General features: G+C 29.3%; 14 protein-coding genes across 14 annotated transcripts; 7 read left to right on the forward strand and 7 right to left on the reverse strand.

Annotated features, from left to right (window-relative positions):
• Nucleotides 1-5,642: 5,642 nt before the first annotated feature.
• Nucleotides 5,643-11,335, reverse strand: LOC124935445 (probable disease resistance protein At4g27220). The gene is made up of 6 exons (XM_047475878.1): nt 8,437-11,335; nt 7,944-8,321; nt 7,404-7,664; nt 6,699-6,980; nt 5,896-6,576; nt 5,643-5,771 (listed from the first exon to the last, which is right to left on the reverse strand). Exons 1-6 carry the CDS (start codon nt 11,254-11,256, stop codon nt 5,643-5,645), a joined length of 4,551 nt encoding a protein of 1,516 aa, XP_047331834.1. The 5' UTR covers nt 11,257-11,335.
• A 7,407-nt stretch (nt 11,336-18,742) lies between these two features.
• LOC124933627 (diacylglycerol O-acyltransferase 1-like) lies at nt 18,743-28,612 on the forward strand. The gene is made up of 16 exons (XM_047474061.1): nt 18,743-19,222; nt 19,964-20,044; nt 20,211-20,284; nt 20,385-20,460; nt 21,873-21,940; nt 24,259-24,382; nt 24,614-24,709; nt 25,433-25,534; nt 25,617-25,753; nt 25,871-25,952; nt 26,056-26,076; nt 26,870-26,932; nt 27,150-27,197; nt 27,303-27,365; nt 27,459-27,512; nt 28,306-28,612. The coding sequence occupies exons 1-16, from the start codon at nt 18,905-18,907 to the stop codon at nt 28,408-28,410; spliced, it is 1,512 nt and encodes a 503-aa protein (XP_047330017.1). The 5' UTR covers nt 18,743-18,904; the 3' UTR covers nt 28,411-28,612.
• Nucleotides 28,613-30,024: 1,412 nt separating this feature from the next.
• On the forward strand, nt 30,025-33,167 carry LOC124933626 (BTB/POZ domain and ankyrin repeat-containing protein NPR1-like). The gene is made up of 5 exons (XM_047474060.1): nt 30,025-30,667; nt 30,832-31,585; nt 31,661-31,843; nt 32,615-32,888; nt 33,005-33,167. Exons 1-5 carry the CDS (start codon nt 30,161-30,163, stop codon nt 33,009-33,011), a joined length of 1,725 nt encoding a protein of 574 aa, XP_047330016.1. The 5' UTR covers nt 30,025-30,160; the 3' UTR covers nt 33,012-33,167.
• A 1,324-nt stretch (nt 33,168-34,491) lies between these two features.
• Nucleotides 34,492-41,155, forward strand: LOC124935935. Its single transcript, XM_047476379.1, has 17 exons — nt 34,492-34,713; nt 34,964-35,068; nt 35,312-35,410; nt 35,549-35,705; nt 36,436-36,574; nt 36,689-36,782; nt 36,916-37,053; nt 37,172-37,272; nt 37,370-37,483; nt 38,114-38,340; nt 38,439-38,497; nt 38,584-38,739; nt 38,813-38,936; nt 39,014-39,072; nt 39,751-39,896; nt 39,995-40,153; nt 40,705-41,155. The coding sequence occupies exons 1-17, from the start codon at nt 34,650-34,652 to the stop codon at nt 41,014-41,016; spliced, it is 2,253 nt and encodes a 750-aa protein (XP_047332335.1). The 5' UTR covers nt 34,492-34,649; the 3' UTR covers nt 41,017-41,155.
• A 788-nt stretch (nt 41,156-41,943) lies between these two features.
• Nucleotides 41,944-46,053, reverse strand: LOC124935766 (inactive protein kinase SELMODRAFT_444075-like). Its single transcript, XM_047476189.1, has 9 exons — nt 45,658-46,053; nt 45,413-45,573; nt 45,239-45,330; nt 43,253-44,136; nt 43,007-43,167; nt 42,757-42,833; nt 42,516-42,663; nt 42,273-42,422; nt 41,944-42,198 (listed from the first exon to the last, which is right to left on the reverse strand). The coding sequence occupies exons 1-9, from the start codon at nt 45,818-45,820 to the stop codon at nt 42,163-42,165; spliced, it is 1,872 nt and encodes a 623-aa protein (XP_047332145.1). The 5' UTR covers nt 45,821-46,053; the 3' UTR covers nt 41,944-42,162.
• A 2,488-nt stretch (nt 46,054-48,541) lies between these two features.
• On the reverse strand, nt 48,542-50,410 carry LOC124934234 (thiamine phosphate phosphatase-like protein). The gene is made up of 4 exons (XM_047474732.1): nt 50,146-50,410; nt 49,947-50,068; nt 49,658-49,856; nt 48,542-49,048 (listed from the first exon to the last, which is right to left on the reverse strand). The coding sequence occupies exons 1-4, from the start codon at nt 50,287-50,289 to the stop codon at nt 48,791-48,793; spliced, it is 723 nt and encodes a 240-aa protein (XP_047330688.1). The 5' UTR covers nt 50,290-50,410; the 3' UTR covers nt 48,542-48,790.
• A 571-nt stretch (nt 50,411-50,981) lies between these two features.
• LOC124934233 (protein NDL1-like) lies at nt 50,982-54,326 on the reverse strand. Its single transcript, XM_047474731.1, has 11 exons — nt 54,063-54,326; nt 53,073-53,172; nt 52,824-52,921; nt 52,640-52,728; nt 52,469-52,529; nt 52,297-52,383; nt 52,143-52,220; nt 51,993-52,049; nt 51,855-51,910; nt 51,641-51,776; nt 50,982-51,521 (listed from the first exon to the last, which is right to left on the reverse strand). The coding sequence occupies exons 1-11, from the start codon at nt 54,120-54,122 to the stop codon at nt 51,309-51,311; spliced, it is 1,035 nt and encodes a 344-aa protein (XP_047330687.1). The 5' UTR covers nt 54,123-54,326; the 3' UTR covers nt 50,982-51,308.
• A 4,583-nt stretch (nt 54,327-58,909) lies between these two features.
• On the forward strand, nt 58,910-60,733 carry LOC124934422. The gene is made up of 7 exons (XM_047474952.1): nt 58,910-59,163; nt 59,259-59,369; nt 59,450-59,518; nt 59,843-59,974; nt 60,077-60,154; nt 60,232-60,360; nt 60,438-60,733. The coding sequence occupies exons 1-7, from the start codon at nt 58,957-58,959 to the stop codon at nt 60,627-60,629; spliced, it is 918 nt and encodes a 305-aa protein (XP_047330908.1). The 5' UTR covers nt 58,910-58,956; the 3' UTR covers nt 60,630-60,733.
• Nucleotides 60,734-65,636: 4,903 nt separating this feature from the next.
• LOC124935446 lies at nt 65,637-66,947 on the forward strand. Its single transcript, XM_047475879.1, has 7 exons — nt 65,637-65,837; nt 65,902-66,012; nt 66,083-66,151; nt 66,340-66,471; nt 66,551-66,628; nt 66,690-66,806; nt 66,885-66,947. Exons 1-7 carry the CDS (start codon nt 65,637-65,639, stop codon nt 66,945-66,947), a joined length of 771 nt encoding a protein of 256 aa, XP_047331835.1.
• Nucleotides 66,948-73,711: 6,764 nt separating this feature from the next.
• Nucleotides 73,712-76,663, forward strand: LOC124933985 (hexokinase-1-like). Its single transcript, XM_047474439.1, has 9 exons — nt 73,712-74,266; nt 74,397-74,547; nt 74,649-74,831; nt 74,903-74,977; nt 75,046-75,201; nt 75,310-75,408; nt 75,485-75,615; nt 75,696-75,777; nt 75,980-76,663. Exons 1-9 carry the CDS (start codon nt 73,995-73,997, stop codon nt 76,322-76,324), a joined length of 1,494 nt encoding a protein of 497 aa, XP_047330395.1. The 5' UTR covers nt 73,712-73,994; the 3' UTR covers nt 76,325-76,663.
• A 3,837-nt stretch (nt 76,664-80,500) lies between these two features.
• LOC124935448 (E3 ubiquitin-protein ligase RING1-like) lies at nt 80,501-80,910 on the forward strand. The gene has a single exon (XM_047475880.1). It carries the CDS (start codon nt 80,524-80,526, stop codon nt 80,908-80,910), a length of 387 nt encoding a protein of 128 aa, XP_047331836.1. The 5' UTR covers nt 80,501-80,523.
• Nucleotides 80,911-87,200: 6,290 nt separating this feature from the next.
• Nucleotides 87,201-91,920, reverse strand: LOC124933891 (NADP-dependent malic enzyme). The gene is made up of 19 exons (XM_047474333.1): nt 91,655-91,920; nt 91,390-91,510; nt 91,226-91,300; nt 90,793-90,944; nt 90,610-90,715; nt 90,464-90,529; nt 90,289-90,384; nt 90,135-90,206; nt 89,964-90,047; nt 89,779-89,877; nt 89,650-89,697; nt 89,514-89,567; nt 89,327-89,425; nt 89,116-89,205; nt 88,942-89,019; nt 88,781-88,855; nt 88,598-88,688; nt 88,363-88,491; nt 87,201-87,615 (listed from the first exon to the last, which is right to left on the reverse strand). The coding sequence occupies exons 1-19, from the start codon at nt 91,789-91,791 to the stop codon at nt 87,527-87,529; spliced, it is 1,761 nt and encodes a 586-aa protein (XP_047330289.1). The 5' UTR covers nt 91,792-91,920; the 3' UTR covers nt 87,201-87,526.
• Nucleotides 91,921-99,020: 7,100 nt separating this feature from the next.
• On the reverse strand, nt 99,021-102,279 carry LOC124933890 (SNW/SKI-interacting protein A). Its single transcript, XM_047474332.1, has 2 exons — nt 102,139-102,279; nt 99,021-101,015 (listed from the first exon to the last, which is right to left on the reverse strand). Exon 2 carries the CDS (start codon nt 101,005-101,007, stop codon nt 99,199-99,201), a length of 1,809 nt encoding a protein of 602 aa, XP_047330288.1. The 5' UTR covers nt 101,008-101,015; nt 102,139-102,279; the 3' UTR covers nt 99,021-99,198.
• A 7,323-nt stretch (nt 102,280-109,602) lies between these two features.
• On the reverse strand, nt 109,603-124,083 carry LOC124935449 (ankyrin-1-like). Its single transcript, XM_047475881.1, has 11 exons — nt 123,903-124,083; nt 123,687-123,781; nt 123,530-123,605; nt 123,344-123,438; nt 123,180-123,246; nt 110,635-110,829; nt 110,391-110,485; nt 110,220-110,298; nt 110,035-110,129; nt 109,822-109,923; nt 109,603-109,674 (listed from the first exon to the last, which is right to left on the reverse strand). The coding sequence occupies exons 1-11, from the start codon at nt 124,081-124,083 to the stop codon at nt 109,603-109,605; spliced, it is 1,152 nt and encodes a 383-aa protein (XP_047331837.1).
• Between the last annotated feature and the right edge of the window lie 3,664 nt (nt 124,084-127,747).

The following is a 127,747-nucleotide window of genomic DNA, read 5'->3' on the forward strand; positions in this document are numbered from 1 at the left end:
CGAAGATGGTTCATTTCATTCCCTGCAAGAAAACCTCTGATGCTGTGGCTGTTGCACAGTTTTATTTCAGGGATGTGTATCGCCTTCATGGACTTCCTGCCTCCATAGTTTCTGATCGGGACACTCGCTTTGTGAGTCACTTTTGGAGGAGTCTTTGGCGTTTGGTTAATACTCAGCTGAATTTTAGCAGTGCCTATCACCCGCAAACTGATGGCCAAACTGAAGTTGTTAATAGGTCTTTGGGGAACCTTCTGCGCAGTTTAGTTGGGGATCATCCTAAGGCTTGGGATCTGAAGCTGCCTCAGGCCGAGTTTGCTCACAATCATGCTGTTAATCGCTCCACTGGTTTTAGTCCTTTCCATGTGATTTACGGGCTGTCTCCGCGTGCTCCTCTTGATTTGTTAGCGCTGCCCAGCAAAGTGCGTCCTCATTCCACTGCTGCGGATTTTGTTAGTCAGTTGGCTCAAGTTCATCAGACCACTCATTACCGCTTGGTTGCTGCTACTGCCAAGTACAAGGAGAAGGCTGATTCGAGAAGGCGTGCTGTTGATTTTGAAGTTGGTGACTTTGTGTGGGCTATTCTGACTAAGGATCATTTTCCAGCTCATGAATATAGCAAGCTTGCTGCTAAGAAGATTGGTCCTGTTGAGATTGTGGAGAAGATCAACCCCAATGCTTATCGTTTACGCCTTCCCAGCCATGTGCGTACCTCTGATGTGTTCAATGTGAAGCATCTTGTTCCTTTTGTGGGTGAGTCTTCTTCTGATGAGGATGATGCGGTTCCAGATTCGAGGACGAATCTTTTCTACCCTGGGGGGAATGATGCGGTGCGAGTCGAAGAGACGTTTATGCGAAAGTTGCAGCATCCGAAAATATCTCGCAAGTGTCAGATTTCGACGATTGCCTAGTGTTTTTCGGGCGGAAACGTGGTGCTGTGAAGAAGTCATGGCTTTGCCATGAGGTATGATGGTTTAAGGCCATCTGACGACGTTTATGGGCTCAAAATCGCATTTTTATTAGTTTCGGGTGTTTTTTGCAATTTATTAAAAGTTGTTTATTTCTTTTGCAAGCTAGGGTTTGAGTATTTAAAGAATCTTAAAACACTTTGTTATGGGAAGATTATTAATCAGAAAACGAGGTTTCCTCAATATCTATCAACTTTCGGTATTCGTAAGAATCAACGAATCTTGATAAAGGGTCATCCTAGCCACGCACGCTGCATCAGATGAGGAATGTGAAACAAGTGACTCTTCGACTCTTTCTTTTTGCATTATATGGTGAGGCAAATATAGAAAGGCCCGCGGGCGGAGATGGAGTTTGTAATGGAGAAGGTGAAAGAAGTGGGGATGGTGCTTCTGAATTTGAAAGGGTACATGGTAGAGAAGCTGAAAGAAGGGTTGATTGTTCTTCAGAATTTGATCGGGTACTTGATGGGGAAGGTGAAAGATGTGCAGGTGGTACTTAAGAACTTGGTGAGGTACATGATGTTGAAGTTTAAGGAGAAATTATCAGTAGAACAATTGCACCATTGGCTCTTAATGGGATTAAGATATCTGATCCTGATCATCTATGTGCTGATAGTGGTCTGGTGCTTATATTACTTAATGATGAAGCTGAAAGAAATGCTGATGGTGCTTCTGGTTTTGGTAGGGCATATGATGTGGAAGGTGAAAGAAGGGCTTGAGAATTTGGTTGGGTACCCGATGGGTAAGTGGGAAGATGTTCAGATATTGATTGAGAATTTGGTCAGGTACTTAACTGGGAAACTGGAAGAAATGATGTTGATTCTTCCTGATATGGTAGGGCACATGATGTGGAATGTGACACAAGTGCTTGAGAGTTTGATCGGGCAGATGATCTCTCTGCTGATAGTGGTCTGGTGCTTCTGGAAATGCTGCTGTGGAGGGCGGCGGAGGGTGAAGATGATGAAAGCTCCCGGGAGAGGTCACATGATGCCCAGATCACTTTTTGAGTCCAATCCAAGAGACTACTTTCATGGTCTTCGATATGAACCACATTTGTTTGTGTAGTTTAGTTAGTGCATGCGTAATATCTGCTTAATTGCTGCTGCCTTTGATTCAAGTCAAAGTGTTTTTCTTGTTTGTTTTACCCCCTTTTACATTATATATTAATAGTATTCATGCTAAAGAACTAATTTGTTGGCATGTTGTTTGTGAAAATGGTATTTGGTTTGTCATATTTTATTTCAACATTTTATTAGAAAGTATAAACTTGAGGTTGGATCTTTTTTAAGGTAAGGGAAAATAATAAAATCTAGACATTAGATTCCTATATATGCAAATTCCTCATTTCTTGATCCTTCCTTTCCCTTGTTCTTTCCTCTTAATGTCTTTATGTTGTGTTCTTTCTAGATCGGCCACCTTATATGTTAATGCATGCTTATAAGTTCTTGAACAATTTAATTTATAGACTATATTGGCTATTTTGTTTATTCGTTTGTCTAGTCTTTTCCTATAGTATTTAACATCTTTACAAAGTTTGTACGCTTCTTGATCTGCACGCGATTTGCTCACCCTATTTTCTTTTTCATTTCCCTTTTCGATGCATTTGACTTGTTCATCGACATAACTTACAGAGATATTCAGATTAAACATTGTGACCAATTGTTTAAGAGTTGCAATTTTGTCAACTTTTCACTATGAGCAATCCATTCTTGATTTTCAGCTCGAAACAACATATGTGAAAGATCCTCCCTTGTCCCCTATTGAACTCACTAACTTGATTACAGGCTTAAAAATAAGTTACATATTCAATATCAACCCATGAACCTAAGAGGTCAATTTTAATGTTCGAAAAGCAATTGAGATTGTTAGAATGAAATTAAAGAGATTATATTAATAATGTCAACAATCAGTTACTCCTCTACTTTCATTCAAACAAATGATTTTAAGAAAATAATATGTATATCTGATATAACTGTTGGGATATATCAACTAAGACAAATTTCATATTCGGCGACCCTTAAAAGACCTTTACCGGCGCATACACCATCGCCGATTTGTTTTCGACGCGTAATCTTGTGTTGCCCAAATAATCGTCGGTGTAATTTTAGCGACTGTTTTATGCGTCGATATATCAAACTTTGTGTCATCAAATTTATTTTATTTTAAAATTAATTTTAAACAGAAACACTTGTTTTTAGCGATTTTTTTAAAGCTTCTTATAGCATTTTTTTACTTTTCAATATGATGATATACGCAAACCTAGAAAAAAGTATTTTGTCTATTTAGAAAGATGAAAACTAAAAAAAAAAAAAAAAACTCATAATTTAATTAAATGAAATTGACTAATTTGACAATTTCTCACATATACATCTTCTTTAGATAAACATAAGCCTAACAAATTCCACATCCCAAATCAACATCTGATTTTCAATTAATCACACATACATTGATTAAAGTTCTGTTAGTATTTCTGAGAGGCTTATTATGTGAAGAATAATATGGTGAAAAAAGCGCGATTGAGATTGTAAAAATGAAAACATATGAGTATTTATTTTAATTTTTTGAAAAATGGTCCATGAAATATTATTATACTATAATAGTGACTATGTGTAACGAAAAATATGCTTGCAAATGTGAACCCAACATGAAAGATTAGGCATATTATTTTCAAATTTAACCCAAAAATATAGTAAGCCATTTATTATTTAAGATTTAATTGAAGTTTTAGAGTAGTTTGGAAAACAGGGGATTTGAGCCTTTATAAATGACTTCAAATACAAACATTTTACCTTGTCCTTCCCCAGATTAAGCTGTTGTAAAATTAATCAAAAGGAGAGGTTGATGACTAAATTGAAACAGAAAAAAGAAAGAAGAGATGAGTGGTTCGTTCTTCAGCAGGGGACCAGCAATGGGACAATGGCCTCGGATGAGGCGCATGGGTGGGCTTGCTCTAGTTATTCTTCCCAAACTACCAAAGGTCTATTTACAGTTTTCAATGATGAAATGACTTAGATAGTTAGATAAACTCTTTAATTGCAATAGAAGTTGACCCCAATGCAATGAAATGACATTTTGTTGAATACATGATGAGCTGAGATTGGTTTCTATTCTCTAGATCTGTATCTGGAATAAGTTTCCAAGGTATTCATTCATATTCATTCAAGTTGATTTGTTGATCTAAGATTTGATATATTTATTTTATATATCTTGTCTAAGATTATTAAACGAAAGTGAGGCAGATTCTGGAATTCAAAGGCGATTTGAAATCTGTCCAACCTTAATGTTTTAAGTTTTGGCATTTGAAATCATTTAAAAGCTCAAACCCCACTTTTTCTTTATAATGTTTTTTAGAGTTAAACTCATTAGAATAATTTTATTGATGCAAACTGGAGTTTGAATCTGGAAACTAAATGACTTAATTCTTTGATTACAATTTTGACAATTATTTGATGATAAACTGAATTGATGAGTCTGTTTTCGAATGATGAAGGTGAGTCTGTTTTCGAATGATGAGTATGCATTTGAATTTGAAATCACATTGAAAACAAACAAAACAGTAGGCTGCCGTTCATTTTCTGTTTCTGGGCAATCTAATGCTCTGTTTTCGTCAGACTCAAAAACCAAACAATTCTTTGTCATTTCAAGCTAAAAAGACATACATTAGACATCAATGAAGTATAATTTGAAGAAAATGAATATCAAAGGTGGACATAAAATATTTAAATTTATTATTCAAAAATTAACTTGCTTAATGTAAAATACATGCTATCTATAGAACGACAGAAATACTAACCGGGGCTGAATTTGTCGAGCAACTTGCGGTTTCGGGTTAACAAAATGGGATTAGGCGGCGGTGCTGGGGCTTCATCGAGCTAATTAAGTAATACTTGAATATTTGGGTTTGGAATTGGACAAAGTAAGTAAGTAAGTAACAACTACTATTATTTTTAGTACTTGTGTTTTATAAAATAGAGATTTGATGGATTTAAAATAGAGCAAATACTAGAATGAAAATTGTTGAGTAAATAGTTTTCAAAACACACTGTTAGACATAAAGGAGAGAGTAGTGTTTGAGCAAAATAATGAAATTCAAAGGGAGCAATAACAAGCTTTAATTTAATTGAGGAGCAATAATATTTGTCTTCGATCGTGTCGTCCCGGTTTCTCTTAATTCTTGCCAATCTGCATTCTTGTCGAGAAACTTATGTTAATATCTTCTGATTCTTCATCTTCTGATTCATCATCATCCTCTTCTTCATCTTCCGACGATTCTTCTTCATCTTCATCTTCATCTTCATCTTCATCTTCATCTTCATCTTCATCTTCATCTTCATCTTCATCTTCATCTTCATCTTCATCTCCATTATCTTCATCTCCATTCTCCTTCGTCTCTCTACTGGTTCTTCTTCTTCTTCTTCTTTGTATGTCTACAAATTATTAATAATAATAATAATAATAATAATGTAGTAATTAAACTTAACTTAATTATAAAAGCTTAATTAATTTATAAGATAAATAATTTATAAATGAGAGAGTTGGAGAGAGTACCTCGATAAATAAATGACGCAGTGCTTTGTTAACGTCACCTTTCCAGGTATCCTTTACATTTTCTCTTCTTATACTATTATAAAAGAATCTATGCAGTCTTGGAGAATCCAAATAGCCGGGAGAGAGTGCCTATAATTCATCATCATCTGTCTTCGTCTCCGTCTCCGTCTCCATCTCCATCTTTATCTCCATCATCTTTAACTTCATCCTCTCCGTTATCTCCATCTTTCGTCTCTCTAGTTCTTCTTCTTGTTTCTTCTGTGTATACAAATTAATAATAATAATAATAATGTAGTGATTAAACTTAACTTAATTATAAAAGCTTAATTAATTTATAAGATAAATAACTTATAAATGAGAGAGAGAGAGTGGGAGAGAGTACCTCGATAAATAAATGACGCAATGCTTTGTTAACGTCACCTTTCCAGGTATCCTTTACATTTACTTCTTCTCTATAATTATCATAATTGAGTTCATTCAGCCTTGGAGAATCCAAATAGCCGGGAGAGAGTGCCTCTAGCTTCGGACAGTATGATACATGGAGATCCTCTAGTGATGGCAACTCCCAAGTATAAGCAACATCACTAAAGCTCATCAAACCTGATAGATTCCAAAGTCTCAATGAACTAAGGAGTGGAAAGAAATGACGAGTATTTCCGTCGACAGAATTATTACTTCCTCTTTCAGTTTTATCATCATCCTCAATAATATTCTTCATCACCACTTCCATCATTCCACAATTAGTGATATATAGCCACTCAAGGTGCTTGCCAACGACTCTACCTATATTCTCCGAAAACAAATATCTCAATTTCCCACATCCACCAACATTCAGGGATGTCAAGTTTTGAAATAAAAGCACTCCTCCTAGTCCTCCTGACTGGTTGATTTCATACATATGTATTAAATTGCTTAATTCAGACAACCACAATCGATTTAATACAGGAAATATCTTATTATAATCAGGAGGATGATGATGTCCTTCTCCCTCTTTCCATCCTACTATATAATTTATCTTTGGCAATCCACTTATATTCAAGTCTTTTAAGCAAGGAAACCAGACCTGCATGCATACAAAATCAAACACACGGTATTTACAATTTAACTTGTACAACACTAATACTATTTTAACTTGGAATCAAAACTAAGAAGAAAAAAAAATATAATAATTACAGACAAAGTTACCTCATCATCATCGAGATGAAAGAGTGCATTTTGATTTTTGCAATTGTTGTCCATATTGTTGTTCATCACTCCAACAAAACTCACATTCTCCTCTAAATCATCAAGCACCAACAACTTCAAATTAGGGAATAATATGGGTTGTTGTATTTCCCGTCGTCCACGGCCTTCTTCTTCTTCTATATGATCACGATGAACCCCTACTTGTCCGCTTTTCCTTCCTACTATATATTTTATCTTTGACAATCCCTTTATACACAACTCTTGTAAGGAAGGAAACCAGACCTGCATACAAAATCAAACACATCCTTACTAATTTAAGATATATATAATTATTCAATAAATCTCATATATTCTTAGAAAATAAATATCTCAATTTTTATGTAGAATTAATTGTCAGGTATGTCAAGTTTTTGATAAAATCACTCATACTATATTTTTTCTTCAATATCATGATTATATATGTCTTAGTCTCCATCTATTTTTCCATTCAATTTCACACATCCACCAACATTCAGGGATGTCAAATTTTTAAATAAAAGCACTCCTCCTAGTCCTGGCTGGTTGATTTCATACACATGTATTAAATTGCTTAATCTATACAACCCCAATGAAACTCTCCAACAATTGCTTAATGTATTTTAACTTGGAATCAAAATTATTAACAAATAATTAATAATACACGACTTACAAAAGTTAATTAATTACCTCATCATCATCATCCAGATGAAAGAGTGCATTTTGATTTTTGCAATCGTTTTCCATATTGTTCATCTCTCCAACAAAACTCACCAGTTCCTTTAAATGTTTAAGCCGCAATGTCTCCACATTAGGAAATACTAATAATTCTCTGCCATGCCATTCCTCGATATCATCATGAACTCTTACTTGTTCACTGTTCCTTCCTATTATATAATTTATCTTCGGCAATGCACTTATTTTCAATTCGTGTAGAGAAGGAAGCATGACCTGTATACAAAATCAAACACATCCATTTACATTTACTAATTATACATATACATAATTAGTCAATAAATCTCATATATTCTTTGAAAATAAAGCATTACTTTTTACATTTACTAATTAATACTTAGTTTTCCTTTTTTATATATATATATATATATATATATATATATATATATATATATATATATATATATATATTACATTACTTTTTATTATTAGAAAAGTTAATTATACTACACTGCTAAACTTAATAACAAAATGTCACTTTCTATTTTCTATTACCTGATAATCATCGTGATAAAATAGTACACTTTGTGACTTTTCATCTTTGTCATCCAAATCGTTGACGTCGATGACAAAACTCGAAAGTTTGTCCAAGAATTCAAGTTCCAATGTTGACAAATTAGGGAATTCAATTGATTTTCTCCCTTGCTCTCTTGCGCCAGTTGTTACACCTACCACACCTTTCAACATTTTACAACTTTTAATGATTAAACTTTTAAGATTAGAAATCACCAAGCTATCAAAGAAGTCAACATATTGGAAGTTATCACAACTATCAATATTCAACTTTTGCAGTGATGGTAGAAAGATGTTGCACAATGTTTCAATATTTGGAATAGATTTCATACTCAGCTCCTCCACGCAAGGTATTTCCAACTACAAAATAATAAATATAATTAAAAACAATTCACAATAATAGAACATATAATTTTTTTATTTGATTTAACTCGTAGATAATTTTTTATAGCAGAAAGTTGGGTAGTAATCATACCTTGGTTGGAAAGATAAATTGCTTCAATCCTTTTAGCTCCAATATTTTCAGTTTATGGAAATGAATCTCGTTTACTCCTTTGAAAAAACATTCCAACCTAGACAAGTCACTAAGCTTAAGAGTTTCCAAAGCATTGAACTCAATTTTATTGAGTTGTTCTGTCTTATTGCAAGAGCTAACAACTTCTTCCATCATTTCACAACCTTCGAGAACAAGGGCTTGAAGATTTGTGAGATTCTTTGATATTGATGTAGAACATAAGTGTGTCATTTTATTGCATTCATATAGTTTAATACACTGCAAACAGCGCCCAAGTTCAGAAGTCTGCAACAATGACGGTGACTGTGGGAAGAGAGATCCACACTTTTTAAGCTTAATATCCTTCAGTGATAGGAATAGGAATTTGTTTGTACACATATTCTCCCACATGCCAGAATCAGCGCATACATGTAAATCGGTAATGCCTTTTTCTATTAAGAACCCAAGTTCAGGTAAGAAATTAGTATTGTCTCTAGCATTCTCTAACCACAGTTGTCTTTCCCCGCTTTTAAATTTGATACTTTTAAATTTGATAGGATCTCTTTCTCCTATTCTTATCTTGAATTGTTCTAACAATTTTGAAGAAGAAAATAATTTAACTCCTCTCGGTATTTGTTTAATATTGGGTACCTCCAATTCCAATCTCCACAATTTATGTAAGAAATTTAACTCATCAAGTCCTGCTGCTGCATGATTGTCTCCACCATTAACATCTTCTTTTTGTAGCCTCCAATCTTGAAAACTTTCCCACATATACAATTCGTGTAGATTAGTAAGCTTTGAAAGAGTACCATTGCTTATGTAACACTTGCACATAGACAAATCCAACAATCTTAAGTTCGTTAACTCACTTATTTCATTTGGCAAAGCTTTCATATATGACCGTCGAAAGCTAAGGACTTCCAAGCACTTCATATGTCCAATGGAAGATACATTGGGTGTCATATTCGTATTCATTCCCTCTATGGATAACATCTTCAACTTGGCTAAAGAAGAAGATAATGAAAACTCACTAATCTTGTATAAGTTATAGAGTATATTTAAAACTTTGAGATTATTCGCCTCTTTAAGTACATTTTCTGATATTTCAATATTTGATCCAAAAACACTTGAACTATCCCACCGTAGTAGTTCCAATTTTGAGCCTCGAAATTCCATGGAATCAAGTACTTCTATATCATTCTTCTTCTGGAACAATATAGAAATAATTTTAGTGTGTGGAGTAACTATATTCTCTAGTTGGTTCACACCATCACACTTTAGAAAATGAATACCCTTCTTTTCTTTTTCTGCAATTAAAATCCCAACATCTCTTACCAAATCGTGCATTTTCACTGCACGTTCTCCGCGGTATAGAGCTTCCAACTTTATTAGCAAATTTCTTCTTATTAGGTTGTCCACTAAGGTGTAGACAAGAACTCTTGTCTGTCGTAGGTCATTTCTACCTTTGAAGAGCTGCAAACCCAATGCATAACGATACAACGTCTCAATAGGAATCATCTCGTCCTCTCCGAATAAACAGCAGAGCAAGAACAAGGACTGGGCATTGAGATCTTGTAAGTGTAGATAACTCGTTTCCAAGACTTTGTTTATCTTGTCCTTGTATGTATGTTGATCTTGACCTTGATACCTCAATTGATTAAGCATATGCTCCCACTCATGTTTATCTTTTTCAATGAGAGCGCCACCTACAACCCCAAGCGCGAGGGGCAATCGTTCACATTCATCAACAATTTTTCTAGCTTTTTCATTCTTCCAATGAAAATTAATATCATCATGCTGCAGATCAACTTTTCTTTTAAACAAATTAAAAGCTTCTTCACTTGACAATAGATCAAGTTCGATTTCCTTCTTGGTAATGGTCCGTTGACCAGACCATAAATCTTTGTTTCTAGATGTATAAATAATCTTACAGCAACACCCAACATTTGATTTTGTTAATGGAAAACCAAAAGCATTTAAATCAAACTCATCCCAAACATCATCCAATAAGACAACAACTCTCTTGTTACTAAAAGCATTTCGTAAATTTTCTGCTCTTACAAACTCACTATGAACGCCCTCAAGGGTAGTCCCTAACATCTCTGAGACTTCTTGTTGGATAACATTGAAATTGGGACTATTCGAGACAGTGGAAATAACTTGAAAATCAAATAAAGGCTTAGGAGAGTCGCTAACCTTTTGGAGGATTTGCTTAGCGAACGTGGTCTTTCCGATCCCTCCCATTCCGCATATCCCTATTAACATTGTCTCTTGGTCCCGTAACATCTCAATGATGTTTTTCGTGAACTTATTTCGACTGTCGAAATCCGAAGCATCACCATTGTAATTTCCCCACTGTATGGGCTGCATGGGCAAGTCATAACCTTCGTTCGGCAAATTATCAGCACGTTGAAGAAGCTGGATGAGAAGCAGAGATAACTTCTTCCCCTTCCTACCCAATGAAAAACGCAAGCTTATATTAGGACACCATTTGATGGAGAAACACCCTTTTTGAAGCTCCGCCTTCTTCTTCTTAAGATTCTCTGTTTCAACAATTTTTCCATCAGCATCCTTAATCCAGTTTTCGGCTTCTTTACCGAGGGTTCTTCGCTTCCTCTCTTCTGCATCTTCCCTTGCTTGTACATCGATTCTTTTTGCTCTTAGATCAACGAGTCTATCTTCCAGCTCTTGAAAGTTACTGTTAAAACAGAAGAGATAGCCCAGTTCTCGTTGAATTGGCTCAATCAACAGCAACTCTGCGATCTTTCCTGCTACGCTCAAACCAACCTCTTCTGCCATTTGTATGCCTTGTTCTCTCTTTCTATGTGTTCTTCTTTCTTAACAAGAATGCACAGAATATAGAAGAGTTAGAAATGATATATCAAACATGCAAAGTCTCTGGTCATATGATCCACATGGGAATACATTGCAAAATCTCTGGTCAAATCTGCAAAACATATATTATTATATTATGCATGTGTGCTTCACTGGTTGTCATTATTGATGCCATGTTTTTATATATTGACCCATCTAACGTAACAAATTTCTTAATCTATTATTAAAGAAGAAGGAAGAGAAATTATATAAAAAATTTGACACATGGATTCATGGAAATACATGCAAACATATTATTTTTTCTTTTTTAACACATATGCATGTGCTTCACTGGTTGTCATTATAATTAATAATTCACTATTTTATTTAAGATTTTGTCCCATCTTCTTGCCACTGTATACAAAATTATTCTGATGCCGTTTTAATGCCATATAATATATATAATATTACTTAAAAAAGTACATAAATATAATAACAGGTATTTTTTATGTATTGTATTGTGTATACAAGTTTTCTTATGTATTTTTCGAGACAAAATTTGTAACAGGTGATGGGTCCATCAAAAGCCAATCATAGTCTCTACGAAGAAAATGAAATCTCAAGGGAAACCACAATAACAGGAGGCTAAAAATCCAAGCTCATAGAAAATCAAACGAATTCATTCCTGTTGATACAGAGAAGAAGTTGATAGGAGTTTGTTTTCATATTTAATTTTCTATTCATGGTGTTGGAATTAATGCAAGTTAACATTTTATTATTATAAATTAACATTTTATAAACTAATATAGTTTAATTACTAGATCAAATAATTAAGCTGATCTAAAGCCACGTGAATTATTCTTGTCTTGGGAGACCAACATCATCAGAATTCAGAAATGAATCTAAGATCTACAATGTATAAAATAAGTTCATATCCTTTACTGATAAGCTTTGTATCCCAAGTATTTAGATAATAAGCATTAATGACCTTTACTGATAATTAAGCTTTGTATACCAAGTATTTAAAGACTTCATTTTGAAAATGGGTTAATAAGCTTTATTGTCGTTTACTGCAATTTTACTAAAATTCTTAATTAGAATCAAAAGACTGAATCTTTTTCTTAAGGTTTGTGTACTTGCACCATGCATAAACAATAGCCAGGTTAATTAATAGGTTAGGCAAATCACTTGTTTATCCAGGCTAACCAAATTCTTCATTCACAGCTCCATTATGCTTAATTTTCCAGTTTTTGTCAATACAATAGAGGAATAAACTATTTTGGTTTCAACTAATCATAATAAAGAGATCTTAATATGTTCATCTTTCTACAAGATTGTGTCTAAATGTTTGGCAAACAAGTTAGGCGGGGTTCTTGAGTTTGTGATATCGAAAAATCATATGACTTTTATTAAAGGTCGTCAAATTTATGATGCAACTCTTATTGTAAATAATGCATTGATTCGACAAATTTCAGGAGAGATAAGTGTGTATCTATGAAGCTAGATATTGAAAAAACCTATGAACTTATGAATTGAGAAATTGTATTCGATGTAATAGGTATAATGGATATGGGGGAGATGTAGAACGACCTGATCAAATTATGTGTGTCGACAAGAAAATTCTCTATAATTGTGAAGCCCAAAAGGTTTTTTCGAAAACTTAAAGGAATCGGGCAAGGTGATCCTTTGTCTCATTCATATTTGTCATTGTCATTGAAGATTTTTGAAAAATGTTGGTTTTCGATGAGCATACTAGTTTAATTAGAGGAGTGGATCGTGAAGTGAGGAGGTCTCCATTTGTCATTTTTCATCTGTCTTTCGCGGATGATACCTTATGAATGATTCAAGTAACTCACAAAAACTTCAAGCATCTTCGCGATATTTTCTGGTTGTTTGGAGTATGTTTTAGATTGCGGGTTAATCTCAATAAGTCAAAGATCTTTTCTCAAATTCCATATCTAACAAAAGGAATAGGACACTTGCGAGAATCTTGGGCTTCGGGGGGGGGGGGGGGGGGGTTATTTCTATCAACTTATCTTGGGCCGCCTATAGGTGCTAAAGCCCGTTTCAAAATGTCTTGAGATCCAACCATCACCAAAATGGATAGAAAGTTATCGATCTGGAAGAGCAAGATGATTTTAATAGGTGGACATTTGATTCTCATCTCAAAAGTGCTCTAGAATATATACCTACTAACATGGTGTATCTATTTCTTATACTTAAAGGTGTGGTTGTGAATATGGAAAGAATTATATTTCTTTGGGAGTCATCCGAGTCATTCTTCTATCATTTGGTCAGGTGGGATAAAGTGAAGAACTTAAATGATCATGGAGCTTTGGTATACGGGATTTGATTTTGTTTAATAAAACCCTTTTATCAAAATGATAAAGTAGATATTTCTCGGAACCTAACTCTTTGTGGGCTATTATGATAAGATGTGAGTATTGACAGAATTGGTATGGTTTGATCACCAAACCTATTAACTAGACAATGAGATGTAGTATTTGGAGTGATATCTCTGTAATGTGGAAGTCTTTTCATGGACAGTGTAGATTTTTGGTTGGCGATGACTCTTTGATCAGTTTCTACAATGACGTATGGTGCAGTGTTAGAAGTCTTTTATCCTCCTTCCATTCTCTTGACTCCTTCGTTATTTATAGAGATGCTAATGTCAAAGATATTTTAACGTGAGTTCTAAGGTTTTGCATTGAGAATCAAGTAGAGGAGAAGACTAAATGTTGAAGATTTAGTTTCACATGATGAAGTGTTGAACCTAGTAGAGCGCAAAGAGGTGATTCCTACTTCGTGTGATATTTTGCGTTGGCAAGATATTGATAATTTTAAAGTTAGTCATTGTTATTCTTTAATTACGGAGAATGCTTTTTACGATCTCATATGGGAGAAGTTGTGGGACTCTAAGTTTTCATCGAAGATCTCAATTATTGGATGGAGTGTCATGCATGAAGGGATTTTGACGGATAATATATGCATGAAAAAATGTGTATTGTGGTGAGTCGTTGTACAATGTATCACAAAGAGAAGGAGTTAGCGTCTATATTGCTCTTACACTATGATTAAGTGGTTGTGATTGAGAGTTTATTATGAAACATCATTGATATTCAGTGGGTTATGCCGAAATATATCGTTAGTTGTTGGAAAGTATGGATATAGACGGTGAGCTTAATTGGTCTGAATCGTTGGGTCATATCCCACTTATCTTCTAGTGGATCATTTGGTTTGAAAGGAATCGTAGAACGTTTAGTAAACATTGTTGACCGATACGTTTAATACATAATTTTATTATTGACAATTGGGGAAGTTTAATTGGATAAACTGGTTGAGGTGGTCGGGGAACTCATTAATTTTCTCGAGGATCTCCGTTCTCGTTTAAATTTGTTCTTTTTCTTATTTCTTCTTTAGACATTGGTGAACATTTTTGTGTCGTGTTGTTTTCTTATTCTTTTTCCATCAATTTATTGTATATTTTTATCGTTGAGCTTAAACGACTCTCATTTATCGTCTGCTAAGATGTCACTAACCCTGTCGCTAATATTTAGTGACAAATTTCACTTATAGTCGCCCATTTATAGTGACCAATATCATTTACCGTCACTAAATGTATGGCACCAGACTAAAATTGTAGTTAAATATATATTGCTGACAGTTCACTTTAATTACTAATTTTATTTGATATATTTTCAAATAAATGTATCTAAACTTTATAAATATCTAATAATAATATATTCAATTATATGAAAAAAAATCATTTTCAACCAAAAAAAAACATATAATTGAATCATCTGTTATGTATATAATAGTATTTATTTATTTTAATATAACTCAATATAATAGCTCAATAATAAGAATATTATTTGAGTGATTAAAAATCAGATTTAATTCTCACTAAAATTATATTAAATTGAAGTTTTGTATAATAATGGTGAAGATAGTTTTATCTTTTTAATATATATATATATAACTCATAAAATTGAATAACATTTCCATTAAAAAGAGCGTGAAGAATGTGAAAATATTGTCTTTCTTGGTCCCTCTGTTGGTTTTTTTAGCAATGGAGGGTGTATTATTTATTTTCACCACTCAGATTTGAGTTAATGTTGTATTTTGTTTGATTTGACATTATGTTTAACCAGATCGAATTTTTCGTCGCAAATTTTTTTAATCTGAAAAATATTCACAACTTTTAGGGGTCATTTGTTGCTGATCATATTTGTCGATTGTTCGAGGAATTTTTTCTCGAGTCTGTGTAGATCATTTTCTTAGCAGCAAAATGGATGATGTTGCTAGATCTGGAGTTATTTCTCATTTGTTCACTAATGAGTTATTTGAAGTGATTTTCCATTTAGATGACCATTTACAGGTATCATCACTTGTTTTTTATGGATTTTCATTATTTTAACCACGTATATAGATGCTTAGTTATTAATTGACATAATTTTTTTCGGTGTTATTTATCAACCCACATGCAAAAACAATTTCACTGTCACCCGGAATATTTGATAGAGATTTTTTTAATTTCTTATTCATCCTTATATAACTCAAATGAGTTCGCTTTTGGACTTTGGAGTAGCTCAAAAAATACAAAATTGTTGGATCATCTTTATTGTAATGCAAGGATCCAAGAAAAAATGAAATATTAAATAATTTTAATTTTTACAAATTTGTTATATTATTTAATGAATAGATTATCATTTAGTCATTTTAATTATTTAGACGTTATTTTATATTATGTTCAAATTAATTTTACATAGTTAACTCCTCGTTAACTCATATTTAATTACTTTTATGTTTCATAATATTTAAATATTAAATATTATCTACCTACATCTTGTTCAAATTCACACATCATACATAAATATAAATGGAAAGTTCCCCAATCAAAAAACTAGTAACAAACAGTATACAACAACAGAATTTGCTTGATGATTCTCAAGTTTCAGATGAATATTAAGAGATTTAATCTTTAATCAATATCTCGTGACCTAAGAATGACCTGGCTCGGGCCTAAACCAAACTTACTGATTCCGCCGATTAGAAGAGGACCGTCGTCATAGATGTAGCCGACGAGAAGACCAAACAGTTATTACAGTTGTTCTTCGTCCTCTTCCACTGGATTCCTCAGTAATTGACGGTTACGAAGAACGGTAAATTTTTTTATTCTTTATTGAATAGGAACTTCGATTAGTCAATCTTAGCAAAGGACAGCGTTCCTTTGTTTCTATACATTCTTTATAACTATAGATTGACATTATTTGAATGAAGAACAAATGAATGGAGAAAAAGGAAGAAAGAAGACGAAAAATTGTAATAAAATCGTTTCTTATTTATTCTGATGTTTATTATTTTTTTTTTAAGTTTATTATTTTTTTTGTCACAAATGACGTAGGTAAAATCGTCGAAAAATTCTAACAATCTTCGGTAAGATAAATTTAATTAATTTTTCTACATTAGTTGTATAATATTTATACTTTCCCTTCATTTTGAAGATGCTTTAAAGTTTTAAATTAACATTATTTGTTATATTTTGTTTCTTTGTTGTTATTTTTGTTTTAGAGTATGCTATAAGCTTTGTTTATATTAATAGAGTGTGTCTTAATATTAAAAGTAAAAAATAAAGATATAACATATTAAGGAAAAAATAATATATATATATATAAATAACTATTAATGATTGGAGATTGGAATATTGCATTTATGATAAGAGAATCTCCTAAGTATTGTTCGCTCCCAATTAAATAAATATATTAATGAGAGAGAGAGAGTTGTTAAGTATCAAAAAGGGTAAAGACTAATATTTTTGGTCAAAAGTAAAGACTTGGCTAATATAATAATGAGTTAAGATAGACGAAAGAGCAAATTTGTCCTAAACTATTTTAAGTTAATAAATTTCGTCCTAAATTATTAGTTAAAGAGCATTGTTATCCCACTTTAATACTTTGTAGACAAAATTTAAAGTAATAGATTTTTACATTTTTCTTGTAAAATAATAATAATATTAGTTACTTAGAACTGATTTACATGGATTATTTAATTAAGAATATTTACAAATAAATAATAATATCATCAACTATCACCATATTTAAAATATTAAATAATAAAAATATTAGTGTTTTATCCTAATAATCTAAATCAACCACTAAAAATAATGAATAGTTTAGCGGCAACTAGAGATCACGATGACAATTTGAAACCGTCTCGTGGTAACCAAATCGAATTATCCTGTTTGGGATGATTTTTCTCCGTTTTGACCGGTAGTTGACCGGAGATGGAGATAGTATTTGTGTCTCTGCCCTGATCTTACCATTATTTTGCTCCAAACACTATAAATACAATTATACGTATAAAATCACTAATATATTTATTTATTTATTACATTTTATAAGAGTTTTTAAATTTATATTTTATAATAATATAAATTTTCAATATATTATAGTAAAAATTTTGTTTATATAATTTTATTTTTTTTTAGAGAATATGGTATGGGCAGTGCCCCGCAAAGATTCCCCAAAATCGAATGTGGCGTGAATTTTTTATTTTTTAGAGAATATGGTATAAACAGTAACCTGCGGAGATTCCCTAAAATCGAACGTGGCGTGAATGGTAGTGAAAACAAATCTCCAAAGTAAAACGGGTGAAGATGATAAATGCATTATCCGCTCCGAACCACTAAGTTGACATCCCTAGCGAGAGGGGATATCCTAGTCTCCTTAAAGTCTTTTCTAAAAAAAACACTAAAAATTTCAAATTATTTTCAAATAATTCCTAATCAAACAAGCTCTTAGTTTAAAGGCTCCAAATTACTATTTCTAAGAGTGTAAAATATTGAATTAATTATAATGATAGCTGGTCTGATTTGGGTTATTATGATTAATGTAAATTAATTATTTATAATATAAGATTATTACAATTTCACGTTTCAAAAAGTCAATCGAGGAGTTCAGGCCGACCCTAGAGTAAAACAACCAATATCACCGTTTATGGCCCCAAAATTATTATAAAAAAATTACTTTAACAAAATTTGAGCTTAAAACATCTTCAAAACTATTATATCATTTAAACCAAATAAATTAAACTATTTTAATATAAAATTATTAATATTTTCAATATTTTTTAGGCTATTTTAATATAAAATTATTAATATTTTCAATATTTTTTTAGGTCCGGCCCTAGTTGATTTAATCGTTCATGTTGTAAATATACGAGGGGTCTGAAAACTTATTGAATAATTTTTTTTTTATGTCATGTTTTGTCGCAAATATTATAGATTATTCAAACATTTCTATTAATGGAGTAATTGGTTGCTTACCGCAATAGTTTGAGGTACAAATTGATGTTTAATTTAGATGAGGTCAAAATCGATTGAATTATAAAAGTTAAGGGACAAGTATATTTAGTATCTTGTGTAAACAGTAAAGTAGTACTTGAGTTCTCCATTCAAATCGCCCATGCCCTGCTCTGCGATTAACTTCAGTATCTTCTTCTTCTTCTTCTTCTAGCTCTATCTCAATTCTCAAACGCAGATTTCTTCAAATCTATGTCTTCTTCTTATCTTCTATGAACGCACTCCTCTTCTTCCTCACCGCCAACCAGCGTTTCCTTATTCTAAACTGTAACGATGCTTGATTCGCGAGAAATCGTCGGCACGACGACAACAACTTTGATGGATCGGAATCACTCGCTTCACAGACGGTCAAACGCCGCCGCGGCGATGACTGATTCGAATTCCTCGAATGGGAACTCATCCGGAGCTAACGGTCTTGGCAGTGACGCTGGTCAAATCTGTAATAACGGCAAGGATGGTGGCGAAAGGGTAGCGAATGGAGGAGACGATAGAGAAAATGATAGTTTCCATAAATCTTCTCTCCGACCGTCTGCTCCTGCGCATAGGAGAATAAAGGAGAGTCCGCTGAGTTCTGACGCTATATTCAAACAGGTGTTTTTACTCGACAACTATATATATTCACTTTAAAGCATGCTAAGTTGAATCCTTTTCATCTTCCATCGTTGAGGTTGGCTCGATACATAGTATGTTAGTCTTATGGAGGTTCTGGTCCAAATTGTTCTATGTTAAAGTTTCAGGGTATCTTGTAAATCATGTCTTGGTTGGGTGATCATTGACCTAATTATTACCATATTAGTTTTCAAAACTCAAATGTTACTTAAAAGTAAAGTTCCAATGTATACTTGGAGAACCTGGATTATGGGCATATGGTAAAATCATTGTTATTATAAAAGGAAAAATATTTCTTCAATTGCGCTTCTTTTTTTCAAATTGATCATTTTAAGGTAAGGGAATATAATTGAAAAGCACAATAACATAATCTAGACATTAGATTCCTATCCAATCAAAATAATCCTATCCTACGCAAATTCCTCATTTCTTGATCGAACATTCTGCTTTCCTCTGAATGTCCTTATGTTGTGTTCTTTCTAGATCATCCACCTTGTTATAGAAGTTACTAGGATAGCTATAAGAATTAATAGATGCTCAGAGCAATAAGCAATTGAACACAGAATACATAAGTAACATATATCACATAGAAAAGGTTGTACATCACTAGGGAATATTTTATGCTTAACTAGTCTAGTAGTCTTCATGGTTAAAACATTGAATTGGGGGTGTATATGTTTCATTGCAAAGCTAATACCTTATCACTTGTTAAATTATTGGCAGAGTCATGCAGGCCTTTTCAACTTATGTATAGTGGTGCTTGTTGCAGTGAACAGTCGGCTAATCATTGAAAATTTAATGAAGGTTTGCACATCCTACTTGTTTTCTTATATGCTTAAAGCATGCTTGTGAGTTCTTGAACAATTTAATTTATAGAAGTTCCCATATCCTATGGATATTTTGTATAGATACATGAAGGAATTTTTTTTGCACTAGTGGATTCAGATGACATAGTTTCTATTTTATGCAGTATGGTTGGTTGATTCAATCTGGATTTTGGTTTAGTTCGGGGTCATTAAGGGATTGGCCACTCTTGATGTGCTGGTAATGTGTTTTTTGCTCCAGTTTGTACGCCTTTTTTATTTATTTTAACTTTACTGAAAGATAATATGCTCACCTGATACATAATAATTTTGAACTGCAGTCTTACTCTTCCAATATTCCCTGTTGGTGCCTTTTCTGTGGAAAAGTTGGTGCAGAAGAATTGTATATCTGAGATAGTAAGTGAGTCGAATCTGAGTACATTTCACTCCTATTTATCTGATCATCTAAGTGGTTATTGACAAAAAAAATATAACCGGGATAACTGTTTCATATCAACTGGTTTCTTTCCCCTCTTTATGGATTTGACTTATACATCTTACAAATGAAAAAGAAACTGCTGTAATTCTGGAAATTGACGACTGGATACATTATCTTGACTTTTTTATGCCTTCTTTTATTTTTCCTTTTCCTGTATCCTCTGATTTCCCTAGGATGCTAATACATTGGAATCAGTAAATGCTTTGCACATAGTCTTTACTTTTTTTTTAATAACTACAGACTTTATATATTCATCTTGCACATGTAAAGAAAAGTGTAGTATGTGTAGAATTGGTGAGTGGATACTTTATTGTGACTTTTTTTTTCTTTCCTTTTTTCCCCCTTTTCATGTATCTTCTGTTTTCCCTAGGATGCTTAGATAATGGAACCAGTAAATGCTTTGCATATAGTCTATAAAATATTCATCTTACACATGCAAAGAAAACTATTGTATGTTTCGAAGGTGAATGAATACTTTATCTTGACTTTTTATTCTTCTTTTTTTTTCTTGAATCTTCTGTTTTTTCTAGGGTGCTAAGACATTGGAACAGTAAATTCTTTGCATATAGTCTATAAATATTCATCTTACACATGTAAAGAAACCTGCTGTATGTATGGAAATTGGTGAATGGTTACTTTATATGGACTTTTCATGTTTCTTTTTCCTGAATCTTCTTCTTTTCCTAGGATGCTAAGACATTAGAATCAGTAAATTCTGTGCATTTAGTCTATAAATATTCATCTTACATATGAAAAGAAAACTGCTGTATGTTTGGAAATTGGTGAAAGGATACTTTATCTGGACTCTTTTATGCCTCTTTTCGTTTTTCCCGTATCTTATGCTTTCCCTAGATTGCTAATATTGATTCCGTAAATGCATTGCATATAGTCTTTAACTTTAAATACACTATAGAGATGGTGAGAACAAGTTGCTAAATTTTGAAATGTAAAGCATAATTGCATTGCTAGATTTGCTAATTTGCAAATTTCACTAGACTTTGTAAGTTTGTAGATGGCACATGGTCATGTGCTAGTTGGTTGGTTGTTTAGTTTCAACTGTGTGAATCTAATCTAACCTTGTAGACAAATAAGGGCAAAAAAATTTATTCGTTTAGTTTCGGGTCAATGAAAAAAGGCAACTATGTTGAGCTACTTGAAAGCCTTGGATATAGTTTTTGTCTTTAGTTTGTTTATTAACAATCAAAGGCTTTTACCTTACTTTAAAAAAAATGAAAGTTGACATGAAGTAATTACTGTCTTAACATGATAATTAGAGATATTGACATGCATTAAACTCTGATGCTAATGCACTTCAAATGGTATACTGCAGGTTGTTGTTATTCTACATACACTCATAACTACTGCTGTAGTTCTGTATCCAATTATTGTGATTCTCAGGTTAGTTGTCAAATATTTTAATAAATTGGTTACCTTTCTCCATTAGCATCTTGAAAATCGCAATCATTTTGCTTTAAAGCCATGCGATTATAGTTTAAGGTAAATTGATCTCTCCACTCTATTAAACTGTATACATTTTTTTGAAAAATGGAAATTCCATTAATAACCATAATCGGCGCAAAGGTCATCTACTATGGTTGGAAAGAATCCATATATGTACAAGTCATCACATGTGTAGTTATGAATTTGAAGAAATACATCAAGTGACAGGTGGTGCTCACTTGAGAAAAGCATAAAACTATATTATAGCTCCAATAAGACGCTGTGGATAGGAGTCTATCTTTTATCATGCGTAGAAATGATTGAAACTTAACTTTCAATCACAACTAAGAGACCATAGGTCACAGGTTCAATTCCCATTTAGAACACTTTAAGTTGAAGTGGAGGTCATACTTGTGTGGGGTCATGCTAGCTTCCTACATTCAACAAAGAAAAAAAACTTTCAATCACAAATGTAGTTCTTTTGGTAGCTGATTGCCCATTTGCTTACAATGTTGCATTTGAACATTTGTCCAAGTGACCCATCAATGAAGAGATTTCAGGCAGTTCATTTCTTTCTCTTAGTTGTGAACAAAAAAATGAGTTCATTTCTTTTAAACCTAATTGAGGTTGAGTTCACACATGATTCCATAAATTGCTAACTTACTCCTGGTGTTTTACTGTTTAATAGATCATTGATGTAACGACCCAAAGATCGTCACGAGACTCGACATTTAGTATAAAAATATTTTTAAAGGAACATGTAGGTTTGGTAAATGTAAAAGAAATGATTTTGAAACTTTTTTGTTCTTGTCATATCTCTTCACTCTTATCTTCTAATTTTCTCAATTACTAGATTGTCTGTTTTTCACAACATTCAAACTTCCCATAATTTATACTTCTAATTGCCTTACAATTTTTCCACAACATAACATAGCGAGATTGTCTATTTTCTTACAAAAATCTAATCCCAAATTATATTTACTTCATCTAGTTGTCAATTACTATGACAACTACCAAAATACTTTACTTGACTTATTCTACAAGTCTATAAGCCTTGCCAAGCACAAAATCACCTCACGATCACTTATCTTCGACTGCACTTAAACATCAGAATGTGATTTAGCATCCTCACCTAAATCAAAAGTTGAACTATTAGCCTAATGCTAAGTAAGCAATGTAAAATACAATTATATACTTGTGCATAATGAATCATGATAACATCTTGTTATTTATTCTACTTCTTACTTAACATAGGTTAGGGGTTTTAGCAAAAGTAGGCAATACATAACATAACGTGCATCCGACTAACGGAAGAAACATAACATGCATCCACTAAGTTTCTTAGTGGAAGAAACATAACATGCATCCACTAAGTGGAAGGAACCTAACATGCATCAACTAAATCTTACCCACACTTAATAGTTTTACACATACTAATATAACTTGTCTTTCTTCACATTACATAGCCACAACATAAGAATCACCTAACGTTAAAACTACTCGCCACTTACCTCAACCAAATCAACCTTAGTACTTTTGAATGTAGAGCCCTAAAGGCCAAATATATATACATTCACTTACCTGAAATTCCCTTAGCGATGTTGGGTGCTTCCTCTCGTTGTAACTCACCTTGTAGACTTCAACTTTGAAGAAGATAGAAAGAAATTCAATTGAAATGGAGATGGAGAGGGCTGTTGGTTGAAGAACAAGAAAAATAGATGAGAAGATAATCCTAACAAAAGAGAGAGAAATGGGTGAAAGACCATGCACCCATCTTTCTTTGCAATATTGCCAAGTGGCACATAAATATTGCCACCCCCTAATTCCTACTTAATATTAGTATTCAACCCCCCTTTTTATCCCAACTTCAACTTTACTCCAAAATCTTAATTCCTCATTCACAATTCACAATTTAATAATACTGAATCTTGGTTATTACAATTGATGTATTTAAGGAGAAAGTAGTAAAGAGTAGTATATTGAAGACCATGAAAAGGCTCACAAATTTTAAGCAATTGAATATGTGAAACCTCCAATTTTCTACAAGTATTCACTAACATTGATATAAACTGTTTCATTCTCCTTACACTCGCATCTATCAAGAAGAAAGGAATATGCAACGGATGAGACTTCCTTGATCTTATTGGAATCTAATTTTTCTTTGATTTTGTTTCATTTCTCTTTCAGCTCGTTTTATACTAATTGAATGTTTCTCGTGTTCAAAGGAAATATCTTTAATGAATAGTTCACTCTTTCTCAAACAAAAAACTTTGCAGGTGTGATTCTGCTGTTTTATCTGGTGTCACGTTGATGCTCTTTGCTTGCATTGTTTGGTTAAAGTTGGTGTCGTATGCACACACAAATTACGACTTGAGAGCGCTTTCTCAGGCATGTGTTAAGGTAATGGTCTGTTGTATTCCTATTCCATATTCTTGTTGTGTGTGCATAAGTGATAAAAGTAACTATGGACACTGCAGCATTATATCTGAAATTTTTTATTTTCGAGCTAGGTTCTACCCATATTCTTGTTTCTCTAGCAATCTTTTCATCTGTGATGTGTTTCGCATTACAGAGTCTTGTTTACATTATGATCTAATGATAATATATTTTTCTTTTCATTTTGTATGCAAGGGGGAGGTGCCATATAGTTCAAATTTGTACTATTCTTATGATGTTAACTGTAAAAGTTTGATATATTTCATGTTGGCTCCAACGCTTTGTTACCAGGTAATATTTTTCTCTGATTTCCCTATAAGTTATTCATCTTCTGTTTGTATGTAAATTACAATAATATGATTTCATACTTTTATTGAAGAATTAGCTCAAGGAACAATGTTCTTATAATTTTCTTGCCAAACCATATTCCCTTTCTTACTTGTCTTGGTGTGGACACTATTTTTTTTGTCAGTGGTTACTGTCCTGTTCTCTTATTCTTTTCCCACCTGTTGTAATCCTTGTAATGATTTGACAAAATTCGTATATTGTTGACTAATAGAAATTTGATTTCCAGCAAAATAGTGAGAGCTTTATGGAAGTGTTAGCGGCTTTTTCCTTCATTATAATTCATGTACCATTACATAAACCTCCAGATGTAATATTTTCTGTTTCAGTGTTTATAGAGGCCCTTAGACTAAAATTGTACTTCAATCCTGTTTTGTTTTTATATGGTAGCATCCCGTGTTATTTTGATGATTTTACCTTTTTGAGCTAGCTTGTGAAGAATAGTTGTTATTTTTTATTTGCGCTCATCTTCTTCTTCTTTTTTTCAGATTTATACCTTTTAAATTAGATGTACTTGTTAGAAGGTATTACAACCTTCATGATACCTTGTTTATTTATATAGGTTACACAGAGCAACCAAGTCACTTCCATATGCAATAACTAACATTACCTGGCTAAATGCAATAACATCATTTTTTTCTTCTCAAACACACAAATTTCCTTTTGTAGCCAAGTTATCCTCGTACTGCATGCATAAGAAAGGGTTGGGTTGCTCGTCAACTGATCAAGTTGGTTATATTTACAGGCCTGATGGGTTTCATTGTAGAACAGGTAAGTTATTTTCGGATTGCGTGCTTAACGTTCCATGTCCCCCTCCTAAAGCTTGCTAACATTATTCAATATGATTCCACAGTACATCAATCCTATTGTTAAGAACTCACAGCATCCTCTGAAAGGAAATTTCTTGTATGGCTTAGAAAGAGTTCTGAAGCTTTCTGTTCCAAATTTATATGTATGGCTCTGCATGTTCTACTGCTTTTTTCACCTCTGGTATGTATTTTGTCTTTCATGATCGATTTCATCTTGTTCATATTACACTGTATTTGATTTTACATATTATTCTCAACCACGTCATTCTGGTTTTCTTGCATTATGTTGCAAATATAGGTTGAACATACTTGCTGAGCTACTCCGCTTTGGTGATCGTGAGTTCTACAAAGATTGGTGGAATGCTAAGTCAGTGGAGGAGGTAGAATAAGTTAGTTTAGTGTATTTTTAATTTCATATTATCCTTATTGTTCACTATCTTACTGACATACATTCTTTGGATCTCCTCTATGAGCTCGTTTCAGTACTGGAGAATGTGGAATATGGTAAGCACCTATAACCAATTTGCAGCTTCCTCTTAAAGTTTATTGTTTGTTTCCACTTTTTTTTTCCTTGTGTGGCTATGTTCTTGGTGGTTTTTTTCACACACAAAAAAAGCAGAGTAGTTTTCTATTTTAGTCCTTTACCCATTGAAAAGATTGTGCTTCTGTTTTGTTTTGGTTGCTTGTATAGTTGCGTGTCAACGATTTTGGAGGATCCAGATGAGAAACTGCCAATACATTTTTGAATCTGTATCTAACTAGGGCTTATTTGATTCGGATTATTTGGATTTATTCTAAATAAACCACCGTCACATCATCTATCAAATCATTAACTAAAATACCAAAATATCATTACTTTATTTTTTATAGCCATTTTAAATATTAAATACAAATTCATATTTTAGTCAATTAGCCCAAATAAACTCAAATAATCCATCTAAAAAATCCAGTTTATTGTTAAATAAATCCTAAATCAAACAAGCTCTAAGTTATGTTCCAAATGTGATCATCCTGATGAAATATTTAAAAGGAAACAGTATTTTCAAATGGAAACAGTAAAGGAACCTTAATTTTTGAGAACCTCGTAGAATGTAGCAAAATAGTAGTGCTGATAGTTTTGAGTGGCGAGTTGTTTGTCGTATAATTTTTTGTAACCATCATAGTAAGGTTTGGATTCTTGACCTGACCTCCAATCTATGAATGAAATCTCCAACTACCGGACTAATTCTTTTCACTAGTAGTTTTGATTACTGAATTGTTTGTTGTATAATTGATGAGAACTTTTCACTGATTACAGCCTGTGCATAAGTGGATGGTCCGCCATATTTATTTTCCATGCTTACGAAATGGAATTCCTAAGGTAAAATATCCTTTCTTTATACGTTTTGAGCACCTCGTTATGAATTATTTTGCTTTCATTTCTAGTGCATTATTTGTTGAGGTCTCTCCATGTCTTTCTACCTTTTATGTCAAGTTTGCTTGGATAATGGCCACTGTATTTTGTCAGATTCTAGTGTCTATGATTTTTGTTGTTCAAGTAATGCATTGTTCTTATTGATATCTTGGATTGGAAACAGATGGTGGCTGTATTGATATCCTTCCTTGCATCCGCTATTTTCCACGAGGTATGATTTTGTTCTTGTCCGTCATTCCCTTTGTCTCCATAATTCAGTTATCTGTGGAAAAAACATGTTCCACCAACAATCAAATTTTTTTCTTTTCTTTTGCAGTTATGTATTGCTGTACCTTGTCACATCTTCAAATTTTGGGCTTTTCTTGGTATCATGTTTCAGGTACACAATTTTGGAGAATTTATACCGTCTTTTCTTTAGGTTCCCATTTAACTAACTACGATTTTTATACTTTCTGGTCGCACTCTGGATCAGGTTCCACTCGTCATCGTGACAAATTACCTGCAAAATAAGTTTCAGAACTCAATGGTATTACTCTCCACTAAAATCTCTCAGATTAAGTTTACACATTATTCATCCAAAAGAAAGAACTAAAAGTGAAAAACCACTTACTTTTTATCTTAACTCAGCTTTGGCCCCATATGGAAAAACATTTATAGATGGATCTGGATCTCATTGAGAAACCAATAAATTTTGATATGGAAAATGTGGTTGGTTTAGATATAGACATTTATAAACTAAAATTTTAATTTGGTTACTACTTGTGACATCTAGTATGCACATTTGGAAAAACATTTTTGCTTTGAGTTTGGATTTGGATGAGAAACTGTCCATAACTTTTTTTTAAACACTTTTTATTTGTGAAGTATCTCTTCTTAATGACATTTTCTTATCCAAACTCAGACCAAACCCAAATGCAAAAGGAGAGCCTAGCCCTGTTTTTGTTTCTTTCTTTATTTGAAGCCTGAATTTGTTTTCTGGATCTGGGTCCAGCAGAAAAAATCTATATCAAAGGCCTTGTTCGGTATAGGTTATTTAAATAACCATAATTCAAAAATATCATATCAATCTCCTTCTCTTCTATCAACATCACTTAATTCATTACCCAAAATACTTTCTATTTTAAATTATTATTTTTTATTTTATCATTACATATTAATACTCTTTAAGTCTTTTTTACCAACAAAATCATCACCTTCTCAAATTCATCATCAATCATTATTTTTAACTCCAATCCGAACAAGGCTTATTTCATGCAAATGGATAGCTTCCATTCCATAAGTTAAAGAAGTTATTTTATCTTTAAATTGGATTTCTTCAGGTGGGAAATATGATATTTTGGTGCTCTTTCAGCATATTTGGTCAGCCCATGTGTTTGTTGCTCTATTATCATGACTTGATGAACAGAAAAGTAGCATCACAATGAATTTACATCCCCACCCCCACCAATGTTGGATAATCTACTTAATTCTAGGGTTGGTTTTCTTTTTGTAAATTCATTGGTTCTTTCTTATGGGAACTGTGTATAATTTTTGTTCTTATGTATTGGATCATTTGGGCAATAACTATACATGGTTTTCATATACTTCTACAATTTTGTTTTAAGAAAATATGTGTACTTGTTTTAAGTTTTATTTTCATTGAATGTACATCAATGAACGTGTTGTGTTGTGCTAGAATCGGGATTTTGGGATTTTTTTTTGTTGTTGTTGTAAGTATCACAATCGATAAGGTAAGGTTTTGTAATATATATTTTTTGTTAAAACTAAGTTACAAGTATTTTCAATGTTGCATTTAATAATTTAGGAAGTTTATACATGTTTTTTAAGTCATTGTATTATGATATAAATAAATAAAATTAGAAAATTTATTTGAAAAATTATATATGTTAATTTATTATATTTATTTATTTTAAATTAACAATGTGAAATTGAACTATGATTATTGACCAATAAGTTCCTTTACAAAAATTTACTCTACTACAGTTGACCTGATCAAAAGATATCATTGGTATTAAGGTTTAATAACTACACCTTATTTAGGTCTTGTTTGGAACATTTAAATAATTTGAACATAATTATTTTTATTTTTTTATTAATCATATTACTCAATTAAAATATATATATATATATATATATATATTTTAAATCATTATATATTAATAACTTTTAAAAAATATTATCAAACAAATTTCAACTTCTTAAAATCATTAACAATTAAATAACTCACTACAAAACAAGAACAAAGCCATTAATAGACAATTTTAAAATCAATTAAAAAATTCAAATAATTAATAACTCACAAACCAATGCATTAATATTTAAATAAACAAGAGATTAATAATAACAAATTGCAAGTGTTTTGAATTTGTATTAATAATATATAGTTTATTTCGAAAAACGAAATTGGGACATTACTATAATAATAAGAGGTTCTAATAATAAAAATAAGATATACTTTAAGTGCTAAGAGCTCATTTGATTTTGGAATTTTTAAGTTCTCTAATAGAAAAAATCAATTATTAAATTATTTATTTTATCAATCAAATTATTAAAAATATAAATAACTTACTTTTTTTTTCATTAAATAACCCAACATCAATGAGTTTTTATAAATTTTACTAAAAACTCACATAATCATATTTTTTTAATCATCAAATTATTTAATTCATTAATTATAATATTTTTAAATATACATAAACTCTTTTTAAAAATTAAAACATTTTTCATTTAATTTTATAAAATTTAAATATATAATTTTTTTTTATAATAATTAAACTAAGTAAAAACTTAATTTTCATCAAATAATTATATATATATTTATAAATCTAATAAAAATCATAAATAACTAAACATTGTGACATTAAAATAAATGGAATGGCTGAATGGGGACAACTATATTTTTTTATTACTATTGGTCCACGCGTTATTCATTTATTGGTTAGACTTAGTCCAAAGAGAGAGAAGATTTGAAATGATCGAACGGTCATCATTTCTCAATCTCGCGTCAATGATTACAGTTGACCGCAAGAAGAAACTGCTTCTTCTTCTTCCTTCCGTTCTAATGGCGATTCCAATGGCGATTCTCACTTGTCAATGCAACTTCGTCACTTCCACGCCGTTCTTCGTACCATAGCTCTCTTTCTCTCTTTTTGAAATTTCCTTTTGTTTCTTTCCATGGACGCTCGAATGACTTTCTCCGATTCTAACGATATAAGTGGAAGCAGTAGTATATGCGATATAGTCAATACGGAATCACCAGGTATAGAATCCCTAAGAAAACTATCAGAAAATCTCGAGTCAATCTTCAATTCATCTATTGTTCTTAACTCATCCTTTTCCGATGCTACGATCATCGTCGAAGGAGACAGAGAAATCCCCGTCCATCGGTGTATATTATCCGCGAGAAGTCCTTATTTCAAAAACGCGTTCTCTGGTAAAGAAAGAGGAGTTAAACTGGAATTTGAAGGATTGCTTAAGGATATTAATTTGAGCTTCGATGTTTTAGCTATTATTTTAGCTTATTTGTATACTGGAAAGGTGAAACCGCTTCCGGATGGTGTCTGTGTTTGCGCTGATGAAGATTGCTCGCATGTTACTTGTAGACCGGCTGTGGATTTCTTCGTTGGATTGTTATATGCTTCGTTTACCTTTCAGATATCTGAACTCGTTTCTCTTTATCAGGTAAGAATCTCTATCTTTGAAAATGATTGAGCCTTACTGAAGAATGAATGAACAAATTGATGTTTAACAGTTTATAGTTATGAATTTATGATGATTATGATGAATCTTCATTAGCTTCATGATCACCAATTGATGATTGATTCGTTTTCTTTTGTTTCATGAAGAGACGCTTACTAGACATTCTTGACAAGGTTGTAGCTGATGATCTCTTGCCAATTTTAAGCGCATCAGATGTTTGTGGAAATGCCTGTGAGAAATTATTCATCGCCTGTATTCACTGCATTGTCAAATCCGATATCGATGTTGTCACTCTTGAAAGAACCTTATCGGAGAATATCGTGAAACAAATCATGGACTTACGATTAGAGCTTGGCTTAGACGAACCTGCGCTTGTCAATTTCCCTGACAAACATGTAAAACGTATCCACAGAGCTTTGGAATCGGATGATGTTGAGTTACTAGGAATGCTTCTTAACGAAGCGCATACTACTCTAGACGACGCCTGTGCTCTCCATTACGCAGTTGCCTTCTGCAATTCCAAAACTACTATGGATCTTCTTAATCTCACTTTAGCTGATATCAACAGGAGGAATTCAAGAGGATATACTGTTCTACATATTGCTTCAATGAGGAAAGAACCTAAAATCATTGTATCTCTTCTCACAAAGGGAGCTCAACCGTCTGATCTTACGCCAGATGGGAGAAACGCTCTTCAAATTTCGAAAAGACTTACCAAGGCTTTAGATTATTACAAACCTAAAGAAGAAGGGAAAATATCTCCAACGGATGGTCTATGTATAGAGATATTGGAACAAGCTGAAGGGAGGGCGCCTGCGTTAATGCTAGGAGAAGCATCTGTTTCTCTTGCGTTAGCAGGCGATGATGTTAGAACGCAGCTGTTATACTTTGAGAACAGAGGTGATTTATTCGAGTTTTTTTTTATACTTGATTCTGTTTCTTCTTCTACGAAAATTTAACAGTAATTGTTAACAGTTACCTTAGCGAGGCTTCTATTTCCTATGGAAGCAAAGGTGGCCATGGAGATAGCTCAAGTGAATGGGACTTTAGAGTTCTTGTTGACAGCCACAGGGGTGCAGAAAACCGTGGACTTGAATGATGCACCATTCAAGATCAAAGAAGAACATCTCAACAGGCTTAGAGCATTATCCAAAACTGGTAAATATGATCTCATTTGAATCTAGATTCATTCTATAGCCCTGTAACCCCGAATGGGTACCATTACTCGTAAAGAAATAGTGGTTTGGTCACTAAAACCCAAGCTCAAAAATATTTATAGTCTATTAGATTCACTCTTATAAGAATTTCATATTTATTGGGATTTCCCGAGGTGAGACATTTAGAGCTTTCAAAAAAACCGGAAAACCGTTAATTTATCGGTTTCATTTTACCGATTAACCGATTCTAGCGGTTCCGATTAAACGGTTCGATTTTCGGTTGAGCTATTTTTCTACATGTTTAACTGGTGATATTTATATTAGATATTTTTGTAAATATTAGTTTTAAATTTTAAATTAAGATAAAATTCCTTTCAAATTTGAATTAACCGACTAGAACCGGTCAAACTACTAATATCGTCCAGTTAATCAATTTGTAAAATAAAGGAAAAACCAGACTAAACCGGTTGAACACCCCTAGGACATATCACAATTTCCCCAACTTCGCAATCTCATTTGTTTCTTCGGAATTCAAGAGTTGATCCCCATGACACTTTGTTCCTACCACTGAGTAGGCTATGATATTACCTGTAACGCCCCAACCCGGGTATATTTACTCATGACAAAATATACTATAAATAGTCCTGAACAAACCACTGAGTCACCACACCTAAGCTCAAAAGGTACCCATGCAGATATTTATAGTTTATATTTATAGGAAATCGTGAAAGTTGAAGATTGTTTTGGGTTGTAAATTTGGTTAATTTTGCAGTGGAATTGGGTAAACGGTTCTTTCCGAGGTGTTCGAGAGAGATAGATAAGATAATGGATGCAGAAGATTTATCGGAGCTGGCTCGGTTGGAGAACGAGACAGAGGAGGATAGGCAAGTAAAGAAGAGGAGATTCATGGAGCTGCAGGAGATAGTGGGGAAGGCATTTGTGGAAGATAAAGAGGAATATGATAGAAATCAGAATATATGTTCTTCATCAACAAATACAACATCCAACAAGTTGGGAAAGAATCGTAGAAGATTTACTGCATTCAGGTAATTTCTGATTTTGTTGTTTTATGAGTATGTTACCCATTTGGACTTGCTCTGTAGAAAGAAAAGTGAAAAAAATGTGATATTTTGTCTTTCCATTTGTACATATATTTATGCAGATTATAATGATTGTCCATTTGGCCACGGTTGCTGCCAATCCCATAAGTATTAACTGGTCTGTTTTGTGATATTTTGTTTCATGTTTGTTAATTGGGAGTTTTTAGTTGAATTTTTAGTATTTAAATTTTATAAAAAGAAAATAATGGTATTTTAGTAGATTAATTAAATAATTAACTAGATCAGGTATAATTTATTTTTGATTACCATTGTGGCTGAAAACATGTATTTTTAATGACTTATTATAAATGGCAAGACATTATCTGCAATTCTACAAAAGTAGAATGTGAGTTTTTTTTAGTGATGGTGATTTTGATTTCAAAATGACTGTCATTATGATTTCTAATTTTACTAATTAATTATTAAATTAAAAGTAAAGAGTTATGCATAATAACAACTTAAGTTGGATTGATCTAGAGCTTGATTGATATTGATTTTTTTTTCTATGAATTCATTTATATTAAAATTTGTTTAAAATAAATTATTAAAATATAAAATAGGACTATTTTAATATTTTGATTAATGATTAGTAATTTAATAATTAAAATGAGATTGAATAGAATTTAAAAATTAAATCTTATACATGTAACTTATTTAAATGAGTTATAAAAAAAATGCTAATACTAATATTTAAAATTTAATTAAAAAAATGGGTTTGTTTTGTATAGCAAACATGTTTTAAACCTAAGATGAATACTAAACACGCAAGAAAAATTATAAAATTTTTTATTGATCAATTATTCTAAATACGATCTTATCTTGACAATATTATTTAAAAGAATTGATTCAAAATACATAATTGATCTCTAAATACGATCTTATCTTGACAATATCATTTAAAAGAATTGATTCAAAATATATAATTGATCTCTTAAAATTATAAGGCATCCCCTAACCTACTAAAAAGTAGAAAAATATAATTATATTTAAATAAAAGAAAAAGAAAAAAAAAGGTCCTCATGCTAAAACTTTTAGGTCTAGTTCTTTTTGGATTTTTTAAAAAATTCACACCAAATCAATTTTCCAATCAATCATTTCTCAACAATCACATCACTCGTTTCATTAACCAAAATATTAAAATACCCTCTATTTTAAATTATTATTTTTTATTTTATTCATATATATCAAATACCTTTTAAGTCTTTTTACCAAAAATAATCATCACCTCCTCAAAATTATCACCAATCATTACCTTTTTCCCTCTCTAGGTTTTTTCAAAAACCCCAATCCGAATTAGTTTTTTCTTAAAATATTAATGCATATAAAAATGCTGTCATCTAATTTAAACTATTAAAACATATCACCAACTGATCAAAGTGAAAAAATATGAAGAAAAAAAAATACAAACAAAAATCTCCACTTTTCTTAATGTAAAATGAATAGTTTATTATAACTTAAATCTAAAAATTAATTTAATTTATGTAATATTTTATCAATAAAAAAATTATATACCTTCAACGAACAAAGGCTGCTGCCTGCAACTTAGAGGAGTGAGATTCCATTTTTCCTTTCTTTGGTGTTCATTCACTTAAACCCTATAACCCTAGACTCCCCCAACAGTAACCCTTCTCGCTCAGGCCACAGCTCGATGTTGTACGTACTGATAATCTTACCAAAGCTCAAATAATTGCACTTTGAAGAACAAGTATGATGATGCACAGATTCCGACTATTTACAAAATTTTCCAGAATTCTGCCCCGAATTCATTCAGGTCGGAAATGCTGTTCAACTTTTTCATTCTGAAGTGTCCAATTGGATTATTGCTGATAACCCTTCAAACTAAGCAGCATTCTTGTGTTTACATGGATTTTCTATCATCTCTTTTATTGCCTTACTCTAGTTCTTTTTAATCTATATTCTTATGGGTTTTTTAAGAACAGAGAAGATTGAGAAAGGTGTAAATGATTCATCAAGAAATAATACTTTTTTTTTGTTTTGTTTATTATTTCTTCCCTTACCAGGTATCCCTTATGTGAGACATAGCCAAGATGCTCACTTCTTTATGCGTCATTCGAAACCTTTTCCCTGCGAACATGTCTTGGAAACAAACATTACCATGAGCAGAGGTAGATTAGTATCTTTCCTTTCTTTCAAAAATACCAATATGTTCAATTTTGTTCAATTATCATGATGGACTAATTCTTGACTATTACTTGAGGAACTTCTGAAAGTTCTTTTCTTTTCCTCTTTTTTAAGAAAGAATTAAGTCAGCTACAAAGATGTTATTTTCATAACGCTGCTGCTGCTGCTGCTGTTGCTTCTATGTATTACCTGTCTTTTATGGGTATATTCTAACTTATCTCTAGCAGTTTCTTTCAGGTTATCAACTACTGCAGAAGTATTGGATGAATCCCCTTCTCAATTTGATTTATTGCCCTTCATTGAATCTACTCTTCATGACTTTGAAGGTATCATAACTTCAATTTCTTGTATTTTTAGCTCCAATTTTCTATTTGTTTACTATGATATTTACAATTAAAAATCTGAAGTGCAATACATTCCTTAAAGTGGTAGTTTCACATCTTAATGTTTTCCATGATTCTTAGGTCCTCATCATCGTTGGTTCAATAAAGTTGAAGATGCTGACAAGTTATGGAAGAGAGATGGCATATTCTTAGTTCTTTCTGGTACATTCATGGATGATACTTCAGAATCAGGCTGGAACTCTGTTATGTTAGAAAAAGTGAAGTACCTCCAGCAAAGGTAGAATAGAATAATACAAGTTGTATATTGGCTGCTAATGATTTCTAAGATGTCGTCTTGTTTAGCTTTCTTGAAATGAAAAGGAATGAAGATCAGTTTTCCTTTATAAACTTGTTTAGAATAGAGCTAAATCACCCTTAAGCTATATAAAGGGCAATAATTCCCATTAGCTTTTGAAATTACAATGAATTTGGCCTTGTGAAACACTGTTTGAGGTTTTAATAAATTATAATGTATTTCCCCCCATATTTATTGTAGAAACTACTTATTTATTTATGAAACATAAATGGTAGGATAAAAAAAACCACCCATGGACTCTGACTCAAACCCTCAATTGGGTTTGTAGAACCTTTTTAGTAGATGGGGAAAGGCTTGGAGAGTTTTTAGAGAGAAGGAGAGAGACTCAGAAACATACTTGTTTACAATGATTATACCTTATTTATAAGCTAATACTATATTCTAAACAATGTTCTTACATGAGCCTCTCACATGATTTCTATAGAATCAACTCTTCCTATCTAGGTTTTAATAACCTTTCCCTATTCCGTATCAGATTTATTTTGTATCAAAGCTGAAAAGCTAGTCGGCAGTTTTTCCCTTTAACTAGTTTCAGGATGGATTCACTCTACTTCAAAAGTTCAGAGTTATGTGCTCTTTATTCCACAAAAAATCATGAATTGAGTTGCCTTATGTTGAAGTAGGAGGCTAATATATTACCTTTTGTGTTTAGGTACTCTGGAGTACAAGTTATAGGCTTCCAGTCATGCAATTCTTTCAACTCTTCTGCTGTTGAAACTTCTCTGTCACAGATATTGATGAATGAGTATATTACTTTTCCTATCCTGTTATCTACCAAAACTTTCGACAAGGTTAGTAAGAATTACTTATCTACCTCTGTTTGTCGGCAAGGACTTTCCCACACATAGAAAAACATGTCCTTGATGGTTACATGAAATTATAAGTGTAGTTTGGGATGTCTCCAGATAACAGATCAAGCACAATTTGTTATTTTTAAAGACTTCAAGAGCCCTTACCGTTGTTATGACACTGATGTTGATATTGGAATCATGGAGAGAGGTGTGTTGTTTTTTCTTTCTCTTATTTTTCTTGGTTCGGCTTATTTGATTCATACACGTAGAACCCTTAGTGAAGTCAGTCAGTGACCAAAGTTAATATTTATGGTTTGTGTTAATTATGGTGTTACCTGTAGCTGTTAAGGAGCTTCTTCAAAATTCTGAGAAACCCACTAAGATGAAAGCATTTGATTGGACCTGGGTGAAGCCTTCTGAAGTAATTAAGGAGCCATGCATTTCTTCTTTGCTAAAGAATTTTGTTCTTTACTTCCCCGGTAAACCTTTTCTTTGCACATTTACTCAGAAAGTATACCTGATGATTCAACATTATAAATATCTCATCTTTTTTCTTGATCATAATTATTTGGAAAGATGTGATGTTTGTTGTTGTAGGGTGCATATCTGTTGATGAGAAAGGTGACCGCCTTTTCCTTTCAGACATTAATCACCACCGGATTGTTATCTTTGACAGCAGTGGAAAATTTTTGGACTGTGTATGTTGAGAGTATCTTTTTACATTATGTTTGTTGGAAGTACTTTGTGAAATAATATAATGGAATACAACTGAAAGTGCAATTGACATTATCCCAGATAGGTTCATCCCCTGGTTTTGAGGACGGGGAGTTTGAAACTGCCAAGTTATCTCGCCCAGCCGGTTCTTTCTACAATGAAGCTGAGGATTGCTTGTATTTTCTCGACTCAGAGGTATGGTGCTTAAAATACTTTTAAGACAAAACTGCCTTTTACATGTTTCACTGATTTTGTTTTGTTCCCAACGCAAAACTGCTTCCTAATAAGTCATATTCCATGACATGCTCACTTTGTTTAACCATCTTTTCCTAAGTATATGTATCTTGATGCATCTATGTGGTGTACGGTTGCAACTGGTAAGACATGACCGTTATTAGTATTATTTTTTCGAGAAAAGTGACTGATTTTGAGGGACCTTCTTATATGCCTTTAATACTACATATATTTTTCTCCGTGCTTCTCTGTATGCTGATTTATTAAAGTTGGGCATAATTCATTTTATTCCAGTCAGGATCACATATAGGATCCATTATGCTGATTTTTTTAGAAAGTGTTATGCTATATATATAGGATCCATTAAACTTATTTGGAAACTAGTATTTTATCAGAATCATGATCACATTGGAAAATCTCCAAAGTTAAAATTGAAAGTTTTTTTTCATTTAGTATAAGATTTTTTCGGGATTATCATGATTCATATTATGATTTATGTTGTTTTATTTGGATCATGATCCTAATTATAGTGTAATTTGTTTGCTTCATTTGGTATATAGATTCTCATACTTCTTATTTCCACGTACTTAGAACCATGCAGTCCGAAAAGCTGATATGCAGAGGAGAGTTCTAGAGACTCTCTATCCAGCCAGCATTCCTGAAAAGAAACCTATTAGTCTCTGGAGCGAAATTATCAGCATGCTATGGGTGAAAGGTGATGACAGTGCAAAGCCTGAGGAAATCAATTCACGGACATTTTTATTTCCTTGGCATCTACTAAGATCATCAAATGATGATCTTCTTGTAATTAATCGAAGGTAGAGCGACCAAAAGTATAATTTCATCCGATAGTGATTTACAGTCAGATAACTTAAACTATTTTCCTTCAATTGATTGAATCTTTAATATATTGCAGCTTTGAAACTTTATGGACCATTGATCCACAATCTGGTGGGATTAAAAACATTACAAAAGGTTTAGATCTCTGCTCCAACCACTTCACCAAATACATGTATCATTTTTTTTTGCAATCATTCTCTACTGACTGTAACTATCTAAAGGATCTTCAAAGATAATGGAAATATGTGGAGAACCGATAATGGAGAAGACATCTCTTCTGAAGGATATCCCGCCTGGTTGGTTGAAGAAGCATGATGATGCCAACTATGTGTCTTCATTAGCTAGCTTTAAGGACTATGTAGTTATATGTGATCCAGGTGAAACATATTTGATGTTGGGTTTAATTATGGTGAAGATTTGTTTTGTATTCTGACTAGTCTTTTTCAAAAGTTGGGCACAGGGTTTTGAAGTTCAATAAAGGATCTGGTGTCATGTCCAGATTTAACTTCTCAAGCTTTGGGATTCTTGGACTTCCATATTGGGTGACTCCAAATTTGGAGAGAGTTAATCTTATGTAAGTATACTTTTCTCTAATATTCAGTAACAATAAGGTTTCTATTTCTGTTATTTGATTCCTTGATGATATTCCAGTGGTCAGGGACTAACAGGCTGTCACATTGATCACATTCAGAGTTTCAATCTATTGCCAGGTACTTTCTATGATGTATTCTAAGTCGAGATTTTGAGTAGAAACGATTAAGGTTTCCTAATTGTATTGTAAATTTGTAACTGAAACGTAAAATAGTAAAGTTCTACTAAATATTGAAATATAAGCCAAAATTATATAAATAAACTTTCAGCATGTCTTCAGCATGTCTATATTATCATTTAAACGATTTCCTGTGTATTATTTAGTCGCAATAAATAATTAAAAGAATTTAAATGCATAGTACTGTATATAAAATAAATGTCTTTATTTTTTAATTTATAAAGCATCCTAAGAGAATTCAAACTAAAAAGTTAGATCATTAGCACATTTTATATTATTTGACAATATTGATGAACATAAGAAAAAAGATGTGTATATAAGATATAATTACATAGTTTATTTGACATCAATTCTCATATAAATGAGTTTTGTTTTTGTAAAAATTATTCACTACATTTCTATAAATCGCAGAACTGATATAGTTTCATACATAATTAGTATCGTGAGATGTTAAAATCTAAATCGTAACATTTTAAAATTATAACTAATGTAGGTTTTATCTCGTCTATGTGTGATACTTTATCAAGATGTTTATTTTCCTATAAATTTGCAAAAATAATGTATCCTATTACCTATAGGATGGCTTAATTAATTTTTGAATCTTTATATTGCACATTAGGCCATGTTGATATACAGTTGAATGTGGATATTCCGGAAGATACTGAAATGGTTGAACCATTGCAAGAAGGTTGTCTTTGGCGCCAAGCTAGAGGGTCAGCCATTGTTTTCTCAGGAGCCGAGGATATCTTGGCTTCCTCTAAAGAGGTTTCGTACCTTATTTATTTAACTTTATGAGCCCTATGCTCTATCATTAACTTTTCATACTAGCCTGATGTTATGTATTATATTTATAAAATATACAGATTGGAGTTGCACAACAATGGTACGACGAATTGGATAATCTTACATTTTCAACACCAGATGAAGAACCGAGTGATGAAGAAGAGAGCACTGTTGACAACATGAAGGAAGGTGGAATTTGCATTGATTGTGCTATTGATACAAGTCCAGGCACGAGTGAGGTATGTTTCTATGGTCTCGTCTATTCTCAACAACTTTTTTCCTTTGAAAATTAACTTCTAGTCTAAAATCTGTTTGGCTTGAAAATTAACGAAAAATTGTGTATGAATGTCCAAATGTAGTTAGTAACATTTACCAAGGAAAAGAGTTTGATTACTTGCTTTCAAGCATGCTAAATAGCTTAGTTTCATGTAAAGTCAATGATTTTGTGTTTAATAACACATCTTATCACTTAAAGTGTTTATTCGATAACTGTTATTTACTCAATTATTAGAAAATTTGGCTTAAATCAATAAGCTACAAATAATTTAACTCTTCCATCTAGTAAGAGCATCCAATAGACAGCTTTAACCCATTAATGTTAATCAAATTACATAGTTATAAGGCTAAAATAGTCCTTGCATACTTTCTCGACATTTTCATTTAGATTCGTTCTGACGTTTATTTTTCATAAACTTAAAATTCAGTATTTTAACACATACTAAGCACCTTTTATGATTTCCTTTTTTACAATGAGTTTATAGCAAATTATCCATTCCTTCATCTTCGATAGGTTATCATCTATGCTGCACTCTACTTAAGACTTAAAGGCGATTCACAGTCAAAATTGGGGTCTAGGGAGAAGATAGTGGCTAGAATAGCACATATATTGAATCCAGTTTGGGCCGAGAAGAATGGAAGACCAGACCCGGGTATTAAGATGCTATTGGAATCCGAAAGAAACTTGGAAGAATTGGTCTTCATGAAGCCATTGCATGTGAGGTTAAAGTTTGAGTGTGGTGATCATCCTAAAGCTGATAATTCAAAAGATATCATTCTTACAGATTCTTCCATTGATGTCAATGTATCTTTAGCTAAGTTATAGCCCCTATCTTTTTGGGCAATTTTTGACAATCAAAAGATATCATTATTACAGATTATCTTTAGCTCTAATAATATAGCCCTTTTTTTCAACAATTTCTTGGGGGTGGTATTCTTGTAATATTATTTTGATGTAAACATTATATAGATTGTGTTTGTGACATTACATTTATTTTTTCTACTTCAATTTATATTGTTTCATAGAAAATGCAAAATAATAGCTACTCCTTGTTTTATTATTATTTTGGCATATTAAATATGATAGGAGGGACTTTGTTGTTGGGATTTTGGCATAATCTAAAAATGCATATTATTTCTTTTCAATCTCTCAATTCATGATAAAATATTTTTATTTTATTTTTGTAAAATTTAAATATTAAATATATAAAGATATTATAATAATTTAACCAATTAAAAACTTAAATAATTTGTTTTTATATCAAATAATATATTTTTTTCAAAATATCCCAAATCATCTACCTCAAACAAGCTCTTATGTTTGTTGTTGGTTTTTCATGTTTTTTAGCATGTTCCTTTGTGTGTGGGATTTGTTTTTGTTTGACATGAACTCATGCTTTATCAATGAATAAATTGACAAATGTAATGTTCAATTATGAGAAAACTTGTTGGCAAGATCATAAAGATGCAAAGAATCCAAAGGAACAAAATTTCATAAGATTTTTAAAACCTCTAAACCGAAACAGTGATTCGAATTGACGGTTCATTGACAGTCAAAATCATTTTAGGTATACTTATTTTATTTACGAATGAATAAAATTTATCGAACCGATTAAAAAACTTAAATCGACGGCTAAAAAAAATGACTGAAACCGAACCGTTTACATCCTTGCCGGATCATATTCAATAACCCAAAAATGAATCATTGCGAATGCAACATATTATTTGTAAGATGCCCAATATATGAAGAAGGAGAAGAAAACATAATTGTATTTAATAAACTAGTTTGACAATATTATACTCCTCTAAGAAAGCTTTCCTTAGTAGTAAAAATTTATACAAACATTTAACAAATTATTTTACATGGAAACTTTTAACCATTCTTTTTTATCACAACAGGAAATAGGAATGCACCATACATATATGTGCAACTTTTTTTTTTCTACATTTCAAAAAGAAAAATTGTAAGCCTTCAGGAAATAGTATCGCCTTCCAACATTCGAAGAACCTATATTGCGAACCAATGAAAATCAATAATACGAAAATACACACACAAAAAAGGCGACATAAGAGTTTTCGCACCTGTGACATGCGTGGCCTGGACTGAGGAGCCCGTCTGATGCACAACGAAGCACAATGAAGCATGGAAATAACCTCTTGCTCTGAACATTGGTTTCTTATTCGTGGATCGATTAATTCCTCAATAGCTAGTTTTTTCAGCAAAGGACGTGCCTGATCATCATCCAATTTAAATACAAATATCAAATTTTAATTTATCGCGTTTTCTCTAGAATTAAATTAAAGAGATGGCGGTTGGACCATTACCCATTCGGATAGACACTGCTGGCCTCTAGGTCGAGCAATATCCATTGCTTTCCTTCCCGTTACAAGCTCCAACAATACCATGCCAAAAGAATAGACATCAGCTTTTTCTGTAATTTGTCCACTTTGAGCATATTCTGGAGCCAAGTACCTATTATTATAAAAAACATCAAATGGGGAACTTATGTAGCGAAAAACAGATTACATTTGCCAAAAAAACACATCTAGAATTACAATTGATTACCCAAATCTTCCAATTATCCGCGTTTCAACACCCAAATCTCCGTCTGGTTGCCACCTAGCTAATCCAAAATCTCCAACCTGTTATAAATAAGAGATCATTTTCTTTACAAACCAGAAATTCATTGTTTTCATTTCAGATAATGGGTATTTTCATATTTTGTTTTGACAAGTTTTAAAAATTGATCCTAATTATGATAGTGATTGTCTAAAAAAAAACACTAAGAACATAGAGTATAATACGAAAATCATACCAAAGGTTCAAAATCATGAGTGATGAGAATATTATTGGGACGAACATCGCGATGAACAATACAACCAACTCTACATTCTTCATGAAGATATCTCAATCCTCTCGCGGCTCCAACTGCAATCCTTTGTCTAGAACACCATTCCAATATCCCCTTCTTATCTCCTGCAATTAATTTACAAACAAAAACAACACCCATAAATAAAATCCTTAAAAAAACTCAAAATTTATCATCATTTGAAAATTTTACCATAAAGATGTGTATCCAAAGATCCATTGCAAATATATTCATAAACCAGCAACCGTTTCTTATCCTCCACACACAATCCAATCAACATAACAACATTCCGATGCTGCGCGCAGCTCAAAACCTCAATCTCCGAACAAAATTCACGATCACCCTGCATACTCTCCAGTTTATATTGTTTAACCGCAACAATTTGACCATCTGGTAAGAACCCGCGATGAACAGAGCCAAAACCACCTTCCGCCAAGAAATTAGCCTCCGAAAATCCTTTCGTGGCGTGTTCAAGCTCTGCATATGAAAACCATCTGGGGGGTTTTCCAAAAACAGGTGCTTTATGATGACATAATGAACATAATGGAGGTGGATCAGCTGGAGCTTTTCTTGAATCTAAATCAAGACCATAATTATTATTCATCTTTTTATGATCAGATGATAATGTTGTTGTTGTTGCTGTTATCCATGATGGAGAACATAAACTTGTTGAAGGAGAGTTAAATTCTTCACTGCTTACTTCTGAACCATCAATGTTGCTGTTATTATGTCTATCAACTGTTTGTAGAAATGCCAATCTTTTCCTTTCTCGATTTATTTCAGATACTGAAAACGGCGACTTTCCTGTATCGCCGCTGGATAGAGACGACGCCGTTCCGGCGTCGGTTGTACTGAACGGAGTATCGTGGGGGCTGTTTAACGGCGTTAGGTTTGGAGCTTGGATCAAGTTCCATAGAGATAGAGAATCTGAATTCGGCGTTAGGTTTCTTCTTTCTGGATTATTCGCCGACGATCCGACAAGATTCAGACGAAGGATTTTCGGCCGGCAGCGTTTCATAATCGCGATATTGCATCGGAGTTGTTCAATGCACGGCGGCGCTTCCTTTTTCAGTCCTCTGTTATAAAAAGAGAATAGATGTTTTAATATAGACCCTTTAACTTTTATTCAATGAAAGTTGTTCCTTAAACTTTGAAAATTGTATTAAATTAGCCTCAATTTGATCTAGTTTGTGGAATCTTTGGGCTAATTTGATATTTCAATAAGTTTAGGGGTCTATTAGTTAGTTAAGATATTCTTTTATAAAGACCTTTAAAGTTTTACCCATGGAATAATTTATTTCTTAAACTTTGAACCATATATCATATTAGTCTCAAATTGATCTAGTTTGTTAAATCTTGGGGGATAATTTGGTATTTAAATAAGTGGAGGGGTCTATTACTAACTTAAGATATTCTTTAATAAAGACCCTTAAATTTTACTCAACAAAAAGTTGTTCCTTAAACATTGAAAAGTATATCATATTATCCCCAAATTTATCTATTTTATGAAATCTTAGGACTAATTTGATATTTAAATAAGTGGATGGGGCTAGTACTTATATATCCAATATAACCCAATTGAAAGAGAATAGATTCTTTAAAAGAGACCCTTGATATATTTTATGAAATCTTGGGGGCTAATTTGATATTTAAATAAGTGAAGGGGTCTATTACTAACTTATCCAATATAACCCAGCTGCATGTAAGACAGTAAGAGAAGAGATTCTTTAATAAAGGTCCTTAAACTTTGAAAAGTATATCATATTAGCCCCCAAATTGATCTATTTTATGAAATCTTGGGGCTAATTTGATATTTAAATAAGTGAAGGGGTCTATTACTAACTTATCCAATAAAACCCAGCTGCATGTAAGAAAATAGACTCTTTAATAAAGGCCCTTGAACTCTTAATGAACAAAATTTTGTTCCTTAAACTTTGAAAAGTATATCATATTAGTCCCCAAAATTGATATATTAGGAATAATTTGTATTTAAATAAGTGGAGGGGTCTATTACTTACTTAAGATATTCTTTAATAAATGCCCTTTAACTTTTACTCAACAAAAATTTGTTCCTTAAACATTGAAAAGTATATCATATTATTCCCAAATTGAGCTATTTTATGAAATTTTGGGACTAACTTGACATTAAAATAAGTAAAGGGGTCTATTACTACTTACTTATCCAATATAATCCAGCTGCAAGGAGCCTTTTTTGCTTCTTCAGCCACAGCTCCGTACGAACCAGAGATCACTTTCACCTTCATCTTAATCTAAACAATTAAAAAAACACAAAAAATGAAATCAATTCTTCAAATCCAAAATCAAAATCAAAATCAAAACATCAATCCTTACTTTCTCCGAATCATAAAGATCATGAAGTAAAAACACCATTTGAGAACAAGCTTCTTTAATACATTCTTCATCTGTAATTCTACCCATTGAAATAGAAACCCAATTACACTTTCCAGGCGTCCAATCCATACCCAATTTAGGAAAAACCCATAATCGTTTTCCTGTAAATAATAAACATGAACTTAAGAATCCAATTTGTGAAGAACCCATAATCAAAAACATTTCAATTTCTTGTGTTTTCTTACCAGATGATTGAGAAGGGAGGACTGCGATCAATTTGATACAATCTCCAGATTCAACTATACAAGTTAAAGCCCATAACAATGCTGTCTTTGAGATTTCTTTAGATGCTTTGACAGCAACGATTACAACTTTACCTTTGAAGATCTTCTCTCTTTCATTATTCATCTTAATTTCTCAAAACCAACATGCAGATGAGATGAAGAAGATGGATAGAAAAAACAGACAGATTTACAGAATTTGGATTGAGGAAATAAAAAAAGGGTGCAAATTTGTGTTTTATGTCTGTTGAAAAGGAAAGGGGAGTAGAGATGTCACGAGTTGCAGATGATGGAAAGAAACTAGGCAACTTTCTCTCACTATATCTATGTGTGTGTTTGTGTGTGTGAGTTAGTGTGAGAAGGAGAAAGAAATATGAACACCTGGGATTATGTGTGTGGGTAACGGTTCATTTTTTAGACCGGATCTATGGCGGAGAACCGGCTGGAAATGTTAGGACCAATTCTTCTCTACTTTCTCAGTGAAACAGTTCTATTTTTATTTTTTATAATATATATAAATTTTATTTGCTCAAACTTCTATACAAATAAGTATTTATAAGAGCTTAATCGGATTTTTATTTAAGTAATGATAAGTGGTGTTGATTTTGAAGGTTTTGAAGATAATAAAAAGAGTAAAATGATAAAATAATTTATTTATTTTATAAATATAAAGTATTTTAATATTTAGAGTAATGAATTGAGTTAGGTGAGATGTTTGATTATAGTTGAATTTTTTAAGAGAACAATGTAAAATTGTTTCTATTTTTATTTTAATTTTGTTCGTTTTATTTTATTTATTTTTTTTGAGAACGATGAGTTTTGTTTCTCTTTTGAAATGCGATTAATCTTTTGGATTAAGCAAATATCTCGCGAACACACTTAAACAATTAACTAGATTTTTTTTGTTGCGGGTTCGAACACAGAACCACATAAAGACTAGAGATATGCATATCTTGTTATCGCGATGATAAAAGGAGGATAAGTAACCCACAACTTAAACAAACATTACTTCTTTCTCCTTTATCACATCACTCCATAGTTCATAATAACTTAATCAAAATATATATATATATATATATATTTTTTAAAATATTTTTTATTTTATTATTATTATTTAATATATTTGAAGTCTTTTTATTAAAAGAAATTACACTTTCTCAATATCACCGCGAATAATTATTCTTTAAATAACCAAAGTTATTTAAATAATCATAGTTAAAAAAAAAAACTTCTGTTGAAGTTATGAAAATTATGCTTTAACTTTTAAATTTAGAAAATTTTACTTTGATTGTTTAGATAAATTTGTTTTCCTATTAAAATAGTTCAAATCATTATTTAATTTCATCAAGAAGGTGTTTTTAAGGAATTAGAGTTTAAACTACAACAAAATATAAATAGGCTGATAGTTCCCTCCTATTACATTAATTAATTTAAATCCCCTCCTATTACATTAATTAATTTAAATCTGAACATCTTTGGTATTAAATATAGTTCATGTATAATTTAAAATTCAAATTAAAACACTCTTTATGTTTTATATTATAATTTCTTATAATATTTTTATACTTCTTTTGTATCAATACAACCGTTACATAGAGTCTTAGACAATAAAACTACTAAAGTGGTATCCAAAGCACAAAAAAAAAGGAAAGAAACCATTGCTTTCTTTATTAAAGTTTGCACCCACAATACACATCATGGAATCACTTTTAATATCTCAACTTTATTCCTTGTGTAAATTTCCAATGCCATTGTTTTCTCTATACAATGGGACAAAAGTCTTATCTAGTACAAAAAAACTCTTATTTCGACTATCGATAAGTATAACGTATATTTTATTCATATAATTACGTTTAGTTATGAAACTCACGCATATATTCAGGTATAATCGATAAGCATAACGTATATTTTATTCATATAATTACGTTTAGTTATGAAACTCACGCATATATTCAGGTATAGTCTAGTTTTTGTCATTTTATTTATCGGGTTTATAAATAAGGTGTATTTGTATACATATTTGAAGGGTTATTAGCTAGTATGAGACATCATGTTAAATTCATTGAAACACAATTAGTCGAACTATATGAAAGTTGATTAAGACAATTTCGATATAAAAAAAGTTGATTCCGAAAACTTGGATATAGAAACATCTTGAATGGTTTATTGCTTTTTGTTATATACTTATGTGGGTATGCATATCTTTTAGTGCATTCATGTAAAGGGTGCCATGGGATCATGATTTTGCCCAAAAAGTAGCCAAAAAGTATAATTGGTTACTTAACATGCAAGGAGGCAAGCTTTTATAAAGAAGAGATAATTGGCTTTTTTACATATTTAATCTTATATTTATATTAGTCAATTAGTGTGACCCCAAGTTCTATTATGACTTAATTTTTTTTTTTTATAAAAAATAATTACTAGAATAAGAAAAAGTGAACTTTAAGATTAGCGTGATTATCTCCTCCCAACGCATTTTAGTGAAATAAAAGTTTTATTAGTACCTTAATCCAAGTTATAAGACGTTTAACTTGAATTTGTGTCTTTTTAAGTTAAAAATTAAGGTTTCTAACTTAGTTATCGATAAGATTTAAGATAAGACTGATCCAACCATCTAAACAAAACCGAAACAACCAAACTGAATTATTAACTGTGATATAGTTATACCTAAACATTTATCTTAATGATTATGTTTTTAATCAATGTTTCAAATATTCTCAAACAGACTTCAACAGTTTGATTGTACATTTTGTTGTAGAAACAGACCAAATAGCTTATACCCCTAAACATAACTATGTAATACCTAACACAATACATCGAACTAACTTCCATGATATAAGTTATTATAAATCGCACAAAGGATAATAAATGTATAACAACCCTCAAAATCCTAGCAGAAATCTCATCACAACCAGAGTACAATCATTCAACAAAAATAAAACCGCTCTTCCAAATCATCTTTAATATTGTTCGGGGAGGAAGAATGAGAATTTGACATTAAATATTCGAATTGAAACAACAATTCATAAATGGGTTAAACCAATATCTTAAATTTTATTCAAATTTTCTTTTAATCATAGCCCTAGTGCCACAAATGTTAAATATTACAAAGACGTAGAATAGTCATTCCAAGCTCTTCTCCATCTACCCATTCTTGGATCATTGCTTTTACAAGAATGGAGGAATTATGAGCACCATTGATCTTCTTCCATAAAGGGAAATCTTTTTTTGGTAATATGTAATCTCCCTCAACAAGTCTTAAACTAGGGCAATAATCACCTCCCCCATCTCCAATATACATAATTATCTTCTCCCCTTTAACCATGGAAGCTTGGATCTTATCTATCACCAAACCCTGCTAGACAAAACCACTAAATTTGTATGAACCAAAAGGAAAAGAGTAAGTTCTAACCATTTTCAGCCACAACCCATTGCTCATTCCCATTACAAAGAACTTGGTTTTTCTAGTGCTTGTTGAAGAGAAAATCTTATTAAGGAAGAAGAAAGTGTGGAAATCTAAGATATGATTGATTTGGCTTAAACGTCACAACTTTGAATAAGTTGTCCACATTAGTTAGGCAGAAATCGCTGTTACGAATAAGCCGAATCACATGGTGATAGAGTCCACACATGTATTCTTTCTTTCTAAACAATAGCAATTAAGCGTCAATGCAAACAAGAATAAGCTCTAAGCTAGACCAAATATGCCATAAGATGAATCAAACTAACTGTAACTTCTTTTTTTTTTCTTGTTTTCATTCTCTCTTGACTTATGACTTTCTCAGCCAATCATTCTTTCTAAACTATCGCTGAGTGTGTTTGCTATGCTTAATCGCTATCGTTAGAAAGAATTAAACTAACCCTAGTTTATCTTTTCTTCATGTCTCATAATTCTTTCCAAGTTAATGATCAATTACCAGCCTACTCCATTGTTAAAAACAGATAAATAGAATGAAATGGATACCTTGCACAAATTGGAGGGACATAAACTGCAACCATGAGGAAGGTCCAAACTATTGTAAGGTAAGATCTTCAGCCTTCCTTCATCATCCACAAAGCTTCCATTCGTAATGATTTCAGAAAAACAACCAACCAAACCATAATGCTCCAAAATTGTGTCAATGAAGAACTGATTTGCATCACTAACTATTCTTAAATCATATCTGAAACAACAAATTTCCACATTGTCTCGAGATTATTATGAGGACTGAATCTGAAGAAAGAAAGAAATGGTTAATGGATTGAGAAAATACCCAATACTCTTAAGTCTATGAATGGCAGATATCAATGTAGAATTCATCGGAATCTGTTTCAAACACTCGGCAATATCTTCGATTGTCTTCCCACTTGAATGAAGCTCTTCCATCATCTTATCCTAGATTAATGAGAAAGCATGAATTATTGGTCTAAGATCCTAATAGCATCATAAAAGTAAGGTATCAAAGAACGAACCATTAGAGAATTCCAAGGTAATTTGCGTCTAAGCTGATTGAAGACAGAGGTGAGACCCATTTTTTCCACAATCCACGTGTCGCTGTTGTCATCGATCATCGTATGATCGAAGTCGAAGACAACTATGATGGATGTAGCCGCCATCTTTGATCGGTCTGGCGGCGCAAACCCAGAAATCTATCGCTCACAAACTCACAACAGCAGCCGAAGCGACGTGGGGCCTCCTCTCTGTTAATGAAGATGAGATTTTTTTTTCTTTCTATTTCGTCTTTTTCTTTATTACTTTTTGTTTACCCAATTTCCTTCTTTGAAATCCAACTATGATTAGAAATCTTACAAATTTTGATCATAAATCATATCAATGAATGAAAGACAACACAAAGTGGGTTTTAGCTGGAACCCATCTCAAAACCAAATAAGATCGAGTTCCATGGATGGAATGCTTTTGAGTTAGCGGGTGGTCAAGGTTGTTCTGGGGTGTCAAGTTAGCTCTCGCATATCAAATAGACAAGTGTACATCAAGATTCCAATAGAATAGAGATATAAGACTTTCCCATATTGAAATAAACACAATAATTTTGAAATGAGAACTTTAATCCAATAGAGACAATATCTTTATTTAGAATAACCCAAAAAATAACAACTGTTCATAATTGTCAAATGGGGGGTGGGGTCTAAGATAATGATGGCCAAAACTATTCAACCATCAAAGCTCACATGCAGCCGTTTTCTTGCCCACCAATCACGTATATTAGTGGAAAATTACTCCATATTTCCACATTCATACATTTGACCACCATTATTCATGTGCTCTTCTCCACCTTCCGACCAAACCATGACAGCAAATTAAACCGCATTCTTACACAACATAAGCTTAAAAGACCCGTTCATTTGTGTTCAACATGTTTATGACTGACAGACTGACTACAAATGAATGAATTTAACATCAAATTGTCCACCAAGAATTACAACAATCACCACCCTTTCTTCCCTTCCCCATTCCCACTTTTTGTTTCTCTCTTATGTACAATCTCTACTGACAAAATTGAGAGAATTTAAAATAAATATGACTGACTCTGACTGACTGACTGACTGCCAATTGTATAACAATTATTAACAACAGAAGAAAGAACCTTGTGAGATTTTTTTCATGCTGACACTGTCTAAGAAACCCTTGTTTTGATTGGCTTCAACTTCAACCCCATGCTTTCAGGAGATAGGAGCTCTGGTGAGATGCAAGATGGGCTCAATGGGCTCCTCGGGCTCCCACTAGGTTGACTCTGCCTATAGAATCCGAAACCCATCAGAAAATATTCCATCGGTATCAACATTGCATGTGGCTGCTCTTCCGTCACCATTGATCCACATGACTGAACCTATACAATCACACAATGCAATTTATAAAAAGAAAAAAAAGAAAAAATTGAAATTAAAAGTGTTTTTCTTTCAATTGGTATAAAAATTTCACTGATTTTTGTTGCTTCATTTGGTATACCTCAACCAAGGCTGTATATCTTCTGTCTAATCTCGACATCATGTGGAGAGCTTCCCCATGGAAAGGAGAATTATCCCCAACAAATATGAGTGTACGACATTTTAATCTCTTCAATCCATCGCTAATATCAGGTCTCCTGTAACAAGTATTATTATTATTATTAATAAACAAAATTCATATATATGAAATAATTGAATTTGAATTGTGTTTTTACCTATCAATTGCCTGAAGAAACCGCAATACATTTATCCCCTGCCGTTCTTCTAATAACTATAGAAAATTAACAAAAATAAATAAACATTACCGCTGGAGAAATGTTTATTTTTAAGAATGTGAAAAAATGGATACTAACTCTTCTACAAGCCTGGACAATATCTGATTCAGGTACATCAATAGCACCACGTACTTCCTAACAAAACAGATGACAAAAATCCCTCAATTCAAAGAAGAACAAAGAAAAGGGTATCTTATACACACAAACATTGATTGCAAATTGCTATACCTTGCTGAAGTAGCGCTGGAGTAAAAGTTCTGTGAGTAAACCGCACATGCCATAGAAATATAGCAAATTTAACATCACCTATAAGATTAAAATGAGTTATAATCTTCCTATATCATAACGCAGGGACACAATCAGAAAATAAATAAATGAAAACCTTATTATATAGCCATTCGGTCCATGAAGATGCCTTGCAAATGGGGGAAATCAGTATCAGACCGAGAACCCTTTCTCTGTATTTCATCTGTATTTACAGACCTAAAACTATTAACATCTATGACTATCACCATATAAGAAACATCGATAAAATGGTTGCATAAGAAACATACTGCAAATAGTGTAAGAATGTAAGCCCCAGCTGTAACCCCCATACACATTACTGCACCAAGCCTGCCATGAAAAAACAATACTACTTGTATGAAGACAACAAGAATATGAACAAGAAAACGCTATATATTGGGTTTACACTTAAAAAATTAATCAATATGACTATTATTAACCTGAAATAATTGAGAACCTCGAGGATTTGATCTGCTAGATCATCAACAGAGGGCAAATCATCATCTGGACAAACTGCTGCAGCTCCTAACTGCAAAAACTCTTGCGGAAGACACAAATGTACATGTTAAGAAGGACAACAGGAACATTTTCAAAACAAGACACAATATAAAGAAAGTAACAGACCTCGTGCCCAGGAGGACTGATGTGGTAAATACAGAAATTGTGAAGAAGCAAGGAAGCTGCCTCCGGACAAAAGAACAATCCTTGGAAGCAAGACATATCTGTCCAAATAGTTAAAACATCAAACAAAGACCTCGAGCTTTTTTGAAGAATAACTAAATTATCATTTGTATAAATGTTACAAAAAAAACAAAATAAGAGTATCTTAGTTGATGATTTCATCAAAAAAAGGTCCTAGTTAAAACAACTCACGATTTAGAGCCACATCAGGGTATGTTATCAGCGCTGGCTTGTCTTGGTCTCCATATAAAATAACAGACACAGGGCCTCGACCAGTTCTCACAATATGTTCCTGCAACAATAGTATAATCAGGTTACACAAATCCTGTCAAAAAGAATGAAAATGAAGTAGAATGTAACAGAGGAACGAACACTAAATATTTTCATGGTCTTCAATTGTGTATGAAAAAGATACACAAGCATGGCAATTTTAATCCAAGATCTTCCAAGGAATTTCACTAGCTATAACAGATAAGTACATAGACATAATGAAAAGACAAATAATTTTCAATCAATCAGTAATATAAAGTGATTATAATTGATATGGACAGGTAAACCAACAATTAAGAAATGCTAACTACTCAAAATAATAATATCATGGTGTTAAAGTATGATTAGGAGTGTTTACCAATAACAATAATGAATCCAAAGAAACATTAAATTCATAGAAGGAATTCATTCAAGCAATCCAATTGAGAATTAACTATATGTGGTTGTTAAGAAAGAAACAAAAAGAAGAGAATCCTTATGGAGACTAAACCTCCAATTGCACAAATATTGTTCTATAATCTATACCCTTCTTCCTTTAACTTTTCCACCTGCTTCCTTTAGGGTAAAGAAAGTTAATAATGTTCTTCAGTTTGCCACTAATATTCTTTGAAGAAACAGAACTTGTTAGGACGACATATGAAGTAACAAGAAACAACTTTAGAGAAACCAACAAAATGAATCCCATTCAAGAGTAAACAATTGCAAGCAAGAAAAAGGGTATTTCAATGATTCAAATAAGAAGTGATAGGAAACAGATTGAAACAAACAAAAAAAAAAAATCTTTTTTCCATTATAGTTAAAGACATTGGTGAATAAAGTCATAATAAGTCAAAATGCAACAATCATTCAAAAAACCCAGATCTATCCATGTTCAAAATCGGCAAAAAGAAGTCAAGATTGAACAAAACAAACCTTTCCTCCAAGATATATCGTTTCCATATCCAAAGAAACTGAATCGCTTGAATCCACCATGGCCGCCGGCTCTCAGCGCCTACAAGCCTAAATGCTAATTTCTCTGCCTAAAACTTCTTTTCTTTTTCAACCCTTTCTCTTCTCCGACTATATATAGCGAAAACTTCAATGGGTTTCAATGGCTTATATGCAAAGCCATCATCTTTCTCTCTCTTTCTTTCTGTATCCAACTGCAAAATTAACTTGCGGTTAACTTCCCACCGACGATAATTGCAAACGGGATAATTTAACACGAGTCTCCGGTCAATTTTTTAACCATGATTGCCGACCGACAGCTTGGCAATTTCATCCTGCTGTACTCACGCATGAAACCCGGGAGCAGATCATACGATGTCGTTTCGTCAAACTAATTTCAAAACGACGTCGTTCCATACTGTCGGTTTTATATTCTGTCATTCTGTGACGTGGGAAGAATTAGTATTTGTAAATGTTATTTAGAAGAAAAAAATTATTATAATTTAATTAAGAAATATAAGTCAACAGTTTTTTCCAACTTTGACATTGTTAATTATTTATAAAGTCTTATAATAATTTATAAAAATATTATATGGAGTATATTAATTAATAGTTTCTTAATATGGGTATTGTGTGTGCTGTATTTATTATTAATACAGATAATATGTCTATTAAAAAACTTATAAATTAGTTTTGCAATTAAATTTTGGTTAGAATCTTTAAGATTTTATTGGTGGAGAGAATAAAGTATGTTTTTTTTATTAAATTATAGAATATTGTATTTTTTTTCAAATAAATGCTAAATAAACCTAATTTATGATATTTTTTTATATGATAAATGGTATTTTTTTTTAGGATAAATGGTATTTTTTTTTACCATAATATTGAAAGATATTATTCTGTTTTTAGAATATTATAAAGAGAAAGAAAAATGTAACCTTTTATTTATAATTTTTTTTAATGTAAAAAAACTAACATAATGGTTCATTTATTTCATATATATCTAAATATATAAATAAATTAAAAAAGTCTTTACTCTTTACCTCAAGTGGGGCTAACACAATAAGAATACAGAAATAAGCACAAGTGTAGCTAGCCCGTGTGAAATCCCATTTAGCATAGTTTTTATTTTTTTAAAATATAAAATTGTAATTGATCTCCTATATTATAATGACCTTATTTTTTCTAATTTATTAAAATTCAAAATCAAGTATGTTATTACAAGTTATAAAATATATTATATAGATTGATCTAAAAATTTATGGAAAAATATTTTTTCTCATTCACTTTTTATCTAAAGATTTAATTCAATTAAATCACATCTACAGGTTTAAATGAAAATAAAATCACATTTAGTAAACCATTTTTAAAAGTGATTTTAATTGTGATTATAAAAATGTTCGTGCCAAAATATTAATTTTTAAATAACCAAAACCATTTTCACTAATATAGTTATAAGTTAAAGAAATATTGTTGTTTTAAAAAAATAATACATTTTTTATATTATTATTTTCATATTAAATATGATAAATCATGACAAAGGCTTTATTAAGATATAAAATATATCAGATTACAAGTTATAAATATGAGGATGTTACTCAAATACAAATATATAAGCAATATAAAAACACTTTATTAATTAAAAATGAATTTATATGAAAAAATATCAATAAATTTAATTAAATTATGTTCATAGATCAACTCATCAACATACTTATTGAAGACATTTGACACATGCATGTTTGAAAGAATTTTTAAAAAATTTCTTGTCCAAATTCAATTTTAAATTTATAGAAAGTGTTATAAGTGAACTCATTTTAAGTTGCGAGATATTCAAATTGTTTATTCAATATTAATATAGTTCAGAGACACTTGTTAATGTAGATTAATTTGGAGAATATCAATTACTGCATCTTAAAAATAACATAATCATGACTCAAAATCTATAATTATCATTTAAGTTAAATTATTCAAATTTCAAATATATATATTATAATTCTTGAGAAAAAAAAACTAGCAAACAAACATAAGTAACCTTGAATCGAAGGCATGATTAAGCTTTTAATACAAATTATATCTTTGTGACATGATCAGATATAAACCACATAATGTATCTAAACTAATAGATGAATGAAATTTTAAAATAAGATTTAATGAGTATAATCTATAAAAATAATAATAAGTCAACTAGGAATGAACAAATATGATAATAAAGTATAGTTGACACCCTTTTTGTAAGAGACACGTATGTTATGAGTTAGATTAACTTAAAAGCATGACTTTTTCTCATTATTTGTTAAATAAGAAAGAAAATTAATCATCCTTCTCATTATTAATTTTTTTGTTTAAAAATATGGAAGGCAATGTATAAAACAAAAGTCAACATCATGCAAACAATCAAGCTCTAAATTAAGAGAAACACTGCAATAAAGAAGACATAGTATTGCCACAATGTCTATGAAAATTAGGTATACAAAACAAAATTCCAAATAAATCACATGAATTGAAACAGAAAAATGTCATCATCATTCAAAGAAAAGGAGTAGACAGGTCATATTGAACAAGACATGTATGTAGTAAGGAAAACTAACCAAACGAAGCAGAGAGACGTATTATTGGGTTGTTTCAATCTCATTGGTTAAGCAAAATCGAAGATATAGACCGCTCTTAATTACTTCAAAGAACAAGTAAAAAGTTGAATGTATGGTAGAAGACTATGGAGACAGTTAGTGATGCTTAATTAGTGTATTTAAAAAAAAACGTTAAACCATAAAGAAAACACAAAAAACATATTGCACATGTTAATGAGTACGACCAATCAAACAAATAAGCCTTCATCTCACTCGTGAAAAACAATCAAATTGATAGTTTTTGTAATTGTTGTTCATGTTCTCTTCTACTTTTATTTTTTGTTTTTTATTTGTGAAGGAAATTTTAATTTTATTTAGATTGGTTTTGAACATGTTATAGATGGTTAGAAACTCTCTTATGCCCATGCCAAATATCAAATACACAAGTCTTATGACTCCATGTACAAAGTTGGTTGTCTTAGTATTACAACATAATTGATTAATTTTCCACAATTTTAATCATTATGGATTATTGGAATACAAATATTATTATTTTGAATTTTAGTTAGGTGATAACTAGATTTGGTGATATATCTATTTACTAACATAGATTACCAATGAATTGTGATTTCTTTCTTTTAGATACTAAGAACAATAGTATGAATAATTGTTCTTACTAAAGTAGTTTTGATCGATAATTTTTTTATTTAAAATATTGTTATATTTTCAATGCATTGAATTGAAGTAAAAAATACTTATTTAATTTAAGATATTTTAAATAAGAATTAAACCCATAATTTTTTTTTCTCTTAGAAATCATTTTTAATTACTTAGCGGGTTTAAAATTTGATAAACAATTAATGTGGATAAATAAATGTAATTGCTCAAATACATGTAAATAAATTATCTATTGAGAATTTTGTAAGATTAAGTTAATAATTTTGAATTGAATGATAGTGTTGATGAAGTCAATTAACTTTAATTTAATGGTATATGTGGTAGTTAATGATATTAGACATTTAATTATTAAGGTATTACCTTACTTTAGGGTTAGGTTTGTCGTTAGAAAAAGTTAATCATAGTAAATAATTGCTTTGATGTATTACTATTATTATGAATATTTAGGGGCCCCACTCTTAGATATTTTTTCAATATAAAAATGTAAACAATAAAATAAACCAATAACGTTTTTAAATAAAAAAATAAATACATCACTATTATTATTATTCAACCAAGCTACAATTTTTTTTAAGATATAAGAATTACTTGTTCTTATGCACTACATTCATTATATTAGGACATTTTTTTCACTAAGTATATAATTTAATATTATTAATTTTATTTTTTAAATTATTTATATAGTGATAAAAAAACGCTTAATCACATCAACAACAAAAAAAAATGACGTAAGAATATCTTTTGAATATTATCATGTTGCACACAATATTATCATACAACAAAAAAATGACGTAAGAATTTTTTTTTTTGAATATTATCACGTTGCACACAATATTATCATAGGATCCTCTGCTACATGATCCCATCTGTTCTGGTGTTCCTTCTCAAAGTTATGAACATTTAAAAAAAAATATATTTTTTTTTATTGATTGAAAATGAGAATTATGAAAAATTAGTTACAGATAATCTAATCCATATTATCGAACTTGTAAATATTCAACTCTATATAAAACTTCATTAATTTATATAAAAATAATATAATCAAGAAAAATAATTTACTCTATATAAGACTTCTTAAAGACTTCATTAATTTATATAAAAAAATATATTAGTTGATAAAACATACATGTTAATATTCAATCACATTTTATTTATATTCATTTCCTTTTAGAAATGAGTTGTATTTATAGATAAATTTAAAAATAATAATTAATTTCTTTTATTAAAATAAAAGTGACAACTTAATCAATATATCAATAATATACCATTTTTATATAATAATGAAAATAATAAAATAATCATATTCTATGTGCGGAAAATAATTTTTAAAATTTAATTATCAAAAGAAACTAATAATTATTAACTTACAAAAAGAGGTGGCAATTCTCTATGACGTTTAAATTATGACGGCCAACACTTCTCTCACTTTCTATTGGCTACAATAATGTGGAAATCCTACGTGGCATAAAAGCCAACCAATCAGATTCAAGAACACACGTAATAAACTTCAGCTTCAAAAAAAGCCCATTCAGTATTGCAGGTAATAAACGACGTCGTACCAAAATACAAAAACCTTGTCTTTCTCATTACGACGAGAACTCTGTAAGGGAGTGTGTAAAATTCCGGCGAAAATGGCGAGAATCATTGGAATGTTCGTTTTGATTTCATCGGCATTGTTGATATCTTCATGGATCCCAGTTTCAATTTGCGCTAAGAAACCAGTTGGGGTTGCTAGAAAGGAAGATGTACCGTTCATAAAGTGTCAGGTATGCGAAACACTGTCACGACAAATACATCAACAAGTTGAAGCGAAGAAAGATCAGATCTCACCGAAGAAGGTTACATTTATAATGTCTTTTCCATTTTTTGTAGTTTGATTTGAATTTGTACCGTTTTTTAAGTTGAAGTTAGTGATGAAATTATCAATTGATAGGTCTCGGAGTATGAAATTATTGAATTAGTGGAGAATGTTTGTAATTTGAAGAAGATGGAAGCTGATTGGATTTTGAAAATTGATATTGTAGAACAGGGAGATAAATTAGAGGTAAGGGTGATAAATGTTGGGTTTGTGTTAGTTTTTTAATCTATGGTTTTGCTTATATGATGAATTGTTGTATTGTTCAGCTGATTGAACAAGATTCTGAAGGACAATGTAATTCTAAATGCAAGACAATCGAGAGGGCTTGTCACGAGGTTAGGATAATTCATTTCTAGGGTTCTTATGTTCTAGTGTAGATTCAAACAATGGATGATACAATTTGCTTGTTTATTGTTGAATTTGCTTGTTTTGATGGTGTTATATTGTCATAATTTCTGAAATCATTATGATTGCTTTGGGGGTTTCAAATGGAAGTAGGAGTTTTAGGTCTACACTTGAAACTGAAATTGATTTTGAGATCTATTTCCACATACAAAGGGTTTGATTGATGTGGGTTATTTGAAAATGTTATCAAATCGTCAATCAAAATACTTAAATTACCCTTTGAAAAACAAATTATTCATGGATTTTTACTGCAGGTTTTGGGATATTATGATACTGATGTTGCAGAATATGTGTACAAAAGCAAGCCTAGTCTTGATTCACTTGTGAAATTCCTTTGTAAAGATCTCAGCAAAGCTTGCAGTTCTCCTCCACCACCACTTCCAAAGGTATCTGTCTGTCCAAACCTGAAATTTTGGGGAAATTTTGTTTTGATTTTTGCGTCGAGCAACTAACTCAAATCCCTCGTTTCCCTTTTGTTATATTATCAGGATAGAGCTCAAGGGGAACCCTTTGTCCCAAAATCATCAAAGGAGGCTGAAATGGAAAGAATGTTGAAGTCCATGGAGGTAAAATTTAAAAAAAATTAATCTTGCAAGTTGTAACTGCTTTTAAGCAAAAATCTTAACCTGTTCTTGTTCGATAGGGTATGCCAGGAGCGCCAAACATGAAAATGTATTCAAGAGAAGATTTGATGAACGGAAATTATGGCAACGAGGATGCAGCCGACGAAGATGAAGATGATGACGACGAGGCAGACTTCCCTTCAAAATTGGTATCAGCCGAAACCCATATACATTACAAAAGAATAAATCAATAGATATTGAGTAGAAAAACTTATATTTGTAACAGGGTAAGGCTATGAAAGGTGGGAAGGAGGAGAGTAAAAAGATCGATTGGAAACAAACGATGAAGAAGAAGATGGTAGACACAAGGGAGGTTTTGCGAAAACATGCGAATAAAATATCGTATCGGATACAAAAATGGTGGAAGGGGAAGACAAAATCGCGGCCAACAAAGAAGAGTTCAAAGGCTGAGCTTTAAACCAAGTTTTGGTAATATTTTTTTCTATGTAGATTTTCCCTTACTTTCTATTTGATCTTGTACCCTTTTTACTATCATACGTGAAAATATTTGAGTAAGGGATTCAAGAACACATTATTTACTTTGTCAGGTAAAATTTATAGATTTTGTTCAATAAGAGAATAGTAGCTTACACATTTCAATAATAGAAAATCAACAATGGAATATGATATGTCAATTTGAATTCATTATTTTTAAGATACAAATATACAATAATGGATTTAAATTATATAGATAAAGGGAACCTTTATAGATAGAAGGATGGTTCAATTATATATATATATAAGGCCGTGGTCTCGGGTTGGTAAAAAACTTAAAAAATATTTATAAAAATGATAATTAAAAATAAAAGATAAAAAAATGGAAGAGTAATATGATGTTTTTGGGTTACAAGTTATTTAAATAACACCAAAATGAGGCATAAAGCTATTTAAAAAAAAAAAGACATTTAACGATATACATTTTATTCTATTTTACTTTTATAGTATTGTATCATTTTTACATTATAGAAACTTGTAGGTTAAAAAATATATATTTTTAATTATAATTAAATAACATAAATATTCTCTTATTAAATATATTAATATATTTTAAATATTATATATAAAAATATATTCAATCCTCAAAATCAACACTCCTCAACCTTTTTTTTTAATTTTATTTTAATAAACCCAAACTCAAATGACTTTTAACTAATTGAAAATCTGCATCATGTTTTCAAAGTAGCAAAATGTTACTAGCAATTGAAAAGATATAAAGATAGGACAAAGTAACTTTCAAACTCTTAGGACTGGTTTGATCTTGAGTATTTAAGAATATTATGAGTTTTATTCTAAGAAAATGTTTGATAAAAAAAGAGTTATTTAAAATTTGTTTAAGATAAAATAAATATATTTGATATTTAGTTGAGAATAAATAAATATACTACATTCAAACAAGTCTAATTATGAATTGATATTTGAGACATTCTATGAGAATGAGAACCAAATGAAGTATCTGATTAAATTATTTTCAATACTTGATACATGGTATAAATGGTATAAGGTGTTATCATATAATGATTAAAACATAATTAGAGGATTTATTAAAATATAAATGTTATGAGTTTATTTAGATATTTATAATAATTACGATGATATATTTATGTAGAAGTAGAAATACCATTTACTATTTTGTTGATGGGCCGAAAAGTAAATGAGTATATTAGGGATAAGTCCACAACTCATATAGATAATATACCTATTATGTTTCTCTCATCGAACAAAAGGTAGATATTTGTTTCATCTTTCAAGAATACTCAAGGACCATCGATAGAGGGTTAGAAGACATAAACCCCACCTATATCATTCATTACCGATCCAGATCCAGAAGTGGGAAATCCAAGATCGAAGAAGATTCAAAGAACAAAGAAAAACGACTTAATGAACCGTTTCTTCATTTCAGATTCAGGTATGTTTCCGCATCTAAAGATTATCTCAATTTATCAACATGAAGTATTAAGATTATAAAACTAAAGAATAAATATTTAGATTAAAGATTCTAACAAGAAGTGAGTCTAAAATTGTACCATATTTTGAATGTATTATTAATACTAAAAATCCAAATATTATTTTATATATTAAAATCATATAAATTTCATATATGTGATATAAAAAACAAATGATTTTGTTTTACTAATCACCTAAATATTTCTTAATATCAGTTAACACAATATATATATACATAAAGATCGAAATATGTAAATATATATATATCTGATTGTATAATATAACATGATTGATAATTCATCCAAATATTTAGTTCTATAATCTTAATACTTTGTGTCGATAAATTGAGATAATCTTTAGTTGCGGAAATATACTTGGATCTAAAATAAGAACGATTCATTAAATTGTTCTTCGTTATTCTTTAGATTTTCTCTCAATTATGGATCTTCTTGTTCTAGATCTTGTCTGGATCGGAATGTCTGATGTGAGTGGGGTTTAAGTCTTTCAACCCTCGATAGCCCTTCTCGAGTGCTCTTGAGAGATAAACATTAAACTTTTGTCATATGAGAGAAGCATAATAGGTAGACTATCTATATGGGTTGAGGACCTAGCCATAATATCCCAATTTACTATTCGGCTCATCAACGAAATAGTAAATAATATTTTTGCTTCTACATAAATGTATCCCCATATTTATTTTAGATGTCTACATAAGCCCATGACCTTTATGTTTTAATAAATCACTTTAAATAAGTTTTAATCTTTATATGATAATAATAAATATGTTTTATAAATTAATAATTTGTACATTATTTAAATTTACAATTTGACCAATTATTAATCTTTTTTAAATTAATTAATAATTGCATAATTACAAATTTAAGTGGGCCTAAAATTGTATTAAATTTTAAATGTGTTATTATACTAAAAATCTGAATATTGTTTTACATATCAAAATCACATCAATTTTATTTTATTTTTACTAATCACCTAAATATTTTTTATTATTAATAACACAATATAGATATTCAGACCAAAATAGGTAAATATATATCTGAATGTGTAATATAATATGATTGATAATTCATCCAAATATAAATAAAAATATAATTATATATGAACAAATATTATGTTAAAATTCAAAATTTTTGAATTTATCAATTATTAGATTAATTGATATATATCATAATTTATTTTTTTAATTCTTTAATTAATATAATAAAGAGTTATTAATATTATTTGTTTATTTTTAATTATAAATTATTAATAATAAAAAATAATAATAAATGTTTTTCTTTCTTTATTTCTTTCTCTTTTTTCTTAATTTTTTCTTAATTTCTCAATAAATCTTTACTTTATTAATTTCTTAATTATTCATATATATATATATATATATATATATATATATATATACTTAATAATTATATAAAAAAATTCTTTATTTTATTTTATTTTTTATATACTTAACATCATCTTTAATTCCTTTTATTATATATATATATATATATATATATATATATATATATATATTAATTATTATACAAACTAAATGTCTTAATAATATGAATATAATATTTTTTTTTAAGTAGTACTTCTAATTATGAATATCAATATACCCTTATTCTTTAATTATATGAATATATATTAATATCTTAATTATTTAATTATATATTAATTTCTTTAAAACAACCTCATATTTTTTTTTATTTCCTTAGTCTGTAAAGTTTATCTCTAAATATTAATATTTATTTAATTAATTAGAATTTTAACAGGTTTGTAATCATAATTCCTGAATATATATAATTAATTTTTAATGAATTATAATTACTAAATTCTAAATATATTGTATATAATATATATATATATTTCTTTAATTAATTATTTAAATAATAATTAATATAATAAATTATTTAATTAATAATAAATATATAACTCCAAATCAAATATATATAATAGAAACAATTTCTCCTTAATTATATCACTTTTGTTTAATATATATTATTTAATCTTATAAGTTATATAATTATTTAATTATTAATTTGACCATATCAAACTGTAAAATAAAATAAAAAAAAATTGAATTTCTATTGATTCAACTTTCTTATCTTAAGTTTCTCTAATTAATTAAATATTATATATTGTATTTAGAAAATAATCAAGGAAGGTTAATGGTTCTTTAATTATAATTTTGTAAATAAAACATCTTTATCTTTCTCGTGTTATTTTATTTTAATATAATTCAAAAGTTTAGATCTGTTATTTTTAATTTCATTAATCCATTTTATCATTATCAGTTCTAGCCAATTAGATCAAAAACATATAAAAAAAAATATTTGTCCATATTCTAAAAAAAATCTTATAAGTTTAAATCTAGATCGATATATAGAAAACTCTAATACCACTTGTTATTGATAGAATCTTTAATATAAATCTTTATTATTTAGTTATATAATCTTAATAATTTATGTCGATAAATTAAAATAATTTTTATTTACGGAAACATACATGAAATCTAAAATAAAGAACGATTCATTAAGTTATTCTCCGTTATTTTTTGAATCTTCTCTCGATTTTGGATCTTTTTGTTCTGAATTTGGACCTAAATCGGAATGTCTGATGTGAGTGGGGTTTAAGTCTTTCAACCCTCTATTGATAGCCCTTGAGTGTTCTTAAGAGACGAACATAAACTTTTTTGTCTGATGAGAGAAACATAATATAACATAATATATATGTTATCTATATGGTTGAGAACCTAGCCTTAATATACCAATTTATTATTCAGTCCATCAACGAAATAATAAATGATATTTTTGATTCTACACAAATATATGTTCATATTTATTATAAATGTCTAAATAAGTCCATAATTTTTATGTTTTAATATATCACTTTAATTGAGTTTTAATCTTTATATGATACCAACTAATATAGTATAAGTTTTCAAATATTAAAAATAATTACAAAAATATCAACACATAACTCCTCCCCATTTGATTCTTATTAATTAATAAATTTTGAAAATTGACAACTTAATATCGAAATCCTCAGAAATTGTTCACAATTATTATAATTGTAATGTAATTTTAAAATAAGCATTCTAGAGAATAATTGAACTTTCATCTAGCAAATTTAGGAAGTTGAATAATACTCGCATCTTATAAACTCATCTTTAAATAATTAAAATAATAAAAAATGTATTTAAAATATTAAAGGTCATGAATTCAATTTTTAATAAAATTTTAAATTAAAGTGAGTTATAATAGATGGTCCTACTAACTATAAAATTCAACCAAACAAAAAATTATATCAAATGTTCTTGCAAAACAAAATTGTGTACATGATCTGGTAATTGAATCTCATTTTAAGATTTCACCTTGACCTTAAGATTTAGTAAATAAATAATAAACTTAGATCATCTCCTACTTTCATTGTAAAATGTATATAAATAGTTAGATAGAATCTGTAAACTTAACACTCAAAGATGGCTAGAATAGTTGTTTTGTTTTTATTTTTATCAGCATTGTTGATATCTTCATGGATTCCAATCTCTCTTTGCGAGAAACCAACCGGATCTGCTAGGAAGGAGGACATACCGTTCATAAAGTGCGAGGTCTGCGCCGCACTTGCATATCAAACACATCAACAAGTTGAAGAAAAGCGAACCCAAATCTTACCAAAGAAGGTTACATTTATAATATGCATTACAATTTGTGAAGAATTTACCAGTAAAGTTAAAATGATTTCAGGTCATGGAGTATGACATTATTGAAATATTAGAGGGTGTTTGTAATTTAAAGAAGCCTTCAGCAGATTGGATTCTGTATCTTGATATAATTGAATTGGAAGATAGATTGAAGGTAAGAATGATGAATTTTGTTCTGTTTTTTTTTTTTGTATCAAGTTGTTCTTAATCTATGGTTTGTTTAGCTTGTTTTACAAGATACTGAAGGACAATGTCAATCTAAATGCAAGACAATCGAGAAGGCTTGTCAAGAGGTTAGGATAATTTCAAGTTGTATTTTACAGTTCTTAAATTTGCTTGTTAATGTCATGCATTGAGGAATTTCAAGAACAATTGATTAACTTATTTTCCCTATGGTTTTTGAGGATTTTCAAATGGTTTCAACCCTGAAAATTCTCAACCATTTGAGGTCAATTGAACACTCATATCTGTCATGTTGCAGGTGTTGGGAAACTATGACACTGATATTGCAGAATACATATACAAAAGCAAGCCAAATTTTGAATTACTTTTTGACTTCCTTTGTCAAGATCTCACCTATGCTTGCACTTTTCCTCCACCACCAGTTCCAAAGGTGTTATTCACTTGTTTTTTTTTAAGAAAACTTGAGAATTTGGTGAAACAAATCCTGCATTTCCATTTTGTTATTTCAGGATAGAGTTCAAGGGGAACCCTTTGTCCGAAAGACATCCAAGGAAATTGAAATAGATAGAAAAATAAAGTCCATGGAGGTAAAAAAATGAATCAATATTACTTGAAAGATACCCAAAGTCACTTGTTCTTTGATTTTAGGACATGCCAGGAGCACATAACTTGAAATTGTATTCGAGAGAAGATTTGTTGAAGGGAAAGTATGACAATGAGGATGAAGATGATGACGACGATGATGGGGACTTCCCTTCAAGATGGGTATAGAAGAAAATCCATTTTTATTACAAAAGATGTTTCATTTATATCCATTATTAAAACATAAGATTTTTGTCACAGAGCAAAGAAATGAAGAAGAAGAAGTTGAGCCTATCAGAGAAGATATCCGAGTCCGAGCTTTGAACTATGTTTTATCAAAAGGAGTAATCATTTTCCTTTTTCTCTTGTAGATTATTCCTAGTTTTGATTGATCTTGTATCCTTGGGATTAAATAAAAGACCACATTTATACTTTGTTCAATAAGAGAAAAATATTATGTCATATACAAGACTTGATATAGATATTAATTTATTATTATTTTTGTTTAGACTAGAGGGTCTATTTTTTTTTTTTTTAAACTTTAGAAAGATAGCAAGATGATTATAAGTAAATTGAGAATCTCAGTGTAGAGTATAAACAATTTTTTTTTTTTTTAATTCTCAAAACTCGAATTGCATTCTTTTTGTGTGCTTTGAACAGTTATTTAGGCTTTTCTTAGATTGTCACGAGTTTCTGTCGTGACATTTATCCAATTTAGACATTTTTTGTCATGATATTTTATTAGGCTCTCGATAGTCCTAATTCATAACATAATTGACCTAGATGTATATCCTATTATGATGATATAGTCCTAATTCATGTGCATGTAATCAAGTAGATGAAAAATTAAGTTAGGTTTATAATTACATTATATTGTTCCTTTAACAAATTTAGTATTATGTTATCATGTGGAACCTAACCTTTTTGTGATTTTGAATTTATATATATAAAGAACTTTAGTTAGGTAGCCAATAAACCATTTCTTTTGACAAAAATATTAGTACAATGTTTACCAAAAATATGCAATTTATATGCTTCATTTGAAAACAATTTTTTTTTTTTTGTTTTTTATACAATGCAAATCTAGTTATAAATATGTTGCAAATTAAACTTAGCAAGTACAACATATATTAAAAAATGTAAACAATAAGTGTTTTAAAATGGGTATAATTTAATATATTTCATTTTTTTTTGGGGGGGGAAAATATATTTCATGTTAATATGAACCAATTTTAAACAAGATGTGACATCCCCTTCAAAAGTTCAAATGACTTTTAATTTTGAAGGAATATGTGGTTAATGAGGAGAGCTCCATATAAGGGGATGTTTGGATATCAAACTTATGTTATTACATATTTTCATTTGGTTTTAAATGTAATTGTTTTATCTTGGAAACAATTTAAGTTAGAAAAATATAAAAGTAAATACCCTTTCCAAAATTATTATAATCAAGTCAACATTATAAAGAAAATAGAGATTAGAGAGTTCTATGGCTAGTTTGAGTCCGTCTTTTACATTACTAACTTAAACATCGTTATCGATGAGTGTGTTTGATTTTTATTCGTAATTGATTTTGCTCGGATTCTTTTTTCTTCTAATATTAACTTCTTACACCATTAAAAAGCCCTAACAATGCGTAAATTCAAATGTTGTGTTTGATGAAATCAAACTAGACTTAGGTTAGGAAAGTTTGGATGACATCTATCCAAATGAATGATGACTCATATATATGGATTTTTAAGGATGAATATTATCTGCTTTTTCTCTTGCCAAATATTAGGATAAAATTTGACCCCCAAAAAAAAATTAGGATAAAAGGTATTACGACATGTTCATTATCCCCATTTTTCTATAATAAGTTATATTTCATTTCATTAAATATAATACCACATATATTATGTCAATTTATTTCCTTATCTTTATTATCACCAATTCTACTCGAATTCTAATAATTATTTTCCAATTTTTTAATTAAACCTCATTTGTAAACAAATATAATTTTATTTTCAACATTGTAGACTCAAATTGAACATAATTGGAGTCATACCTAAGCAATTAATATAAGGGCATATTTTTAACTCATATTAAACTGATTTTTTAACATATTTTTAACAAATTCTTTTGAACTTTCAATACACAAAATAAAATAGTTCTATTGTTTCATTAAGTTTTATTTTTTATAAAAATAAATATTTTATAGAACTTCCAAGTTGTGGATAAATCCTATTAAAGAATATTCCTCATACCATAATTCTTATCTTGATATATATATACATCAATTCATCCACCATACATACAGATAATATAAGGAATAAATAAATAAATAAATAAGGGTCTCTCATCTTTTACTAAATAATAAAACAAATCCCTTAATTTTTTATTTGATTAAAATAATAAAAAGAAACAAACTTTAGGGATCTAAATCAAAATAATAATGATGATCAAGAAATATGAATCATAATTTCTAACATAGGTTATTTAATTTAATTTCTAGGAGATGTGGCATTTGTGTTACTTTAATTTTAATTAAATTTCTCAATATAAAAAGGTTGGGTTTTTTTATCCAAATTATAAAATTGTTTAAGGACCTATTCATAAGATTCTTTTAAGTACAAAAATATCCAATTAACTATATTATCCAAAGAAAATAAATTAAAAAACTGATAAGAATATATATAGGAGTTAATTCAAAGATAAGTTACAATAATTACGTGTAAAATCATTTAAAATTGGATAAGTGAATAAAATAAATATATATATATACTGCTGAGCTAACCCAAAACCCTTTCATTTTCTTCTTCTTGCTAGTTTATATATAAAAACAGCAAGAACTGGTTATTGGTTTTTTTTGAAAAAGTGAGATCTGATCATGTCATCTTCTTCATCATCATCAGATGCAGGCCCTCTGTATGAGTTATCTGAACTCATGGCTCAACTCCCTATCAAGTAAGTAAATACATGATCATCAATGGAGCTAGCTAGGTTCAATTTGAAATCATGAATTAATTCATTAATGAAATATATGCAGAAAAGGTCTTTCTAAGTATTATGATGGAAAGTCTCAAACTTTTGGATGTTTGGAAAATGTGAAGAGATTGGAAGATTTGGCAAAGGGTAGGAAGACTATGATGAAATCAAGCAAGAACTTGGAATTATACATGAGTCCTAAGGCTACAATTTCGAAAAAGAAGACGAAATTCTATTCGAAAAATTATTTTCAAGTTTTGATGGGAGAAAAGATCGAGTTGTTTCAACAATAACTTATTTGTCGTTGATTTTCATCTTGACATTTTTGAGAGAGGAGTGAAAATTGATAGATTTTGTTCGATCTTATCTTTTCGAGATTATTAAAGTCTTATCATCTTATGTGTAATTTTAATTTTTATCAAATTTTATCGCTTAATAATTAATGAAATGTGTTAATACGGGGCAACTAGCAGCAAATGTCGATGATGATTATTATTTAGCAAAGATGAATTATTTTTTATTAGAATCATTATTTAAAATAGAGATTATATAAATATTTGAACAACTTTAGACTAAAATCAAAAGACTTTTTTGACTTGTTGGTACCCTCCATTAATATATATTAAGAACTAACAAATGAAGATAAAAAATAAAAATGTAATTTTTATTTTGTATATTGTTTGAATTTTTCAAAAGATTACATGAAGCTGAACTTGATTGAATGTTACCATTAGCATGTATCATTTTTTAAAATTCCAATGAAAGAAGACGAAATTATGTTCAAAAAAATCTTTTCAAGTTTTGATGATGAAGAGATCGATTTGTTCAATTGTTCTAACCAATAACTGATTTGTCTTTAATTTTTAACTTGACAGTTTTGAGAGAGCCTTTAATTTATAACTGGACAGTTTTGTGAGATGATAAAAAATTGATAGATTTTATTCAATCTTATCTTTTCGAGATTATTAAAGTCATATCATCCTATCTTACATGTATTTTGAATAATTAATAGTTAATGAAATGTGTCAATACAGCCAACTAGCAATATATATATATATATATGATGATATTATTTGACAAGAGAATGAGTTTCTTTATTAGAATAAATATAGAGATTACATTAATATTTGAATAACTTTAGAAAACTAAAATTACAGCACTTTTGATTTGTTGGTACCCTCCATAAATATATATATATATATATATATATATATATATATATATATATATATATTAAGAATTGACAAATAAAGATAAAAAATAAATATGTAATTTTCATTTTATATATTGTTTCAACTTTTCAAAATATTACATGAAGCTGAACTTGATTGAATTTTTCAAAATATTACATGAATTAACTTGAAATTGATTTACTTAGCAATATAATGGCTTTTTTTAAAGAAAAATCCTTGCTTCAACAATATAACATGAATTGCAAAACATTTGCAAATTGATCACAAAATTTTTAAAAAAAAATAGTTAGAGGAAATGAGTAAAAAAAATTAAAACAAATAAAAAGAAGAGTTCAAATAAAAGAAAAATCAGACTAATAAAGCTCTACTAATGTTGATAACCACAATGATATTGATACCCTCTGAATTTAATTTATTTACAAACTTCAACAATATCCTTTTTAGTACTAAAACAAATTCTTATAATTTTTTTCTTTTCAAATCTCTTCAATCAATCGTAGAACTAAAGTAACACTTCAAACATTTAATAGAAGCTTTGATCCTTAATTGTATTAAAATCTTATATTCGAATTTAGTATTCAGGATTCGATGAAATTAAGTGATTCTCAAAATCTAGAATATGTCAATATAATATATTTACACCATCCAATATTAAACTTATATAGATAAAAAAAAATTATTTTAGGGAATTTTAATCTTTAGCTGACTCATAAATACTTTAGTTTTTTTCTTGACTTGAAGTATATGCTAAATTTACAAATAAATAAGTGGACCTAAAGTAAGGTTTACAAATTATATTATTAGAGTATGAGTTAATTTTAACTCATTTATTACTACTATGAATTTGTGTAGTTTCTATTTAAAACGTTTTAAATAAGAGTTAAATTATGACTTTGATCTTTTAAAAAATTTTATTGTTACTTAATCTGGTGATATTTTAATTTTTTTTTTCAACTACATATTTATTTTATAAAATAAATGAAGAAACTACATTACTAATGATAATATTTTGATCATTTTCTTCCAACCAAACATTTTTTTTATAAAACAAACAAATAAACTACATTTTACATCAAATATGTTTTTTTCTTCCTTTTTATAAATTGATTTTTTATTTTAAAAAAATGAATATATGTTTCATGAACATTAAAGGTTGTGTTAAAAAAAAGCTCTATATCCTTAGGATTATTTTACCTCAATCATTGCATGAGTTTTTCAAATGATCATGTGTTAGGCCATATGTACTCTAGCTATATGAAATAATTGCTAGGCCAACCTTGTTAGAAATAATAAAAAATATAATTTAGTATATTTGGTACAAATGAAATTGAACTTTAATTAAAAATAATAATAATAGGTTATATATAAGTCTTAAGTAGCTCAACTTGAAAGGGACAAAAGTTATGGGATCACATTTTCCCATCTTATTGGGAACTAAACTCTAAACAATAATTGAGGACAATACATTGGTCACATAAAATTGACAATTGACAGTGACAATAATTATATTTTAAAGTATTTATTTATTTTTATAAATCTATTTAAATAAATAATATTATTAACCTTATAAATTTAATTTTTATATAAGTTTGTAGATATCATTGATAAGAACATACTCTTTTTAAAGTCACATTAATTTAAGTGGAACTATTGCTTAGTGTTTAAGTTGAATAAAATAAGAGTTATTTTATTCTAACAAATTGAAAAAGTAAATGAAAGTATTATACTCATTTAAGAATAATATTGTTAATCAATATTTAAAAGCTACTTTTAAGAAAAATCAACTTCATTTAAAAAAAATATGTATTTTGATTTTGTTTAACTTTAATAAATATTTTTATATTTGCAATAAAAGTATATATAATTGATTAAGTCATTTTTTCATCCTTCTGCATAAAAACTTTTTTACATACTAAAACTTTCTACATATTATTATTTTTTTTAAATTACATACAAAATTGATCTAACAAACAACTAAATCATTGCAAACTTTTGATACAAAATGTTTTTCTTTTAATAGTAATAGAATAAAACAGAAAAAAAAAAGTCATAGTTATAAAAAAAAAATTAAAAAAAATAGTGAATTAAAAATATAATATGGTAGTAATTGTTATTAATAATAAATATGAATTTAAAATAGAAAAAACTTAAAATATTAATAGATTTCTTTAAGAGAATCTATAATATTATATTAGGATTAATGTCTCTTAATTTTTTACTCTTTTATATTCATATTTGTTTTGTATATATATAACTATAATATAGATAATTATTATTATAATATAAAACAACTTTAATAAAGATTTATTATTATATATTATAATAAAATCTTCAATTTTCACTTATAAGAAATGAACTATATATATTTTTAATATAACATTTTATATATATATATATATATATATATATAAAGTTATAAAATAACTATAAAAGTGATATTTCATAATTGACATATACCAAATCAAGTTAGTCATGAATTTTTGTTATCATCATGCTTTTAAACAAGTTATATTTTTATATTTAATAAAAATTATAAAAATTTAAATAAAATAATAATTCTATAACTAGACATTTGTGTTATCATCTTAATTATTTTTAAATAAACTATATGGTTCGAGAGAATTTTTAATAATCAAGTACGTTGTGTAATATTTGTTTCGAAAAGTAAATTGAATCCTTGAGTTAATCGTGACAAATATTTGGTCTGAAAAACCAATTGAAATTAAGAATTAGTTAATAAATAACTTATTGAGTAATGTTTATTCTAACCATATTTATCATTTTTAATACAAATAGATTTTTTTAAAATAAAAAAAACTACATAATTATTTTTATTTATTTATTTATTTATAATATTTAAAATGTGATTCAAAATAATAATAATAAAAAATTAAAAAGGAGGAATATTTGGCATACTGTTGCTGTGTTTTGTGCTCACGAGAAACTATTTGCCTTAAAACTTTCCTGGGAAATCGCTCGATCTTCATCTAGCGATCCATCCACTTTCAGCATTCTAGATGCTCCAATCTCTCTTCTTTAATCAATTCCCTTTTCTCTCTTTACTTTCTTCATTTCTCAGCTCTCTCTATCGACCCAATTAGAGCCCCAATCGAAGAGGGTCATTACTCATTAGAAGAAGAAGAAGAATCTCTCATTTTTCTGTTTTCAATCTTCTGTGCGGAGATTTCATCGATCCGTGAATTGGGTTGTAATGGGTAAGGCAGTTGTGTGCGCTGTGGTCGTATCCGCGGCTGTTGTCTGTGCAGCGACGGTGCTAGTGATGCGGCACCGCATGCGGAGCACCGGTAGGTGGACCAAAGCGTTAACGATTTTGAAGGATCTAGAAGAGAAATGCAAGACTCCTATCGGGAAGCTAAGACAGGTTGCTGATGCTATGACGGTTGAGATGCACGCTGGTCTCGCATCTGAAGGCGGTAGCAAGTTACAGATGCTTATCAGCTACGTTGATAATCTACCCACAGGGTATAAACTATAAATCAATCGTTTTTCTTTTTGTTACTGATTATATGCACACCATGTGTTTGATAATATTACTCTCATGAAATCATATGAATCAAAGAACATTCACTTTATGTTGTTTTGATCTCTATAGTGATGAGAAAGGTTGGTTTTATGCATTGGATCTTGGTGGTACAAACTTTCGAGTTTTACGTGTGCATTTGGGTGGGAAATTGAAGGGTGTTATTAAACAAGAATTTGAAGAAGTTTCAATTCCTCCACATCTGATGGTTGGCATTGCAGATGTGAGTATCAATCAATTTGAAGTTTGAAGAAGTTTCTTTCATGGCTGTTCATCTGAAAAATGCTAATAATCAAAAATTCTTTCTTTTTAATGTATGGGTAGGCATTATTCGACTTCATAGCCGATGCGCTACTTAAATTTGTTGCTACAGAAACCGAAAGTTTCCATCTTCCTGCTGGTAGACAAAGGGAGCTAGGTTTTACCTTTTCATTCCCAGTTAAGCAGACTTCCATTTCTTCAGGGACTCTTATCAAATGGACCAAAGGTTTCTCAATAGAAGACGCGGTAAATTTCACTCATTCTTAGTTATTGACATGTTATTTAGGAAAATTTTAGAATTGACCATCGTTCTTTAGATTGGCCAAGATGTTGTAGCTGAATTAACAAAAGCCTTGGACCGAGTTGGCCTTGATATGCGTGTGTCTGCCCTGGTAAAATTCATTTTCATCTTTTTTTAACAGTTTTTTAAAAGATTTCTTAAGTTTATGGAGTGATGCAGGTGAATGATACGATCGGTACACTAGCAGGCGGAAGATACTACCACCCGGATGTCATAGCTGCTGTTATTTTGGGAACAGGAACAAATGCAGCCTATGTTGAGAGGGCTCAAGCAATTCCTAAATGGCATGGTTTGCTCTCTAAATCAGGAGAAATGGTTAGATATCGGAATGCTTCTTTATTAAACCTTTCTTTTTACCATATTTTCCTAGTTATATTTTATGTAACTGACCATTAGAGAGTGTTCTTTTGAATGTGTCTGAAGGTTATTAACATGGAGTGGGGTAACTTCCGATCATCGCATCTTCCATTAACCGATTATGATTTTGCACTCGATAACGAGAGTTTGAATCCGGGTGAACAGGTATAGCTTCCTCATTCAAAAACAGGAATGTTATTAAGATTCATTTTGATGTTCAATCTTTTGAACCATTTTGCAGATTTTTGAGAAGATCATTTCTGGAATGTATTTGGGAGAAATACTTCGAAGAGTGCTCCTAAGGTTGGCTGAAGAAGCAGTTTTTTTTGGTGATGAAGTTCCTCCAAAATTGAGAACTCCATTTATCTTGAGGTAGACTATTAATAATGCAAACTATTCAGGGTTTTATATCTTTTTGTCATTCTTTTTTCAAAACCTTTTGTCGTTTGTAGAACTCCCGAAATGTCTGCAATGCATCATGACTTTTCTCCTGATCTTAAGATTGTCGCAACCAAGCTAAAGGATATCTTTGAGGTATGATTTTATTTTTAGATTTTAACCATAGTTGTATATTTGAAAAGCATATAAACATATTTATAACGTCTTAATAAGTTAAGTGTCATAACTGTGATAACGCAGTTTTGATTCTGAATGTGACACAGAAACATCATTTCCATATCTGATCTCATTTGTATTCACATCTGATCCAGAATGTCTCATGTTTTTCTCATTTCAGATATCAAACACCTCACTAAAAACAAGGAAAATAATCATTGAGCTCTGCGACACCATCGCAATTCGTGGTGCCCGCCTCGCTGCAGCTGGAATCTTCGGGATCCTGAAGAAACTTGGGAGAGATACCCTGAAAGTTGGCGAAAGCCAGAGATCAGTTGTAGCCTTAGACGGGGGACTATTTGAACACTATGGGAAATTCAGTCTTTCGATGGAAAATACCCTAAAGGAATTGCTTGGAGACGCATCCGAAACCATAGTGATTGAGCATGCAAACGATGGTTCTGGTATTGGAGCTGCTCTGTTGGCTGCTTCTCATTCCCAGTACCTTGACTCTGCATCTCCTTGAACTCGGTTGAGTTTTCAGTAAAAGAAAAAAAACATTTTAATTATTCGTCGTCCATCGAAGTGAGGTGAGTTTCATCGTTAAACCGGTTAGGGTTTGAAATGGAGCAAATGCTGCATTGGTTTGGCTTATTCTCCCATTGCTAAGAGAAGTGTAGTTTGTAGTTGTAATGGGGAAAGCCATTTTATTGATTGTGAAAGATGCATTCACAGGATTAAGTTAATTAATTATATTAATAAGTGGATTATGTTTGGTTCTCAAAGATGTTTTTTTTGCTGGAAATATCTTCATTCCGGCCTTCAAATTTCTCTTATTAATAAAAAGTTAAGTTATTTCATTGCATATTCAATTTATGTCAGAATTTTATTATTATTTCTATTGTGTTTTTTTCTAGCTGTTATGGCTCCTGAATTCAGATTAAAGAAACACTTATATGAAAAGTTTGAAACATTTTCTAATTAACTTGTATATAAGTCTTACATTCTTTGACGTCTAGGTTCGACGACAAGTTCCGTTTGTTTGGTTAAATTAGTTTATTATATTTATGGGTTATATGTTTAACTCGCGGTGATTTGTCGCATTACAAGGAGAAGTAAACCTTTTAAAAATATACATTGTTTCAAATTACATAGTCATGGATTCAAATTGATATTATAAAGTGTTTTCAAATGGGAATAGTCTAAATTTATATCTAAGTCAAAAAGTGTTTCTAATTGGGTTGGGTTTGGTTCTAATTGGTTTAAATATAGATTCAATTCAAATTGGGTCCAGTCTAAATTGGACTATTTTTCAGGTTTGACAGTTCTGATATATTTTGTGTCCACTAATAAAAATAAATAAATATATAACATTACAAAAATATTTATTTATTTTTTATATTATAATAATTTTAAGTTTATAATTTTATAATAAGGAGATAACTCTTTTCATAATTTTTTTTTATTTAGAAGATTGTTTAAACAATGACCATGACATTTCTCTTTTTTATATATATATATATATATATATATATATATATATATATATATATATATATATATATATATATATATATATATATATATATATATAAATAAATATAAAAATGATGCTTAATTTTCAAAGTTTTTGAATTGTCAAGAGCTAATTAATGAACTCGCAACCTAACAAAAACAAATATATAACCCTTTAACCAACTAGGCTAATAAGATTTTATATTTTAAATTTAACACCAAATTTGATAAACGCATGACGTTTTAACAATATAAGTTCAGCTTTTTAACTAATTAATCTATTATATATAATTATGCTTAATTTTTAAAGTGTCCGGATTGCCTAGTATAATTATACTTTTAACTAATTTATATATATATATATATATATATATATATATATAATGTTTAATTTTCAAAATGTCTGAATTGTCGGGTCGAGAGTTGTGTTTAATTTGGATATATATATATATATATATATATATATATATATATATATATATATATATATATAAAAGTAAATTAAAAATACTCACATTTTTATCGTAATTTTTTTCCTCGGTTTTATATTATTACTCGTGCAAAGACACGAGCTACATGCTAGTTCTCTTAATAATAAGTAACTCAAAAAATACTTTAATTATATATATATATATTAACAAATTTAATAATATTTATATGTTCAATCTAAGTTTACTCTATAGTCAATTAACTACAATTCTAAATTCAAACATATATTCTATTTGCCTCATTGGATATTATTTAAATAACTATAAATTATATTTATTATATTACTCAATTCATTACCAAAATATTTTTAAATTATTTTTTAAAATTTATTATTATATATTAATATTTTTTAAATGTTTTTATTAAAAAAATTTAAAATCAAAATTATGACCGTATTTATTATTTTTTAAATAAATTATTTGAATAATCTGAACCGGTCCTTAGTGATTACACGTGGGTGGTGGTGAGTGTGTTGGTTATATATGAATTCGTCAATAAATGATTCTTTTAATTAGAGATCTAAAAACATAAATAAATAAATAAATAAATACATTTGTATATGAAAAATAAAACCCATGACAAGGGCTCAATGTTTAGCCTCCTGTTGACTTTAACCCCATGGTTCAAGTCAACTTAATCAGAAAAAGATACTCATAAATTATAATATTGTATATATAAGTTCTCAATAACTTATTTAATTCCATTTTAAAACCTCTGGCTTAAATTGTTTAGAGAAAAATCAATTAATTTAAACCCTAGTTATTTTTTATTCGATTTAATCATCTATTGCTGGAACATATTATAATCGTGATGTTTCTAGATGCTGTTTTTGGTTTTGACTGTTTATTGTATTGACTTGTCAACTAATTAAAGATGATAGATTAATTATGGTAGGTGATTCAATCAAAATATTCAAAATAAAGGATAATTTGATATTTAAATGATTGAATTGACACAAAATGTTTTTAATATAATTGAAACATTAAAAAAGTGTTTAAGAAAAGTCAAATCGTCCCATTTGCTCAAAAAAATATTTAAAAAGTCAAATTGTGTTACTAAACATGAAAAAGACTCAAATAATAATATATTAAAGGTTTGATGAGCTGAATTGTTATTTTGATTACTCTACCCTCAATAATTTGTCATTATATATTATTTTTTATTTTATACTTAGTGGTGTTCATAATTCATAATTTCTTTTTAATTTATACTTAGTGGTATCCATATCATTATTTTTACTATTTAGTATGAAAATATAACTATTAAATTAATTAAGTGACAACCCTGAAAGGTTGGAGAGTGTAGAGGAGCATATACGTACAATTTATTTTTTAAGTTTTTTGTAAATTCTTTTTAAAGAAATGTTATATATAAATATATAATATGTTAACCTTAATTAAAATTAATAAAAAATGATTTAGTATATAATTTTATGTATAGATATAGTATTGATTGACGACCATATATATGAAATTTTTTCAAATAAATGAAGGTGTGCAATCCAATAACTTATAACTAAACATGGTAATATATACAATACATATATAATATTATTTTTTTGAAAATAAATATATTGGTTAAAAGGAACATGGATTGTGATTAACAAAATAATTTGCATCAATTTTAAGAATAGATATTTAACTATTTACAGACTATTTTTTTTACTTAATGACTGTAATGACTAGTTATCAAATTTTAAAATAAATACAAATAGAACATGGGTATCCAACTTGACAAAGTACTATTTTACCTAATGTAACTATTTTATACTAATTAACCAAATAATTTATTACCTCAATTTAAACTAAAGTTAAACCAGTTATATTAAAACTCAAATCGAACCTTGGTGATTCAGTCAATCTAAACCAGTTCGTCATCCTGACATACTTCACAACAAAATTAGTTAATAATATGAAAATCGTTTAAATATAACGACACAAACATTATAGAGTTTTTTAATATTTCATGTAATATAATATAAATGAGAGTTATTAAATATAACGACAAAAACATTATAAAAACACAAATATTCATTTTTTCACCAAATACACCGTCTAACACAGAAATTAACCATTTGAGAGATAACATTGAAAATATAAATAAAAAAATGTTCACCAACGAACAAACACAAAACAAAAATATAAAATTTAGCATTAATAAACTTGGAGATCTCAAAAAAAAAAAAATCAATGAGTTCACTTACGCTTCTATCAGGTTTTCATAAGAGATCTCTCATGTCCTCGTACATAATAATAACGTTATAGAGTAAACGCATCAATTAATTAACATCCTACTTATACTTTCGAACAAAATAGTCTACCGTAAAATAATCGAAATAAAAATACATTTACTCAATCCAACCAAACTTATGATTTCTATTAAACATCCCAACAAATAACAAGTCAAACATCACTTACCATGGTCAATCATACCATGAATTTTTCTAGGCAATTATAAATATTAAATTTAGAATAACCCATTTTTTAATTTTGTTAATAAGTGTATAATTGATCAAATATTTAATTATTGTTATTAATTTGATTGTTGTAACAGTGAAAAGGGAGTTCCTTCCTTAAGAAAATGTCATTCCAACCTTCATTGAATATATATATATATATATATAGTCTTTGCCGATCATTATTTCATATTCCTCATTCTCTCTAATCTAAATTATCTCCCAATTATTCTCTTATCTATCTTCTTCAAAAACAACAATTAAACATGGCAGCAACAATCTCTGATCTAATAATAAACATTCCTGCGGCGAATGCACTTGTCTACGATTTCTTCGACCTCGATTTAGCAATAACTATGGCGTTAGAAAGTCCAAACGGACAATGGATCAAACAATTCCAATCTCCCACCGCCACCTCCGCCGAAGAAACGACACTTTTAGTCTCTCAAATGCCGACTCTTTCCGCCGATCAATTAACCGCCACTAATTCTCTTTGTACCGTCTGTTTAGAAGGATTCGAAATCGCCGACGCCAAGCGATTCAATTGCGGCCACGTTTATCACGCCGATTGTATTACCGAATGGCTTTTATTGCACGATTCTTGTCCACTCTGTCGCTGCGATATCTCCGGCGGCCACCTCAAGAACAACTAGGAAGAAGAAGAAGAAAGCTTTACTTTCAAGTTTGTAATTTCTCTATTGATTATTGATGAGAATTTTATATTCAATCTATATTATTATTATTAATTAACAGTAATATAATGTATTTTGATTTTTTATAAAATATATTGTTTAATCAATCACATTTAAATAGTTTTAAGTTTGAGAATATTGAAAATATATTAAGTTTGTTTGCTTACCAATTACAAACTCAATCCAGTTGGTACCAAAATTTACATGTATTTTAAACAATATTAAAAGAAAACAAGATAGTTAAACGTAATACCATCGATCTGAATCGTTTGATTGTCGTCCCAACCAAATCTATCGATAGTAAAACCGATCTATTATGATTGAGTATGTGATTTATTTAAATAATTGAAGTAATTCGACTTGCTCTTAAATATAGTAATTAATATTATTATACACAAATAAATTTAAAAATATACTAAGTTGATTTTTATATTCTTGTTTGAAAGATAACTAATATAAATTATTTATGCATAATTTCGGGTCTTGAAATAAGGAATTTTTTCATGTCGGTAAAGATTATAGGTATTACTCTATTGCGGGTAATAAGTGAATATTTTAATTGAGCTATTTTACGAATATCTTTACTAAAATAAAATAAATGTACAAAATTTTAAAAAGTGATTAGAATACTTGATTTAGAAAACAAATTTATACATTTAAAATTATATAGTTAAGAAAATGAATAAATTAAATTAATTAGATTTTCATTAAGTGAAGATAACTATATAAATAAAGATATTATAAAAATCTAATTTATGATGTCAGCCTAGCTGGATGAGAATATAGATAAAAAAAACATAAAAATTATTAAAAATAAACACAAAATTCTTGTCAAAAACAGATTATCTAGAAATTAAAATTGTAACTAATTTCATAAAATTAAGTTGAGGTCTGTTATGATCACCTGATCTCCTTTATATATGTTGCCTACAGTATGATTAAATGTAAATTTGAGAAATGATAAAATATAAAAAAAAAATAACAGAAATGACGTGTCATTTTATAATTGGATTAAAAATATAAATATTATTTATCTTATTAAAATTTTAATTCAATTATTGTTTCTTGATAATATTATTCATGTTACCTATTATTTTTCTGTAAATTTAATATTGTGAAAAGTCAACAGAGAATCACTTGAGATCTAAGAAATTAAAACCAATTCATTAATGCAAGTTCTAATATTAATTCTCATGAGTTGATTAAATTAAATGAAAACATATAAACATGAAATTCATGAAAAATATATTAAAATAAATAAACATATTTCAATCAAAATTAAACTAGGGTTAGATAGTTTTGCCCACTCCTAATTGACAACTAAAGTAATAAAAATGATTTAGAAAATTAGGTCTCCAATATTAATTAAAGTAGGTTTTCCTTCCTTTTGAATAATCGATTTAGAAAAGTCAAATAATAATTTCATCATCTCCAATATTGAAACTAAAATTAGAATGTACACTTTACTTAATATGAAAATGACATAGAACTTTTATTTTGCTGAAAAAAATGACTTGATCTAGTCATATACAATTTAGTGAAATTAATATATATGGTCAACCAAATATCATTTTCTTAGAGAATTATCATAAGTTTCACACTCAAATATCATCATCTTTGATTTAAATAATAGTATTTTTTAGTATAAATTAAATTTTTTATTGGGTTTAAATAATATCATCTTAATCTTAATATTTTAATTATTTAATTCTATTTTTATAATAACATCTTAAATTGAAGCAAGAGTAGTAAGCTCATGACTTATTTTAATTTTTATATTTATGATAATTTGGTTGATTAGAAAATGGAGACTCACTCTACTTTGAAGTTTTCTTACATTTATCCATGGCCTTGTTCTCTTTGGGTTATGTAAAAAACCTATTCCAAATCAATTTTCTAATCAATCACTTCTCAACAATCACATCACTCATTTCATTAACCAAAATACTAAAATACTCTCTATTTTAAATTATTATTTTTTATTTTATTCATATATATCAATACTCTTTAAGTCTTTTTACCAAAAATAATCATCACCACCTCAAAATCATCACCAATCATTACATTTTTCCCTCTCCAGGTTTTTTTAAAAACCCCAATCCGAACAAGGCCCATGTCTAGTTCGATTTTGGGTAATTCTCATATGACTTTCAATTATATATCAAATCAAAAAAAAAAAAAAGTGTCACAACAAAACAATTCAAATAGAAAACAACCTACCCATTATAATTGACATTCTTCATAATTTCTTTTATTTTAATAAATATAAACGACTTAAATAGACTTGTCTAATTATAGTCATGGTACTAAAGATAGAAATTTTGGTTTGACAAGTACCAAAAAGTAGATAGAAGAAAAAGAAGGAATTTTGGGTCATTTCTCATTAACCCATTTCTAAAAAGGTGTACTATTTTTTAATTTATGCACGTGATATAATTATAGTCACATCTTTCAAATAAGATTTCAAATTAGAGTCCACAAAACCTTCAATCTTCATCATGATGACTAAGTGGAATTGGCAAAAAGCAACCCTATATACCACACACTTTGTACATCTAAATGTGACAATTTAATTGCCATCCACCCAATTCCAATTTCAAAGAATCAATTTATCTTACAAAATCAATATAAGATCAAATACACTACTCAACTTGCACATGCACTAAAAACAAGTCTCAAATTAACACCTTCATATAGAATATATATAATTGAAATGTAGTTTGAATTTCTCTATTCCAATAGTATTGTTTTTATTTATTCTTAGAATACAGGTTCTGCTTCTCCTTTAGAATGCGATTAATCATCATATGTTAATCACATAGCTCATAAACGCACTTAATCATAGGTGGCGGACTCGAACCCAAGAACACAAAAGTCTAGACTCGAATAGTATTATTTTTCATGATTATCTCTCAAATCTTAATTTTAATGGGTACTACGGTTTTCATCCATTCATAGGGTCTTAACATTTGCCCTTTTTGGAATAGATTATCTAAGCAAATAAAATTGATAACATGTTATTGTATAGTAAAAGAAATTATAATGAAGTTATATATTAAATTGGTAGTAGTATTTCACCACAAATCTTAATAATATATTATTTTTGCTTGCTTAATATATAATATAATAAAATAAGATTTAATAAGATTTTATTGTTGTAGTAGATGAAGAAGCATTATCTAAAATTTTGATTTTCGTACCATTTTTTAATACAAACAAATAGAAAATGGCAGACAGCTTGAGTACTCTTGTTTAATTGTTTATTAAAATAATTCTTAATGATATATATTTTAATCAAAGAATTATCCAACTATTTAATGCGTTTGAACCATTCATTAACAAACATTTTATTGTTTTATTTTTATTACGAGGATTTATTTTATAATACAAACCCACGTAAAAAAGGTAAAATATTTTAAATTGAAAATTTATTTATCATTTATAAACTTGTAAAGTTGAGAATGTATTTCAAATAATAATAAGAGTTTAGATATTTTAAAATAGTAAGAATTAAACTATTTTTAAAATAATACAAATCTAATTTATTAATCTGCTTTATCTGATTTGTTTTTAAGTAAATGAGAACTAATACCTCCTAGTCATTGTCCCCGCTTAAACTCAAAACGCATTCATATGAAATTGAATCATTGACATTTTAGTTTCTTAAGTCAACTCTTATCACCGATCTATCTTAGTGGATTTTTTTTTAATCTAAAGTATCCTCTTAAAATTTTAAGATTCAAACTCAATATTAAAACTTATTTGTGATTGACATGTTTTACTTTGTTGAAGAACCACTTATTCTTTCATTTAAAACTCTATTTTCTTTTATTCAAGTCTTGGAATTATTTTTATCATATTTAAATTACCGGACTACAATCGGTGTAACTGAAAAACAAATAGCGACAAATACTATTGAAAGAAAAAATAAATATTGAACATGCAAATTATTAGAAGTATTTTGTCAAAAAAAATATGATTGAAAGTTAGAAAATTGTTAAATTTCTAGATGTCTTCAGAAAATTTTGCAAATGATCACTCTTTTATTTTCTTGTTGTTTTTTTTTTTTGTTAAATACGAATTATTTTAATTTGTTTTTGTCATCCTGACAAAATCATAGAAAAAAAGCTCAATTATTAAAATGATATTGTATCAAAGAATTGCTTTCTTAAAATGAAAAAAAGAATTGAAATATAAATTCATTTAGGTGAGAAAAAAGGGAAAGTTGTTCTTGATTTGGTTTGCTTAATAAGTCAAACAGTCAAAGATTAGATTACCATAATTTTGAACTTCTATACCTACAAAATCATTTAATTAGCAGACATAAAAAAATTCAACATTTATTTTTAAAGGGATTGATATTGATTTATAACCATTTTCCATAGTTTTAAAAAATCTTAACTTATAAACCATCTTTTTTCTTCAAACCTAGCGATAACAAGAGATGGATATCCCTCGGGCTTATAGTGCTTAACCCGCGAGAATTAGTCACGCGAAACCAGCGTTCTTAAAAAAAAAGAAAAAAACTAGCTTCAAAAAATATGAAAAAACAAAAGAATCTCAAGAAAATCATGACTATGCATTATTATCTTTAATATTCTTTATAAATTATGCAAAACATGATTAAAATGAGTTGGACAAACACCATGTTTAAAAAGAATATGTATTGCTTTGTCTATGCTAACAACTTTATTCACAATAATTCAATTGTTGAAATAAAAATAGTTAAAAAAAAATATATAAATTGGAATAAAAGCTTTACCATAATTTTGAATTACACAAAATTAGGTTAGAATTGATCAAACGTATCTAATATATCTTTTCTCAATAGTAGATAAGAATAATTCAGACTTATACTCAATAAACTCTTTTTTCTCTCTCACACACTGACACATAGCTTCCAGAGCTTGATAATGTGCATCATGTGAATATTGAATTTCATTATTTACATTTTAAAATAAGAATATAATATATATTGTTTTTATAAATAAATGAAATGATTGAAATAGAAAAAATAATATATTATTAACGATGGGAGGCAATGAAGTGATATTAGTGCTAGACACTTCGCTACCTACATCTGTACATCACTTCCTTTTTTTTAATATTAAATAAATTATATTTGGAATAAAAACAAAAAATTATAAAAAATATTTGGATTAAATAACTGTATATATAAATAGTTTTGTCACGGTGTTAATGGTATTTTAGACTTTTTACCTACTTTATTTTTGTTATATATTATTAGAATCAGCAATGTTTATATGAGGTTAGAAAAAGAATACTCAATATATGTGCTGAACATATTTTGGATAAAGAATTTCTTGTTTTTTTTTTCTTCAATTTGTCAAACAAAAAAAATTATTTTATCATAATTACCATAAGAACATCACTTTTAAAAATAATTAAAATAAAAAATAAAAATGATTTAACGTATATTTAATATGAAAAATATAATTAAATTAAATATACTTTTATGTAAATATATAATTAGTGAAAAATATTTTTTTCATAAACAATTAAAGTAGCATTACACTCAATAATGCATCATCTTGTTATTTACAAATAATGTATATCATGTTCAATCATTCTTTTTTTTGTTATTGTGATCCAAGTTTATTTTCAAGTTGAATAGTTTGACTTTTCAAATGATGACAATTAGAATCAATATATCTACAGTCATTATCTCTATAATTATGTTTAGTATTATGTTCTACGTGCTCCAACTATTGCGATAAGGTCGTAGGTTCACATGATGTTCATTGATGAGGCGTTGTTTTAGTTTCTTATTTTGACTCATTTTACTTCCTTTGTGTCAAACTCGTTTTCATCTAGAATAAAAAACATATAATTTCTTAAAGTTTGAAATTTTATCTTAAATTTGTACTGTCCTTAGTCATTTCTTATTATTAAATCAGATAAGTTCTTGTTATGTACTTTTATCAATAATGAATCAAATGAGTTTGATTAAGTTTAAAAAACATGTTTTTAAAATGCTAAATTCAGAAAATAAAAATAAATTGAACATTTTTTTACCTGGATTTATATTTCAGACCCCATTGTCATTTACCCTTCATTTATATCTGAAGGTTACCAATAATATTATGTATATGTTGTACATAATCATTGTATATATGAATACATTTGACATTGCATAAGAACATAAAACAACAATTTGATCTATATAGTACTATTTCACTATATTCTTCATTTTTTTTATAAATAATTAATGCTTATAAGAAATTTAAGAAACGTTAAGAAAACAACAAACAATCTACTAGGAGCCATTCTTGAGAATCAAAATGTCGAATTTTAAATAAGCATCGATATTGCCTCTCTATATCATCAAGATTCTCAAATAAGTTACAAACACGATGAAACGAAACACGTGGGGGGAATTTGAAACAAGAAAAGGGAGTTGAGGTTTTGGGCATTTGCTTATATTTTACATATAATTATTAGCTAATGACCCAAAGATTTACTCTAAAACAAACAAACACAACATTATTACATAAATAACACAAAGAAGAACTCATAACAGAGAGGCATTCCAACATCCTCTTTTGATATCAATGGCTTAACGGTAGCTTCGGTAGATGGGAGTGTACATGCAGCTTTCTGCATATTTCACTAGATCTCGAGGCCGAGGCAGACGGGTTGCTAGACCTGAAATACAAATATTACTTTCATTGTTAAAAATGAGATCCAAACAATGACATGTTTAGGAAACTGGCAGAAATTAAATATTCATATGATCGCAAAAGAGATCGAAAGATATTCAGTTATTGACTCGTTGAAAGATTTGAGACTACTGGTTGTTTCGGTTTCGGTATGAGCTTTTTCATCTCGATTATTATTTAAAAAATATATATATAAAATGAAGCAAGTAACTAGAATATGGTTCATTATCTAGAAAATAGTTTTTATACCATGAAACCAAAGATTACACTATATTTTGGATTTTGATACAGAAAATAATCTTGATCATTTAGATTGTGGCTTCAACCTTATTCGTGTACAGTTTCGAACTAATGAACAAATGTCTATCTTTTTCGAAAAATCAATTTTCAAATGGGATCGTGATTGTGACAGATTATGACAAAATAAAATTTCAAAATAGGTAACATTAGGCCATTTTTTTGTAAAAATTAACCTACAACATGATTACTAGCTGTCAAGGGTATTGCCCAATAAAAAATAAGTACTTTTGTTGGTTATTTTTTGTTGTTTTGTGTTTTTTTCATTTCTGTTGATTTTGGGTGGAATGACTGTGATTGGGTTGTTGCTCCCTTTTCTCCTTTTTAATTTTACTTTTTTATGAACTTTTTAATTTGTCGTTTTCTCAGCTACATATGTAAAACAATCCTTATTTGGAAAGCATAAATAATGAAAGAAGGAAGGAAGGGTGGGTACCTAGTTCATATGCCTTTTCAGCAACTTTAGCTGCGATATTTGCAGATATCTTCCTGATATTAGTGAATGGAGGGTATATCATTCCCTTACTGTAGTGCTCTTCAGTTACTTGCCCAGCCAAAGCTTCAGCTGTTCAAACAAAATACATTAAAAAACAAATTAGCATAATAATATTATGTATCTCATTTAACATCAAACAGTCAAAATCTATAATCTAAATCTTATATGCACTTACAAGCTGCCAAAAGCATATCATCATGCACACGAATCGTCCCAGAGATCACCAAACCTAGACCAAATCCAGGGAAGATGTAGGCATTGTTTGCCTGAACCAACCAAAAATATATCAATTTTCACCAACAAATAAAATAAATCAATCAATCAAAGTAAGTGTGTTATGTGTAGCTATTATATATACCTGTCCAGGGAAGTAAACTTTCCCGTTGTATTCAACAGAATCAAAAGGGCTTCCGCTAGCATATATTGCACGACCCTGATTTCAAGGAATGGTTAACTTAAGATTATGGTGGTTTGAAATGAAAAAGAATTTTCATCAAAAAATTTTAAAAAAAGAATCACCTCACTCCATGTATAGGCTTCTTCAGCGGTACACTCAGCTTGTGAGGTTGGATTAGAGAGGGCCAGAATGAGAGGTTTCTAAATTCATCAGTGTAAATGAAAAGAAGTTTAATGTATAATTAAGTATAAAATGTATTAGAAATGAACATGGATAGAACCAATTGTCAAATTTACCTCATTTATAGCAGCCATGGCTTCAACCACTTCTTGTTTAAACGTCTTTCCAACACCAGATGTTCCAATTAGAACAGTTGGCTTTATAAGCTGCAATGTTCAAGAGACAAAACTGATTATGAAACTTCTTGTAATAATCACACGCACACACAAACAAAACAAAACAAAACAAAACAAAACAAAACAAAAAGGACATATTTGTTCAGCATACCTTTACAGCATCTACAAGTTCCTTAACAGGCTCATGTTCATGAGCCCATGGCTTCTTAAACGCTTGAAGGGATTCCTTCCTCGAGCTAACTATTAGTCCCTGAAGAAATAATTAAAATAAAAAAAATAATTTTTAAATCAGTATTTCTAAACTCTCTACAGATCATCAATATTTTCAAAATACATACCCTTGAATCCACAAGCCAGATCTTTTTCCTGGACTCTTCTATAGGTGCTTTGGTCTAAAATACCAACACAACGCAGAAGATGAGATTGGCGTATCTGGTTATTTTATTTTTATTTTATACGATTTGATGTTCATACCTTCTTTGATATTTCCAGGGCTATAAGCTCTGCTATGCCTGTCCCAGCCTACAACAGGGTGAAAAATAGATTGAAATACATTTAATTATTTCATTACTGAATAATTGTAAAACAGATTCGGGTTCTCACTTCTCCAGCACCGAGGAACAAAAATGTGTGGTCAGCCAATGTTCCTCCGAATACTTTCAGTGATGCAAGGAGTCCTGCAAGAACCACAGATGCTGTTCCCTGTGTAGATGAAGCTAAATGTTATTAGATAAGGAAAGGTCATGGTAAAGCCAATATATATATATATAAGTTGTTGAAGGAAGTACCTGAATATCGTCATTGAAGACAAGATGAGTAGTTCGATATTTCGCTAGAAGATCAAAAGCGTTGTGATTTGCGAAATCCTCAAACTGAGAAGTAATTATATGAAATTATATTAGAGAGATTCATGTTTACATTTACAACAAAAAAAAAAACAACTTTTTTTAGTATCTGACCTGAATGAGTACTTTTTCACCATAGTTCTGTTTGACAGCCGTCATAAACTCTTGAAGGAGTTCATGATATTCCTGTAATGAAGTGTTGATCAATCAATGCACATCCATAAACATTTCACACACAAAAAATAAAACAAAATCTTGAGTTTCATACCTCCCCAGTTGCTCTCTTTTGTTTAAGTCCAATGTAGAACTCATCATTCAACAACTTCTCGTTATTTGTTCCAACATCAATTGTTATAGGCAAGCACTACAAAGAAAGTTAAAAATATTAATTTTATTTACCAAAAGTAACTCGATATAGTCAAAATCAAATGTATTAATCTTACTTCTGAAGGCCTAACTCCTCCAAGTGCTGTATACAGAGCCAATTTTCCAACAGGAATACCCATGCCCTGAGAATAATGTATGCATGCATTAGTAAATCAACAATTCAATAATAATAATAATGAAAAGAGACTGAATTTTAATCAACCTGCACACCGAGATCTCCAAGTCCAAGAATTCTTTCTCCATCGGTCACCACAATAACTTGAATACTTCTCTGAGGCCAATTCTTCAAGACTTCAAGAATCTTACCTCTACACATATTAAAAATAAATTAATAATATGTTTGTTTACAACTTACAAGTCCATGAATATAAGAATAGAGACATACTTTTCCTTTAAGCTGATATAAACACCCTGTGGACGCCTAAAGATTGAACCGAATTTCTGGCATGCCTCACCAACAGTTGGGGTATACACAATTGGAAGAAGTTCCTCAACATTATCAATTAGAAGCTTGTAAAAAAGCCTCTCATTCCTTTCCTGTAAATCAACAAGAATCCAGATCACTAAGTTTTCACTTTCTATCTTCCTTTTTGAAAAGGTGCAACGATTTCATTAATCCAACATTTTCTATCTTCTTCTTCAAATTTTCACATGGTATCAGTATATGTGATCTTTACCATGAATGCACACATATATGCACTATTTTTATAGCTATACATGTAACATGAAATCAGATCATATTTTGAAACACAACTTCAATCAATCAATCCTCACTTCCTAAATTTTGTGAAGGGGAATATTTCCAAGAAATAACACACCTGAAGTTCAGTGAGAGCCATGTACTTCTGAAGAGGAACTTGATATTGACGAATATTATGCATCAGTTTTTTCTCCTGATAAGTAAGAAGAAATTAATATGTTAGAAGAAGAATCATAAAATTAATGAATCAAAAGTCAAATAAATTGGTTTAAATCCTTTAACCTGAAGTTCTTGAGTTATAACAACAGGAGGAAGAAGACCACGCAAGTAATGAGCATCTCTTTCCTTCTCAGTGAATGCAAGTCCCTTATTATGAAACGGATTCCTCAGCAATGTATATCCACTATTATCAAGCAAAAAGGAACATAAGACTTACGTATGCAGATCAGATCTGGTTAAATTATGAACTAGATCCGATTTCTATACATGTAACGCGAGATTAAACAAATTCAAATCAAATTAAGCAGTATTTGGATAAGAAGAAAACCTAGCAACGGAGGTAGTCCAAGGAGTGACAAGCTGATCCTCAGTAGCACGATCTTCTCCATAGACATCTTCAACGCCTCCGCCTACAGTGGCTGATGAATCCAAGTCTTGCACTGGTTCCTTCAACGTGTTTTCCATTGTAACTAGAAATCTCTCTCTCTCTCTATATCTGACTTCTGTATGTTGAAAGAAAGAGAAACGATAACTGAATGTATCACCTCCTCTACAATGGCGTTGAGCTTGCTCTATATATCCTTCCTGCAGAGTAGAGAGAGCATATACCAGACAGTGTGTTGATTTGTTGAAATGGTATCTTCTCTTGAATTTTCTTTAGAGATGAGAAAAGTCAAAGAAATCACAATCATGGAAATTATCCATTAGAATAATATCAATAGTCAAATTCAATAACTACCGCACCAGTAGAAACTATAAAGAGAAGAAGAAGAAAATAAGATAAAATAGATTTCAACTTTGGAGTCTTGTGGATATTGAATATGTTATTTTTCATAAATGTTAGTTTATTAGTATATTAAATAATTAGTAATTAACATTTTAAAAGTAATTTTTAATACTCATATACCTTAATTCTTATTCAATTGAATTTTGGTTATTTAAAAAATGAAAGATATTTGGTTGATAAATTAATTTAAAAAATCTAGATTAATCATGAATTTATTTGACACCACTGAGAAATTTGATGAAATGATCCCTAAAAATGTTCTAATGTGCTTGTTGTTGCACTAGTGATCACTTTAAAATATTCGGACGAAATTACCCTTAGCGTAACGTGAAAGGCAAGATTGTCTCACGATGGAAAAACATTCTGGTCAGTCTATAATTGCATTACTTTAATGGTGCCGTCGCGAGACGATTTTGTCCTTCGCATTACGATTTTGCCTTTGGCGTTACGATCCTGTCTCTCTCCTCACTACTTTGTCTTCTTCCCCATTTTCTCTCTCTCCTCAATGTTTTGTCTTCTTTTCCTTTTTCACATATTTTTCCATTGCGAGACGATCCTGACATTCGCGTTACGCGATGTGAATAATTTCGTCAAAATATTTTGAAATGGTCACCAGCGCATTTAAAATGCTTTTTAGGGTCATTTCGTCAAATTTCTCCAACACCAAAGTATCTCAGCGGTAAAAGTTGACTTAAGAGATCAACGTATCACGAGTTTGATTTCATTTGAAAGTGGAAACGCAAACTTTTTTTTGATAAATTTAATACCCTATAACTTATTTGTATTTAAGGAGAAATATTTGTTAATAGTTTTGAAAAAAGTTATTTGCATTTCTTATTTATGTTTAATATATTCTTAATCATTTTAGTTTTTTAAATTTATTCATTAAAATCGTGTATCCTAGTTTGATTAAATTTATATGTAATTATTTAGTTGTTAAACCAAAATTTACTTAATTTATTCATAATCTTGATGTCTAAATATATGTATGAAAGGAATGAATGTTAAAAAGATGAAATTGAATGTATAATGTATAACTAATTCTTTTTATATGTAATTTTTATTTGAATTTGTAAAAAAAAAAAATATATATATATATATATATATGGTCTAATTTTGGGTGCTAAATGAAACTCCATGAGGGCCACTAAAGCTTGACAAAATGGAATTTAATGTTTGTTACACGTGTCCACCGTGGCAAACAAAGAGGGGACGGTTGGAATTCAATTATACAATATTCATAAATCAGAATAATTCAAAATATCTTTATAATGATTACAAATATTCTAGACTATAATTTATATTAAATCATGCAAAAAATTACAATATACTTCATAATTTATAAAATAATCTTATATTTTAAAAAGCACTTTTAATTTTAGTTTTGTTGAGTTTTCAATAAAATAATTATTTTATAAAAAAATATATAATATTAAAATACTAGTTTTTTTATTTTTATTTCAAATAGACATGATGACTTTTCAATGTTTGTATTTTTTTCTAGAAATTTCAATGTATGTCTTCTCGTGCCTCTATAATGAGTATTTTCAATGGTCCTAGTTTTAGTTACTTAACTAAATTTAATGATTTAATTAATAAGTTGGGGGACTTAATTGATGTAGGGTTATTGAGATTAAATTTAATTATTTTAAAATATATTAAGGGGTAGAAATTTTGAATATTCTTGATCAAATGTTAAAATATCTAAAATTTAAATAAAAAGTATTAATGTCATAATGTTCAATTATTTAAAATTTAATATATATTTCTTTTTATTTTTTCGAGTAAATAACCAATTCATATAATTATATTGACTACAATTTAATAAATATTGAAAGAGAAAATCACAATAAAAAATACTAACAATATCAAAATAAAGATTGTTTGGTGGTGAGTTATTTAAATAACTTAAGTTATTTAAAATATTATGATTGGAGTGATTGGGAGGAATTGATTTTTTTTAATAAAAAATAATAATTTAAAATAAGAAATATTTTAATGTTTTGATTAATAAATTTAGTAATTTTATATATAAAATAAAGTAAAATAATGTTTAATTATGATGAAATAATTTATTAAAAAAAAAAGTGTCGGTAGATAGAAAGTGTCTAAAAAACGTGCAATAATATATACTCATTTTGATGTTGTTCTTTAATTTATATTATTTCCCTTTTTTTAGTGCATGAATATTATTATGTACATGAATGACCACAATGATACACTCCTTTTGATTAAAATAATAAGAAAGATCATGTTAATAATACAGAGGCATCTTATAAAGATTTAGATTAATTTAATAAGTTTTTTTATAATTAATTAATTTTTTATTTTAAAAAATATGATTCTCACTCCAATTTAATATAAAACTATTGTCACATAAATAATTCTAATAAACTAAAACTTTCATTTTAAAAAAATCATTATAAATATTTAATAATATATATTCTCATAATCAAATTACTACATTTATAATTTAAAACAATAAAATATTATTTTTATTTTTAAACATGTTCTCAATCTTTTTAACCATGATAAGTTATCTATTTAAAGACATTATTTGGTTGGAGTTATTGAAATAATTTAGGGAGTGAAAAAACGATGATTATTTTGAATAATGTGAGATTTTTTTTTTCTAAAAGAAACTTAAATGGTATTGATATTTGATATATATAAATAAAATAAAAAATGATAATTTAAAATATAGGTTATTTTAGTATTTTAATTAATAAGTCAATTGATTTAAAGGATAAGATGGAGAGTATAGCGATGTTTGATTTTTTTGGGTTATTAGAATAATCCAAAATCGAACAAGGCCTAAGTGAAATTATCACTGTGTTCTTATGGTATTTAAAGTTCGGTTAAATCTAACTAAAGCGTTTTTTATTATATTATAAATTAATATTTTTTTAAATTATTTTATTCCAGAAATATTAATTTTTAATAATTTTAACTAAATAATATTATTTAAATAAAAGTTGAATCATTACAAGAGTTTAGTTATCTGAAATTTGTACTATACACTTCACACTTCAAATAATGTATTATTCATATTAATTTTTAAAAAAAAAATCATTTTATAATACACTTTAAGCACTGATATCATTCATAAAAATAGTTCTACACACTTTCTGATTTTTAATTTTGGAAAATTTGTGAAATCGGTTTAAGGTACCATTTTTTTCACCTAAACTAAGCAATGTTAGAGGTACAAATGTCTTAAAAAAATAAATGTTGTTCTTATAACGATATAATAATAAATTAATATCTTGATGCATTATGATAAAGCAGACAAAAAATAAATAATGTTATGGGTAGGGTGGAGCCTGCAAGTGGCGCATATATTAATATATTATTGTCCTATCCTATCCTCTGCACTCAAATCATTCATAATAAATTATTTATTTTTGTTTATGCTTTAATAATAAATATTTATTTGTTTTTGTTAGGCTATATTAATTTTAGCACGAGCATGACGTAAGCACTACTAGCCATTGAAATTATTTTAAATTTTTTTTTTCTGACAAAAAAAAGTTTGAATAACTTACCTGTCACACTTTATAAGTACCTTAACATTATATTATTTAAACAAAATGATGAGAAGTGATTTTGAAGTTGAATTTCTTATAGGTAAAATATTAATATATAATAATAAAAATATTTAGAAAAATTATAATATATTTTGATTAATAAATTAAGTAATGCCATTGATAAAAATATATAAAAAAATATAAAATTAAATTAAAATTATTTTAAAAAATTCCAACTAAGCACAAATTAGGATAAAATTTTACTCAAAAACAATACAAATTTACATTTATGGGTGGTTTAATGTTGGTTATGTGAGGTTTATACAATATTAAAAAAAGAAAAAATATATATATATATATATATATATATATATATATATATATATATATATCATGATGAAAAAAGTTAAAAAATTAAATTATTATAATGCTTCTTATTTATTTAATTGATAAATTTAATAATTAAAAATAATATAATATAATAATTAAATTTTGAATAAAATTCTAAAATATTATCAAAATCAAAACCATTTTTGAAGAAGGTATTACCACTTGAAGTGACACTTGGTCATAATAAATATATATTACAATGTAATCTAAAATATTAATTATTAATGTCACCATCTCATTAAGTCAAAATAATTTTGAATATAATGTGCAAATTTAAAGTTTGTATAATTTTTTTAATAAATATTTTGTTATTAAAAGTAATTAAATAAAAAAATTTAAGTGTTAAATAATATAACATATTTATAATAATTAAGATCATAATGATAAAGATTGAATAATCTTATAATTTATTAAGGATGAACTCCAAATATCTGTAATGATAAGTGATGAAGTAGAGTAAACTCGACAAACAATCAAACGGTGTCGGAAGAATCTCTAAAAAAATATTATAAGCGACATTGAATTTTGTCCTTAATCGATGATTGGTTAGCAATACCGAAAAAGGTTATGCCTGGTCAAAAAAGTGAGAACCCTGTATAAATAACAAGAAGATATTCTGTAATATGGTTTCTGATTGAAAGATCTTATTCAATGACTCTTTATTGGAGAAATAAAAAAACAACTCAAAAGCTGGTAACTTCATCTCCTCTGCTTCTAAAAAGAGGACGGACACAAATTCGAAAAAAAATATCACCAACACAATCGGAGGATATGAACAACAAAAGATCTACCGAAGATTATGAGAATTGTTTGAATCACAAAAATCCAAGATAAAAAATAAATTATGCTAAACAAAATCCCGCATGGAACAAAATACAATACCAATACAAATATGTGTAGTGGTGGGAAATATGTTACCCTCCAATGTTATTTCTAATATCTGAAGGCCAAGAAAGAATGTCTATTCAATTTCTTAGATAGAAAAAAAAGATAGAAGGAGTAATAAATTTTGTATTTAATCACTCTTTATAATTAAAATTCAAAACAAACTATATTCATAATTGTAAAAAAAAATGGTATTACTTTAAGGGTTGCCTTTTGTTTGGATCCCATCTTAACATTCTTATTGTGTTATGGTAATGAAGTAACTTGCATACATCAAAATATATTATTTGTAAAATTGTGTTAAACATCAATTTTAATAATACAAATATCAAACATGTTACATCATTAAGTTAAATGGATAACTCAAAGATACATTGAATTGATAAGTTCTTAAAATTATTGCAATCAATTCTTATATATATAGTATTTTCACCTAATCTTGAATTTTGAATAAAATAATAAAATTATAAAATAGAACAAGAGACCTACTTATAACTTAACCCATTAATCTCAATTAATCAATAAATCCTTTTCAGACCATAAAAACATATATCAAATAAATTTTAAGTTACAAAGATAAAACAACAAACAAATTACAACACAAAACTATCATAAAAACAGTAAGCAACAATCAAAAACAAATATTAGACAAATATTTTTAATGAGGTATATTTTATAATTTATGGTTTCTAATAAAGTCAATAAAAGTAAAAAAAATAAAGACGAAAGATGCCTTCCAAAAGACATACCTTATTTATATAAGATAGTGGATGGACTATAAATGGGAATGAAAGAAATTTGAAATTTGAAATTTGTTAGAGATATTTTTAATTAATTATATGCCACTTGATGTCATTATATATACATATATTTGGAGATAAATTAATATTTTAGGGTAGCAAATAATTATGGGCCATGTGTTGATCAATTAATTGACTAGTCAATTCAGAAAGGAAAAACACATTTTTTAAACAATATTGAATTCGGACTCTGGTCCCTGATTCTAAGAGCTTGTTTGATCTGGTTTATTTGAAGATAAAAATTGGGTTTTAAAAAATTAAAAATCAGAAAGATATAATTTGGAAAAAACTGATTTTTTATTTTTATTTTATATAATGTAAATACTTTTATCTTTAATAAATAATAAAATTATAAAACATTTAAATAACGAGTAATTTGATATTTTATTTAATGAATGACATGATTTAACTAATAAAAAAATTTAAAAAAATTGATGATTGAATTTTTGGATTAAATCACATAATAACCCATATGAACCCTAAACAAGTCACAAGACTTTATAGATCCTTAGTTAATTATTTATTTATTATTATTATAATAAGAGGATAGTATGATTATGATCCATCTTAATTTACCATGACTTCTAGTGTTTTAAGAAATATTATTGCACATCTAAATAGACTTTTTTTTTTCAGTCAAATTATTATTTTATTTATTTGAAAAAATGATAACATGTCATAATCAAATGCATCATTTTTTTAATTGCATGATCAATGATGTTTAAATTATTATTCTTAATTTAATGATAAACAGTCATCCATACAATAAAAGAAAGTAAATCTCATGTGTTTTGACTTTTGAGCAATATATGCAAAGTGACCATGATTTATTAGGATTTTCATCGATATGTAATTATTTCATATTGTATTATATTTATATCAAAATAAAATATTGATAATATGTTCATTGTTTTAAAATAATCCCAATAATACATTAAAATACACCTTGGTGGAATAGCCACAAAAAATAGTGAACATAAACAATATTTTTTTGACACAACTTAAAGAATCATTCAACAACCATATATACATAAATTAGACATAAAAAGATTGATATACTACCCTTTTCGCAAAGAAACCAATATATAAACATCAACTTAATTCCTACCTATAACGCTATAAGTCAAACTCGAATAAATTTACCAAAGGGTGTTGAATTATAATGGTAGTAGAGATATCGTCAAATCTAATGGGAACATTTTTGTTACTTCATTTAAATGAAAGTTTTTTCATAGCCAAAATTGACCTAGAAAGACCACATTAAGAAACTGCTTCCAAAGTTACTATCTAAAATAAAACCTTAAGGAGACACAACATAGTCTATATTTATATTAACCAAAACATATATCATATAAAGTCTGATTTTACCCATAATTGACAGAACATCAGGAATAGGAACAACAACCTCCAAACATATTACAGTACAACCGTAACATAAGAAAAGTTTGTTCGAAATTTAAAATAATAGAATCAAACCTGCAAATTAGCGCGATTTATCGAAAGCAATCCGAGTCCGACTAGACCCTTCATAATCACGACCACCACCACCTCCGCTGGCTCTCATTGTTCCTCCACTCCCAATCTTATCAATAGCCTTCTTTCCCTTCTTCACCTCAGTCAAAAACTGATCCAAACCAAACGGATCCTCCTCCTCCACTGCTTCCTTCTCGAACTCGACTGGCCTATCTCTCGGTCCATTCTTATCGGAAGTACCCACAAACGCCTTGTCCGGTTTAAACCTCTCAGTCTTCATTATCTTATCCAATTGTTCATCCGAACCTCCATAGGTTTCATTATCAACATCCTTCTTAGGCCTGTAAAGAGTCGACATAGTAGCCTGAGCAGTAAACAACCCTTTATCGTATATCTTATACTGATCGTCGGGCCCAAATCCAGAATCCATCCCTTTCTCTTGATTAAACAATCTCTGATCGTACATAACCTCACCGCCCTTTCCACCTCCGGTTGAAGCCATTCCGAGCGCCACTTTCTCGCTGATGTCACGGTCACGATCGCGAGTTATCTTACTCTTCTTCCCCATGGCAGCATCCTTCGCCTCCAACCTTCTTTCTCGTTCCCTCTCCCGTTTACGTTCGTCTCGAATCTTCTCTCGATTAACCCTCTCCTCCTTCACCTCCCTTGATTCCCTGGGGAGGTCTTTTTCGTAAATTCTGTCATCGTCTAACGGAATGTGAATTGACGATGGAGGAGGTGGAGGGGCGGCACCACCACCTGCACCGGTCCTCTCTGAACGAGCCTTTTGAGCTAGTGCGCGAAGCTCGCCTTCCTTTCTTTCTTTTTCCTTCATCAGCATCTCCTTCTGAACCTTCGATCTCATTGCGACAGCTTCCCTAGCTTTTTGTTCAGCAACGTATAAAGCTTCTGATAGCTTAGCAAAGTTATCGTTAATTTGAACGTCTTGAAGCCCACGGCCGTCTGCTGCTAGACGTTTATCGAGTGGGATTGTGTATCCTTTAGGGTTCTTCCAGTTTGATATACAAGGAGGGATTTTCCAATCTTGTTGGTCTTTTACAGTGACAGGTCGGGGAGGAGAATGCATGACAGGAACTGGTGGGGAACCGGAGGCTTTAGGAACTCTCTTGTGTTTGAATTTGGGGGGTTCAAGTGGGTCAACAGGCATCTCAACCATTCTAATGATTCTCTCTTTCGCGCCAGAGTTAAAAGCTGCGCTCTGTTGGGACGGTTTGTATTTGATGAATTTTGAATCGGATGACTGCGAGGGCACGTTTTTTGGTTGGGCTGCGCTTAATCTCGTGTTCACAATCTTTTCGAGTCGTTCTTTAGTTTCCATTGTTATTTCGTCAATTTCTTTCTGTTTCTCTGCGTCGTCCATGTCTATATCGTCTTCTTGTTCTTCTCCTTCGTCGTCTCTTAAAATCTTGGGCACGAGGTCCCTGTGTTGAGAATAGACTGTCTTGGATGCGTTTTCATTCAGCTTAACAATGGCATCAAATCTTATATTGCCATGTTCATCTACAGTTACTGGTAGTGTCTTCTGGCCGGGTCTAGCTTCACCTTTTTTACCCATACCTAGTGGATACTGAGCATAATGGATCTCAGGAAAAGCACCGCCATCTCCAAAATCCTCAGGCTTTTTAGGCCTAAATCCATCCCTCTTACCATAGAGAGGAACTGGATTGGTCTTCACAATTGTGGCTTGCTCTGCCTCGGCATCATTGTACCTCTGTTTGAACCATGGATCACTTGAATGATCATAATATGTCTTTCCAGTTGATTTTACAGCTGGGAGCAGTTCATTTAAAGCCGCCATCTCAAACCCTAGATAAAGAGCAAAGCAATCGGAAATTAGTAATCTTCCAACGAACAAACTATGGACATCTCAGAAGAGCTGAAATACAATAAATGACCGGTCGGGCAAATAAATCTATGTCAGAGCTTATCATCAATTCTCTATTCCTTTTGTTGAATTCTTTTTGGTAATCTTCAACTCAACAATCTCTTACATATCTTCAACTAAATTTTATGTCTAGAATTCATAGAAGATGTTGGTACAATATGAGTGAGGTGAAGTATTTTTCTTTGTTCCTTCAACTACTACATGTGTTAAAAGAAGATGACATAGACAAATCAAAACAGGGTAGAAGCTCTCTAATGTGGTGTTAGAATGCCTCATCTTCACTTCAAGTAAATTTGATAGATTGTGTAATTATCCCCAATATCGATAGTTTACTTGACGAATTCTCAAAATTTATAACTCTTCGCATTAGTCCTCTCCTCTTGTTCTAACAACTCATTTGCTTTTTGATTTCTTAAAATCTGCAATATGTATATGTCATTTATTAATGTTTTATGTAATTTTATTATTTGTTTCCTGATTTACAATTGTGCTCCTAATTGTTTTCCACATGAGAGAGCATACTATGAAACAGCATATCCTCTCCCAGTAAAAAAGATAGTTAAGATGAAACCCTATGATATTCATTATTAACATGTGAAATCATGCACTTTCTAACAGATAGTACACTAGGATTGAATGGGCGACCAAAATTAACGACCGTATATATGCGTTACCTATAGTCTTGAAACCTATAATCACAAAAATTCCAACCAAATGGTAAAACCTAATGAGTGAGACTCACTAGCAATCGGAAATTAGTAATCTTGCTAAGAAAGCATAAATATGGCGAATACAAAAACAAACGTAATCGATAATTAGCCAAAGACAGATTCTCAGATTCAGATCCAGATCCAGATTGAAAGCATGATAACACAAATCTAAGGTATATTTAAAAAAAATCCAAAAAAAAGATGCAATATTCAAGGATAATAGCTAGGTAGCAAAGAGAAGGAGAAGATCGTCGCGCACCTTGTACAAACCCTAACGAACGAATCAAGCACATAAGGAGAGAGAGAGAGAGAGAGAGAGTATGAGAAGACATACCTATACGACGGCCGATAAAGCTACCGGCGGCGGAGTTGGGGGAGGCAAGATTGAGAAAGAACCCTACCGGCGGCGGACAAAATCTCAGAGAAGAGAAAATCCGAATGAAGTTTTTATCGATCACTACCTCAAGCTATGAAGCAAGAATATAATTATATATATATATATATTATATTTTCTTCGTTATATAAATATATATTATCTTTTATTATTCATTTATTTATTTATCATATATATTTTTTAAAAAGATTCATGTAACTTTTATTACTCATATATAATTAACATTGAGATATTAAAACTGTTTTGGACCTTTAAAATTGATATATATAAATAAACTTATAAAATATTTGCGAATCGATAATAAAGATAAAGTTGAACATTTATTAGAAGGCAGAACAATAAAAATAAACATTCTATAATATCTAGAAATCAACCAATCTAAATATTTTAAAATAGATTGGACTAAGAGAAACTCAACTAGGAGGCACATCGAATTATAATAAAGTGTAAAGAAATCGATTCATTAATAACTTAGAATAAGCTTAACTTTCAACCAATGCAAAATCTACTTCTACTAGCCATAGATTTAATTTTTTTTGAATTGGAGTGAGTTGTCGAGAAATCTATTTCGTCGACAATCGAACTTAATCAAAAATAACTCAACGAATATAATAGATAAAAAAAATTACCTTTAATAAGTAAATAATCATTTAATATTTTAAGAGTAATTTTGAAGCACCATTGAGGTTTTGATGGTATGTAAGTTTGGTAGGGATTTGAGTTAAATAAATTTGTTTAAATAATATTGAAATTTATTAAGATAAGTTGAGTTATTTAGTTTAAAGATTTAAATTAAGGTATATATATGGTAAGGATGAAGAGTCGGTTGACATTATACATACTTTGAAATATATATATATATATATATATATATATATATATATATATATATATATATATATATATATATATATATATATATATATATATATATATATATATATATATATATAAAATATGATGTTTAATTTTAAAAGTGTCGGATTGTTTGTGATTAATTCATACTTTGAAATATATATATATATATATATATAAAATATGATGTTTAATTTTAAAAGTGTCGGATTGTTTGTGATTAATTTAAATATATATGAGAGTAAATAAATACTTATATAATGATTAAATTTTTAAGTCTTCGATTAACACGTCGTTAATTTGAATATTTATGTGAGACAAACTAATACTTAGTTGAATTTTTATTAATAGTATGGATATAAGTAATACCAAATTTTTTTTATATATTTAATAGTAAAGAAAATTATATATTAAAAATTAATGAATACATAATTAATTATTAGTATATAAAAATTCATTTATCTTTTTAACTATATTTATTTTATAATATATAATTATATAATATATATAACAACCTATTTAAATAAAATTATTATTATTATTTGTCACCTTTATTTATATATATATATATATATAATTCTATTTGTATCAATTATTTTATAATATATATAATTATATATTATATATATAACCACCTATTTAAATAAAACATATTATTAATTGTCATCTCTTTATTTATAATATACATAATAAATAAAATTAATAATTCATTCATATATATATATATATATAATAAACTTTAATGAAAAAATAATAAATTTTAAAAACAAAAATTTAATTTAAATATATTAAAATAATAGATATTTTTTAAATATTTTAAAATTATAAATATATATATATATAAATAAAAGTATTATTTAATTGTTAATCATATATAAATTCACAAAATTTATAAATATAAATCAATAATTTTAAATGGTCTAGTGATTGAAGTGTTAGTGGTACATAACATACATCATGTTAGGCACAAATTAGTGGTTGGGTATCAAAATGAGGAGATTGTTGGATGTAAAATGATATTGATGGTTAAAATATGCGATGAAATTGGTGGGTCAGTAAATGACATTCACGAGATTAGAGGTCAATTGTGATGCATTGTTAAAATATGCGATGAAATTAGTGGTTGGGTAATTGACAATCATACGGAATGAGATGGTTTGGAGTTTGTTGATTTGACCGAAAAAAAGTGTAAGGACACGATATTATTTCCTTTTATGAAATGGGATTCTTCCTCTCAAGACTCCCTCACAGTTTCAATTGAAAAAGATTGTTCAATCATATAAGGTAAAAATGGCTATGATTTCTATTTTATCGCATTTGTCGATTTTATAATGTTAAATCGCGAGTTAACTACGATTTTTTTTTCTAAACAAGTTTATTTTATTAGTAACTCGTTTTGGCTTAGAATAATGTTAAATTGTTATTAGTTATTGATGCCATGGTTATTAGAATAACTATAATTTGTTTGAAACAAATAGAAGAGCTAACATGCATACATCTATATTGAAAGTTTTCGTAGCTAGTAATTACGATTTTAATCTTAATTAGGTCATAAATAAAATAAACACATATTAAAAAGTTCTCAAACTTATATTTTTTTATATGGATGGTACAATTAAGTGGTAAACCTAATGTAATAAGACAAGTTCAATTATTTTCTTTTATTTCGTAGTTGGGAGCCCAATCAAATAACACAACAATAACTAATCGGGCTCTTCTCAATCTCATATAATGAGATATCTCCATTTTCAATTGGTTAAAAAAAAAATTAAAAATGAAGATTTCTAATCAAAAGAACTCGATTGTCTATTGGTTAGAAACACATTGGTTGAATTTTTCAATGATCATCAATCTCATCTGAGATATCTCCATCTTCGGTTGTTTAAAAGAAATTGAAGATGAAGATATCTCAGATGAGCCTGATTATCTATTGTCTATTCAAGTCGTTCATCAAGTGTTTAATTCTGATTCCAAAAACAAATAATTGAGGATTGAGAGGTGTACTAGTAACATTTGATCTTCAAATATTCAACAAAACTCTTTTATTTTTAATATGAAGTATCTATATACTATTCAACAAAACTCTTTTATTTTAATTTTGAAATATCTACAGTTCAACAAATAATTGAGGACGGTGAGGTAACAAATTTTTCAATATTTCACAAATCTCAATCTAAAAAAAAGAGGAATATTATTAACATGTGTGAGTTTCGGTCAAATTATGAGTGTTTTTCGAGAAAAAAAAGAGTATATTAACGTCGGTTTTACCCTGGATCGAGTCGACACTAATAAAGAGGACTTACTAGTATATCTATCGCTCTCAAATTGACAACCGGAAGAATCCCACCACTTTTTGTTGAATAATTGGAGATTTCATTCATGTGTACTAACACAATGAGAAAACTTAATTCTCGATCCGATCCAAGATATATGTTCTAACTGTTATATTTATTTATTTTTAACACTAGACAATTTAATGTGTTGCAGAGAGAGTTGGGTTATCTATCAATTAGAGAACTTTAAATTGGTTCATACCAATTGTGAGCTCATTCATCACATGCTTCAAAACCATTGAAGTCACCCTGATTGCAACATTCCAAAACTTAATTGATTGTATTAGTTCAAATAAAAAGATATATAGAAAATTAATTTATAAAAAAAAATATATAAACAGAATGAAAACAATTAAATAGCAATCAATAAAATTTGACAAACTTAAGAACATGTATATGATAGATATATGAAGAAAAACATTTAAGTTATTACAAATCTCCCAGAAGGGGGTTTAATTGTATTTTATTTTTTAAACTGATATGGTTTATTAAATGTAGTAAAATATTGTAAGCTAGTAATCTCCACCACCAGATATAAAAAATCGTACTTTATTTATTATAATTTTAATGAAAATTAATTAAAAAAAATATTATTAGTAAAATATATAATGGAAGACATGGGTATATATATATTATTTCAAACAAGACAAGACAAGAAAAAAATCACAATTTGGGAAGACATGACATATCTATTCTTAAGATATTCATGCCCAAGAAACAATTATAATTTAATCAAAACCATTATGGAAATTTTCTTTTCTCTTCAATTGAATACGGTGATTTTACATCTCTTTCTCATGTATGTTGATTACAAATTTCTAATGTTCTCCTTAACCTTTGTTTTTCTAGTCTACATCAATTTCGGTTATAGAGGATCCTCTGTATATCAACACCCCCAAAGAATTGTGTCATTAAATAATTTAATGTACGATATATAATGACTAAACTTAATTAGTCAAGAATTAAGGAGGAAGTTATCATTAAAACACAAGAGGTAACCGGGTTTTCTACTAAATGTATTTAAGTGTGGATTTGGTTCGACTGACTGTATGTACGTACGTATGGACGACCACCACCGAAAGGAATGCGGGGGGGTATTTTCTAGAGTTTGGCGAGACGAGTAGCAAGTTTGGAATGATATCGCTATGGACAACCATTCTCTAATCCGCACACGGAGGCGTATACCCATGCCGTCGGATAATTGGATGCTATTGTCGCGAATGGGGTATTAATTAAGTTCGAGAGAGTCACAAAATTGAATTTGTATAAGGCGTTTTAGTCGTTTAAAATTTGTGTTTTTAATTTTGTTTAGTCATGTGTGCTTTTTTTGGATGATTCATTTACTTTCTAAAGTATAAAATCTAAGGTTTGTCTAGATCGATACAAATAAACTCAATTTTTGTTTTTTTCTTCTTTTCCTTTTAGAGTATTTAATGAAACAAAACAAAAAAGAAAAGACTAAACTTAATTAGATATGGCATTTAATTTGAGATAATATAATCTTTTATTCGTATTTCTATTTGATAAGCGAATTGAAAGAATATTACAAAAATAAATTGGCCATGTCTTGTTAGATCATTAATAATCTTAATAAGTTATTCATTACCTTTAGTCAAAAAAAAAAAAAATACACCTCTCTCTCTATATATATGAATTATAAGCATTTCTCTTAAACGGAAAATATGATAATAAAAAAAAACTAAACTTAAAAAAGAATATCAAAATAATTAGGAAAAGAAAAGAAAAGAAAAGAAAAGAAAAGAAGAGCATAACAGAGTGTGTGTATATATATTAAATGTATTGGGAGTATAATTAGATTTTGTAATAGCAAATGGCTTCATCATCATCTTGTTGTAGGCGAAAGAAGAGAAAGCGTGAAAGAGAGCAGCGAGAGCGCCTGCGCCGATATGGGAGCGTAAGTAGAGATTTCAAGAAGAAAAAGAAGAAGGGAAAGGTTCCTCTTTCTCCTTCTTTTTCTGTTTGCGTTTGTATTGCTTCTCCTCTTTGTCGACTTTGCCCTTGTCATTGCCATAATTCTTCTCCTCCTCTCATTGTTTACAAAGATATGAAGAGGTTCGAGAAATGGGTGTTGTTGAGAAGAATAAAAATGGCCAAATGGATAATAAAACTTCAAGAACTGAAGTATCTTAAGATGAAGAAGAAGAAGAAGATGAAGAAGAAGAGAAAGAAGAACAAGAAGAAGAAGAAGATGATGATGATGAAGAAGAAGATTCCCAGGTTCTGTTTTGTTGTCTCTAAGACTAGGAAGAGGAAGAGGAAGAAGAAGAAGAAGAAGAAGAGTAAGAAGAAGGAGGAGGAGAAGAGCACGTCCGAGAAAGGATTTTTTCTAAATATTGATGATAAGGACGGTGGTGACCATGAGAGGACGGAGGAAGTCTTAGGTAAGTAGATCGAAAGAAATCTTGAATGAACAGTAATTTTTGTGTTTTCTTTTCTTTTCTTTTGTTTCTCTTCTTCTTCTTCTTGTAAGAACATAATACTCTATACTACTCTGCTGCTGCTGGATTTCTGTTTTTCGTATTAACTCATTTAGAAATAATATTAGTCGATGATGATGATGATGATATCACATCGATGCTCTTAGCTGCTAAATAAAGAAGGGTTCTCATCGCATGTTATGCTGCTGCTGCTGCTATCTATTAATTTTGACAAATCATAATATGATCAACTTCAGGCATCTATCTATCTTTCTTTCTTTCTTTCTTTCTTGAAATTCAAATATTTTTTCAACAAATCATAATATGGTTGGTTAATCGATGTAAGTAAGGTCTTACGAGGAGAAGTCGATTGAGATTGGTAGATAAGAATGTGGAGTGAGATGGTTGGTTAATCAAAGTAAGTAAGGTCTTGCAATGAGAGGTCCATTGGGGATTGATGGAGAGTAAAAGAGATTTGGTAATGTTGGAAATGGTTGGTTTGACCAAAATGAAAGTGCGTAAGGTCATAGTATGAGAGGTTGATTAGGGTGTGGATAAAACATGTAATGCGATGGTTAGTTAGCCGAAGTGAGGATAAAAAAGTCATTGTTGTACATTGTAAAAATGATCGGTAATCTTGGAGATGGTTGATTTGACCGAAGTGAAAGCGTAAGGTCACATATGAGAGGTCGATTATTGTGGTGATAAATGTGGAATGAGATGGATGCTTAACTGAAATTTAGGATAAGGAATGTCGAGTTGTATATTGTAAAAAATATTTTAGAAGATTGTTCTTCGACGAAGTGAAAATAAGGTCTCGAGATGAGAGGTCGGATTATGAATTGGTGGACAAATGTGGAACGAGATGATTAATTAGTCAAAGTGAAAGTTAAGTTAACGAGATGAGAGGTCGATTGGGGTAGATAAATGTTGAATGAAATGTATGGTTAGTCAAAGTGAGGATAAGAATGTCGGGTTATATATTAAAAAATATGTGAGAAGATGGGTTGTTTGATGAAGTGAAAGTAAGATATTCAATAGATGAGAGGTCGATTGTGATTGGTGGATAAACGTGAAATGGGATGATTTTTGATTAGTCGAAGTGAAAGTAAGATAGAGATATGAGAGGTCGATTGGAAAAGAAATTGATATTGTGGTTAAAATATGCGTTGTTTGACCGAAATAAAAGTTAAGGTCACGAGATGAGAAGTCCAATTTTATTTGGTAAATAAATGTGGAATGAGTTGGTTGGTCAGTCGAAGTGCTTTAAGATCACGAAATGAGAGGTCGATTTAACATTGGTGGGCTAAAGTGAGGGTAAAAAATAGATTCGTAATGTTTGAGTTTTTTTAATTGATCAAATAAAAATGTAAAGTCACGAGATGAGAGTCCATTGAAAAATAATTTGTGATGAGATATGTGAGAATATGAATTATTTTACAGAAGTGAATAAAAGATGGAAGGAGAATCTTTCTAAATTTTATTCTAATATATTATTAAAAATTTATTAAAAATTTTAAACATTGAATACATATTTTAAAATTATTATATTTTTTTATTTATTTTATTTTGTTTATATAATGGAAATCTTCATAGTTGATATAAAATTATAAGGAGAATAGAAAATGATAGATTTAACTCTATTAAATATTCTAAAACTAATATTAATATAATGGAAATTGAAAATTGATTTAACTCTATTAAATGAAAACAATGAAAATGTTTGATAATAAAATATATTTATAAAAATAAATAAATAAGATAATTCAAAAATGCCACTAATTCTTTCTTTTCATTATTAGAGGTTTCTTCTTGAGCAAACTCCTAATTTGAGTGTTGTGTTTAGCTAACTGCCAAGATTTCTACAAAACAATTAAAATAAAATAATATCAAAATATAATTTGGAAAACATATATGTATTGTTTTGTTTACAAACTAACATGTTTTTGTCCAAATATAATTTGGAAATATATATATATATATATATTAAAACTAACCTTATTTTTATAATTAGTTTTTTCGGTAGAAGCACCGGCAGCCAACAATACTCGCACAACATCTATATTTTCGTCGCCTCCACTTGCTGCTTCATGTAGAGGCTGATATATCCCAAAGAAAAGTTAATTAAGATTACAATTTGATTAATAGATAGATGAAATGTGGCAACAATATAAGTTACTAAGATATTAGAGGCTTCATAAATAACTTACGGTTGAACCTTCTTTATTAAGCGATCGTAACATACTATTTTTAGTATTTTGATTAGCAGCACGATTTAGTAAAAGTTCGACAATTTCTGTGTCACCTGCAATTAAAGTAATACAATTTAATGATAAAAAGTTTGTAAATATAATGTTATTGAAAATATGAGAGCAAATTAAAGGAAAAAACATACCACAATAAGAGGCAATATGGAGAGGGGTCTCACCACATGCATTTTTAGCTTGTTTATTAGCACCCCTATCTAGGAGTAGCTGCATATATTTATATATGATAAATTATTATATTATTTTGTGTTCTAAGTGTTATTATTAATAATTAATAATATATATAAGGTTGATTTCACCTCAACACAGGGAAGAGAGCCATATTCACAAGCAACGTGAAGAGCAGTTTCTTTATCATCATAGAAAGGTTCATCTATATCGGAAGTTAAGTTATCTATACATACATAGTTAAAACAAAACAACACTAATTAGTAAATAGTTGTAAATAAAACTCGACTATATAATTTTAAATTTTGTTTTGTAGGAACGACATATATATATATATACATATATATATACATATATATATATATATATATATACCTAAAGCAAGACGAAGGCGATTCACATCTTGATGATTCTCAACGGCATCATTTAATTCTTGGAGGTGTGGAGGAATAATGCTATCATCCATGTCGTCGCCCATCGACTCCATCAATTCCTTACATTCCTTAATCAAAATCCGATATTCTTCTTGTTCTTCAAGAGTATGCTCAAATATGTTTTGTTTATTCATATCTGACATTATTAATATCTTTAAAATGGAATGAATTGAATAACAAAATCAAAGCTGTTCTCTTTCTTTAATATAGCTATAAAACCCTAACTATAAGACCAAAAATATAGTGATTTAATTGATTAAGTAAATAAATGAAATTAAAATCATTTTAAAAAAAGAATATCTATAATTATATATTTAATTTTTTTTACAATTAAATCTCTAATTCTGTTATGCTAAATCACTATATAAATATTTGTTTTTTCTTCTGAAATTAAATTTTACTATTCAAATAAATTAATTTTTTTTTAGAAGTTACAAAAAGAAAAGTAATTAATTAAAAAACTCCACTATTTTAAGTATAAAAGTCTGCATATCAAACGAAATGGCGGAGAAAAAACTGAAACCGCCAGAGTGGTTTAAAAACATTTGAAGTTTTAATTTTGAGCAGTTATAAAAGAGGATTCATTTTTTTTAATACTAAATTAAGCCTAATATATATATTTTCCTGTATTGACTTTGAATTAAGTGGAAAAAATAATTCATCCGTTCAAATCTATAAAATCGTATTTTATTTTGAGTTTAATATTAAATTAATTTTAAATATTTTAATAATTTATGAAAAATAAAATTATATATATATATATTAGAATAATTACTTATTAAAACATAATAAATCTTATTTAATTGTATATACTTGTAATATTAACTAGTTAATTTAAATATATTAACTATTCAAAGTTTATTCTTACTTTTTAAAATTGGTACATTTAAACTTTAAATTATTAACGGTGTTATTTATATTTCTTTTATCTTAAATAAATAATTCGAAATTGGAACTTCTTCGAGGTTGAAATTGGACTTCTTCTTCTTCCACGGGCCAGTTTGGACGTCAATGAATGAATGAACTGATTTAATTTCAAATTAATTAAATTAAAATTCAGAATTAAACTTCCAAGTGGATTTTAAAATAATGGAAAGTCTGATGGTCAAGTTGAACTTGCCTCAAGACTTGGGGAAATCGGAAATAATAAATTAAAAGCTGAGAAAAATTGAAGTAAAGGATCCTTGATGATCCAAAACATTCGAAACATTAAAGTTAAGAATCCTTTATGTACAGTTGAAACATCCAAAACCATAACTTTAGAGGCCTAGCTAGGTCAATCGTTGAAGTTAAGGATCCTTGATCTTCCTTCTGCTAAAGAAGCGACAATCAAAGGGGATTTGGGCTTATTACAAATAGATCGCTTGTTGACGACGTCATTCGCTCGTTTCGAAAATTTTGGGCGCAAGGGAGTGCTGTGTTGACTTCCGTTGACCGAGTACCGAGTCGTCCGGTTTGACTCGGATTTTATTCTTTTTCCATTTTTGAAAGTCACCTTCACATAATTACAAACAACAATATTATGCTCAAAATTTATAATTTTTCGAACCGGTCAATTTAGACGTATCAAGCCTCCCGAGTTCTAGCTATTTATGAAAAATGATGTTTGTGAATAAAACTGTGTCCAAAAATAATTTTTCTATAGATTTTGTTCAATAACAATATTATACTTGAAATTCATGAATTTCCGAACCAATGAATCTGAAAGTGTGAGGTTACCCAAATTCCAAGTATTTTCTTGGATGGTCATTTGCACCCATTTCCCAATTTGACAACGACGATTATTGGACATATTCAATAATGCGAGTCCAAATAATTAACTTGCCAATAACATCCGAAACGACGTCGCCCTCAAACTTATTGGTTGAAAAATCAATTATTGTTCAAGATTTTAACACAAATCCTTTAATGGGAGCATCAATTGCTTTCATTATCATTATAACAGAAACTCGATAACAATATCTAAAGGATATAAGATTTTTGATGTTTTGATTCACCGTGTGCTGAATTGAAGTTGTTAAAATAATACGATGGCAAGGGGCTAGTGAACTCATTGTGGGATATGTCAAAAATGTGAAATATAGGAAATGGAGATAGAGTTGTCTTTGATATATCAAGGAAGCCATGGAATTTGTTAGACCTCAACACAAGAACCTCTAACTCTAGAAGAGCATCCTCCTAATTCGGAAATGTTTCATTTTATCATAATGTTTCCAAGTTCTAACACCGGTAAGTAATAATCACATAATTAAAGTGATTCTGATATTGGTCCTTGTAATTCATTCACATTCAAAGCAAGTACGCTAAGCATGTTGTTCTCTACATATGTTACTGAAATTCCCGAAATGTGGATGAATCGGACCTTCAAACTCAATTTTGGACAACTCAAGTAGCACGAGATATCTCATGTTACACATAGAAGGAAGAAGGGATGTCTTCTTTTATATAATTATTGGATGCACTAAACATTAACACGAAATCTCATATCTCCAATCCATTCGGGTATTTGGCCACTAACCCTAGTGTTGGAAAGGTCAAGTTCTTCGAGGTTTTTTTTGTTTCTCTTCTTCTTATAAGAACATAATACTCTATACTCTGCTGCTGCTGGATTTCTGTTTTTCGTAATAATTCATTTAGAAATAATATTAGTCGATGATGATGATATCACATCGATCGATGATGCTGGTTCTCATACAAATTAAGCTGAATCGCATGTTTTGCTGCTGCTGCTCTGTTATCTATTATGATCAACCCTCAGTCAGGCATCTTTCTTTCTTTCAACTTTTCTTGAAATTCAAGAAATTTTGCTAAGAATTTAAATTTATTGATCTTCATTAAGGGTGTGTTTAAGGGTGTGTTTGATAAGGGGAATTGGAATTGAAATTGGTATTGAAATTCTAATTTCAATTATACGAGAATTGACATTGAATTACAATTCAATTACTATGTTTGGAAAAATGATAGAATTGTAATTCAATTCCAATATTTAGGAAAATGATAGAATTGTAATTCAAATCTAATTCCTATGTTAATAAAATAAAATATCGTTTAAAAATACTAACTTTTTAAATATGTTTTTACGTTTCTGGCACGTTTAATACGTTTTTTACATTTTTAACACGTTTTTAACATGTTTAACACATTTTTACACGTTTTGGCACGTTCAAACACGTTTTTGACATGTTTAACACATTTTCGACATGTTTAATACATTTTCACAATGAAAACACATTTTCACACGTTTAACATGTTTTTCACGTTTTTGATATACTTAACACGTTTTTGACATTTTTAATACGTTTAGCATGTTTTCACACGTTTTAACAAGTTTAACACGTTTTTCACGTTTTTAAATATTTTAATACGTTTTTCACACTTCTAACATGTTTTTCACGTTTTCACACGTTTAACACGTTATTGATGGTCTAGCACGTTTTACACATTTTTGTCACGTTTAACACATTTTTCATACATTAAACATGTTTTTCACGTTTTGACACGTTAAACACATTTTTGGCATGTTTAACACGTTTTTCACACGTTTAACATGTTTTCACGTTTTTGACATTTTTAATACGTTTAACATGTTTTTCACACGTTTTAATAAGTTTAACACGTTTTTCACGTTTTTGGCACGTTTTTAAACATGTTTAATACGTTTTTCACACTTTTAACATGTTTTTCACGTTTACACACGTTATTGATGCTCTAGCACGTTTTACACATTTTTGACACGTTTAACACGTTTTTCATATATTAAACATATTTTTCACGTTTTGGCACGTTAAACACATTTTTGACATGTCTAACACATTTTTCACACGTTTAACATGTTTTTCACGTTTTTGGTATGCTTAACACGTTTTTGACATTTTTAATACGTTTAACATGTTTTTCACACGTTTTAACAAGTTTAACACGTTTTTCACGTTTTTGGCACGTTTTTAAACATGTTTAATACGTTTTTCACACTTTTAACATGTTTTTCACGTTTTCACACGTTTAACACGTTATTGATGGTCTAGCACGTTTTACACATTTTTGACACGTTTAACACGTTTTTCATACATTAAACATGTTTTTCACGTTTTGGCACGTTAAACACAATTTTGGCATGTTTAACACGTTTTTCACACGTTTAACATGTTTTTCACGTTTTTGGTATGCTTAACACGTTTTTTACATTTTTAATACGTTTAACATGTTTTTCACATGTTTTAACAAGTTTAACACGTTTTTCACGTTTTTAAACATGTTTAATACGTTTTTCACACTCTTAACATGTTTTTCACGTTTTTACACGTTTAACACGGTATTGATGGTCTAGCACGTTTTACACATTTTTGACACGTTTAACACGTTTTTCATACGTTAAACATGTTTTTCACGTTTTGGCACGTTAAACACAATTTTGGCATGTCTAACACGTTTTTCACACGTTTAACATGTTTTTCACGTTTTTGGTATGCTTAACACGTTTTTGACATTTTTAATACGTTTAACATGTTTTTCACACGTTTTAACAAATTTAACACGTTTTTCACGTTTTTGGCACGTTTTTAAACATGTTTAATACGTTTTTCACACTTTTAACATGTTTTTCACGTTTTCACACGTTTAACACGTTATTGATGGTCTAGCACGTTTTACACATTTTTGACACGTTTAACACGTTTTTCATACGTTAAACATGTTTTTCACGTTTTGGCACGTTAAACACATTTTTGGCATGTCTAACACATTTTTCACACGTTTAACATATTTTTCACGTTTTTGGTATACTTAACACGTTTTTGACATTTTTAATACGTTTAACATGTTTTTCACACGTTTTAATAAGTTTAACACATTTTTCACGTTTTTGGCACGTTTTTAAACATGTTTAATACGTTTTTCACACTTATAACATGTTTTTCGCGTTTTCACACGTTTAACACGTTATTGATGGTCTAACACGTTTTACACATTTTTGACACGTTTAACACGTTTTTTATACGTTAAACATGTTTTTCACGTTTTGGCACGTTAAACACATTTTTGGCATGTCTAACACGTTTTTCACACGTTTAACATGTTTTTCACGTTTTTGACATTTTTTATACGTTTAACATGTTTTTCACACGTTTTAACAAATTTAACACGTTTTTTACGTTTTTGGCACGTTTTTAAACATGTTTAATACGTTTTTCACACTTTTAACATGTTTTTCACGTTTTCACACGTTTAACACGTTATTGATGGTCTAGCACGTTTTACACATTTTTGACACGTTAAAATGTTTTTCAAACGTTAAACATGTTTTTCACGTTTTGGCACGTTAAACACATTTTTGGCATGTATAACACGTTTTTCACACGTTTAACATGTTTTTCACGTTTTTGGTATGCTTAACACGTTTTTGACATTTTTAATACGTTTAACATGTTTTTCACACGTTTTAATAAGTTTAACACGTTTTTGGCACGTTTTTAAACATGTTTAATACGTTTTTCACACTTATAACATGTTTTTCACGTTTTCACACGTTTAACACATTATTGATGGTCTAACACGTTTTACACATTTTTGACACGTTTAATACGTTTTTTATACGTTAAACATGTTTTTCACGTTTTGGCACGTTAAACACATTTTTGGCATGTCTAACACATTTAACATGTTTTTCACGTTTTTGGTATGCTTAACACGTTTTTGACATTTTTAATACGTTTAACATGTTTTTCACACGTTTTAACAAGTTTAACACGTTTTTCACATTTTTGGCACGTTTTAAAACATGTTTAATATGTTTTTCACACTTTTAACATGTTTTTCACGTTTTCACACGTTTAACACGTTATTGATGGTCTAACACGTTTTACACATTTTGACACGTTTAACACGTTTTTCATACGTTAAACATGTTTTTCATGTTTTGGCATGTTAAACACATTTTTGACATGTCTAACACGTTTTTCACACGTTTAACATGTTTTTCACGTTTTTGGTATGCTTAACACGTTTTTGACATTTTTAATACGTTTAACATGTTTTTTCACACGTTTTAACAAGTTTAACACATTTTTCACGTTTTTGGCACGTTTTTAAACATGTTTAATACGTTTTTCACACTTTTAACATGTTTTCACGTTTTCACACGTTTAACACGTTATTGGCATGTCTAACACGTTTTACACATTTTGACACGTTTAACACGTTTTTCATACATTAAACATGTTTTTCACGTTTTGGCACTTTAAACACATTTTTGGCATGTCTAACACGTTTTTCATATGTTTTACACATTTTTGACACGTTTAACACGTTTTTTACATTTTGGCACGTTTAACACATTTTTACATGTTTTAATATATTTTTCACGTTTTTCACACGTTTTCACGTTTTTCACACGTTTTTCATGTTTTCACACATTTTTCACGTTTTTCATACGTTTTAACATGTTTTTCACATGTTTTTCACGTTTTTCACACGTTTTCACACGTTTTTACAAGTTTAACACGTTTTTCACGTTTTTCACATTTTTCACACGTTTTTCACACGTTTTAACAAGTTTCACACGTTCTTCACAAGATTTTCACGTTTTTCCCCACATTTTAACAAGTTCAACACATTTTCCACATTTTTGGCACATTTTTAACATGTGTAATACGTTTTTCACACGTTTAACATGTTTTTCACGTTTTTCACACGTTTAACACGTTTTTGTCATATTTAACAGGTTTTACACATTTTGACACGTTTAATACGTTATTCACGTTTTTGCACATTTAACACATTTTCACACGTTTTTCACGTTTAGCTCGTATTTTATACGTTTTTCACATATAACACATTTTGGACACGTTTAACACGCTTTTCACGTTTTGACACGTTTAACACGTTTTTCACACGTTTTAACACGTTTTAACACGTTTTCATGTTTTGATAGGTTTAAAACATGTTAAACGTGTCAAAAACATAAGAACGTGTTAAACGTATCAAAAATGTGTTAAACATGCCAAATAAGTAAAAAAAACTTGTTAAACGTGCCAAAATATAAAAACGTGTTAAACATGTTAAAAACGTGTTAAATGTGTTAAAAATGTGTCAAACGTTTCTAAAACGTAAAAAAACATGTGAAACGTGTCAACAACGTGTTAAACGTGTTTAATGTGTTAAAAACGTTTTAAACGTGTTAAAACATGAAAACGTGTCAAAAACGTGTTAAATGTTCCAAACATGTGAAAAACTTATTAAACATGCCAAAACGTGAAAAATGTGTTAAACGTGTCAAAATGTGGTAAACGTGTCAAAAACGTAAACAAATATGTTAAATGTGTCAAAAATGTGAAAACGTATTAAACGTGTCAAAACGTGAAAAAACGTGTTAAATGTGTCAAAAACGTGAAAACGTGTTAAACGTGTCAAAAACGTGTTATGTATTTGAAAAACTTGTTAAACGTGTCAAAACGTGCAAAATGTGTCAATATGTAAAAAACGTGTTAAACATGTCAAAAACGTGTTAAACGTGTTAAAAACGTGAAAATCAGGTTAAACGTGTCAAAAACGTGTCAAAAACGTGTTAAACGTGTCAAGGACGTGAAAAACATGTTAAATGTGTCAATAACGTGTTAAACGTGTCAAGGATATGAAAAACGTGTTAATTGTGTCAAAATATGTTATATGTGTCAAAAACATGTTAAATGTGCCAAAAACGTGTTAAATGTGTCAAAAACGTGTTCAACGTGTTAAAAACGTGAAAATCATGTTAAATGTGTCAAAAACGTGTTAACCGTGTCAAGGACGTGTTAAACGTGTAAAAGACGTGAAAAACGTGTTAAATGTGTCAAAAACGTGTTAAACGTGTCAAGGACGTGAAAAACGTGTTAAATGTGTCAAAACATGTTAAACGTGTCAAAAACGTGTTAAACGTGCTAAAAACGTGTTAAACGTGTTAAAAACGTGAAAATCATGTTAAACGTGTTAAAACTTGTTAAACGTGTCTAGGATGTGTTAAACGTGCCAAGAACGTGAAAACATGTCAAAAACGTATTAAATGTGTTAAAAAACATGAAAATCATGTTAAACGTGTCAAGGACGTGTTAAACGTGTCCAGAGCGTGTTAAACGTGTCATGGACGTGAAAAACGTGTTAAATGTGTCAAAAACGTGTTAAACGTGTCAAGGACGTGAAAAACGTGTTAAATGTGTCAAAACGTGTTAAACGTGCCATAAACGTGTTAAACGTGTTAAAAACGTGAAAATCATGTTAAACGTGTCAATGACGTGTTAAATGTTCAAGGACATGAAAAACGTGTTAAATGTGTCAAAACATTTTAAATGTGTCAAAATTGTGTTTAACGTGCCAAAAACGTGTTAAGTGTGTCAAAAACATGTTAAAAACGTGAAAATCAAGTTAAACGTGTCAAAAACATGTTAAACGTGTCAAGGACGTGAAAAACGTGTTAAATGTGTCAAAAATGTGTTAAACGTGTCAAGGACGTAAAAAATATGTTAAATGTTTCAAAACGTGTTAAATGTGCCAAAAACGTGTTAAACATGTCAAAAACGTGTTAAATGTGTTAAAAACGTGAAAATCATGTTAAACATGTCAAAAACGTGTTAAACGTGTCAAGGACGTGAAAAACGTGTTAAATGTGTCAAAAACGTGTTAAACGTGCCAAGGACGTAAAAAACGTGTTAAATGTGTCAAACCGTGTTAAACGTGTCAAAAACGTGTTAAACGTGCCAAAAACATGTGAAACGTGTCAAAAACGTGTTTAACGTGTTAAAAACGTGAAATTCATGTTAAACATGTCAAAAAACGTGTTAAACGTGTCAAGGACGTGAAAAACATGTTAAATGTGTCAAAAACGTGTTTAACGTGCCAAAAACATGTTAAACGTGCCAAAATATGAAAATATGTTCAACGTGTGAAAAACGTATTAAACGTGTTTAACGTGCCAAAACATGTTAAACGTGCCAAAATATGAAAATATGTTAAACGTGTGAAAAATGTATTAAACGTGTTAAAAACGTGTTAAACGTGTTTAATGTGTGAAAAACGTGTTAAAAATGTTGAAAATATGAAAAACGTGTTAAAAATGTCAAAAATATAAAAAACGTGTTAATTTGGAATTACAATTTCAACATAAAAAGATTGAAATTGAGAACTATCAAATTACACTATATTGAATTCCATTGGAATTCTAATTCCAATTCCAATTCCAATTCTTAATATTAAAGTGTTTAACAAACATAAGAATTAAAATTGAACCTTCCAATTCCAATGCTAATTCCAGGGTTATCAATCACACCCTAATTGATCAAAAACTAAGTCAATCGATGATCGTCGTCTCTGTAATACAACCTGTACGTACGTAAATTATCTAGCTAGTTAGCATTACTATTTAAGAATATCCATGCAACTCTTAGCTCGACATCCATCCAACTCTTAGCTAGCTAGGAATATCCTCCCCAAGTTTCCTCATGAACGAATGAATCAATCAAGACCCTCAAAACTATTTTTTAGAAAACCAATTTTCCAAAATCATGACCATCACATATATATATATATTTCATTAATTTCCTATTTCATCAAGGATCCATTTGCATATATATATATATATATATATATATATATATATATATATATATATATATATATATATATATATGCAAGAAAGATTCAGAACTATAATTTGTTGATTGAAACAATTAATTAATTAATTAATTAATAGAAGAGCAACATGCATACGTACATCTATCTATATATATTATTCAAAGTTTTTGTAGCTATAATATTAATCACAATTAAGTGGGTATATAATTTTAACCTAATATTGTAATAAGACCTAAAAACAAAAATAAATAATAATTAAAAAAAAAAACATTCCAAAATTTAATTGATTATCATTATTTCAAATAAAAAATTATATATAGAAAATTAATTTACAAAATAATATAAACCGAATGAAAACAATTAAATAAATAGCAATCAAGCAAATTTGACACCCCTATATCTAATTTCACTAGGAAAAGAAACAGGTCATGTGCAGCTGGACTCTATATATAATATATAAAACATTCAGCATCTGAAGACAAGCACCTTAATTAGTAGTCAACTCATACTCATACTCAAACTAAGATATGGTCCTTAAATCATCGATTATTTTGTGCTCAAGCAGACTATCTTAGACAAGTATTTTACCAAGAAGATACTCTACCCGGCCAGGTTAATAAAGCTCAATCAGATGTGATCTTCGTGAAGCAGCAGTGCACAGGAAGGGTACTTTAGCAACAAGATATTATTGGATTATCAAACCTAATCCTCTAGTAATTATTGTTCTTTCACAAACCCCATGGTGGATCCAGCCATATATATCTTGTGTTGATGGAATCAAATAGCATTTTATAGGCTCATCATATCAAGCAAATAACAAGATAACAATTTGTTTGATTGATGAATGAAATTATTCTACGTGCACCAACTCGGTGCACTCGGTATAATATATGAAGAGTGAGTTATTTGACCGAAGTGAAAGTAAGTCTCGAAACGAGAGGTCGATTGAGTAGTTGGTTGATAAGAATGTGGAATTAGATATAGACGGCTGATCAGTCGAAGTGAGGATAAGTAAGTCAGGTTTTTTTATTTTAAAATATGTGAGGAGATGGTTGTTTGACCCAAATGAAAGTAAAGTCTCGAAATTAGAGGTCGATTGAGTTGGTTGATAAGAATGTGGAATGAGATGGTTGGTTAATCGAAGTAAGTAAGTTCTTACGATGAGAGGTCGATTGAGATTGGTAGATAAGAATGTGGAATGAGGTGGTCGGTTAATCGAAGTAAGTAAGGTCTTACGATGAGACGTCGGTTGAGATTGATAGATAAGAATGTGGAATGAGATGATTGGTTAATCGAAGTAAGTAAGGTCTTACGATGAGAGGTCGATTGGGGATTGATGGGTCAAAGTGAGAGTAAAAGAGATTGGTAATGTTGGAGATGGTTGGTTTGACCAAAATGAAAGTGTGTAAGATCATAGTATGAGAGGTTGATTAGGGTGTGGATAAAATATGTAATGCGATGGTTAGTTAGCCGGAGTGAGGATAAAAAAGTCATTGTTGTACATTGTAAAAGTGATTGGTAATCTTGGAGATGGTTGATTTAACCGAAGTGAAAGCGTAATGTCACATATGAGAGGTCGATTATTGTTGTGATAAATGTGGAATGAGATGGATGGTAACTGAAATTGAGGATAAAGAATGTCGAGTTGTATATTGTAAAATATGTTAGAAGATTGTTCTTCGACGAAGTGAAAGTAAGGTCTCGAGATAAGAGGTCGGATTATGAATTGATGGACAAATGTGGAATGAGATGATTAATTAGTTAAAGTAACGAGGTGAGAGGTCGATTGTGGTAGATAAATGTTGAATGAAATGTATGGTTAGTCGAAGTGAGGATAAGAATGTCGGGTTATATATTAAAAAATATGTGAGAAGATGGGTTGTTTGATGAAGTGAAAGTAAGGTCTTCGATAGATGAGAGGTCGATTGTGATTGGTGGATAAATGTGGAATGAGATAATTTTTTATTAATCGAAGTGAAAGTAAGATCAAGATATGAGAGGTCGATTGGAAAAAAAATGATATTGGTGGTTAAAATATGCGCTGTTTGACCGAAGTAAAAGTTAAGGTCACGAAATGAGAAGTTCAATTTTAACTGATAAATAGATATATGTGGATGAGATGGTTGGTCAGTCGAAGTGCTTTAAGATCACGAAATGAGAGGTCGATTGAACATTGGTGGGCTAAAGTGAGGATAAAAAAGAGATTTGCAATGTTTGAGATTTTTTAATTGACCAAAATAAAAATGTAAGGTCACTAGATGAGAGTCCATTGGAAAATAATATGTGATGAGTTATATGAGAATATGAATTAATTTATAGAAGTGAATAAAATGTGTAATGAAAATCTTCTAATTTTTATTCTAATATATTATTAGTGAATTATTAAAAATTTTAAACATTGAATACATGTTTTAAAATTATTATATTTTTTTTATTTAATTTATTTTGTTTATAGCATGAAAATCCTCAGTTGATATAAAATTAGAAAGAGAATAGAAAATGATGCGATTTAACTCTATTAAATGATTCTAAAATAATATTAATATAATGGAAATTGAAAAGTGATTTATTAAATGAAAACAATGAAAATGTTTGATAATAAAAGATATTTATAAAAATAAACAAATAAGATAATTCAAAAATATGCCACTAATTTTTTCTTTTCATTATTAGAGGTTTCTTCTTGAGCAAACTCCTAACTTTAGTGTTGTGTTTAGCTAACTGCCAAGGTTTCTGCAAAACAAATAAAATAAAATAATTTTAAAATATAATTTAGAATTTGTTTACAAATTAACATGTTTTTGTCAAAATATAATTTGGAAATATATATATATATAATTTTAAAACTAACCTTATTTTTATAATTAGATTTTTCGGTAGAAGCACCGGCAGCCAACAATACTCGCACAACATCTATATTTTCGTCGCCTGCACTTGCTGCTTCATGTAGAGGCTGATATATTTTAAAGAAAAGTTAATTAATATTTACAATTTGATTAATAAATAGATGAAATGTGACAACAATATTAGAGGCTTCATAAATAACTTACGGTTGAACCTTCTTTATTAACCGACCGTAACATACTTTTTTTAGTATTTTGATTAATAGCACGATTTAGTAAAAGTTCAACAATTTCTATGCTACCTGCAATTAAAGTAGTTCAATTTAATAATAAAAAGGTATGTAAATATAATGTTATTGAAAATATGAGAGCAAATTGAAGGAAAAAATATACCACAAGAGGCAATATGGAGAGGTGTCTCACCCCATGCATTTTTAGCTTGTAAGTTAGCACCCCTATGTAGGAGTAGCTGCATATATATTATTATATTATTTTGTGTTCAATTGTTATTATTAATAATTAACAATAACCTATATAAGGTTGATTTCACCTCAACACAGGGAAGAGAGCCATATTCACAAGCATAGTGAAGAGCAGTTTCTTTATCTTCATAGAAAGGTTCATCTATATCGGAAGTTAAGTTATCTATACATACATAGTTAAAACAAAACAACATTAATTAGTAAGTAGTTGTAAATAAAACTCGACTATATAATCTTAAATCTTGTTTTGTAGGAACGACATATATATATATATATATATATACCTAAAGCAAGACGAAGGCGATTCACATCAAGATTCTCAATGGCATCATTTAATTCTCGGAGGTGTGGAGGAATAATGCTATCATCCATGTTGAAGCCCATCAATTCCTTACATTCCTTAATCAAAATCCGATATTCTTCGTGTTCTTCAAGAGTATGCTCAAACATGTTTTGTTTATTCATATCTGACATTATTAATATCTTTAAAATGGAAGGAGAAGGAATTGAATAACAAAATCAAAGCTGTTCTCTTTCTTTTATATAGCTATAAAACCCTAACTATAAGACCAAAAATATAGTGATTTAATTGATTAATTAAATAAATGAAATTAAAATCATTTAAAAAAAGAATATCTATAATTATATATTTAATTTTTTTACAATTAAATCTCTAATTCTGTTATGCTAAATCACTATATAAATATTTGTTTTTTCTTCTGAAATTAAATTTTACTATTCAAATAAATTAAAATATTATTTTTTTTAGAAGTTACAAAAAAAAATGTAATTAATTAAAAAAAAGTGTTCTAATCCACTATTTTAAGTATAAAAGTCTCTATATCAAACGAAATGGAAATGGCGGAGAAAATGCTGAAATCGTTTAAAAATATTTGAAATTTTAATTTTGAGCAGTTATAAAAGAGGATTCATTTTTTTAATACTAAATTAAGCTTAATATATTTTCCTGTATTGACTTTGAATTAAGTGGAAAAAATAATTCATCCGTTCAAATCTATAAAATCGTATCTTATTTTGAGTTTAATATTAAATTAATTTTAAATATTTTAATAATTTATAATAAATAAAATTATATATAGAGAGAAAGTGATGATAGATGACGCGAGCTGCAAAAGAAAGTTCATCGGAGAATATTGGATATTCGGTTTAATGACAGAATATTCTTTCCTCTTTTCTTGTTAATTAATTTCTTTCAGTTTCCTCATTAATTAATTAATTTCTCCCACTTTCCTCATTAATTAATTAATTTATCTCACTCTCTTCATTATATTATCTCAGTCTCTTTCATTAATTATTTTCTCGTTCTCACTAATTAATTTATCTTTTTTTATGACTAATTAATTATTTTTTCTCTACTACTAAAAAAATAATTAAAAATAAAATCACAGATTAAATATTTACTAATTAATTATTTCTTTTTCTTTCTTTTAATTTAAACCTTAAACCATATATCAAATTTAAACTCTAAACCCTAAACCTTAAATTCTAAACCTTAAATTCTAAACCTTAAACCTTCATTATATACTTTAGGTAAGACAATATATTGTTTTAATTAGTCGTAAAAAGAAAAGAAAAAAATTAAGTAAAAAGAAAAGAAAAAAATTAATTAGGTATATACTTTATGTGAGACAATAGAGTGTTTTAATTAGTCGAGAAGAGAAAAAATTAATTAGTGGGAGAGAGAAAAAATAATTAATAAAAAGGACAAAAATAAATAAATTAATTAATTATTGAGAATAGTGAGAGAAATTAATTAATAACAGACAAAAATAAATAAATAAATTAATTATTGAGAATAGTGAGAGAAATTAATTAATAACATAGGAAAGAGAATATTCATGATTAAACCGAATATAATATTTGCGGACTTTCACGTCCCCAGATTTATTATTCATATATATATATATTAGAATAATTACTTATTAAAACATAATAAATCTTATTTAAAGGTATATATACTTGTAATATTAACTAGTTAATATAAATATATTAATTATTCAAAGTTTATTTATTATTTATTAAAATTGGTACATTTAAACTTTAAATTATTAACGGTGTTAATTATATTTCTTTTATCTTAAGTAAATAATTCGAAATTGGAAGTTCTTCGAGGTTGAAATTGGAGTTCCACGGGCCAGTTTGGACGTCCATGAATGAAGTTCATGATTTAATTTCAAATTAAAATTCAGAATTGGAAATTCCAAGTGGATCTTAAAATAATGGAAATCGGAAATAACAAATTAAAAGCTGAGAAAAATTGAAGAAGTTGGTCGTCGTCTTCTTCTTCTTTCCACGTACTAGCATTGTCGGTTTCCAATTGGTATATAGATCGATTTCAGAAAGCTCTATCAAAACGATTTCAGAAAGCTCTATCAAATTTGATATGGATTGCGGAATTAGGCCAGATAGAGGATTTCTTGAAATACTAAAATAGGACAACATTGAATGATGGTTAAAGAAGATAGATGACAGTGCACCTGAAAACTAGAATTATTTTCTCATATATTATTAACTAACTACTAGTATGAATATGGTGTATTTGCACTGAGGATATAAACAAAATATTATTTATATATAAATATTTTATATAAAAATAATATTATTCAAATATTTGAATTGATTTTAATTTGTAAAAATTAAATTTAATCCAAATCTATGTACAAGACAATTAATGAAGATCAGTTGTGGATGAAGAAATTGGGGAAATTGAACGCAACGAAATATGAGAGCTGACCGACCTTCATGAAGGAGCTCGACCAATCGGTTGAGTGTTATAAGGCTCAACATTTGATGAAGGACTATAGACAAAAGGAGGGAATTGAAGCCTTTACTCTTGTCACGAGAATGTTGTTAATCCGACTTCTGATCTTGTTAGTTGCTCATAACCAATGATTGATTTTATAGATGAATGTGAAGTCAATCTTTCTAAATGGTGTGTTGAAGGAGGAAGTGTACGTCGAGCAACCACTCGGGTACATGAAGAAAGGGATGAGAAGAAGGTGTTGAGATTGATAAAGTCATCTACGAGTTGAAGTAGGCTCCTCATGATTGGAATGAGAAAATTGATGAGTATTTCAAGAAAAACAGGTACGGGCAATGTCCGTACGAGCATGCCTTGTACACAAAGAAATAAAAAAATATATATGATGATAGTCACTCTATGTTGACTATTTAGGTGGGAGACCTATTTAATATGCATCACAATTTATTTTGGCATTTAAAGAGACAATCATTTGAAGAGTCAAATACTTTATTTATAAAGATTTGTAACGATTCATTTGAGATGAATAAGAAAAAAAATTTGTCCTCTTGTTACTGTTACCAACATTACCTTCTTACAATAAACACATTTTTTATGTTCAGAAAAGAAAGGGTTCAAATTCGACAAGAAAAGAAATTACAAAAAGAGCTACAAAGTTAATAGAGAATACAAATGTCCTTTGTAAACTTTATACTTATTCAAAATATGAATTTTACAAATTCATTTTTCTTTTCTTCTTCTTCTAAGAAGACTCCATTTTCTGAGATACTTTCTCATTTTTCTTCTTCTATTACATTTTTGAGATAATTTTTACGTATCCCTCTAATCTTCTTAAAAAAAATTTAAGAATCGGAGTCGTCACCTTCTTGAAATAAACACATTTTTTTATACTATTTTACGCGGTGAAGATTTCTTCGCGAAGTCATTTTGTTTTGAAATAAATACATTTTTTATACTATTTTACGCGGTGAAGATTTCTTCGCGAAGACATTTTGTTATTGTATATGCTATGGGATTTTTAAACCTTTTAAATCAATATTATTCTTAAAATTGGAATAAAAGCCTAAAGCCTAAACCCTAAACCCTAAACCCTAAACCCTAAACCCGAACCCAAACCAACCTGAAAACAACAAACCCGAACCCGAACCCGACTAACCCGAATAGTTTGTGCTTAATAATAATACTTTAATTTAAATACAAACTAATAAAATTGGCATAAACATAATAATTATGTTTAGAAAATTCAAAATTTTCACAAAATAAATATTACACAACGAAATTATGATATCATTATAAAAAAAAGTCTTCGATCATCTTAAAAGTATTTTCAAGTTCAAACTCCACTTC

This window comes from Impatiens glandulifera, chromosome 4 (assembly GCF_907164915.1).
Source record: "Impatiens glandulifera chromosome 4, dImpGla2.1, whole genome shotgun sequence".
Classification (NCBI taxonomy): domain Eukaryota; kingdom Viridiplantae; phylum Streptophyta; class Magnoliopsida; order Ericales; family Balsaminaceae; genus Impatiens; species Impatiens glandulifera.

Coding starts and splice junctions, on each gene's coding strand:
- LOC124935446 (XM_047475879.1), top strand. CDS start 65,637: ATGGCTAGAATAGTTGTTTTGTTTTTATTTTTATCAGCATTGTTGATA. Junction 65,838..65,901: donor CCCAAATCTTACCAAAGAAG/GTTACATTTATA, acceptor AAATGATTTCAG/GTCATGGAGTATGACATTAT. Junction 66,629..66,689: donor GAAAAATAAAGTCCATGGAG/GTAAAAAAATGA, acceptor CTTTGATTTTAG/GACATGCCAGGAGCACATAA.
- LOC124934234 (XM_047474732.1), bottom strand. CDS start 50,289: ATGGCGGCTACATCCATCATAGTTGTCTTCGACTTCGATCATACGATG. Junction 50,069..50,145: donor TACCTTGGAATTCTCTAATG/GTTCGTTCTTTG, acceptor TCATTAATCTAG/GATAAGATGATGGAAGAGCT. Junction 49,049..49,657: donor GTCCCTCCAATTTGTGCAAG/GTATCCATTTCA, acceptor TTTGTCTAGCAG/GGTTTGGTGATAGATAAGAT.
- LOC124935448 (XM_047475880.1), top strand. CDS start 80,524: ATGGCAGCAACAATCTCTGATCTAATAATAAACATTCCTGCGGCGAAT.
- LOC124935935 (XM_047476379.1), top strand. CDS start 34,650: ATGATGATGCACAGATTCCGACTATTTACAAAATTTTCCAGAATTCTG. Junction 34,714..34,963: donor TCTGCCCCGAATTCATTCAG/GTCGGAAATGCT, acceptor TTCCCTTACCAG/GTATCCCTTATGTGAGACAT. Junction 37,484..38,113: donor TGTATTTTCTCGACTCAGAG/GTATGGTGCTTA, acceptor CCACGTACTTAG/AACCATGCAGTCCGAAAAGC.
- LOC124933985 (XM_047474439.1), top strand. CDS start 73,995: ATGGGTAAGGCAGTTGTGTGCGCTGTGGTCGTATCCGCGGCTGTTGTC. Junction 74,832..74,902: donor GTTTCTCAATAGAAGACGCG/GTAAATTTCACT, acceptor ATCGTTCTTTAG/ATTGGCCAAGATGTTGTAGC. Junction 75,778..75,979: donor AGCTAAAGGATATCTTTGAG/GTATGATTTTAT, acceptor TTCTCATTTCAG/ATATCAAACACCTCACTAAA.
- LOC124933627 (XM_047474061.1), top strand. CDS start 18,905: ATGCTTGATTCGCGAGAAATCGTCGGCACGACGACAACAACTTTGATG. Junction 20,285..20,384: donor TGGCCACTCTTGATGTGCTG/GTAATGTGTTTT, acceptor TTTGAACTGCAG/TCTTACTCTTCCAATATTCC. Junction 26,933..27,149: donor TACGAAATGGAATTCCTAAG/GTAAAATATCCT, acceptor GATTGGAAACAG/ATGGTGGCTGTATTGATATC.
- LOC124935766 (XM_047476189.1), bottom strand. CDS start 45,820: ATGAATAATGAAAGAGAGAAGATCTTCAAAGGTAAAGTTGTAATCGTT. Junction 45,331..45,412: donor ATCTTTATGATTCGGAGAAA/GTAAGGATTGAT, acceptor TTAATTGTTTAG/ATTAAGATGAAGGTGAAAGT. Junction 42,423..42,515: donor AGCAGTGTCTATCCGAATGG/GTAATGGTCCAA, acceptor GATGATGATCAG/GCACGTCCTTTGCTGAAAAA.
- LOC124933626 (XM_047474060.1), top strand. CDS start 30,161: ATGGACGCTCGAATGACTTTCTCCGATTCTAACGATATAAGTGGAAGC. Junction 30,668..30,831: donor AACTCGTTTCTCTTTATCAG/GTAAGAATCTCT, acceptor TGTTTCATGAAG/AGACGCTTACTAGACATTCT. Junction 31,844..32,614: donor TAGAGCATTATCCAAAACTG/GTAAATATGATC, acceptor TTAATTTTGCAG/TGGAATTGGGTAAACGGTTC.
- LOC124933890 (XM_047474332.1), bottom strand. CDS start 101,007: ATGGCGGCTTTAAATGAACTGCTCCCAGCTGTAAAATCAACTGGAAAG.
- LOC124934233 (XM_047474731.1), bottom strand. CDS start 54,122: ATGGTGGATTCAAGCGATTCAGTTTCTTTGGATATGGAAACGATATAT. Junction 51,911..51,992: donor TTGTCCAGGCTTGTAGAAGA/GTTAGTATCCAT, acceptor AATTTTCTATAG/TTATTAGAAGAACGGCAGGG. Junction 51,522..51,640: donor GATATACAGCCTTGGTTGAG/GTATACCAAATG, acceptor GTGATTGTATAG/GTTCAGTCATGTGGATCAAT.
- LOC124935449 (XM_047475881.1), bottom strand. CDS start 124,083: ATGAATAAACAAAACATGTTTGAGCATACTCTTGAAGAACACGAAGAA. Junction 123,782..123,902: donor TCGCCTTCGTCTTGCTTTAG/GTATATATATAT, acceptor ATGTATGTATAG/ATAACTTAACTTCCGATATA. Junction 109,924..110,034: donor TTAATAAAGAAGGTTCAACC/GTAAGTTATTTA, acceptor GGGATATATCAG/CCTCTACATGAAGCAGCAAG.
- LOC124933891 (XM_047474333.1), bottom strand. CDS start 91,791: ATGGAAAACACGTTGAAGGAACCAGTGCAAGACTTGGATTCATCAGCC. Junction 89,878..89,963: donor TCTTCAATGACGATATTCAG/GTACTTCCTTCA, acceptor TCATCTACACAG/GGAACAGCATCTGTGGTTCT. Junction 89,426..89,513: donor TCTGGCTTGTGGATTCAAGG/GTATGTATTTTG, acceptor TTATTTCTTCAG/GGACTAATAGTTAGCTCGAG.
- LOC124935445 (XM_047475878.1), bottom strand. CDS start 11,256: ATGGCAGAAGAGGTTGGTTTGAGCGTAGCAGGAAAGATCGCAGAGTTG. Junction 8,322..8,436: donor AATTTATCTTTCCAACCAAG/GTATGATTACTA, acceptor ATTATTTTGTAG/TTGGAAATACCTTGCGTGGA. Junction 6,981..7,403: donor ATCTGGATGATGATGATGAG/GTAATTAATTAA, acceptor TTTTGTATGCAG/GTCTGGTTTCCTTCCTTACA.
- LOC124934422 (XM_047474952.1), top strand. CDS start 58,957: ATGGCGAGAATCATTGGAATGTTCGTTTTGATTTCATCGGCATTGTTG. Junction 59,519..59,842: donor TCGAGAGGGCTTGTCACGAG/GTTAGGATAATT, acceptor TTTTTACTGCAG/GTTTTGGGATATTATGATAC. Junction 60,155..60,231: donor GAATGTTGAAGTCCATGGAG/GTAAAATTTAAA, acceptor CTTGTTCGATAG/GGTATGCCAGGAGCGCCAAA.